Here is a 117,743-nt window from a genome sequence, read left to right on the forward strand (position 1 = left end):
AGGGCCCTTCTGTTGTGGCTTGTTGCTGGCTGATGTCCCTTCTCCCTTCTCTAGCTTTCTCTTCTTGGATTTAGGCCTCCCAGGCATCACTCTCACAGCTGGTGGAAGTGGTTGTCTCATGTTAATCTTCTCCCAGTGCTTTGGGCCTGGCATAGGCTGGATGGCATCTTGATATGCAAGCATGTAGGTTGACCTACTGTAGTAAGCATCCACATAGTCATCTGGGTCCACCCTTTTGTCAAGTATGCAAGCATAAGCATGCACACAAGGTATGCCGGTCAACTGCCAGTGATAACAGGAGCATGCCTTCATCTTTAAGTCCACAACCACCTTATCACCATTCAATTCAACTTCATAGCTGTCCCCTCTGGATAACTGCACATTGCAATACCTAGCAGCCCTTTCTATTCTCCCAAACACCTTGCTCACATATGGCATGTTTTTCCCTTCCAATTTTTGAACTGCCTCCCACTTTTCACAGTTTCTCTTCATCATATAACATCTCAACCACTCCATTTGAGTGAGGATGGGCTTGTCTCTTGCATCCTTGATGACAGCATTGAAAGTTTCACATAAATTGTTGAGCAGCATGTTAGACTTGCACCAATCAGAAAAGGCATGTCTTGACCAGTGTGATGGAGAGATGCTTGCTAAATACTCATATGCTTCTTCAGATAAGAACTTGATTGACTCCATTGCAACCTCAAAGTCAAACTAAATCCAAAAAAAAAAAGGAAATATGAGTAGACACCTATGCATACACTTGGATTTTGAAGAGAAAGGAATTTCAACACATTGATTTACCAAATACAACTATATCATAGTCAAACAATACAATACACCACATGCACTATTTTTTTGGACACTCACAGAACATACACATTAAAAAGAAGCAAAAACATATTGACTTACCAAAGTGGTTGCCCTTGCTGCATTCCAAAATAACTCCTTGAAAGTGGAGCCAGTGAATTGGAGCTTGAAATTAGCCCAAATATGCCTGACACAGAATCTTTTTTCAGCATTTGGGACTAATTGTTCAAAGGCTTCCAGAAGACCCTAAAAAAAAAAATTTGTTAGTAATACTAGTAAACTACTACACAGCTATGCAAAGTTAAATAAAAAAAAGTGCAGTTATAGGAGGGTATACCTTTTGTCTGTCACTCATAAAGGTGAACCCCAGTCCTTCATTGCAATCACCTATGTCAGTTTGCAGGCACTGAATGAACCAGCACCAGGTGTCCTTGTTCTCCACCTCAACTGTAGCCCATGCAAATGGGAAAATCTGGTTGTTCCCATCTTTCCCAACATCCACTAGTATTTGACCAGGGTAGGCACCTTTCAAGTGACACCCATCTAACCCAATGAGAGGCCTACATCCCTTGTTGAAACCTTTTTTCAATGCAGCCAAACAGACATACATCCTCATGAAAAGAGGAGGTTCTGGTCTGTCTACTCTCTCAACCACAACATATACAACACTCTCAGGATTATACTTGAGCACAGCTTTCCCATAATCCCAAACCCTTGCATATTGCTCTGCTGCAGAGCCATATATCATGAACTTTGCTCTGGCTCTTGCTAGCCAAGCCAGTGAATACCCAATATGTATTCCTAAATCACTAAGAACCCTAGCTCTGAATGTCTTGATTTTCCAACTTGGATTGCTCCTCCACTCCTCAACATACTTCTCTGCCAAGTATTCAGCAGAAATACATGCATTCATCCTTGATCTCATGCACCTATGGTTTAACCTCAGCTCCTTGATTTGCCAAGCACTACTCTTGTAAATTCTCCTTGCAGACACCTTAAAATCACACTTTTTCACTCCCTCACCACATGTACATTGAGGCAAGTTGCTCCTCTTAGAGTTCCACACACAGTTACATCTCTTTCTGCAGAAAATAGTGATTCTCTGACCACCATTGTGCAAGTAATAGAATTCATACCTATTCTCTATAGCATGAGTTCTCAGTGCTCTCCTTAACACCCCACTATTGCTAAACTTCTGCCTATCTAACAGCACAACTGGCTTCTTGAAGTCAGTGTCTTCTCTGAACCATGGACTTGTGTCCTCTTCTTCATTTGACCCATGAAGACTCCTAAGTTCATCTGAGTCACTTCCCTCAGCCTGTACCTGAAGATCAGAACACCCAATGTCCTTTCCCAGTTGATGTACCTGCTTTTCTGTGTACTCAGCAAGCTTGTTGTGAGTATGGCTGCCTGTGACAAGCTGTAGACTATTCTCCACCTCACCTAATAAACCCCTTTTTGTTTGAACATGCCACTGCTCCTCCTCTTCATCAGTCACTTCCAAATCTTCCTCACCAGCCTTCCAGTCAACATCCAAATCACTCAGATCTGTTGAAGATGATCCAGATTCTGATCCAGAATCATCATCTTTGAACAACCTCTTGGTACACTTTCTCACAGACTTCCTCTTCCCTTTCACTTCACCCTGTTCATTCACCTCACAAAGTACTCCCTTGCCCTTACCTTGCACACCACTAACTTTCTCTTCCAATACCCTGGTAGCACTCTCACCCTCCCCCTTTCCAGAATCTTTGTGAAACCTGGGGCTTCTCCTACAGACAGATTCAATGGCTTTCCTAGGTTGTAACTTTGTTCTAGGTTGTGAAGGAGGAAGTTGCTTTATGTAATCTGTACTTGGACTAATGGCAGCTGTGGGGGGCTCACTCTCAATAGGTTTTGCTTTCCTTGGGCTTCTCCTAGTAACAAGGGTTTTTTTTGTATTTGGGGCCTTAGTTACAGCAGGGTTAGATTCAACATTAGACAGCTGGTATGTTTGGGATGGTATGGACTGAGAAGGGTTTGAATTGGGTTGCTGTGATCCAGATCCATTACCATTTACACTTGGGTTAGTTGGATTAGAATGGGATGGGTGTGAATTGGGTCCAGATGGGTTGGATGTGGATGGGTTGTCAAGAATTACAGCAGGTGGGTGATACCTGTCCCACTCTTCCACCCCCACACATTGAAACAGCTCCACATGCCCCTCATTATGTTTGGACTCTAAGAAGCCCCTAACATCATCATCATTCTCAATCCTCCTCTTCCCATTTACCCAAGTCTTCCCTGCCTCCTTATACCACAAACTGTAGATCTGAGGAACCTCCCAACCTATGTCTCTAAAGCCCTCACTACACAGGTACCTCAAGTAGCTCACACTCCTTACAAAACTAACTGGCACACTATTCTTCCAGTAAACAAACCCACCTTCATATACCAAATATGGCCTCCCCCTTCTGTGCTTTTCAACAAACCCTCCAAATAACCTAAGCTTAATGTCAACTGTCTCCTCACCATCCATATTTATCTACAGACACAACAAGTAAACAATGCATATATATTCAATTAATAAATCAACCATGACAGAGCACAAACTGAGCAATTATAAACAATGACAGCATAAAACACAAATGCAAAGCAAAATATGTTTAATTAATTGCACAATTAGTGAATAATTTAAGTGAAGCGCAAGTATTTAGGGTTTAATAATCCAGCAATGTTGTCAAAATTGCCCACATTAACAGTAAGTAATTGCAAATTAACCACCATTGCAGCTGAGTTGGACCACTACATACAAGTATGAAAAGAAGCTCTTACCTGTCAATTGCTGTCAGAAGATTCTTCGACCTTCCACTTCAGCAAAGAAGATGGCGCTTTTCCAGGTTGGAACTCCTCCTTCAATCAGATTCTTCCACGCACACAAGCCCTAGATCTGAGGAGAACTTAGAGAGAGAATGAAATTGACCAAGTGAAAGAGAGAGAAAGAAAGAATCGAAAAAAAAAATCAACCAAAAAAATTTAATTTTGGTCAATTATGGAGGTTGGGAAAAAATTAATGGAGGAAGAGAGAGAGAGAAAGAACAGAGTGACGGGGAGAGGGAGGGAGTAAGAGGGAGGTAGTTAGAGGGGTGGGACCCACTAACGGTTCTTTCACAGAATCCATTAAGTGGTAGTTATTTTCGAAGTTAGTCAGTTTCAGTGGTAGTAACATAAAATAAAATTTTTAAGGGGTAGCAAATATGAAATACACTGCTTTGGCTGGTAGCAAATGTGAAATACCCCTTAAAAAAACTTGTACATATTAATGAGGGTATATATGTAAATGCACATTTTAAAGGGTATAATTGACATTACACTATTCATAAGAGTAAGTTTCTACTTTTTATAAGGTAGGGATATCACATAGCCTTATTTGTACTTTTACCCTTCTCTCTCCTCATATTTCCCACTACCAAAAAATGTGTGCCCAACATGTATGGTGCAATAATAAAAAATGGAGGAGTTAACATTTACTTGCAACTTTGAAATATTTTATGTCTCCCAAATAATACCCAAAGTAGCAAATAGATATTAATAGAGGTAGTATAAGAATCCTTTCTTATGTAAGAACATCTCATGTTTTAAGCTTTTTTCCATGTTCTAAATTATTTTCTACTTATGTTCTAAAGTTTTTCTATATTCTAAATTTTTTCTACTTATGCTCCAAATTATTTTTCTTATGTTCAAAATTATTTTTTTTTGGCTTATATTCTAGATCTGTTCCTATATTCTAAATATTTTTTCAGCTTATGTTCCAAATATTTTCCTATGTTCTAAACTATTTTTTCAGCTTATGTTATAAATTATTTTTTCAAATTATGTTCGAAATTATTTTTCTTATGTTCTAAGTTTTTGTTTCTTTATTTTCTAAATTTTTGCTGCTTTTGTTCTAAATTTTTTCTGCTTAAGTTTTAAATTTTTTCGGCTTACGTTTTAAATTTTTTCTGCTTATGTTCCAAAAAAATTTCTGCTAATTCTAATTTTTTTTTTTCTATGTTCCAAACATAAACTCCTCAAAATTACAGATTTGCCGTTACTAAAGGATCAACTTTAGATGGTTAGATCAAAATAATAAAGGACTTAGATTGGTTCTTATATAGTGGAGGGTTCTTATATGAGTCTTCCTCTCTCTCTCTCTCTCTCTCCCTTTGGTCGGAAAAGAGGGTTTGACCCAGTTATCCAGTGTTGACCCGACCACGTGCGAGGCACGTGACCTTTGAAAACCACTAGGTCACATGCCTCACACGTGGTTGGGTCAATGCTGGAAAATAAGGTCAAACCCTCTTTTCTGGTCAAATGTGTGTCATTGCAATATATATATATATATATATATATATATATATATATATATATATATATATATATATATATATATATATATATATATATATATGATTCTTTGTAAAAAAAATTTGATTAAGGTATGTCATTGTAAAAACACAATTTATAATGTGGTTTCTTGCAAAAAATTTCTTATAAAATGTGGTTTTTTGCAAAATTTCCATATATATATTACTCTCGTTTAATTTTTCTTGCACCAATATTGATATACAAAGTATATGATCATATTGCAGGAAACATTGGAAGAGTACGCTATGGAAGTTAGGAGCGTAATGAAAACCGTCTTAGAAGCGATTGCAACATCACTTGAGTTGGACGAAAATAGCTTTCTGAGGGAGTGTGGAGGAGTGGAAGCAATAAACATGTTCACTAGATTCAACTATTATCCGCCATGTTCAAAAGCAGAACAAGTTTTAGGCCTTAAACCACATTCTGATGGTTCAGCAGTTACCATTCTCCTGCAAGACAAACTAGTTGAAGGTTTACAAGTTCAAAAAGACGGTATATGGTTTAAAGTTCCGATTGTTCCTAATGCCCTTTTTATCATCATTGGTGACCAGTTGGAGGTACGTATTTTGAAAAGGAATTTATCACTATTACTGCAATAATAGACCTTTTATTCTGTTTTTGGCTGGATCACTAATTTCTAACTGATAACGAAATGTGATGTATGCAGATAATGAGCAATGGCATGTTAAAGAGTGTAAGGCACAAGGTGGTGATAGATAAGGAGAATGAAAGGATTTCTGTGGCTACGGCATGTTCACCACCCTTCGATAAAGAAATAGGACCATTAAGTGAGCTAATTGACGAGGAAAGACCGCAACTATACAAGAAGATCAAGAACTATGTCAGTTTTTTGTTCCAATATTATTCATTTGGAGAAAAAGCCATCAATGCAATGAAAATCTGAACCTCTGGCTATAATACTCGTTGTAGGTTGTTTTATAAGGGCGTTTCAGAAATAAACCTAACTAAAATAAAGTCGATAAGGCTATGTACATTCAAATGTCTATAAATCATATGTAAGTTTAGATAAACTTAGTTCAAGCAACAAGGAAAATTTGTCACAAAGGAATCAAGGAAGTATTACATTAGAAGATGTTAATGAAGATTTGATTGAACATTATCTTTCTATCAGCGGCTCTCGACCCCTTCCCGACCTATACATACGAACGAGCGGTCTACTCCGCATTGGGATGTTGTTGGGGTGGCAAGTTGCCGATGTTGAGCTATACTTTACCAACACTTGTGCACCTGACTTTGGCGAAGATGAGTTCCTTGACGCTTTGCGCTCCTATCAACAAAGGACTTATAGGTGTTGGGAAAGATGCACGCAATAAACAATCACAAGCGGAAGCACAATAATCTCATTTTCCCAAACGTGTTGTAGAATGGGAAATTACTACCAATCTTAAGCAAACACAATATTGACAACAACAAGAAAATCTAAATAGCCCAAATGCAATAAAAATAAAGCACACCAAGATATACGTGGAAACCCAAACCGGGAGAAAAACCACGAGTACCGAAAGCCGACAACAAGCCCTTCTACTAATCAATAAAATTAATGGGTACACGAAATTAACCTTCTCTAAACAATGCTAGAGGCTCTAAAACATCAGACAACAAGTTTGGAATAAACCATTCTCCATATACAATACTAATTAGTGGATAAACTCAATTATGGAGTGATTAGGGCTAAATAGAGATTACCAACATCCGGAGCACAAAACGATAATCCGACCGTTGGATATGTAGCTTGGGATGGCAGGAATTTTGTGTCAAAATTTGGAGACGATCGAGCAACGTTTGACCATCCGATCGAGTAGAAAACCGTGACAGCTTCTATGGAGAACTTCCCCTTTCTCCTCTTTGCTTTCCCTCTTGTTTTGTACGTGAGATATTAGCTTGTTGTGTACACTTTTGTTCCAGCTGCACACCCCTATTTCAACCCCTTACTTTGACTTTCTTACTCACCTTTTACTTCATATGGGCCCAAGGTGAAATACACATATGGTTATGCCATTTATATTAGCCCGCTAAAAAGGGCTTCAACCTCCAAGTAGGAGGGAACACCCCAATAATAGGTTGTTTGGCAGTTAAAATGAGAGCAATATGTTAGAGTTTCTCCTGGCCAAAGTTACTGAAACTCCTAGCTTAGATTGTGGTGCTGCTTCTTGATTGTTCTTAAAATTGCTAGACACCTTTTAGTATTTTTTGTTAATCATGAAATAATAGAGCCCAATGTCATAATAATAAGGAAATTTTGTGAAAAACTATCTATTATAGTTCAGAATTTGCAAGAAACTACCTATTTAAAAAAATATTGTAATTGACTACCTAACTTTTGAAAAATGTTGTAATTTACTACCTTATGCCGGATTATGAAGTTTGACCAAAATTTTCCGGCATTGACTTGGTCACGTGACACTTAGTGACCATCACGTGGGAAAATTGTGAGAAAATTTGCGAAAGAAAAGGGTCATTAAGTGTCACGTGATGGTCACGTGACCAAGTCAACGCCAGAGAATTTTGGTCAAACTCCTTCATAATCCGGCGTAAGGTATTAAATTACAACATTTTTTCAAAAATTAGGTAGTCAATTACAACATTTTTTTAATAGGTAGTTTCTCGTAGATTCTGGACTATAATAGATAGTTTTTCACAAAATAATAAATAGATTCTAAAAAGAAACTCGAAACTTTCACCATTTCTCAACAAACTTCTACTTTGAGCATAAAAAGATTAAAAACCAAACTCTATATTACAAAACCAACACTACATACTTTAATTTTTGATCCAAAATGAAGATGGAAAACAAAGGCCCAAATAAAAAGTGAATCCAGAATCTAGACCAATAACACAACATAAGGGCCCAAAGATTTTAAGAACTCCAATGGAGGATTTATCGAAGTTTATGCGAGGATATAACAGTCTTCCTTTGTCATATATTAGTTCGTTGCAACTTTGAAATTTTTATGTCTAATATTATTCACAAATAATACTCAAAATTGCAACTAATATATAACTAACAGAGAAAGTATAATGTTCAACAATTAAAAAGAATAGTTAAGCTCGTTCACGAGCTCTCCAGCCGAGCTTTGCTCATAAGTTCGTCTCAAGACAAACCCAAAGTCGAGCCAAAAGCTTTAGTGAGTCAGTGTTTTACCGAGTTTTGAACAAGTTGAGCTTTAACAATCGTGAACAATTTAGACTCATTGTTATCAGTTTATCACCCCGGCATATTCAAAATGGTGATCTCTACCGAGGCACACGTTTAACTCGTATGCTTGTATGATTATCACTAACCTTTCTATTGGGAAAACTAAAGTAGAAAATCTAATATATATACATATAATATATATATATATATATATATATATATATATATATATATATATTACTAAAGGCGAACCTAAAATGACACTTGGCAGTATTGTATTGAGTATTTTCCCTCTAAAAATATTTACTTCAATTTAAAAAAAAAAATCTTACCATAATGAAGGATCATTGTATCTAAATAATGAGATTTGCTTTACATAAAATCTAAAATAAACTTTCTAAAATATTAAATTATTAATTATAACTACTGTATGTGGTTATTTTTATTAATATACTCACTTTCTAATAAGGTGTCAAGTCCTTATTTTTATGTCGTTTTATAATTTTGTTGTATTATAATTACTCCGTATTAAATAATTGTGCATCTATTGTACGGGATTATATAATATAGTATAATCCGTGCATTGCACGGGAATTAAACTAGTATATATATATATATATACATATATATATATATATATATATATATATATATATATATATATATATAAAGGAGTGTTTTTCCCCGAGTTTTTAGAGAGCCACGTAGGATTTAATTTTCTTAGCGCGCCATGTAGGATTACAAATTTAAGTTGTAGCCAATTAAATAAGAGATTATTCATTTTTTACAATTAAATAATTCAAATGACATGTACGCAAAATTGCCAAATGTAATTTTATAGTTTAAATTAATTAAATATGAAAGATTATCTTTTGAGATTAGGAATTTTATCTAATATTTTAAAACTAATATAATAACAATTTAATCACATAAATATGAAAAAAAAAAATTAAATACTAACAAACCGTGCATCACACGGGCTTCATCTAGTAATAATAATAGGAAAATAGAAACATAAGCTTTTTCAAATAATTTTAAAACTGAACTACTAAAGCAAGAGTATATATGTTTTTTTTTTTTTTTTTTTTTTTGAGGGGAATGTATAAGGTACCTAACAACAGATCAGAACATGAAAAAGATCACTACTTAGTCGATTTGATCTAGCTTGATTTTGTGGACCTTCGAATTATGAGTTCATTTGATAGTATTCAAAAGAAAAACCAGCCATCTTAAGTCTTTCTAGCATTTGCTCAAATTGCTTCACCATTGTAGGAGTCAAGTAATTAGTCCAATTTCCAACCTCGCCTTTCCTAAAAAAAGCCTTGTTCTCAAATCTAGATATAACCTTACCACTCTTGTTGACCTCCATCTCTTTCAAACTTTTAAAGCTACATAGTTCTATAATCTCATCTACAACCTTTCCTTTCTCTTCCTCCTCTGAAAATGGACAACCCACAAACTCCGCCAACCTTTTCAAATGATCTCTTGGTTCCTTCTTCAACCCTTCGTATTCCAAGAATAACACCTTTTTTGGACTTTGTTTGCTTTCCTTCCAGTAGCCCAACACATGATTTTCATAAGGCCCCCATGGGGAAACACCCGAGCAAAACTTATCTACGTATTTCTCCATCATTTCCATATCGGGTTTGATCCCCTTACACGCCTCAAACTCTTGGAAAAAATGCCATATCGAAACAAAAGTGTCTAAGGGATTTCGACAAACACAAACAATCCGGCATTTTGAAGTCTTGATCGAATCTGGCAGTGAGTAATACGGCATGTGAGTAGCAAATAGTCTAGGTGAAGGTATTTTAGATAAGTCTGGTAGTTTTTCATTGACTTTTTGGTAAACTGTTGTTTCTAAATGTGAGATGAGCTCATGCGGATTTTTGGTGTGAAAAGGGTGTTGAGTAAGATCATTAGATAAATTCTTACGATTTACAATGGCAAAAATAAGGGATTTTAGCCATGTTGTACCGGTTTTGGGTTGGCTTGCTAAGATTATATCACTATCATGAGCTTGAAAGTGGGTTTTGGATGCAATTATTCCCTCAAAAATATAACTTAAGCACCATAAACCTTGATAGAGGTACATTGGCCAAACAAACCATGTTTCTTTTGGGAGGGTGAGTTGTAGCTCTTTGATTTCGTCTTCCGAATTTTCTAGAGCTTTGGTTCCGGTGGCCTCTAAGGGTGCCATCTAAATTAATAAAATGGGTGTCTTAACAATGGCAAAAATTTAAACTTGCATTATATAACCCATATCTAACTCCTACGGGCTAAGGCTAACTCATTAGTTACAGGCGCCGAGGCGGGCCTAAAAATGCTACGTAGCACTAATAACAATAACCTTGCTCAATATTCTAAAATTGATTACTTAATTCTTTGTACGTAGGTATAACAATAATCTTGCACAACATTCTAAAATTGAGCCCTAAATTATTTGTCTTAATATATACTTCTTCCGTTTTTATTTATTTACAACACAATATTTTAACACACACTTTAATGAAAATAATAGGTTAGGTAAATGGACAAATTAATTGACAAGAAAATATCACCAATAATAACAAAAAAGTAATAAGTTGCTATGATTCAAATTTTATAGCTGAACTTGTTTGTTCATCTTATCTAATCACAACCTTATTAGCATGTTAAAAAGACGTATTGCAAGATTTTTTTTTTCTTAACATTATATGAGTGATAACTAGTGGTTAACAAGTGGAATTTAATAAATTTGGAACTCCTTATTTTCAGGGACCTTGAAAGATCGATTACCCCACTCATACTCGGAATCCCTATTTTTTATTTCCTCCATTTTATAATAAATTTAAAATTTTCGCCAACATACATGTCATTGCATACCTTTGACTATTTGTATTTGTAATTATATACTCCGTATTATTAAAAAGTATAAAAGGTTAATATAATGAAAAAAATATATTGTACTACTTACTAAGGCCCCGTTCTCTTCACCTTAATTTTGCTGAACTGAAATTATTTTTACTAAACTGAAATTAATTTTGCTGAACTTAAATTATTTTTATTGAACTTATATTAATTTTACTGAACTGAAATTATTTTTGCTGAACTGAAATTATTTTTTACTGATTTTCTATTATAATTCTTGTTTAAGAAACTGAATTTTACTGAACTGAACTTATTTTTACTGAACTGAAACTGAACTGAAATTATTTTTACTAAATACTCCCTCCGTTTTTTAATACTTGCTCCATTTCTCCATACGCGGAGTTTTAGGAGAAATAGGAAAAAGTAACAAAATATGGAGGTAGTGGGGTAGTTGAGAAAATAAAAAATTGTAAAAAGCAAAAGTAGTGGAAGATAGGAGGAGAGATAGTATTATGTTGAGTCCACTAAGTGTGAGAAATGAATTAAATATAATAAAAACTTTCCAAAAAAGAAAATGGAGCAAGTAATTAAAAACTGTCGGAAAAGAAAAGTGGAGCAAGTAATTAAAAACAGAGAGAGTATTATTTTTTGTAAGGTGAAGAGAACAGGGTCTAATTCTTAAATTTTACATGACAACGTATGTTTTATTACATATTTACATATTGGTAAAAAATACATAATCAAAGTAAGCATATAAATGGTACTGAATTTTTTTACGATTTACGAAATGGATGGAGTAACTACTCTGTAGATATAAAAAAATGGATAGAATGAAGATATTTTAAAATGCACTCAACATCCTTACCCCCATTGCAGAAGAACATTAAAGGAAGCACCAAATAAATTTCACTTTACATGGTGAAGCTTTGAATCCACGTTTAAAAAAAAAAAAAAAAAAAAACAAAACAAAAAATTGCGGATCCTCATCAACATCTATGTCAACTATTCAACCTTGATCCTAGTTAAATACGTTGAAGCTTGAAGTATTTAATGTCTCAAATCTCAATATACTCAAATCTCAATATATTGAAGTCTTTCGAGTAAACCTATTGTCCCTTTAATTATGCTCCATTATATTGCTATTTTTGGATCAAATTTTGAAAAATCTGATGTTTGGTTACATAAATAAAAAGAGCGAAGTGAAAAATCATAGGAATTTGAAAATGCACGAGTTATTTGGTTAACAATAAAAAGTGTAAGGTCCCGTCTGTTCACCTTAAAAAAAATAATATTCAGCAAAAATAATTTCAGTTCAATAAAAATAAGTTCAGTTCAGTAAACATAATTTCAGTTCAGTAAAATTAATTTCAGTTCAGTGAAAATAATTTCAGTTCAGCAAAAATCAGTAACTGTAAAGAAGAAATACAACAGAGAATTAGTAAAAATAATTTTAGTTCAGCAAAATTAATTTCAGTTCAGTAAAACTAATTTCAGTTTAGTAAAAATAATTTAAGTTCAGCAAAAATAATTTCAGTTCAGTAAAAATAATTTTAGTTCAGCAAAAATAAGGTGAAGAGAACGGGCCTAAATGAGGGAATTGCAAATTCATGGGAATTGTGACTTCCCACAAAACATGGAAAGTTAATTACCTAACCCCCCCTAGGTAAGTCAAATTTCCCATGATTTGCAACTTCCCTCATGCCAACCAAACAACTTTATACAATTCCCATGATTTTGATGTAGGAATTTAATTCCCATGACATACAAATTCCTATGGGAAGTAAATTCCCATAACAACCAAACGATACCTTAATATATATACTTCCTTCGTCCCCTTTTGACAGTCCCTTGCAGACATTTTTCACGGGAATTAATAAACACTAATTAGAATAGTAAAAGGACATTGAAAAAGTAAATTGACATTTGGTATGCAAAAAAGTAGAGAGAGAAAGTAATAAAAGTACATGGGAAAACAAAATTTACATGGGAAATTTAAATTTGCACAAATAATATTGCAAATTGGATGAAATTTTGGTAAAAAATTAATATTAATGATTGTTGGAAAAAGCAAATGAGGTGAATATATTGGGATTAAAATTTGCCCATAAGGGACCATCAAAAGGGGACTGAGGAAATAGGACATTTTGTGAATAATTACAAGTTAATTTTGTGAAAAAACTACCTTATTAAAAAAAATGTTGTAAGATACTATTTTTTAAACAATAAATGTAGTAAGAAACCACCTTATAAAACAATTAATTTTGTAAAAAGCAACTTTTTACCGAATTATTACATTGAATAAGAGACGTTAGTGACCCATTTTAAATCTTTTTTTCTCCTTGTTCCACCCAATAATTTCTCCATAACCCCCTTAAACCTTTAATTTCCCTTCACTTTCATTGTTAAATTAAGCACATGGTAGCAAATTAAAACATTTAGTTTTTATATGGTAGTTTCTTAATACAATTTTTTTTATAAGGTAGTGTTTCACAAAATTTGATGTATATAAGGTAGTTTTTCACAAAATGGCCCTCAAATATATATAATTTGGCCATAACTTACTGTTAATATATAAAAATAATATAATCATGCTGGACCTAATAGTTACGTCTCATTGTATATTTTATTTATACCACGTTTTTATAATATTCAAAAGTATGCAAATGAAGATACAAATGTTTTAAGACGCGACCTAGAGATCGTAAAAAATAAAATGGGGCAAAAAAAAAGGGAAAGAGGGGGTAATTACTAAAGACTACCAGTCTACCAGTTTTATATTTGAATTGCTATTTGCCACAATGAAATTACTCAAGCTATATTATTAAAAGACTTTCATGCCCCTTATAATTTTGAAAATAACATAATAATCCAACCATTACTAACTACTAACTTTGTCCCACCTTGATCATACTCAAGCCTTAGCTCCACCTTGACCATCAGCTCCACCACCCATACCACCACTCATCTTGACTATCCACCACCACAACTCCACCTTAACAACAAACTTGACCGATTCCACAACGATTAACCACTAACATTGTACTTTCTGTCCAATAAAATTAGTCGACGACAGTCTGCGCTTAGATCGGAGGCACTTGGTTGGGACGACGAATCTTTGACGCCGTCGAGTCCGATATATATCAGAATTTTTCTTTCAATTTCCGTTGTATCCGGTCGCATGTTATACGCGACTACACCACGGTATAGTCGCATGCTAAATGCAACTATGCGCACATGCGACTATACCGTGGTGTAGTCGCATGCCATATGCGGCTGCACCGTGGCTCAGTCGCATGCTAAATGCAACTATCCGCTGAAAATAAAAAATAAAAAACAAAACTTATCGTTGAATTGGCCGGCGATTTCCCCGCGTTTTCCCAGAACCCCCTTCCCACGCCGCGATTCCATTGTTATCAGCCTCTTGTGGATGGAACGCAATAAAATGTACTCCATAAAGAGGCATGGTTGGTGAGAAAATTGAATGAGGTCAAACATAGAATTTATAAGGGTAGATAGGTCATTCAATACCGCAGCATGAGTCTATTGTTGCATTTAGTAACCCCCTTTTTAATATATATACGTTTTATTGTTATGAATTTTTAAATAATTAAAGGAGTCATATTCACGTTAAAATGGTCGGATGATGATCTGGCCAAAATTTACATGACCCAAAAACCTTCTACAAACCTGTATCAAACCTAAACCTAGTTGAATTTAACCTAATAAAATTTAATCGATCTAAATTTCAACCTAACCTAGACCCAACCAAATCCTAATAGTATACATGCATGACCAGACACGACCAAACCCAATTATGGCCCAACCTATTACTCCATCAACCTGACATGACCTGATCCGTGTTGACCAAACTTTTATTGACCTAACTAAGTTCAACTCAAATACCCGAATTGACAGCTCTAAGAGAGAGCAAGTCATACTAGGAATCTAGGATCATTAAACAATATGTAATAGTGGAATTGAGATTAGATATGAAATTGTTATTCCTTATGCAATACTCAAACCATTATTTTTTAAATGTAATATTTTGACTTTTGCACTATTTATTTATATAAGGAGCATCCAATTAGTCGGGCTAGTTTACAATTTTGTAATTTTATGAATCAACCACCATTTTTTTGTTTTCTAAACAATAAAAATAGATGAAATGACAAAGTTATCCCTCATTTAGGTAAAATGACAAAGTTATCCTTCATTTATTAGCTAAAATGACCATACAACTACCCTTCAACGTACAACTTTTTGTACATTAGTGTTATAAACTTGAATTGATTTATCTAGATTTGTAGTTACTATTAGTATATTACTAGGTTATCCCTGTGTGATGCACGATTAGAATTAATCTATTTTATATTCTATGTTCAGTTGCATTGCATTATACTCCCTCCGTCCCATAATTTCGCGTCTGTATTCCTTTTTGAGCGTTCCAAGATGTTGTGCCCGTTTCTAAAAATAGTCCATAATCATTACTTATTTTTTATCTTTCCCACACAAAATACACATATACCCAAAAAATAAATATTACTTACTTTTTCTCTTTTCAATACAATATTCTCTACTCCCTCCGTCCCTAAATTACATTTCTCTTTGGAAATTTACACGGGAATTAAGGAGGGAAGAATAAGACAAATAACAATAATTAGATAATTCAATGGGAAGTACAAAGATAGATTAGTTATTACTCATGACAAGTCATCAATCCTTTGCAAAAAAAAGGACCAATCACATGCTCTTAATTAACAATTTTTAACCAATCATATTCATTGTAATTTGACACAAGGATTATGAGTGAGATTAGGTAAGGATGAGTGAGAAAGCATTAAATATAAAACAGAAAAAGAGAGTTGATTTATTAAAAAAACTTACCAAAAAAAGAAAGGAAGAATGTAATTTTGAAATACCAAAAATAGAAAGGAGGAATGTAATTTAGGGACGGAGGGAGTACTTTTTTTAAAAAAATCTTTTTTAATAGAATATTCTCCTACTTCCACCATGCTCCTTATTTACAGGGTCCTAGAATTGTGTGCCCTTATCCTAGATTTTGGTGACCTAGAAATGTGGGCTGTGTCGCTTTGCGACTTTCTCGAGAATTGGGCCTTGAAGGCCACCATTTTCCTAATGGGATATCTGCCTGCCATGTGTCGTACCTTGGTTGACCCATTGGGTGACCTTCCAAGGGGGACACATGTCACGCTCTCAGGGGTCCACGTGGTAGGGTAAAAATACCCAAAACAATACCTTTCTCCTTTCATGGTTCCATCCAAATCCACTGCTAATTTTTTAAGTGCTCTCTCTATTTTTAAATACTTGATCTATTTCTTTATTTGGAAAACTTTTATAATATTTAATTAATTTTTTCTCATCGATCTAGTGGGACCCAATTTTATTACTTTTAAATTCCCTCTCCTCTAATTTACCATCCACTAACCCCACTACCTCTATATTTTATTATTTTCTCCAAATTCTCCTAAAACTCCGCGCATGGAGTTTCGGAGAAAGTATTTAAAAATGGAGGGAGTATTTCTTTTCTCTCACCTTCATTACTTTTTAATAAAGTATTAATACCACTAGATTTATTTATAATTTTTTTAATAACCGAAATATCATAATTACCTCTTATTTTATATAAGTCAATTATATTGGCCAATTATGTGTCGGTAAGTGTAACACTTATTAAAACACGGAGAAAATTGACACTTATGCATTGAACTCAAAAAAGTAGATTAAAAATAAAAATAAAAAATCATTTAATAATTGATGACATCACACATTAAATTGTATGGAAAATTTTTAATTTGAGAATGACACATAGGATTTATGTTTGAAGGTTGATGACTTGATGATATCAGTAATGTTTTGTTTTAAGTAATAGCTAATAGATGTTGTTAGATTAGCCATTGTATTCATGTTCTTAAGTCACACTTTTATAATTTTCATTATCATAAACGATTACAAATATTTATTATCAAAATAAGGATAATTTGACAATTACCACCTTCTGTTATGTCCATTTTAGCAATTACCACCTTCTATTTTTTTTTTTTTTTTGAAAATTACCACCTTGTATTTTCAAAAACATCAAAAGTTACCACCTTCTTGCCCCCCAACTACCACGTGACGTCATTTTGGGCCCATTTTTTCCCTTTCCTTCCTATTTCCCTCACATTTCTCATTCCTATTTGGATTCTCATCTTCCCTTTCACTTTTTTACCCCCAAACCACCAATAATTGTTCGTCAATTTTGATTTGGATGAGTGAATTGAAATGTTTTTGATTGTTTGGGGGGAAAAAAGTGAAAGGGGGGATGAGAATTGAGTTAGGAATGAGAAATGTGAGGGAAATAGGGAGGAATGGGAAAGAATGAGCCCAAAATGACGTCATGTAGTAGTTGGGAGGCAAGAAGGTGGTAACTTTTGATGTTTTTGAAAATAGAAGGTGGTAATTTTCAAAAAAAAAAAAAAAAGGTGGTTCATAGGAGGAAGTAAAACTCTTAATCTCCAATAAACAATTAACCTAACTTAAACCCGAATTCTATTACTCCCTCTGTTATTTTAAATGCATTAGTTTGACCTATACATTTGTTGAGACACAATTTTGACCATTAATATCCTTAATTGTCTAGTAGTTAAATTTGTAACAAAATTATATTATGAAACTAAACATTATGAATAATCTAATATTCTAATGATGTTTATATAATACACCCTCCGTTCCTTTATTAGATGTCTGGCCTATTTTTACCATTTATTACTCACATAATAAAAAGATGTAAACATCTGATTAAGGAACTAATGGAATAACTTTTAATTATTTTTAAAGAGGTGAAAAAATTAAGTCAACCATATATGTAAATAGAGCAAAAATTAAAGTAATGCATTAAAAAAAACGAAAATTGCACTTTGAAATTTGAATCAAAACCTCTTAAAAAGCTGCCCGGGATCCGGCTAAGGCCCCTAAAGACCTAAATGATCGACCTTCAAAATCGAAACTGCACTTCACAATTTTCAACAAACACCTTAACCGTCAATCAAAACTGTATGTTTGTATACAGAAATAACTACACTCCCTTTATCCTTACTCCAAAATATACAATAAAACCAAGGCCCAATAACCTGTAGAAAAATAATTAAAATTGGACTAAACTCGACCGATAACAAAATATTACAACTTGGAAGCCCCCTTAATTCCCCAACTTGAGAATCTGCTTGATTCATCTCCCGATAGATTTGCATGTGTCACAAATTACAAGTAATACCTCACTAGAATAATTAACATAGCATCAATTACTATGTTGTAGGAAATTAAGAGTGAGGGATAGCTCAAGTGGTTAGAGCTCTCCTTCCGGTTCAAGAGATATTGAGATCAATTCTCATCACCCGCCCTTGAGGCTCTCTAAAGACTAACAAAATAAAATAAAAAAAAATAAAAAAAAAAACACAACTATGTTGTAGGAAATTAAGAGCTAATCAAGTTAGCTCATAGTATGAAGATGAAAAACCAGCCTTCTTTAGTTTTTCTTGCATTTGATCAATACGCTTAGCCATTGTTGTAGTCAAGTAATTGTTCCAATCTCCAACCTCCCCTTTTCTAAAAAAAACCTTGTTTTCAAAATTAGTAGTAAACCTACCAATCTTATTTACCTCCATTTCCTTCAAACTTTTAAGACTACAAAGCTCATTTATTTTATTTATTACATTGCCTTTCTCTTCTTCCTCCGAAAACGGGTAACCCAAAAACTCAGCCAACCTTTTCAAATGAGCTTCTGGCTCTTTTTTTAGCCCTTCATATTCCAAGAATAACACCATTTGCGGCTTTTGCTTGCTCTTCTTCCAGTATCCTAACACGTGATCTTCATAAGGCCCCCATGGGAAGACACCCGAGCAAAACTTATCTACATATTTCTCCATCATATCTAGGTCGGGTTTAATGCCCTTACACGGCTCAAAATCTAGGTAAAAATGCCATGTTGAAACGAAGGTGTCAAAAGGGTTTCGACAAACATAAACAACTCGACATTTTGAATTCTTGATAGAATCCGGTAGGGATAAATACGACACATGGGTAGCAAAGAGTCGAGGTAAGGGTATTTCAGATAAGTCTGGTTTATATCCATTGACTTCTTTGTAAACATTTATCTCTAAGTGTTCGATGAGTTCATGAGGATTTTTGGTGCGGAAAGGGTGTTTAGTAAAATCATCAGAAAATTTCGTACGATTTACAATGGCAAAAATAAGAGATTTAAGCCATGTTGTACCGGTTTTTGGTAGACTAGCTAAAATGATATCGGTATCATGAGCTTGAAAGTGGGTTTTGAATGAGATAATACCCCCCAAAACATAACTTAGGCACCATGAACCTTGGTAGAGGTACATTGGCCAAACAAACCATGTATCTTTTGGGAGGGAGAGTTGCAATTCTTTGATTTCGTCTTGCAAATTTTCTTGAGCTATGTTTTTTGTCGGATCTAAGTTTGCCATCTAAGTAAATGTAATGGATATGTTAAAAATGGCGAGAGAGTTACATAATATAGTTGTAATTATTGCCATTAAATCCTAAGGCTAACTCATATTAATAATAAATTGTCTACTATGAATATACTACTGGAAAGGAAGATCGTGCAAACAAGTTTTTGCTCACAACTTAACACGATCAAGCTTTAATTTGTATCTAAGTCAACTATTCTTCTTTTGATCTTCAGTAAATGCGTTGAAGTTTTTAAAGTCTCATATAATCCCAATGTTATATGAAAGTCTTTCGAGGATAAATTTACCGACACAATGCTTATTTTCTTATAAGGATTTAACAAGTACGGTAAAAGGCTAGGGGTACACTAAGTGTACAAGATTCCTTTTGTACACCACCAATAAAAAAACGCCAACTCATCAATGTAATAATGGAAACTAAAAAAAGAAGAGGGAAAGGAAAAAAAAGAAGAGGGAGAGATGAGCGCAAAAATTTTCAGCCTAGGCGCCATTGTGAGGAAGGTGAGCGGCAAAATTTTCAGTGGGCGGCAACAATTAATGGATAATACACCATTAATTTCCCAATTAAGCATCAAAATTTCCCATCTTCTCCCCAAAAATTTCATCTTTTCCCCCAAAATTTCTTGGCGAAGAACACATCCAATTTGAATAAGGGAAGAATTGTGAAGAATTGTAAGATACTATTTTTTAAACAATAAATGTTGTAAGAAACCACCTTATAAAACAATTAATTGTGTAAAAAAGCAACTTTTTACCGAATTATTGCATTGAATAAGAGACGTTAGTGACCCATTTTAAATCTTTTTTTCTCCTTTTTCCACCCAATAATTTCTCCATAACCCCCTTAAACCCTTAATTTCCCTTCGCTTTCATTATTAAATTAAGCACATGGTAGCAAATTAAAACATTTAGTTTTTATAAGGTAGTTTTTTAATAAATCTTTTTTTATAAGGTACTTTTTCACAAAATTTGATGTATATAAGGTAGTTTTTCACAAAATGGCCCTCAAATATATATAATTTGGCCATAACTTATTGTTAATATATAAAAAATAATATAATCATGCTGGATCTAATAGTTACGTCTCATTGTATATTTTATTAATACCTCGTTTTTATAATATTCAACTGTATGCAAATGAAGATACAAATATTTTAAGACGCTACCTAGAGATCGTAAACAGTTTAATGGGGCAAAAAAAAGGGAAAGAGGGGGTAATTACTAAAGACTACCAGTTTACCAATTATATATATATATATATATATATATATATATATATATATATATATATATATATATATATATATATATGTATAAAGTTTTACTGTTATGAATTTTAAAATAATTAAAGGAGTCATATTCACGCTTAAATGGTCGAATGATGATCTGGCCAAAATTTACATGACCCAAAAACCTTCTACAAACCTGTATCAAACCTAAACCTAGTTGACTTTAACCTATTTAAATTTAATCGATCTAAATTTCAACCTAACTTGGACCCGACCAAATCCTGATACATGCATTACCAGACACGACCAAACCCAATTATGGCCCAACCTATTACTCCATCAACATGACATGACCTGATCCGTGTTGACCAAATTTTTATTGACCTAACTAACTCAACTCAAATACCTGAATTGACAGCCCTAAGAGGGAGCAAGTCATACTAGGAATCTAGGATCATTGAACAATATGTAATGGTGTAATTGAGATTAGATATGATATCGTTATTCCTTATGCAATACTCAATCCATTTATTTTTAAATGTAATATTTTGACTTTTGCACTATTGGTTTATATAAGGAGCTTCCAATTAGTCGGGCTAATTTACAATTTTGTAATTTTATAAATCAACCACCATTTTTTTGTTTTCTAAACAATAAAATAGATCAAATGATAAACTTATCCCTCATTTAGGTAAAATGACAAAGTTATCCTTCATTTATTAGCTAAAATGACCATACAACTACCCTTTAATGTACATCTATTTGTACATCAGAGTTATAAACTTGAATTGATTTATCTAGATTTGTAGTTACTAGTAGTATATTACTAGGTTATCCCTTTGCCATGCACGATTAGAATTAATCTATTTTATATTTTATGTTCTATTGCATTGCATTATACTCCCTCTGTCCCATAATTTCGTGTCTGTATTCCTTTTTTTAGCATTCCAAAATGTTGTACCCGATTCTAAAAATAGTCCATAATCATTACTTATTTTTTATCTTTTCCATACAAAATACACATATACCCAAAAAAAAAAATCAGTACTTACTTTTTCTCTTTTGAATACAATATTCTCTACTTTTATCATTCCCATACAATATTCTCTACTTTTTTTTTTAATCTTTTTTAATAGAATATTCTCCTACTTCCACCATGCTCCTTAAAAACCGTGTTTTTAGATAAATTGGCACGAAATAATCGGAGGGAAGGAGTATATGGTTATATGAAGATTGATCTAGATTTAAAAATAATTTACCTTTAAGGAAACTAAAAAAAAAATTGAAACCACGATCAATTGCAAACGTCAATAAAATTAAGTATGTGAAACTATACTTTAGGAGAGAAACTTAATTAATTGAATCATGTATATATATTTACTCCCACCGTATTTTAATAAGTGCTACAATTACCAATGCGACCATGTTTTAATAGTGTTACACTTCCTTTTTTTTAGCAAATTATATGTTACTCCCTCCGTCCCCTTTTGATAGTCTCTTATGGACAAATTTTAGTTCCAAAATGTTCACCCCATTTGCTTTTCGAACAACCATTAATATTAATTTTTTACCAAAATTTCCTCCAATTTGCAACAATACTTGTGCAATGTTAAATTTCCCATGTAAATTTTGTTTTCTCATGTACTTTTATTACTTATTCTCTCTACTTTTTTGCATACCCAATATCAATTTACTTTTTCAATATAATTTTACTATTCTTATTTATGTTTATTAATTCCCGTGAAAAATGATCATCCATAAGGGACTGTCAAAAGGGGACGGATGGAGTATAAGCTAAAGATGGATTGTCGTCTTTTCCGAGACACAACTTTGACTATCAATATCTTTAATTAAAGGTTTGTAAAAACTATGAAAAAATTAATTTAAATAAGTGGACATTATGATAAATCCAACAACATATTATATAATCATATTTATATCTTATATATATGTTGGTTAATAAATTAAGTTAATGATGACATATGAACAGGGAAAATCCCAACTCTAGCTTATAAAAAAAACAAAGAAAGTACATTTTACTATTATATCTGTTTTCAGGTTACAACACCAAGGCTGGATTTCGGGCCGTCTGTGCCTGCAAAACAACGGATTCTCCGCTTGGTTGGAGTTCCGCCTTCGACGATCAAGTTAGTCGAGGTTCGGAGTAAAAAGGTGCGGAAAAGTAAATATCTTCTCGGATTCCGAGATCAGGTGTCTTTCTGTTTTCGAGAGTAATAAATGATGTAATGATTGAACGTGTCCTAATAATGGGGGGAATCTCCCTATTTACAGGGTCCAAGAACTGCGTGCCCTTATCCTAAATTTTGGTGACCTAGAAATGTGGGTTGTGCCGCTTTGTGGCTTCTCGAGAATTGGGCCTTGAAGGCCACCATTTCCTTAAAGGGATATCTGCCTGCCATGTGTCATACCCTAGTTGGTCCATTTGGTGAGCTTCCCAGGGAGACACATGTCACGCTCTCAGGGGTCCACGTGGTAGTGTAAAAGTACCCAAAACAATATATTTCTCCTTTCATGGTCCCACCCAAATCCACTGCTAATTTTTGTAGTACTCCCTCCCTTTTTAAATACTTGCTCCACTTTTCTTTTGCGGCCGTTTTTAAATACTTGATCCATTTCTTTATTTGGAAAACTTTTATAATATTTAATTAATTTTTTCACCAGAGAGGTACTTCAAGAGCAAGAGTGAGTCTTACAGTCCTGATCTTCTCAACTAGTGGGGCCAAATTTTATTACTTTTAGATTCCCTCTCCTCTAATTTACCTTCCACTAACCCCACTACCTCTATATTTTATTACTTTCTCCAAATTTATTCTCTAAAACTCCGTGCATGGAGAACGGACCAAGTACTTAATAACGGAAGGAATATTTCTTTTCTCTCACCTTCATTACTTTTTAATAAAGTAACCCCAATATATAGTTTTTTTTAATAATCAAAATATCATAATTACCTCTTATGTTTTATAAGTCAATTAGATTATTGGCCAAAATTATGTGTCTGCATGTCAGTGTAACACTTATTAAAACACGAAGAAAATTAACACTTATGCATTGAACTCAAAAATGTAGATTAAAAATAAAAATAAAAATTATTTAATAATCAATGACATCACATATTAAATTGTAGGGAAAATTTTTAATTTGAGAATGACACATAGGATATATATTTGAAGGTTGATGATATCAGCAATGTTTTGTTTTAAGTAATAGCTAATGATGTTGTTAGATTAGTCATTGTATTCATGTTTTTAATTCAGACTTTTATAAATTTTTTTTAATCATAAACGATTACAAATATTAGTAATCAAAATAATTTAATTTATATGAATTTTTTTCATGTTTAAGTGGGGTAAAAAAAACCCCACTTAATTGTTTTGTATCCACCACTATTTGTAGTAAAATTTAAAAACTTTCTAACTAGTAGCATTTTGTAATAAGTTCGGGTATATTCAGTTATAAGTACTGATAAATTCAGTTTATGAAAAATAAGTTATGATAAGGATTAGACAAATTAAAACTAAAATAAGTTTTGATAAGGGCCAATTCACATTTAGTAAACTGAGCTGAACTAAACTGAACTAAACTGATTGGAGCTGAATTGAACTGAACTGAATAGAGCCGAAATGAATATTTTATGAGAGAAGGAAATTAGGAGCTGAACTGAACTGATTGGAGCTGAACTAAACTGATTGGAGCTGAACTGCACTGAACTGAACCGAAATTATGCTGAAGTGAGCAGAACCTAAGTTCAGTTAATACGTTTTATAAGGAAGAAGATATTGACGATAAGGTTACGTTTTCCCTCACTCATATAATTCCAACATTGAAAGGATTTGGTTTATTAAAGGAGGGAGGGAAAAATGAATCCTTCCATCTCTTTTTCCTTCCCTTCTATATGGTATCCAAACAAGAGATGATAGATCTCTTCTTTTCTTTTCTCTTTCTTTTCCCCCAATTCTCTCATTCCAAACAAAGTGATAGAGATTGAGGAGGTTTTTTTAAATTTATTTTATGAATTAAATATAGTACTACCTTCAGTCCAATTTACTCGCAATAAAGGGGTATTATTTGTGAGACATAAAATATTCCTTTGTTGCGAGTAAATTGAACCGGAGGTAGTATTTATGTTTTTTTTTATTGTAATAACCTTCAAATATTATTTATTGGAATTTAGGACTATATAATACTTAATTGAAACTGCCTAATTTGATTGTAATAACCTTCAAATATTCTTTATTGGGATTTAGGACTATATAATACTTAATTGGGACTGCCTAATTTGATTGTAATAGCCTTCAAATATTCTTTACTGGGATTTGGGACTATATAATACTTAATTGGGTCTGCCTAATTAATTTGATTGTAATAACCTTTAAATATTCTTTATTGTGATTTTTCTGACTATATAATACAATACTTAATTGGGTATGCCTAATTTGATTGTAATAACCTTCAACTATTCTTTATTGAAACTCTATAAAACTCAATTGGGACTACCTAATTTTATTGTAATTACCTTCATATTTCTTTATTGAAACACTATAATACTTAATTGAGACTGCCTAATTTTATTGTAATATATAACCTTCACCTTTTTTTTTATTGAGACTTAATAATACTTTTTTTTTTTTGAAAGATGACTATATAATACCTAATTGTGACTATCTAATTTAATTGTAATAACCTTCAACTTTTACTTATTGGGACTCTATAATACTTAATTGGGACTGCCTAATTAATTTGATTGTAATAAACTTCAACTTTAGTTTTTTATTTTTTTTATTGAGACTCTATAATACATAATTGGGACTGCCTAATTGACTATAACAACCTTCAAATTTTAATTATTATTATTTTTTTATTAAGACTCTATAATATGTAATTGGGACTACCTAATTGATTGTAACAACCTTCAACTTTTCTTATCGAGACTAGAATATGTAATTGGGAGTGCCTAATGGATTGTTATAAGACTAATAATAACTTTGTAAGTCATGAAAGTATATACCTATGATTTTGATTAAATGATTGCATATTTACTATTAACCATGGCTATATTTTTATTTTAAAACAATCATGTCATTAACATAAATGCATAATTTTAATTAAGGAAAAGATATACATTGAAGATCAATTTGACAGAAGATAAATTTAATCACTATTACTTATAATTAAATCTCATATCAATATTACAATATGATATTGACATGAGATTTTGGTTCCATGTGACTGAAGTGGAGAGTAAGGGCCTGTTCACATTTACTTAATTTCATTTCAGCTCTAATCAGTTCAGTTCAGTTCCAATCAGTTCAGTTCAGTTCATTTCCGCTCCTAATTTCCCTCTCTCATAAAATATTCATTTCATCTTTGTTCAGTTCAGTTCAGTTCAGTTCAGTTCAGCTCCAATCAGTTCAGTTCAGCTCCAATCATTTCAGTTCAGCTCAGTTCAGTAAATGTGAACAGGCCCTAAGGGCGTGTTCATTTCAACTTAATTTCAGTTCAGTTCAGCTCCAATCAGTTTAGTCTAGTTCAGTTCAGCTCTTAATTTCCTTCTCTCGTAATATATTCATTTTAACTCAGTTTAGTTTAGTTCAATTCAACACCAATCAGTTTAGTTTTGCACCAATTAGTTCTGTTCAGTTCAGCTCCAATCATCAGTTTAGTTAAGCTCCAATCAGTTTAGTTCAGTTCAGCTTCTAATTTCCTTCTCTTATAAAATATTCATTTCAGCTTAATTCAGTTAAGTTCAGTTTTGTGCAGCTCCAATCAGTTGAGTTAAGTTCAATTAGCTCCAATTAGTTCAGTTCAATTTAGTTCAGCTCAGTTCAGTAAATGTGAACAGGCCCTTAATTGGGATTGCCTAATTTGATTTTAAGAACCTTCAAATATTCTTATTAGGACTCTACAATATTACTTAGGGTTTATTCATATTTACTGAAATGAACTGATTGGAGTTAAACTGAACTAAACTGATTGGAGCTAAATTGAACTGAACTGATTAGAGCTGAACTAAACTGAACTGAACTGAATATAGCTAAAATGAATATTCTATAAGAGAATGAAATTAAGAGCCGAACTAAACTGAACTAAACTAATTATAGCTGAACTGAACTACACTGATTGAAATTAAGCTGAAGTGAACAGGTCATTAGTTGGGACTGCCTAATTTGATTATAATAACCTTCAATTATTTTTTTTATTTTTATAATACTTATTTGGGACTGCTTAATTTGATTTTAATAACCTTCTAATATTCTTATTAGGACTCTACAATACTTAGTTGGGACTACCTAATTTGATTTTAACTACCTTCAAACATACTTATTAGGACTCTACAATACTTAGTTGAAACTGCCTAATTTGATTTTAACAACCTTCAACTTTTTTATATTGGACTCTATAATACTTAATTGGGATTGCTACATTGATTAATAAACTCCCCTATTTTCCCTATTTTTAATAAGTACTCTATTTATAAGAGATCTTTTAAATTCGTTTCAATATGTACAATCAGAATATATAACTTTATAAGTTTTACTTATCATATAACTAATATATAAAGCTAAACTTTATAGCCATCCCACGAGACACCGAGACTTGGCATTCCAATATTTCGCCAAGTGTTGTCGCCACGTAGGCAACAATTAAACTTTAATATGACACGTAAGATTTATATATATATATGTGTATATATATATATATATATATATATATATATATATATATATATATATATATATATATATATATATGTGTGTGTGTGTGTGTATATATGTATATATATATATATATGTATATATATATATATGTATATGTATATATATGTATATGTATATATATGTATATGTATATATATATATATATATATATTTATATGTAAAATAGGATATAAAGTTGGATAGATTCGGTAGGATACAAAAGATATTTTATAGTTTTATTTTCAATAAAATATGAACAAATTTTTGGTTTAGAATTTTATTTTCAATAAATATTTCTTTATAAATGATGGATCCAGACACGTACAAAAGGAAAAAATAAAAAATCAAATAGACTTGTGATTATATATATACTCGTTCTCTTAACTCTTAACATGCAACCGGTCTTTCCCTAGAAATTCATAAAAAATGAAAAGAGACCACAATTTTAGATGACCGTTCTTTTTGGTTGTACATTATTAATACCCATAAACGGACAAGACGTTCAAGTGATTATTAATCCATTAGTAGAAAATTCAAATAACATATACAATATATTTTAGATAAAACGTTTTATTTTAAAAATCGATAAACGACCAGGACATCGCACGAGCACAAAACTAGTAGAAAATTAAAGTTATTGATCGATCGTTAAAGTTTTGTATTGATAAGTGTGATAAAAGAAATAGGTCAATTAAAAAAGAATAGAAGAAATACATCAAATACGAGCTTTGAAAACAAAATTTGCATGAAAATGGGGAGAATTAATATAAATAAAGAGAGTATTGTAGATTAGAAAGCTAACTCTACATAGTAATTCATATGAAAATGGGAAGCTTTCTTTTAAAAAGAAAAGAAAAAAAAAATAAAACTATAAATTGTCTTGAGGTCTCGACCCTAACCACACTACAAACCAGCAGTCCACCAATGCAACCCTTATTATACCACTTAATATTTAAACAAGGAATATATATACAAAATAAATGCTATAGTAGTTTTAATGGAGTCAATATATGCATCCGAGAGAGTAAATCAAGGTAAAATAATATTGATTTCTCTCTAAAGTAATAATATCCCTTTATTTTTTGATTTTATAGTTATTTATTAACATAATTGAAACAATTAAATATGTGAAAATATTTTATCATATATTCCTTGCCCAAATAAATGAATAATGACCTCTTTGTTTTCCTAAGAAAAAAAATTCACGTCCCTCTGTTTAAAAAAAATAATAATTAACGCTTCCTTCAAAAACAAAGAAAAAAACTCCCTAAATTAGCGCTCTCCCAATTAAAATTAAGGTAAATATTACCTAAAATCATGGAACGAGACACCCGTTTTTAGGGGTTTTTTTTTAATATATATTTTTCTTCATCTTCAACCTAAAATCATGCTCATAGCTTCAACATTCAACAATGGTGGATGATTCACGAATTCATATTGCTATTTCCGAAATTATTTGATAATATAAAATCAGAAAATTAATTTCTAAACATTTAATGATGGTTTATTAATCTTTAATGCATATATATGATGTACACGTTCTATACCATATTTTACCCTCATTTTATAGCTATTTTCGTATGGTTTTTGAGCTCTACGGAGCCACTTCTCGCTAATATCCTCTTCTCTAGAGTGGCTTGGTCTATTTAGTTGATTTTGTAGGCATATAAAGATTTTCGGATGATTTGGACTTGTTTTGGATAGCCATAATGAGAGCTTATGAAGATGGTAGAGAATTTTCCCCGTGTCCGCCCTGGAGGGCAACATCGCCCTGGCAGCCAGGGCGAAGAAGGAAAGAAGAGAAGTCACAAAAGAGGAAGTATGAAGAGTGTAGCTTTTGTCCACCCGGACCGGGCAACATTGCCCTGGCAGCCCGGGCAGACAAGAAACTTCACAAGAAAGGCTACGTGAAGAAGCGTTTGGGCGATGTTTCTTGCGCCCGACCGGGCGGCATTGCCCTGGCTGCCCGGGCAAAGCTTAGTGAGGCGCGTTTTCATCATTTTTCGGGATTTCTTAATTAAGGGATATAAATACCCTTTGTAAACCCCGACTAAAGATACTTAGTTATTATCTTAGCAGCTTTTAAACACTTTTAGAACCCTAATATTCTCTCTAGTTGTAGATTACATTCGATTTTCAAGTTTTAATCTTTATTCATCAACGATTGGTACTTTTCTTCATTTAAGCAATTGGTATTCATTTTTATTCCTTCTTTTATTTTTACTTGCTTATTAATCATGTTTTCTTCATTAAATATTGTTTTTGCTTTCGTTAATATGTGTGAGTAGTTTCTTTATTCCAAGATCTAGCGGAACCCGAATATGATTGATGCATGATTTAATTCTTTAAATTCTCTAATGATAATTGCAATTGAATTGCTTAATTGATTGTGCTTATGCCAATGCTAGATTAGGGATAATTAGTATTGTTAATAATCCATTGTTTTAATCGATCACAACGGGAGTTGGGTTTTGACGGGTTTGAATAAATCAATTAAGGGTTTGAAGTTCATCACGGAAGTAGGTGAACGGATGATTATGAAGTTAGAGTAATGTGCTCAAAGTCTTTAATTTGCATGATTCCACGGAAGTAGGCTTGATTGTGATTAGAGAAGCCATTGATAACTCGGGAGAGACCATTGGTATTATATAGGGATTACTTTTCCTCATTAATCAATTGAATTATATGTTAGGGGTAGATCGACTATTGCATTAATTGTATTTGTGGTGATGCTTGATCTTGGATGTTTTTAGCATTGATTTATTATATTATTTAGTTTAATCGCTTTAATTAGTTCTTTAGTTATTGATTCTCATTCGTTTGATTTGGTTACTTGCTTAGAAATTGCTTGAGTCTATTTAATTAGTTGAACCATAGTCTCTTGGGATCCGACCCTTGCTTGCCCGTCTACATAGTAGTGGTCTAGTTAGGTTTATTTTTGTTAGGTACGCGACACGCCTATCAATATAAGTTAACACAAAATTGTACGAGTAATATATATAAAGTGATCGATAATCTGTGATACAGATTTGAGGTTGAACATGAAGATTTTAGTATGAAGATGACATAAGTTAAAGATGAAGTTAAAATTTCTACAATTGATTTAAATAATGTTTATATACTGCAATTTTTTTGTTGAAGATTAAATGTTTAAGGATAATAATTTTTTGTTGAAGATGGAATGTTTAAGAATGAAGATGACATAGGTTGAAGATTAAGATCAAGTTCAATTTTAATGTGAAAAATGAATTAGGTTGAAGATAATATATTTAAATTTGCTATTTTTTTATAACAGTAAAAAATAATTTAATGTGTGTAAAAAGAATAATCTAGTAACCAAACAAGCTTTTGATGTCCGTGTATCATAGGTGTTAAATTGAATGGTTAGGATTAGATAAATAAATATCGAACGGTCCAGATTTAATCTTTTAGTGTAGTTGAAGATAGTCGTCCGTAGTCATCCGTAGTCGACGACTACGCTAGAATTTTTATCAATGTATAACCTTAATTGTGAATATAACTAATAATCAGTACAAAGCAACACTTTCAATTAATGCTTTATAAGCTTTATAAACTGAACTAGAACAATAAAATTAACAGCATAAAGCTTTACAGCAATTAACATTAGCAAATAACTCAATAAGGCATTGCCACTTGAATTCTTGAAATTTTGGAGGTTGATTTTTTTTTTTTTTTTTTTTTTTTTTTTTTTTTTTTGAAAGGGGGAAATATCATAAGAAGTACTCGTATAGTTTAAAGAAGTAGAGTAAAAAAAAAAAAAGTAAAGAAGTGGAGCACCCCAAAAAAATTAAAGAGATTTGGAAAACTATATATCAGACAAAAGTCTGACAAAGTTACAAAGATTCTTTTTTATTTTATGGTTTCACCTTTCACTACTGTAAAACTATTTACAAGTAGTACTTTTAGGAGTAGTAAATAGTAATAGTCTGACTACCTATTCAATTACTCCGTATTTAAATTTATTTTCCTTAAAACCGCTGTGTCACGGGACCCACCATGACTAAAGGTGGGTCCGTCCCTGCCTTCAACTACATCTTAACATCCAAGTTATCACAAAAAAAAAAAAAAAAAAAAAAAAAAAACCTAAATTGAGTTGGTCCTTTAATTTGATATCAAGATCTTATATGACAAAAAGGTCATGAATTCAGATATCATACTTCCTCCATCCTTTAATTAGATACCTACTTCTAAAATTAGTAAATTACACAAAAATTATGAAACTTAGAGATTCCTTAAAAAACCCATACTTGAAAAGTACAAAGTGTATGTAGAAGAAGCAACAAAACACAATACAAAACTTGATTTAATCTTAGCAGTTTACTACACTTCACAAAGCGACATAGTTCAAGCAACTATAAAAAATTGTCACAGAGTCAAGGAAGGAAGCATTACATTAGCAGATGTGAATGAAGATTTGATTGAACAACATCCATCTGCTTGTGGCTCTTGACCCCTTCCCGACTGGATAGTTAAGCTCGTTCACGAGCTCTGGAGTGGAGCTTGGATTTGTCCATAAGGGCGTCTCAAGCTGAGAAAATACAAGTTAATATCCGATATTAACAAAGTTTGTTAATATCAGGGTATAAATGTCATTTCGACAAACTATTTAGGGATAGTGTTGTAAATTCCCTAACATTAAATCTTCAACCTTCTACTACAATGGATGTAACTCTGAGTATCCACCCCCACAACCACCACCATACCCACAATCCTTTATCAAGATTTCCCGTCAAACCACCAAAAAGGATGCAATTGTACTTTCTTCAAACATATTCTGAGCAATCTCATCAACAATAAAACCCAGCACGAAGCTTCTTCACGCTTGATTTTCATCAAATCGAAAATTAACACAGCTCCATTGTTGTAGCTTAAGTACCGTCGGAAATTACCCACCATTTTGGGTTTACCAATTCCCCTAATTTATGTATTAATTGTTAGGGTTTTTTTTTAAATTTAGCGGCGAAGCCACCGTCTTGCCGATATTCATGGAAGACGGGGATTGGTGTGCTGATGGTGTTTACATTATTCATGTAAGTGTGGTGATGGTGGTGTACTGGTTTGCTTCTGTGTTGTTGTTGCGCTGAGAGGAAGAAGATGAAATAAAAAAAAATAAAAAGAAAAAATCTTTTTATTGTTGATATTTTATTGTTAATATCGAATATTAACCGGGTCTGCCTCGACCTTTGGGAAAACCGAATTGAAGTAGAAAGCAATAATAGGAAAAAAGCAATGCATAAGCTTTTTCAAATAACTTCAAACTGATGAACTATGAAGCAAGAATATATATGGTACCTAAACAACATAAATTGAAAAAAGAACTAAAGAAGACATCAGCCACCCTTGGAAAGATCTTGCTTGAGTAAAAGATCACTAATTCGATCTGGTACTCAATAGTTTGATTTTGTGGACTTTTGAATTATGAGTTCATTTGATAGTATTCAAAAGAAAAACCAGCCAACTTAAGTTTTTCTAACATTTGATCAAATTGTTTTACCATCGTAGGAGTCAAGTAATTGGTCCAATCTCCAACCTCGCCTTTCCTAAAGAAAGCCTTGTTCTCAAATCTAGATATAACCTTACCACTCTTGTTGACCTCCATTTCTTTCAAACTTTTAAAGCTACATAGTTCTATTATCTCATCTATAACCTTTCCTTCCTCTTCATCCGTCGAAAACGGACAACCTACAAACTCCGCCAACCTTTTCAAATGATCTCTTGGTTCCTTCTTCAAGCCTTCATATTCCAAGAATAACACCTTTTTTGGATTTTGTTTGCTCTCCTTCCAGTAGCCCAACACATGATTTTCATAAGGCCCCCATGGCGAAACACCCGAGCAAAACATTTTTACATATTTCTCCATCATTTCCATATCGGGTTTGATGCTCTTGCAGTCCTCAAACTCTTGAAAAAAATGCCATATCGAAACAAAAGTGTCTAAGGGATTTCGACAAACACAAACAATCCGGCATTTTGAAGTCTTGATCGAATCTGGCAGTGAGTAATACGGCATGTGAGTAGCAAATAGTCTAGGTGAAGGTATTTTAGATAAGTCTGGTAGTTTTTCATTGACTTTTTGGTAAATTATTGATTCTAAATGTGAGATGAGTTCATGTGGATTTTTGGTGTGAAAAGGGTGTTGAGTAAGATCATTAGATAAATTCTTACGATTTACAATGGCAAAAATAAGGGATTTTAGCCATGTTGTACCGGTTTTGGGCTGACTCGCTAAAATGATATCAGAATCATGAGCTTGAAAGTGGGTTTTGGATGCAATTATTCCCTCAAAAATATTACTTAAGCACCATAAACCTTGATAAAGGTACATTGGCCAAACAAACCAGGTTTCTTTAGGGAGGGATTGTTGTAGCTCTTTGATTTCGTCTTCCGGATTTTCTTGAGCAATGGTTTTGGTGGGCTCTGAGGATGCCATTTAAGCAAATATAATGGGTTTCTTAACAATGGCAAAATCTTTTGCATTATATAACCTAGGGGGAACATGGTTTGGTTTGGTGCGGTATGAGTCCAAACCAAACCAAACCGCAAAATACGGTTTGGTAAACCAAACCAAACCATATTAGTATTGAAACCAAACCAAACCAAACCGTAATAATACGGTTTGGTTTGCGATTTATGATGAGATGATATTTTTTTTCTAAAAAATTGTCAAATAATATTTTATTAATTTATAATAAAGTTTAAATAAGTAGCCCAAACGGATTAAATTGTACTACAAAGTTACAATAAAAACAACAATCAACTAATCAGGTGCTAATACATACTTCGTCTCAATAAGTACTATCATAATATACAACTTTTATAATTTTTACTTATGGAAAAATAAAGTTATTGATCGCTAAAGTTTTGCATTGACAAGCGTGATAAAAGAAATAGATCAAGTAAAAAAAAAGAACAGAGAAAGTAATAAAAATAATACATAACTGATACCATGTAAAATTATGTAAATCTCCTTGGAGATGGTATTCTCATTAACCAAACATATATAGGTGAAGTATTACAACCTACTGTGAGAATACAAAGGGATACATAATTATGATTACAGAATACCAAAGGCTAAGTGAATATTAACCATATTCATTAACAATAACATAAGATGACAGTCATGACACCGATAGACAGAAAAAGAAAGATTGACGAGTACAAAGTTAATTATTGCTTTTAAAAAGGGGACCAAACTTGCTTGATAAATAAGTGACACGTTTTTTCCATTGCCACTCTCAGCCTCTCAGTTGATGATCACCCTAGAATAATATAGCTTTCACTTCAACTAATTTTAAAACGGGTGGAATTATTGTTAAAGTGACTACTACTTTGGTACCTACCAAGAGTGTAGTTATTACAACGAGTGTTACAATAGGAGACCTAAATCTCACAGAAATACTTGCGTGGACCTGGTTCACAATAATATTATTGTGGACTCGAGGTTTATACACACGCAACTGACATTATATTGAACATAGTGACCTTTATTTTTAACGTAGTAACCTTATTTTTAACATAGTAACCTTTATTAAAAGTTGTATAACGTTTAACACTATTGTGAATTTGAAGTACGACGTTATGACCCAAATTTTAACATGGTGACCTTTTATATTAGTATTGACCTTATAAAATATTTCATTAAAAAAATTAACCTCTTATAGCCTATATATTATCAAAATGACTTTTATTTTCAACATAGTGACCTTCATTTTATTATAGTGACTTTTTTTTTTATTAATAAAACAACCATAGTTTCTCTAATGTTAGTGGTCTACAATAAATTAGTGTGAACCAGGTCCATTTAAGAATTTGTATAAATCTCAAGGCCAGCATCTTCAATCGTGAAGCATTGCAGACCATTTATTTTGGATTTTTTGTACTTATTATTGTAAGAAGCCAACAACCACAATTAATTAATTTCATTATGACATTTAATGTTTTGAGTCATGAACAAGTAAAATGGACTACGGAGTAATTAGCCTGATATGATTCGAAAACAACTCGTTTACTTCTGAACATATACTCCGTATGTCTAAAATATTTCTTGATTAATTTTTTTTTAATTTTTATTCTTTATTTTATTTTTATTTATTTATTTATTTTTATTTTTTTGTAAATGTCATATGACTTTTTGTCATTAAAAAAAAATCTATTATATATATATATATATATATATATATATATATATATATATATATATATAAACCTGAATGTATGTATATATATAATCCCTCCGTCTCTAAATACATTCCTCTTTCGCTCTATTATGTGAGGAATAAATGCTAGAAAGAGGAATGTAATTTAGGGACGGAGGGAGCACATTCTTGTACATATATATACATGTCATATATGTATAAGACCATGATCATATATAACACTATGCAATGGAGCCTGAGAAACCACAAAAAGCCCTCATAATGGAAGAGTTAGAAGATTATTTACAACAACTTGAAACTTCACTCCCAAAGGAATTATGGATGGGTGCTTTCCCCATAATTCTATACCAGAATTATTGGTGCCCCTTTAGAAGACTTAAACCATCAATCTTATTTCAAACCCAATTTGAGGCATCCGACACTGATATCATTATAGCTAGCCTCCCAAAAACCGGTACCACATGGCTGAAATCCCTCCTCTATACTATTGTAAATCGGAATATTTATTCCGATTTTACTAAACACCCACTTCATAGTGAAAATGCGCATAAATTTGTTTCACATTTCGAGTACACAGTTTATGTTAACACTAGTGATGAAACCCTACCCCATTTAGCCAAATTATCCCCGCCTCGACTCTTTGCCACACATATACCTTATTTGTCACTGCCAAAATCAATAAAATCCTCGAAATCTCGAATAATTTATGTATGTCGAAATCCTTTGGACACTTTTATTTCGTCATGGCATTTTTACCCTCAGGTAGACCTTCACAACAACAATGAGCAAGATCATAATAAGATAGAGGAGCATTTTGGTATGTTTTGTGAGGGTAAATTCCCATTTGGCCCTTATGATGACCATGTACTTGGTTATTGGAAGGAGAGTGTACAAAATCCAAATAAAGTGTTGTTCATGGAATACGAAGGGCTAAAGGAGGACCCGAAAACTCATGTGAAAAAGCTCGCGGAGTTTGTGGGTTACCCGTTTTCAGAGCAGGAGGAAAACAAAGGTATCATAGATGATATAATCAAACTTTGCAGCCTTGAAAGTTTGAAGGAAATGGATGTGAATAAGAATGGTAGTTATTATGGGTTTTTTTGAGAACAAAGCTTTGTTTAGAAAAGGGCAAGTTGGAGATTGGACTAATTATTTGAGCCCTACGATAGTTAAGAATTTTGATCAAAACTTCCTTGACAAATTCAAGGCCTCTGGTTTTTCTTCTAAGTACTATAAACCCTTTAATTCATATGAAGCTCCAAGGTAATTAAGAAGGTTGATGGTTTTGTTTTCGGTCAATGTGAATATCAATTTGTTGAATTAATTTATTTCGTGTTAAATACGGGTCTGGGCCGCACCCGTCACGGAAGAGTGTAAGTCCACCACTTTACAAGACCAAGGAGGTTCCACCTCAAAACCATTTCGCTTAATATAATTTTATTTTCTGTATTTGTTGTTGTTTTTTTGACAATAATAACTAGCTAGTGTGCGACCCTAGCCTGGAGAGATATATTGTTTTGTAACTTAATAATGTGTACACTTTACACAGTACATTGTTGATAGGAGAGTTCAACTTTAATTGTATTTTTAACGAGTAATTATTATTGTATGCAGTTTGGCTTTCCTGTATCAATTTCATATAATATTGTTCTTAATTATATTTGGATGATCATACCAAAAATTATGCATGCATATGTTTTTTCCTAGGTTCAAAAAATTTACACAACAAAACCTTTGACTATTAACTTATTGACATATTTGGAGTACTGTATGAGATTATGAGAATTGCGCAATTTTAGTTTTACGAAGTCAAAATTTTGAACTATGCCTAACCTAGGAAAGCAGATTTGAACTTCGTGCGTAAAGCCAATGAGCAAATGCTAGGAAACAAGAAGTTTTGTGATATCAAAACTGTAAATACCTGAATTCTATTTTTTTTTTTTTTTTTTTTTTTCTTTTCTTTTTTCTGAAATGAAGCCAACTTGATTATACAAAATTACCCTCTCGTCAACTCTTTGCCACTCATATTTATTAATGTGTGGTTGGTGCACCCGGAAAGAACATTAGTTATATTTAAATAAACATGGGGAAAAAATGAACATTATAGATATTCATAAAGAACGCGAGCATAATATGTTCTTTTGACGGAATCCGACAAATGGTAGTGGTAACAAAACAAAAACTCAATATAAGATAATTGTTCACAAACTTTAAAGAAAAAGGCAGTTGTTCGCAAAAATGGTAACATAAAAAATAGTTGTTTACAAATTTCCTATAAAAAAGGAAAACATTAGTAAATTGTTCTTTCTTGAAGAGGAATCCAAAAGCATTGGATGAAAGAAAGGGTAATAAAGAAGAGTTATTACAAGGTATGATTTTGAAACTATCACTTACTAAATGGTAAATATTAGTGATCCAGTCTGTTGCATGTAAACCTCACTAGAATTCGTTAAGGAAATAAAAATCATTGACATAGCATCAACCAATTGACTATTGTAGGAAATTAAATAGGAAATCTAGTTAGTTAAATAGTATGGGGATGAAAAACCAGCCTTCTTGAGTTTTTCTTGCATGTCATCATTACGTTTAGCCATTGTAGGAGTCAAGTAATTGGTCCAATCTCCAACCTCCCCTTTTCTAAATAAAATCTTGTTCTCAAATTTAGTACTTAGCCTTCCAAACTTGTTTACCTCCATTTCCTTCAAACTTTTAAGACTACATAACTCAACTATTTTGTTTATTACATTGTTTTTCTCTTCAACCTCCGAGAATGGGTAACCCACAAACTCGGCCAATCTTTTCAAATGAGCTTCTGGCTCTTTATTTAGCCCTTCATATTCCAAGAATAACACCTTTTGTTGGTTTTTCTTGCTTTCCTTCCAGTACCCTAATACGTGATCTTCATAAGGCCCCCATGGGAAGACACCCGAGCAAAACTTATCTACATATTTCTCCATCATATCTAGGTCGGGTTTAATGCCCTTACACGGCTCAAAATCTAGGTAAAAATGCCATGTTGAAACGAAGGTGTCAAAAGGGTTTCGACAAACATAAACAACTCGACATTTTGAATTCTTGATAGAATCCGGTAGGGATAAATACGACACATGGGTAGCAAAGAGTCGAGGTAAGGGTATTTCAGATAAGTCTGGTTTATATCCATTGACTTCTTTGTAAACATATATCTCTAAGTGTTCGATGAGTTGATGAGGATTTTTGGTTCGGAAAGGGTGTTGAGTAAAATCATCAGAAAATTTCGTACAATTTACAATGGCAAAGATAAGGGATTTAAGCCATGTTGTACCGGTTTTTGGTAGACTAGCTAAAATGATATCGGTATCATGAGCTTGAAAGTGGGTTTTGAATGAGATCATACCCCCCCAAAATATAATTTAGGCACCATGAACCTTGGTAGAGGTACATTGGCCAAACAAACCATGTATCTTTTGGGAGGGAAAGTTGCAATTCTTTGATTTCGTCTTGCAAATTTTCTTGAGCTATGTTGTTTGTGGGATCTAAGTTTGCCATCTAAGTAAATGTAATGGATATGTTAAAAATGGCGAGAGAGTTGCATAATATAGTTGTAATTATTGCTAATAAATCCTAAGGCTAACTCATAATAATAATGAATTGTCTACTATGAATATACTACTGGAAAGGAAGGTCGTGCAAATATGTTTTTGCTCACAACTTCACACGATCAAGCTTTAATTTGTATCTAAGTCAACTATTCTTCTCTTGATCTTCACTAAATGCGCTGAAGTTTTTAATGTCTCATATAATCCCAATATTATATGGAAGTGTTTCGAGGATAAATTTACCGACACAATGCTTATTTTCTTATAAGGATTTAACAAGTACGTATAGTAACTTTAGTAAATGAAGCATAATAGTCTCCCAACCCTTGGAGTCTTGGACCTGTCCCATGCTTATGGTCATAAAAGTATATCATACCTAGGGATCGATTGGGCGATGCGGATGCAAGTACCCCCTCCATCGTACCCGCACTTGCCAAATTTTTTAATACCCGCCACACGGGGTAGGTAAAATTTCAACACCCGGTCCACTACCTATGTTGATATTATTCATCATCCGCTTTTAACCCTTTTTACCACCTAAAAACACTTGTTTAATAAAGTTTCTATAGCATGTCACTATGCCATCTCTAAATTGTTGTAAATACATAATTTAATACAGTAGCATGTTTTACAATTAAGGTATGTAGCAGTCAATTTATAATTTATAATATTATTAAAACACAAAGGGACAACATGTTATGGCCATGTGTCATTATTCCCTCAATGTGATTTGATGCCACATCATCGTTACGTGTCACCCTATGTATCATCATTCAAAACTCTTCGCATGTGTAACTTTTATAATTAATTTTCATATAGAATGTAACTTCTAAATAATTGCACATTAAACTACAATTTAATTTGTAGAAATCAATCACATACTAATGGTTGTTTCCTTGGTAACTATGTTTCTATATCCAATACTAATTTAGCAATTATACATAGTAATATCTATCTGCAAGTATTTAAACTCAAGATAATTTCAATACCCGGGGCATCGCTTGAGCCACAATCTAGTTTGTAATAAAACAATAAAATAGTCCTACATCATTACAAATACAAAAAGTATGACATAAAAAAAGTACTTAGTGATAGTAATAAGTTGGCAAGTAACTGGGAGGGTAATTAGACGGATAGATAGGTATAACATCAAATCCACCACCTATCCACTACCCACGGTAGATATGACTTTTAATTGTACCCATGTCCGTCTACTTCCCCGCCTAATTAAACTCATACTACGCGCTCCAAGTAGGGCGGGTGAAGTGCGGGATTCATATTATACCCACCTATTGTTATCCCTAATTATATCATGGCAAATGATCAAAGGCTAAACACAAATTTTCAAAAAAGACAATTTCACTATACTTTTTAATAGGTTCAGGGGTGGATACATGGATTACATGGTGGGTTCATTTAACTCACTAATTTTCTGAAAAAAGATAAAAAGTGTTATTTGTGTGAATCGTGATGACAAGTAGTAGAAATGCAGCTCAATGGTATTTTTTTTACCAACTATTAGTCTAGGAGATCAAATGTTCGATCCCTAACATCATCCAATGTAAAAGATAACTTGATGGGTTGTAAGATAAAGATGCATGTGTTATATTTTCCTTAGTAAGTAGTTCTATAAAAAGGTATAAGAATGACCCTATCTGCCCATCTATTGCATAAAGAGATTAGAATTGAGATATGTTATAAATGTTGTGTAGGTTGATGAATTTTGTTGGAGCTCCTAAAGAGTTTTTTGTAACAGTGGAGTGCTTAAAGAATAAATTTGAAATGAAAGAATTAGGAAAAATTAAGTTAAGCTTAAGGTTATAAATTGAGCACTTCACGATTATTGAAGCTTTAGGAGTTTTGGTGATGATGAATACAAAGAGCAAACTTCATCCAATGAGAATTCTCTTAGTGTTGTACTAGAACAAGTGAAGTTGACTTTGGAAGAGTAATTTATCCATGTTAAAAGAGATAATTGTGAAAAAGGACCTTTTAAGTGGTCGACTTTTTGAAAACGGACCTTTTAAGTTGTATTTTGTTTGTATGGGGTACTTGGGTGAGCTTGCATGGTGGTCAACGTCAGAGCTTTGGAGTTGACTTTCACGTATTAGTCACGTGAATTATTTTAAAAATAAAAAGTAAAAAAATTCCCCAAATTTCCCTCTTTTCCCGACCTTCGTGAGAATATTATTTGAAAGGGTTAGGTCGAGAAATGAGGGAAATTTAATTTGGAGAATTTTTTTTTAAAAAAGTAAGATACGTGACTAATACGTGATAGTCAACTGCAAAGCTCCGGCATTGACCACCATGCAAGCTCACCCAAGTACCCCAGACAAACAAAATACAATTTAAAATGTCCTTTTTCAAAAAATCGACCACTTAAAAGGTCCTTTTTCACAATTTTCTCACATTAAAAAAAGTAGAAGAAGAGTTCCTTACTGGAACTAAATGAGTTCCATAACAGGAACATGAAGAGAAACTTTCTAATAGAAGCTTGATGGTTGAGAAGCTTGACTTGGTCAGCATTGAAGACAACAAGTTCCATAAGAACTTGGCCTGTGAAGTACCAGCAAGAAGCTGGAGATTGAAGGACAGCAGGATCTTAATCCTAGACTGCGTGAAGCCCAAATATCCTTAACCTACAGCTTTGACGAGACAATCTAGTTTGTGTTAAGTTTATCCTTTTTAAGGATTGTTGTAAATATGTTAATTTAGTTTATGTATGGAATTTTTTAGAAGCGTGGCAAAGCTAGGCAAGCTTATAAATGGAAAGTTTATAAAAAGATAAGTTTTAATTTATGAAAAGAATTTCCAAAGGTTTTATCTTATGAAATCCGGTTTACTTAAAAGATCACAAATTTTTGTATGTGGCTGGTCACAAGGTGTATATTATATCAACAGTTTCAATTTTTAAAAACCATACCTATATATATGAAAATAATTAACCCAAGTAACAACCCGAGCATTGAACGGGCCAAAAGGCTAGTTGTATTTGATTGAGCTTTAAACGCTTACATGATGTAAGTGAACTCTCTTTCTCTCTCTTTCTCCCTTCGGCCCATCATATTATTACTCCTTCCGTTTTGTAATACTTGCTCCACTTTTCTTTCTGGCCGTTTTTAAATACTTACTGTATTTCCTTATGTGGAAAGATTTTACAATATTTATTTAATTTCTCTCACCTAGTGGACCCACCATAAATCCTATTTTATTAATTTCATATTTTATCTCCTCTAAGAGTCTGTTCTCATTGACTGAACTGAGCTGAAATGAACTGAATTGAACTGAACTGAACGTATTAGAACTGAATTGAAATGAACTTAATACAGCCGAACTAAACTTAAATGAACAGAATTGAACTGAATATTTTATAAAAGAAGGAAATTAAGAGCTGAACTGAACTGAACTGAACTTATTAAAGCTGAAGTGAACTGAAAATAATCGTATGAGTTCCACTATTTTTGATTTTTATAATTCATTATTCTTCTAACTACCCCACTACCTAAATATTTTATTACTGTCTCCAATTTCTCCTAAAATTCCGCACATAAAGAAATGAAACAAGTATATAAAAACGGAAGGAGTAATTTAATTTGTATCTCGAAATCAAGAAAAACAATAACTTGGTAAAACATAGAGTAACGTAGATTAAAACTACTACTTGTACTTCGGAAACCAACAACGAACTTTAATATAACTTGTTATAAAACACATGCATACAAGTCTACAAGATACAACGTCCACTTTTATAGTTTTATTTATTAATACACGTAGCTTCATAGAGCCCTAAGCACAAGAAATAAAAGCTTTGTAATAAGCTTAATTATTAGATTTGTAGGGAGGATGGGGGAAATCATTCCAGTCATAACAATAATTGCCGAGACAGTCGATTTGATGTCCAGTAATTGCACAACAGCCGATAAATGCACAGTTTTCTCCCGGATTTGCGCAGGCTTTGAGGTTTTTCAATGGTTGTTGCTCCGCCGTTGCTACTTCTCTTGCAACCTCTTGTAAAACCTTTAACTCCTCTCTCTCTAACACGTTCATCGCCTCATCGAATATCTCCATGTTGGTTGTGTCAACGATGTTTCCTTTCCTGCTTGCCCATGTTGGCACTGCATGCACTATCATATGTGGTTCGATAAGTGTACACATAAATTATAGGTTTTGGCACAACAAGCTAAAAGCTAATTACGATAGAAAATATAGGAATTATGAAGTACAACATGACAATCATATTAGATTGAATTTTTCAGCTTTTGATCGATTATAAAATATGTCATAAACAATAAATAATTTAAGCAATATCAAGTCATGCATGGGTACCATTCTACTATACCTATCCTTATAGCATTCATATCCGTGTATGTAAACAACTAATAATTAAACAACCGTAATAATCTCAATTAAAATATATGAAGTATGAATTAAGAGATTATTGATGAATTATTAAACCTGCCAAAGACACGAGCAAAATGATGGCAAAGATGGTAATTTTCTCCATAGCTAAAATAAATTTGAGCTTAAAGAATTTGTGTCATCGATCTATCAATCTTTACACTTATTTATAATGCTAAGAAAAGTACCAAGCCAATAATTGATTGCAATGGCTAATAAAGTAATATTCCTAGGACTCGAGATGGGAGTAGTTAGTAGTATTTAATATTCCTATCATAGGGGGTCCCACCAACGGATTCCATCCAAGAATCCTTAAGTGGTGCTGAAATTAAATTTTGTTTTGTTTTGGTTTTTTTTTTTTTTTTTTTTGTGTTATAATTAAAGTTTTTAATTTTTTTGTGGTGTTATAATCAATTTTTCAGCTTTTTTGTGGTGTACTTTTGCAAAAATTTCCAAATAATAATCTACTAGTTTGTGGCATGGACGACAGATGTCCCGAGTTTTGTTTAAATACAAAATGAAAAAATCACCTTAACTTAAAAAAATATTATGAAAACATTATATTAATTTAAAAATTAATTCAAAAAAGGAAAAAAATATGTGAAAATTGAAAAGAGATGTAGTAGTATACATAAAAATATTACTATGTGCAATTGCTTAATTAATTGGTATTTAGTCTAGAATATTACTCGTACTATCCATGAAATTAACAACCATTAATTTGTGATTAATTTCTTTCAAATTAATTTATAGTATTTATTGTGCAATAATTACTTAGAAGTTACATTTTAATGAAAAATTAAATAAGATTATTACACATAAAATAAGATTATTACTCGTACTATCCATGAAATTAACAAACTTTGTTGCCCATCACTTAGCTAGATTATTTCCTTTTGGTGTTGAACAAGTTTGGATTAATCATTGTCCAAATGACGTTGCTCCCTATGTACTCTCAGACTCTTTATTGTTTGATTAATATGCTCAACGCGATTCCCTAAAAAAATAAAAAAGATTATTACACATAAAAAAAGTTTTAGAGTGGTGACACAGGTGACACATGATTTCCTTTTAATATCCAACTAGTGTGTTGCTCGGGCGATGCTCCGGGTTATATTTTTTTTTAACACTTGTAATTGAATAAATAGGTTCATTTTTTTTAAATATTTATTTATTCATTATTTGTTTATAATTTGTAATAGTTTCTCATTAAACCTTTGAATAAACTAATTATGGAACAACTATTGACTAATTATAATGAAAATAAAGACATAATTATTATCAAAATAATTAAATAACTAAAATTTATAACAATTGTTAAATTTTCTTGTTTGTATGTATTATCTCGATGATCATAATTAGTAAATAATATGATCGATTTTTTTTTAAGAATTGCATTTATTAAATGTTCAGATCTCCATCCAATCTACATACTTATATATTTATGAGTCGAGTATAAAAACATAATTAATATACGGATGAGATGGTAAGACATCTAATGCATATTTTTGTGGTTGTGAGTTCAAATCTCATAAGAGACATTTTTATTAAAATATGCTTATAGTTAAAAGATGACATGGCGAGGGTGCCACGTGACACATAAACGTTTTTGAAAACGCTTTTTAATGTATAATGAGTATAGATAATGTTATCTTTTGTGGGGGTGTTACGTGTGAAAAAGATATTTCCTCCATTATTAAATTTCTCTGATTTAATTTATGATTTAGTGATTTGTAGATTGGTTCGATGCTTGGCTTCTTAAGAAAATGAAAGACTTTTTGGCTGAATATCAGACTACACGTTTTTCACGTGAAGTTTTGATGACCTAGACTGATTAGGTAAATGAATTACTCTATTTTATGCAAAACAGCACTCAAAGGAAATTTTGAATTCCTATAAAATGAGAAGAAACTAAATACAAGTAGCTAGGAAGGTGCAAATGAGATTCGGTACTTTGATCTTCAAAATTCAATTGGATGCGTCAATAAATTATTGATATATTTAAAGAATTCGTGACACTTTTTGTCATGTTTGATTCCATCAATCTAATAAACTATGTTCAATTTGAAAATCAATTAAAACTGTAGAGGAAGATGTATAAACACAAACTCAAAACTGAAAACTATGAAAAAATAGGGAGTTATATACAATTGAAGGTACTAATGTTTGCCAAAAGTTGCAGGGAAGGTATTAACGTTTCAAAAGTTGCAGATAGAGTACTCAACTGAAAATTAACCTTCTACAACAGGTTAACTAAAGTAAAAAAAAAAAAGGGAAAATTAAATTTCTGACATAAAGTCATAAGGTACTAATGTTTGCTCTATTTTTCCACTCAAAAAAACCTTAAAATCTTCTCCCAAAACCTTCAACACTCAATCATGGATTCCCCACAATTCTAAAATACCCCATCAAATCAAAATCATCAATAAAATAAGCTCAAACCAATTCATCAGTGGTGAATTCATCAATAATGGACTTATTCTTTCAACGCTCATTAGATGATTTAATCAAGGAATTCGACTTCATTCCCCATAATCATCAACACCCCTTTCATCTTTCCTCTCAAAAGCCATTGAAGAAATTCGTCGCGAAATTAAATCAACAGACCCACAAATGAAATCCACTGCACTTCTCAAATTAACTTATCTTCATTTTTAATTTATGAGTTTGAAATTTCTTGGGATGCTTTTCCTATAGTAGAAGTAATCAGTTACCCTCAATTCAATCTCAAAAGAATCTCAGTAGAAGTAATTAGTTACCAATCAATTCAGGAATGTTAGAATTTTAACTAAAAATAAATAAATAAATTAATTAATTAATTTTTTTTTATGCGTACATGAGAATAACGGGGACACTAACATAGACATCGAATTTGCCTACCTCCAGAAGCCCCTCCCCTGCTCCGAGTGATGACATAATCTATTTGATGCGTACATGAGAACAATAATGGGGACACTGACAATTAATTAATTAATTGTTTCTTCTAATGTTTTTTTTTTTTCATTTGCTACTTCTAAATTGAAGGTTTTCTAAGGAGAGAGAAAATTGAGGAATTGAAGGATTTTTGTTGCAGTAATGGAGGAGAGAGAAAGTTGAGTTGGTGGATGGTGATGAAGGAAATGAAGCATTTTTTTTTAAAGGAATATAAAAGGGGGAAACTGGTTGGAGCAAGTTACCACTTGGAGTTTTACCTGTTGTAATAAGTTGAGTACTCTAAAATACAACTTCTCAAACTTAAGTACCTTCTTTGCAACTTTTCCCAAACTTTAGTACCTTCAATTGTATATAACTCAAAAATAGGCATACATCGATTGTTTGTTACCATCGATGACCTAGCCAAACCTTTGATATATGTATATGATAGAGATTATGGCCTTTGGTAACGGCCAAAATATTTTTGTTGCTAAATTATGTTGAGTAATAAAATTTTCTTTGTTGCTAAAAATTAATCTTCTTATATTATAGTGAACACATGATAATAGTACATACACGTAATAGTACATGACAATAGATATGGACAATTATAAAATGCATTGAATCAATGCAAAATTAAAAACAAAAGTAACTTTAGAAATTTATAAATCCAAAGCCTAGAAGGCCAGACGCTATATTATTTATAAATCTAAGAAAAACTATACAAATACAATCAAAATGAGAAACAATGAATAATGGAGAATTCTATTTAGACACCTCTTTATTTGACTCAAATAATTATACTACTACACAAAGTTTTATTTTACATTCCAAAACTTAATCATAATCATTTTCCATGTATTTCGACATTGATCTCAGGATTCCTTGGAACCAGAAGGAAAACTTTATCCAAAGTAACTGAGCTATCCTTTGTGTTGAACAATAAACCTCTCAAGTATCACCATATGTAAGAGTCCCATTGGTTGAAAAAGAGAGAGTTAATTTGTTTATAAGGCTAAGGGGCTACTCCTCCTATTGGCATATGGTTTTAGGATTAAACCTCCTTTGAATTTGTGAAGTGGACTCAGTCTCTTGGTTTGCAAGTGTGACCAGCACCCGTATTTAACATGGTATCAGAGCCTGCAGGTTCACAATAATATAGAACCCTAAATGGCTATAACTTCACTAGGCAACAAGTAGGTCCATGTGAGGGGGAGTAAAGAAGAACTCTAGCCCGAAAAATCACATGAGACAAAGTTAAAATGGACTTTACATGTGAAGAAAGTGTTGAAGAATAGACCTCTTAAGTATCACCACATGTAAGAGTCCCACATTAGTTAATCAGTTTAAATTATAAGGTTAAGGGAACCTCCTTTAGACTTGTGAAGTGGACCCTCTGTCTTAGTTTGCGGGTGAGGCACATACCCTTATTTAACACTTCATACTCAAATTATGATACTTCGTAGTATGTAAAAGAAAAATCAACCTCCTTAAGCCTCTCTTGCATTTAGATAATTCAGTTAGCCATCGAAGGAGTCAAGTAATTGGTCTAGTAGTCTCCAATCTTGCCTGTCCTAAATAAAGCATTGTTCTCAAACCAAGGATAACTTGTCGCTTGTATTAACCTCCATCTCTTTCAAACTTTCTATTAGTTGAGACGAACACTACAAGAGGGGTGAATTTTATGTGAGTTTCTAGTGACTACTTTTACGGAATAGAAAACAGATTATAAAAGGAACTTAGCTATGCACACAGGATATTACGAGGAAACCTTCTAGGGCTCAACTATAAGTAAAAGCTCGGCCCTCTACGGGATTTCAAACACCAAATTAATTCACTGTAATAGGGAAAACTCTCCTAGTTACAACCTATCATGAACAGACCTTTTCTCACAAGCTCCAGACTATACTTACTACTCGAGAGGACCCTATCCTACCCAACCTAAGTCCTGGACTTAGATTCTACTCTCAAACTGTATGCAATAATGTTAAACACTCACCCAAACCAAAAAGATACAAACACTTGACTTCTAATATGTGATAGGAAAGTTACACATGGAATTCGAAACTAATATGATAAAGTTTAGACTTGGCAAACTTACACTTGCAAGATCTCTTTAGATTCTTCATGTATAAACTCACAAAGTGTGTTAACTATGAATTCTACTTTATATACAAGTGATACCCGTATGTAAAGTAGAGTTTTCCAAAAGATAGAAATTGTAAAACTACCATTTTCATAAAATATGTTTTTATGTAAATCTTTTGTAACGAAAATCATTTTATGAAACTTATCAAAGATAAATTTATGAAAAGAATAATATATTTATAGAGCCGTATTTTTATAAAATAAAATCTTGAGAAAATCTTTTCGTAAATTAAACTTATGTTTTATATACTTTTCAGTTGTAAAGCTTGCCAAGCACTAATACAAAAAAGGTCTAAGAAACCTATTAAAATAGGCCTAAGAGACCTGTTTAGAGGAGGTCTCTAGCTCACAGGTGACCTGTTCTATAGAATAGGTCTCTTTGTATTTGATAAGAGACCTAATAAGTGAGACGACAGGTCTCTTTGAGCGTATTTAAATTATTTATTTTATAAGAGAAACAGACCTGTTATGTAACATAACAGGTCTCTTTGGTAGGTACCAAAGAGACCTGTTATGTTACATAACGGGTCTCTTCAATGTATAGCTTTTTTTTTAAAAAAATTAAAATTCCTATGATAATCATGGGTATTATTACTCTACTATAATTGGCAACAAAAAAAATTATAAATTACAAAAGGAATCCATTAAAGAAACTTATATAAACTTATTATTGAAATTTACAAGTATTAAATTATTACATTAATTTACAAGTATAGAAACTTGTTGAAATAATCTACAACTTTAAAAAAAATTTACAAGCATACTCCACATCTCAATAGTATAACTTGTAGACGTCAAACACCTGTCCAATAATATAATTTATGCAAATACCCTTTCTTTAGAGCTGCTATGCTATGCTCTGCTCTGCTGAAATCTGCTATGCTCTGCCACGCTCTGCTTAAAATTAATACTTAATATTGAATTATAATAAAAATAAAAATAATAAATAATATTTAATATTTAATAATAAAAAAAATAATTCATATTTAATAATAATAAATAATTAATATTTAATAATAAATAATTAATATTTAATAATAATAATTAATATTTAATAATAATAATAATAAATAATTAATATTTAATAATAATAATTAATATTTAATAATAATATTAATTAATATTTAATAAGAATAGTTAATAGTTAATATTTAATAATAATAATAAATAATTAATATTTAATAATAGTAATTAATATTTAATAATAATTATAATAACAATAATAATAATAGTAATAATAATAATAATAATAATAATGAAATCTGCTCGGCTCTGCTCTGCTTTGCTCGGCTCTGCTATGCTCTGCTTCAATCTGCTGACATCTGCTCTGCTTTGCTCTGCTCTGCTCTGCCCAGAAGCTCAAAAGAATAGGGCCCAAGCCTCTGAAGAAATTTAATTAGCTCATATAAGAAAATCAAAAAGAGTACCTACCTCTGCAACACTACCATATTTCAAAGTGAAACATACACCTGCAAATTCATGGGATGGAATCCAAGATACAACAGTCAACAGCCACTGAAATAGGGGAAAAAATGAATAATCAGTATTTGTAAACTATATTTGTCTCCTACCCAAATTAGAAGTGATAACAATTCAATAATTTTTTAAAATCCAATATATTATAAACCATAGACAAATCCTTTATTAAAAGATTATATTAAAAAAAAATTAAATTAAATAAAATAAAAGAAAAAGGTGGTAATAATCATAAAATCAGAGTATAATTATGATGCAAAAATCGACCCTGTGAACATGATTAACATGAGATAAAGTCAACACTATGAACATTAGATAAAATCGACACCATGAACATGAGATAAAAGTAGCAAAATTCAATTGTAGATGATTTGTTAAAAGTATTACCTCTGAATTGCTTTGTAGAAAATAGGGTCACTTGTTATTGATGAAATTGGGAGATATTTAAATTAGGGATTTGTAGAAAACGGAAATAAGCCAAAAGGAGCATCGTCATAGTGGCCAGCGAGATTTGTTGGAGATGAATTTGAATCTCCTATATGCTTCTTTTCCTGAAGCGGCCTCTTGAAGGGTAGTGGCGACTAGGAGGGATAAAACACCCTCTTGAATTGCGACTGAGTTCCAGATCTGATGAAAAGTGAAGATTATGGGTTGGAAGTCATGGGGCTTCTTGACTGTGACAATGACTAGATTGACCTTGGTGCTTCTTGCATAGCATTAATGGAGGAAGAAAGTGGAAGAGGAAGAGATAGAGAGAGGAGCTAACGAACAAATTAATGGAGGGATAGGAAATTGGGCGGCTTAATTAAGGTGAGAAGAGGAAAGAGAAACAGGAGGTGAAAGAATGAATGGTGGAAAGGCGAGGGTCGGTTTAAGACTTACGAGATAGTGGGCCCATACAAACATAAGAGACCTGTTATGATGAACAACAAGTCTCTTATTTCCTTCTTTCTATCTCTTGATAAACTTTTTGACATATAAGAGACCTGATATCTCTAATGTTAGGTGTCTTATATCAAAGTGACCTGTTGTATCAACCAACAGGTCTTTTATGACAGATTGCTTTGCCTATTTTTGTAGTAGTGAAGCTTTGTCACATCTCTAATAATTTCCATGCATAAATTAACCTAACATATTTACAATAATCCTTAGAATAATAAACTTAACAAACTTATCATCTAGCTGGATTATTACGTCAATTCTGTAGGTTAAGGATACTTGGGCTTCATATAGTCCATGATTTGAGATCCTGCTGTCCATCATACTCTAGCTCCTTTGCTGGCCAAGTTCTTATGGAACTTGCTGTTTTCAACGCAGACTAAGTTAAGCTTCTCAACTTGCTGTCAAGCTCGTTTAGAAAGCTTCTCTTCATGTTCCTGTTAGGGAACTCAATTAGTTCCATTGTGGAACTCTTCTTCTACTTTCTTTAACTTTCCTTGGATTCTCCTTGAGTCTTCATAGGTAGGTTACTCTTTCACTTCCAAGGTCAACTTCACCTATTCTAATCACAACACTTAGAGAAATCTCATTAGTTGAAATTTGCTTTTTATTCATCATCATCAAAACTCTATAATCAGACTGTTAGAGATGTGTGGGGAATATTTCAAGCACTATAACCCCAAGCTTGAACCCTACTGTGATCATACACTAAAGTATGGTGGCGTTCCAAAAGGAAGAAAGCTAAAGCAAAAGAGTCGTCAACAAGTTTTAAGAACTTGTAAACCCAAAACGATCCAGGAGATCGTCAACTCCATAAGGTCATGAACCAAATAGGGTTCGGGAATGAAGGTACGAATCCAATCTACAAAAGAAAGGACCCGTCCTATAAAATAGGCCTCTACTTTATTCTACTCGTATTCATGTGCGCTTTCTAACTAACATGCAAACATTAGGATTAGCCCTAAACCTGTTTAATCTATGTTGGTTGAATATTAATGCACAAATAAATCTATTATTGGCGATCACTTGAATTAAAATCACATTAGCCTAAACCAAATTATTAATTATCTTATTAAGCGTGATTTCAAGTACAAATTCCCTTTAAACATGCATAAAAGGCGTGATCAAGCAATAAAAACAAATATAAATAATATCAAGCAACATAATAATAACCATCATAACAATAATAATAATCATAATCATGATAAGGCATACTAAAGCTTAATAATAATAGCAAGATCCTAGGCATGATACTAACAAGATTAATAACAAATCTTAGCATGTCACTAAGCATAAAGATCAAAGCTTTAAACCTAACATGGTACTAACATGCTATTAGAAAGAATAAAACACCCTAAACATGATACTAAAAAGCAATAATAACATCCTAACATGATACTAGGAATTAAACAATATAAACATGCTTTCTACATTGAAAGAGAGTAATAAGATCATATACTTTGAAGCCTCGTACCTCTTTCTAATAACAAAATACACAAGTTAGTAAACTTCAATGAAAATAATAAATAAAAGAATTAAATTAAATAATTAAAAGAAAGTGTTATAAAGTTTAGACTGGATTAAGGACCAAACCCTCAGAAATTATAAACCTTTCACGTCTAGGGTGAAGGCAACTTCGAACTTGGCTAGGTGTATCAAGATCTTATGAGTGCGGTATTGTGTTTGCAAAAGGTTGGTTTAGAAAGAGAGAGAAAGAGAGAAATCAAGTAATTCTTGATGAGAGTTGATGAATAAAAACGGAGGTCGAGGACCCTATTTATAAGGAAAATAGTCCAGAAATTGACAGAATTTGATAAGGAATAAAACTACACGTTGTCGCCAGAAATACACTCTGTTGCCAGGCGACAGCCTACGAAATTCGATCTTTAACCAAATTTGATCTACGGAATCCGTACAGAAGATAAAACGTATAATTAAAAAATAATAATATAATAATAAAATAATAATATTTTATTCCAAATAAAAATTCATCTTAAAATAATTATTAATCCTAACTCCATTAGAATTTAAAAGAACCTTCTAGAAACTTCTAGAAAGTTATAATTAATCCTAATTATTTTTAGAAATAATAATTAACGTTGGGCCCTCCTCTAGATCATTGGGTCGTATGTAAATAATGAACCGGGCTCAGTTTAGTATTTTGGCCATAACTTCCTTGAAAATTTTACACTACACTCCGGTGTAGCTTCTGCTACCTACACCCCCGCTCCCCAATTGACGTTATTTTGCACATATAATATTTCAAAACTGAACATATTTTATTAATAGTTGTAAATGAACATACAAATATTTATAATTGAACATTTAATTAAGGAGCATTATTATAGATGAAAAATGTATAAAATTTATAATTTTGTACTTGTTATTGAAAATTTTTGAACGTAGCACACACTCCTTATTGTAATTGTAAGAATCATTTCCATGAAAACTACAACATAACACACACTCTTATTGAAATTCCTTATTAAATTTGTTAAAATAACTAATTCATGATATAATTGGGTGCTTTAATTAGTAGTATAAAAATGAACTTTTTCTTTTTTTTTTGACAAGAATAAAAATCAACTTTTAAGTATATGCACATATTCATTTTAAAATTAATGCATTTACTTGTTGATCATGAATAAGAACGAAAAATAAACATTTATCAATACGTAAATTAATATTTATATATAATGAAAATGAACATTTATCAACACGTAAATTAACATTTATCATCTATTAAAATGTGAATGACGTTATACTAACATATAAATGAACATTTAACAAAATGAAAATGAACATTCATAAAAATAAAAAAATTAAAGAAATTATAATAAAAAAAAATAACTACGAATTATAATATTTGTTTCTCTTCTCTGAAACGGTTTCCTTCGCTCTGCAAACAAAACTGAAGAATGTACAGATATAAATTTATTAGTTCTTCAATAAAAATTGCTAAGATTATAGTATAATGCTTACATTGATTTACATTACTATATATGTAAATGAACATTATGAATTTCATATATGATCAAAAGATTTCATAGTATGCATAAGTCAGTTTCTTAACTCACATGAATGAATATTTATGCATTTCATAAATGTGCATAACGTATCATAAAAATGAACATTTTTTATTTTGGCATATAAAGTCATATATAAACTCAAATAGATTCAGATATACAAATGAACATTTATAATTCAGTATATGTTCATATATTACCTCGGAATTGTAGAAATGTTAACATCTATACCATAAATTTTAATATCTTTTAAAAGTTCTTGATCTACAATAGGAGATTTTTACAATGACTATGTAGTAATATATAAATAAATATTTGTATAAATCATTTATTAACATGTGAATGATTGTATACTAATATATAAATGAACATTTATCAAAATGAAAATGAACATTTATAATTTTTTTTTTTTTAAAAAAAAAAAAACCACTACGAACTAATTTAATTAATGCTTACTTTTCTCCAGATTTTTTTTGATGTTCTTCTCTGAAGCTATTTCCTTCATACTGCAATAAAAAAAATAAAATACTTCTACTCAAAATTCAAAATGTACTTGTTCAAATTACTAGTTTTAAAACTAAAAATAGTAAATGTTCCTTTAACACAATTGCAACAATAAATTATAAAAATTAGGGTTTATACTCTTTTTCGAATTAAATATTAACAAAATCACTTATTCCTTTGAATTTCAACCTTGATTTGTTGAATTATGTAGTAGTTGAACAACTTTTTTGGATAATTTGTCGCAAAGTTTGTTGAAAATTTTGGATTAGAAAATGCTGAAAATGGGTGTAGAGAGAGAAAATTCAGAACATGGGTGAGGAGAGAGAAAGTGAAAAAAGATAAATGGTGGTTTTATTTTTACTGTACAATTGCAGAAAGTGGGTTTATGAGGGAGATTGTAAAACGCATCGTTTAGAGGGGGGTGTAGGGTGTGGTACCTACACTAGGGTCTAGTGTATACCAATTATAACTTCCTCAATACTCATCGGAATTGGGCTTATAATATATCGTTTGAAATGTCTTTTCGAGCCCCATCCAATTACTCTATTATTGGACCCTTATTATGGACCAAATTAAACTGGATTGGCTATTTTTAATAAAATAAGGTTGTTTTCAAAAACAGAGAAAAGAGAATTTTTAATAAAAACTAAACCGCAACACTTGACTTTCCACACTTTCACCTCATTCGATTATGGTTCGACGTGAAAGGCATTCATCACCGGGTTTGGTTTTGGGGAGACACATATGGGTGTCTACAAGATGTAATATGTATGTGGACAACAAAGCTTTTTACTTTCCAAATGGAAAAGTAATAAAACTATGATCAGACTATTAGAGATGTCATATGTCTCTTGATAATTTGAAAATTATTATATCATGTATTATTATTCAAGATATCAAGAGATAGAATAAGTATATTATATCTCTAATACAAACTTCAACATCATATATACAAATTAGAAGAAAAAATATCTTCAATACATACACTAAAATGAGTAAATTGACAATGATATATATATTTATTGACCAAGAAACTTATTAAAAAAAAAACAAACGCGCACGCGTTAAACAAACTAATTTATTATCTTGTAAATAAAGTAGGAAAAATTGTCAGGAACTACATGCTAAATAGGGGTATTTGGAAATAACTACCCACTAAAAAATTTTATTAAAAAAAGTACCCCCTAAATTTAAAAAGTTAGAGTAGCACTACCCATTTGCATTTTTCGACGAAAAAGTCCGGCGTGTGGGGCCCACTTTTTCAATTTTTCTTCTGAAAATTCCTAATTGAAGAAGTGAAAACAAGTAGGGTATGCAATTCATAGGTAATTCTTCTTTTTTAATCCATTAATTATGAATTTTGATATTAGGGTGTAACGATTAGGTTCTTAGAAATTAAGGTCTAATTTGTCATTGCATTGTGTCGTTTCAGAGAAAAATTGAAAAAGTGGGCCCATGAGCCGGACATTCTCGCCGGAAAATGCAAATGGGTAGTGCTACTCTAACTTTTTAAATTTAGGGGGTAGTTTTTTTGATAAACTTTTTTAGTGGGTAGGTATTTCCAAATACCCCTATTAAGCGTGTAGTTCCTGACAAATTTTCCAATAAAGTAAAAAGTCATTCACTTGTAAAGAATGTGGATTTTTGTAAGCAATTTATGCCCATGCATATAACAAACTGGTGTTGTTTGCACTTATGACAAATTGGTATTGTCCGTATTGAATATCGTTATAAAATATTTAAACGCAAATTCTTGTATTTTTATTAGGATTTTTTTAACTTCTACCACCAAAAAAATCAAAATTTGTTTTTTACCATAAAAACTTTTGTAATTTACCTCCAAAAAAAATAAAATAAAATAAAATAAATTTTTTTTTTACCACCTATCGTAAATGGTAAACCTAGCGGAATTTTAAATGCATCAATTTTTATGTCAAACACAGGGTCTTTAGGCCCGGTTTTGGGGGCATTTTGGTCCTAAGGATCCAATTTGAGGTCAGCATTGACAAAAAATTATTATAATTGGATCGTTTTTCTTACTAAAAATACCTATATTTTCTTGAAACACGCAAAATGAGGCATTTCAATGATTTTTTGTCAATTCTGATCTTAAATTGGACCCAAAGATCAAAATGCCCCCCTAAATTTGTGAAGAACATGTTTACGCTTCACACCATTAGATTTAACGGTTTTCTTGACGGTAGGTAGTAAAAAATAATTTTCAGAAGTTTTGTGGGGAAACAATTTTTTGATTTTTTTAAGTGATAAAAGTAAAAAAATCCTTTTTAATATTACTTCAGCATTTTTCACGAGTGGAAAACCCATACAATTATTACATGTCATTTTGCACACCCTCCAAAATTTGCCATTATTATTCCACTTGAGACCTGAGGAGTGAGGTTGATAGATCCTTCACAAGGGATGGGACTATCCATCAACCCTAAAATACCACTATGCAATGTACACTCTCAATTCTCAACTGATGTAGACTTAATTATTAAACCCTTAAATTTATTTACATTTATGATAAAGACTAGGCATTATAAAAATTTAGTGGTATTATTTTTTTCCCTCAAAAATAATTCAGTGCTATTATTAAGGACTTAGGCCCCATTATTTTCTATGACAAAGCCTAGGCATTATGCATGATATCGATGGTTGCACTTGAGAGTTCAGACCCGATCGAATTTGGGATATAATCCTTCACATGCAAGGATTTGACTTTACCTTATATTGCCATTATACAGATCAGAGTACCCCAAAATAACTAACACTATCATCGGTGGCCAAACCAAACCGTCAATAAACAAAACTCAATACTCAACACGTATGTATATGATATTATGATAGATATTATAGGCTTTGGTAATGACCAAAATATTTTTGTTGCTGATTTTATGAGAAATAAAAAAAGAAATTCTTTGTTGCAAAAAATTTGTTGCTAAAAATTAATCTTCATATTATAGTGAACACATAATAATAGTGCTAGTACATAACAATAGACATTGATATATACATTGAAAATAATGCAAGATTACAAACAAAAGCAACTTTAGAAAACAACTAACAAGAGTACAATAAACTTCAATGCCGTAAAAATAGAAAGCCTAGAAGGGCAGACGCTATTATATTTAGAACAACAATACAATTACACTAAAAACGAGAAACAATGAATGGAAATTCCTATTTAGACAACTCTTTATTAGGCTCAAATCCTTGTACTACACAAGTTTTATTTTACGTTCCAAAACTCATAATTATTTTCCATGTACTTGGACCTTGATATCATAATTCTTTGGCATCGGGAGGAAAACTTTAATCAACTGAGTTATCCTTGGCTTTCAAATTATTGTAGTATGTAAAAGAAAAACCAGCCTCCTTAAGCCTCTCTTGCATTTCTTCAATACGCTTAGCCATTGAAGGAGTCAAATAATTGGACCAATCTCCAACCTCTCCTTTCCTAAACAAGGCCTTATTCTCAAACCATTCATAATACTTGCCACTCTTATTTATCTCCATTTCTTTCAAACTTTTAATACTACATAACTCTATTATCTCGTCTATGACATTGCCTTTCTCCTCCTCCTTCGAAAACGGACAACCCACGAACTCAGCCAATCTTTTCAAATGATCTTTTGGTTCTTTCTTTAACCCTTCGTATTCCAAGAACAACACCTTGTTTGAGTTTTGCATGCTCTCCTTCCAATACCCTAACAAGTGATCTTCATAGGGCCCAAATGGTAATATCCCCTTGCAATACTTATCTAAATGTTCCTCCATTATATTCACATCTAATTTCATGCCTTTATTTAGATAAAATTTAGGCCAAAAATGACATAACGAAACAAAATTGTCTAAAGGGTTTCGACAAACATAAATAATTCGACATTTGGATGTTTTAATTGATTCAGGCAATGGTGAATATGGCATGTGGGTAGCAAAAAGTCGAGGTAAGGGAATTTTAGTTAAGTTTGGTAGATCATTACCATGGCAATTTTTGTAAACTTCAAACTCAAGATGATCGATAAGCTCATGGGGAGTTATTGAGTGCAAAGGGTGTTGAGAAACATCACAATATTTTTTTCGATTAACAACGCTAAAAAGGAGAGATTTTAACCATGTTGTGCCTGTTTTTGGTAGGCTAGCTAAAATAACATCAGTATCTTGAGCTTGAAAGTTGGTTTGAAAGGAGTTTACAATCTCTGAAATCATATTTAGGCACCAAAAACCTTGATAAAAGTGTAATGGAAAACCAAACCACAATTGATCTTTTTGAAGGGTGATTTCATCTTGTTTAAACTCATCATCTTCCAATTGCACTTGAGATTTTGTGTTTGTGGGTTCTGAGGCTGCCATTAAAATGAAATAGTCCTATGGAGTTATTATAAACTATGGAGAAAAAGTGAAGTATGTAAGAGAAATTTAGCTATAAAAAAAAAAAGTTCTAGAGTCCTATATTACGTTTTATAGAATTATAGATAACGTTTGGTTGGTTGGTACTCCGTAAGAAAAAGGCCAAGTGACCTAGTTGTAGACGCACTTCTAGAGTCCTAGGTTACGTCTTATAGAACTATAGATAACAAATTGATTCAAAACATTTAAATGTAGAGACATTTTAGACACATACGCTCAATGGCTAAATTCATATATACAATATACTATATAGAAGTAAAACGAGTTGTTTTCGAATCATATTACACGTTTTGATCAGTAGTCCTAATTACTTGGTAGTCCATTTTACTTGTTTTTGACTCAAGGCATTAAATTTCACATTGAAATAAATTAAAAATTGTGGTAGTTGTCTTCTTACAATAATAAGTGCGAAAAAATCTATCCAAAATAATGGTATGCAATGCTTCCACGATTGAAGATGCTGACCTTGAGATTTCTAGGCCTCCCATTGACCCATTGTACTGTTTCATTCGTTGTAATAATTAACTCTACCTACCAAAGTAATCATTTTGCTGATAATTACACCCGTTTAAAAATTGGTTGAAAACTTGAAGTGTAGCTAATGCTGATAATTACATCCAATAATGTCAATAAGACAAGCATTAATGGACAAGTGGGGATTTTCTACCATTTCTCCGTACATTCAAGCATTGACTAGTAAAGTTGGATTCAACTGCCTATAAGAAATGTTGGTTCATTAAATTGAATTAGACCCTGCTCTTTTGAGCTTCAGGGCATAGTAGATTTCAGCCATGCAAAGCACAATATAACAAATTTCAGCATAACAAAGCAGATTTCAGCGGAACAGAGCAGTGCAGATTTCACCAGATCACAGAAGGTCAAAAGAACAGGGCCTTAGAAAGAGAAATTTAATATGTCACATATATATTTCCCAATATCTCATATCTCTATATTTATATATATTCCCTCTATAAACGCCTAGCTCCTTGCAAGAGTTGTAATCTTACTCCATTTTACCTCTAAATCAAAGGCCTACGCTAAATTATATACCCATGTCAACTAGCACTAAACCAAACTCTTTAGAGGATATAGAAGAATACAAACTAAAACAACTACAACTCACCCTTCCTAAAAAATTATGGCTTGGTTCATATCCTACTTATCTATACCAAGGATTTTGGTGCCCTGTTCTTGAACCCACAATTTCATTCCAAACACACTTTCATGCCTTTGATTCGGATATTATCCTAGCCAGCCTTCCCAAAAGTGGCACTACTTGGCTAAAATCTCTTATTTTTTCCATCATTAATCGGAAAAAGTTTCCCGATTTTTCTAAACACCCACTTCATACTCAAAATCCTCATGAACTCGTTCTCCAATTCGAGTACAAACTTTACTCAAAAATCAAGGGATGTCAACCTGATCTAACCAAACTACCCTCGCCTAGACTCTTGGCTACCCACATACCATATCCGTCTCTACCGGATTCTATCAAGACCTCTAAATGTAAAATTGTTTATGTTTGTCGAAACCCTTTGGACACGTTCATTTCATTATGGCATTTTAATCTAAAATGCGAAAGAGATGAAATCATTACACCGGATATGATAGAGGAATATTTTGAAAATTTTTGTAAGGGGGATTTTCCATTTGGTTCATATGAGGATCACATATTAGGGTTTTGGGACGAGCATACACGAAACCCTAACAAGGTGTTGTTCTTGGAATATGAAGGGTTAAAGGCGGATCCAAGTGGTCAAGTAATGAGGCTAGCGGAGTTTATGGGTAGCCCGTTTTCGGAAGAGGAATTAAAAGCAAACATTGTAGAAGAGATAATCAAGCTTTGTAATATTGATAGCTTAAAGGAAAAGGAGGTGAATAAAAGTGGTAAATTTTATGATTTTGTTGAGAATAATGCTCTATTTAGGAAAGGTGAGGTTGGGGATTGGATTAATCATCTTAATCCTACAATGGTTAGGGAACTTCTTCATGACTTACAAGAGAAACTAAAGAGGTCAGGATTTTCTTTCAAATACTATCAACAACATTTTTGATAGTTTTGTATGTTTCTCATTAAATTGTACTTCTAGTAAGAAATAAATAAAAGGATAATTTGATTCTAATAATCCAACCTTTTTTGACACATAATAATCCAACCTTTACTCGATCTTTTTTTATTAATTGAACCTTTTGATTATTCACCAATAATCCAAGCTTTACACCCCATTGTATTCTATTAGGCCAAGTTGACTTGCTACCTATTGTTCAGGTAATTTTTTATTTTTTTTTCACATTCAATTTTTTTAATAAGGATTTTAAAAAAATAAAAAATAAAAACAAAAGTCCTTCCCCAGCCACCCAATTTCCCCTTCTCTGACCATCCCCACCTCCCTACCTCCCTGCCACCCCTTCCCATCCGTTTTCTGATTCCAACCACCCCCTCAGCCACCTCCCTACCTCCCATAATTCCACCTCACTCTATCTCTCACTCTTACTCCCTGCAAATCCACCTCCTCCTTCTGCCATTAAAATCAATTGACAAATACTCCAACAAAAACCCAAAAATTTAAACAAATGCGAATGCGGGTTTATCAATTTGAAGGAGGTGGGAGGTTTTTGGGTTAGGGATTGAATTGGGGTTTATCTGGGTCATGGATTGGGATTTCGAGTTAATTGGGGTTTTCGGGTTGGGGATTCAAGAAGAGGGAGGGTAGTCGGAATATCAATCTACATCTCATAGTTGTTGGGAGTTGCAGTGGTGGCTGCTAGCGTTGTGGGTCATGTGGCTATGTGAGAGTTGCGGTACGTGTGTTGGTGAGAGGTGGTGGAGGGTAAGAGGGCTGCCAGGAAAGGGAGTGAAGGGGGATGCTGTTGGAAAAAAGGGAGGGGAAGGTGAGGCTACCGGATAAAAAGGAGGGAATGTGGAGGATGGAGGTGGTGGGAAAGAGGACAGCCATTAATGAAGGTGAAAGGGAAGGATGGAGGTTGAAGGAAGGGGAAAAAAATTAAATATAATTTGAAATTTTCTGATTTTTTTTTAAATATTTGGACGAATTATAGTGTGACAATGGCAAGATGACTTGCTATTAGAGGTAGGTAACCAGTTTGGCCTAATAGAATAGAATAGGGTGTAAAGCTTGGATTATTAGTGAATAATCAAAAGGTTGGATTAATAAAAAAAAGATAGAGCAAAGGTTGAATTATTGGAATCAAATTTTCCTAAATAAAATGACTTTTTATTTTATGCAACTTCTTTTTGTTGGATTATAATAACTACTTCAATTCCTCCATTCTTTTAATATTGCACCACTTTAATATTGCACCACTTTAATATTGCACCATTTCTATTTTAGGACAAAAAATATTTATGTTCACACTGCAAATACCCTACATGCCCTTACTTTTTCACACTTATTCTATATGTTATGTTTCAACACATGATCACTTTTGTATTTTATCTTTATCTGTCTTCCTTTTTCCAACTACCAAAATTATTGTGCCAAACTTGTAAGGTTCAATAATAAAAACCGGAGGAAGTATATTTGTTTATAGGAGTAGCATTTTTTTTTACAGGTATAGCATGTATTTTATACGAAGTATATCAACGGAATTGCTTTCGATCAAAAATAAAAGCAGTTGAAGTCAATTGCTATTATTTTTGATCGATTACACCTCAAAGTAGGAATTATTTAATAATAATTCAAGGTTGGGATTATTTAAAGCGAATATGTGAAAGTTCGGATTATTTTTAACAATTTTTCTTAAAAATTATACAATGTATGATAAGTAGTATATATAATGTAAAAAATTAAAAATTATTTGGATTTATTGAAATAATGATTACTCTGTAAGTCTGTATTGAACATACATATTATAGAAATGTAAAAACTACATAGTGCTTTTTATTTTGTGTTTGGGTTTTTATGTTAAAAAAAATAAAAGCAAGTAATAAAGTATAAAACATATTCTCATATATACCTCAACAAAAATTTAAAATAATACGGAGTAATTAAAACCTAAAGATTGATTTATATACTCTATCTTATTCCATGAAACAAAACCTTTGGACATTGTACGCTCTCATTCGAACAGCCAGGCACATGATCTTCAGATCAATCTTTATTGGGACCGCATGGAAAGATTTTGTCCACAAAACTTTCATAATTACAACTCTACCGCTGCACGCTTGCACGCCACTCAATTAAACAACATATATAACTCCAATAACATGAAAGCAAAGCAGATTCTAATTTTTGTTCACATTACCCAAAAAAACTAAAGGCCAAAAAATGCAGATATTGGTAGATTTTGGTACATTTTTTAAGCACAAACCAAGCCTTAATTACGTGTATTTCACCAAAAATAACTCAAAATATTGCTCAAAAATACTTGTAGTTAGGAACCACAATAAATTCTACAAAAATGATGAAAAACACTTAGAGGTTGAACTAAAAAAAGAGCTTATTCCAAAACATGTTGCAATAATGTTAGATGGTACTAGGAGGTGGCATAAGGCTCAAGGAATACCTCTAAGTTATGATCCTTTCTTTGAAGCTAACACTCTCTTTGCTGATCTTTGTCTTAAATGGGGAATTGCTACTGCTACCAGTGTTATTTACTCTTTCAAAAACCTACAAAGAGGCCAAGTAAGTATTCCTTTATCATCTCCTTTGACAATTGATTTTATCTATTTTTGCTCATTTTAATTAATCTATCTAGCTTCTGTCACTCGATCTCTTCGTTCTTTGAATATCTTGAGATATGGTGTCATTTAGCAATTAGCGTTTCGAGCTAATTTTTGCATATTTAAAGTTTTTTTTAAATTATAATTTGGAATAAGATCGAAATAATTCATCTTTGTTTCCGTTTGTTTATTTTACTACCATAATAAATTTAACTATTAGATTGATTTAGCATTGTTGTTTTAAAATAGTAATAGTAATAGTAATAATAATAATAATAATTTATTATTATTATTGTTATTATTATTATAATAATAACAATAACAATAATAATAATTATAATTATAATAACAATAACAATAATAATAATAATAGCAGTTTATGCATGTAACGCATGCTGATTTTTAAATTACTAGTACATGCAAACCAATATTATTAAAATACTATTTAATGTTATAGTAGAATTCTGAGTCGACCTTTTATATTGTAAGTACCCTAAGGTCCCTAATTAATGACTTTTTTTTTTCCTTGAATCTTTGTTAGGTTTAGGAGAATATCTTTAATACTTATCATATATTATTTTTCCTTAATTATAGGCTTAATTGACTCAAGATAATTATGTAGAATATCTTGTGATATGATCTTAGGAAGCAATGTACTCTATATATATGATTTGAGATCAATGAGAAGGAGTCAAGCTTTGAGCCCTAATTACTTTGACATGGTATCAGTCGCTAAGGCATTTTAATCGATAAAAAAAAATTAAAAAACAAAGAGAACCATGGCTGGTGATGATACACACCGCCAGGGGCGAAGCCAGGAATTGAAATATGGGGGGGCCGAGATTTATTAACAAAATATTGTATTTTCCGATGGTATTTAATTTGCGATATTATAAATTAGATTTGACTATATTTTATTAAGCAACAAAAAGTATTTCATCAAAATAATCAACATTACAACCTATATATGAAGTCTTGCCTTATTAGTTCAGGCGAAGGATTTGTGTCAATATAAGAATATAGGCTTGATTTCCTCCTATGTCCTCCCGTTTATATTTTGTATTGCTCTTGTAGTTCATTTGCACAAAAATCAATAAAATAAATAATTTTTTTTTTGGTGAGAAATCAATAAAATATATATGAGAATAAAGAATAATATTTGTAAAAAAAAAATTATGCAATTTACTAATTTAGTAAATTAGAATATAGAAAAAATAATAAAAGAAAGTTTGAAATCAAAACAATTGATAAACAAATAAAACGTAAGATTGAAGGGATAAAAGAAATTTAGAGTAAAAATAATAGTACTAGTCATTTCAAGTGGGGAAAAAAAATTTCCTTAAAAAAAGTGAGAAAAAAGGAATTGCCGTTAAAAAGAAAAAAAAAGAATAATTTTTTTAAAAAGAAATATAAAAGTGACACCCACAAGGATTGAACACTAGATCAACATGTGATAAAGCTTACATATTCCACTCTAACCACTAAGCTATACACTAGAAAGTTATATATAAGTCCACCTTTATTGTATATATCTATGGGGGCCAGCCTTCAAAATATAAAGGCCACCAATTGGGCCACTGGGTGCCAGGCCTCCACCAGCCCCCCCCCCCCCATGGCTCCGCCCTTGCACACCGCCTCCACCACCGCAAATTGATATTACTTCCCCGTATTATCTAGGTCCGCATGACAGACCTAGTGACTTCATACTATATATATGATTTGAGATCAATGAGAAGGACTCAAGCTTTGAGCCCTAATTACTTTGATAATCTTCTATCACAATTCACAAATGACTAATTGTTATAAAAGAAAATTAATGACTGATTTCAAAAAAATACTGTATTAAAAATATCTATAACAATAATCCGATGGTATTGGATTTCAAATACGAAGTCTAGATGCAATTTGAAATTACATAATAGCATTTCATAATGTATGGCCGAAGAAATTAAATTTTACACAATGTATAACTTTTTTTTTTTTTTTTTGACAACAGCAAAAGCAAAACAAAAAACTAAGGGTTCGTTTGGCATCGCTGTGGTTTTCTGTTTTGTGGTTTTTTGTTTTTCAAAATCATATAATATATGTCTTATAATGATTCAAAAATTAGTCAAACTTATCAAAATCATGATAATTTTGAAAACTGACAACAGAAAAGTGAAAACACCTTTTTCTTGTTTCCTGTTTTTGGTTTTTGGTTTTCAAAAAAACAGAAAACTGAAAACAAAAAACAATGCCAAACAAGCCCTAGTAATGAAAGAAGAACCCGAGGCCCTGCAGTCATTAGCCACCAAATGAGCATGTTGAACCTGTTCTCTACTTACCTTCCAGACTACGCATAAGTCGAATTTGTTAGCCTCTTCCTGTATATCACGGATTGTCCAAAGGGATTCAATGTCTGGTTTCTGCCTCTTCCCCTGAAAATTGATTAGAATCATGTAGTCTGTAAAAATCACTATTCTTTGCCAGTTTTTAGCTGAGGCCCATCTAATTGCCAGCAGGCAAGCCATGGCTTCTGCCTGGAAAGCATTGGCCACTCTACAGTGGTAGCCTCCCCCTTCCTGGAAATTTCCAGAGTCATTCAACACTACCCAGCCCATTCCGGCATTACCTGTACTCTTCTGCCATGAACCATCTATCAAAACTATAATCCCCTGCGAGCAAGCCCCATTTGCCTGTAGTTGAAATAATTCTTTACCTAAAGAAGCATAGTCGAACCCTGGGGGTCTGGTACCCCCTTCATTTGCTGGTGAATTACTCGGCCTGTTCCTGAAAGCCTGTAGCTCTTCCTTTGCTTTCTCAATATGCCGTGAAAGAGCATGCATATTACCCTCCTCTCCTTTGAAGACCTTCCCGTTCCTATTTACTCATAGACACCACAGAATCATAGTAAATTCAATGATTCTATCACTATGAATACCATCCTCGCTATAAAAAAGCACGATATATCTCTGAATCCATTGCTGCAAAGACATAGATTCAGTTATTTCCAATGAGGGACCTAAAGAGCTATTCTCCCATGCACTTTGGGCTAGAGCACAATCCCGGAATAAGTGCTCAACGTCTTCCCTTTCCCCTTCACACAATACACATCCCATCTGGACCTCAATACCCCTATATGATGAAATTAGAGTTGACTGCTACCCCATTCCTTACCAGTTTCCAAATGAAAAGGCTCCATTTTGGGGGAAACTTGAGACACCATAAAATTTTATAGAAGCCTTAGGTCAAGCTATAATCCGGATCTTCTGTTTTCAGCCCTTGAAGGAAAGCATACCCAATCTTGGTTTTATAATTACCTGTCCTATGGTGTTCCCAGTAAAGAGTGTCATCCTCCTGCGATTCTGACAATTCCAAGTTCAAAATTTCTCTTGCACTCTCCCACTCAAAACAATCCCTTACCTTTTGGATGTCCCACCTTTTGGGATTATTAAGAATGAGGTTACTGACTAGGCCCGATCCAACTCCTCTTAGAGTGTTATCTGATGCAAAAACCGGGATATTCCCTCCAACCCACTTCATATTAGCAATCTTGATTCGATCTTTATTCCCAACTTTCCATGCATAACCTTTTATCAATTTATTTGCAACTCGTTGAAGACCTCTGCAGCCCCATGAGGTGTTAGCCCTTGTTAAATAGAAGGTTTTGCCAGTGCTCATGGGATTAGACTCCATTTTGTAGAAAATCTTAGAAGCGAGTAGTTGAGGATTGCAGTGCATTCGCTGAACCTGTCTGAAGAGCATTGCCTCATTTAGAGTTCCCATAAATCTGATCCCTAGCCCTCCCATTCCCTTTGGAAGTTGGATTATATCTCTCTTGACCCAGTGTATACCCTTATCTCCATTCGAGGCCCAGAAAAATCTAGCAATAATGGAGTCGATGGCCTTGGCTATTGAAACCGGCAGGTGATATGAAAGCACTTCATCACATGGGTTGAAATGCCAATGAGGACAGTATTTATCAAGATTAGCTTTGTTGCCTGAGAAAGCCTTAGAGAGCTCCAACTCATAAATTTTGTTGCCACTTTGTCAACCAAATATCTGAACGTGTCAGCTTTTTTCCTTGAAAAATCAATTGGAGCTCCTAGATGGATGTATGTGAAGCTAATAGATATCATGTATGTGAAAAATATTGACAATCTCTCATCCATTAAATAATACAAAAATATAAATTAGAGAAATTAGATTTTTCATACATTTGTTGCTTCAATATATGTTGTTATTTTAACATTAAGGTAAAAAAATGCTAACATCTATTGTAGTAGATACAAGAAACATAATTATTTAAAAGAAATTTTTTGTAGAACTATCCTAAAGATAGAGTCAGTTGTGAACAACTACCCATTTTTTTTATTTAATTTGTTTATAACTACCCATGCCACAAGATTGAAAACGTTTAGGTAGCACTACCCATGAACATTTTCCGTCCAATTAAGACGTAATCGGAGCCCACTTTTTTCACTTTTGCCACCTAATTAACTCTCCGAATTTGTTTAAAGGTTTTAATTCACCTTAATTAACCTAATTAGGGTTTTAATTAGAATTCAATTTAGGGTTCACGAGTTTAAAATTATTTGGGGATTTTGATTTTTATGGTTTGGGGGGTTTAATTGAATTGGGGTTTTTGCTTATTTTAGCATTAATTGGCCATTGTAATTGATAAAAGTGAAAAATTGGGCCAATATAACATTTTAATTGGACGGAAAACGTTAGTGGTAGTGCTACCCAAACGTTTCCAAACTTGCGGGTAGTTCTAAACAAATAAAAAAATGGGTATTTGTTCACAACTGACCCGATCTTTAGGGTAGTTTTACACAAAATTTCCTTATTTAAACCTTTTGATTTGATCCAGCTGCGTGCATTCCAATATAATCTTTCTCCGATTGAATTGCAGGAAGCTAATGATCTAATGTTCGGGCAACTTGAAAACTATTTAGAGAATAATCTGCAGAATTTTGTAAGGTATTGATTTACTATTATGACAGCACCCTTATCTAAATAACTAATAATTCTGCATTCTACTAGATTGTTCTATTACCATGTAAGCAAAATTAACTTCTTGTTGTGAAATAGAGAGAAAATATGATATTGGGAGAGAATAGAGATGTGTATATTATTCCATAAAACAAGATATATACACATATACAATAGCTAGAGTTCTAAAAATAGTATAGTGCACCCAAGAAGAACATTAGTCATATTTTAAAGAATATGGGTAAAAAAAGAACATACTAGTGTTTGAAAAAGAACATACTAGTGTTTGTAAGAGAACATACTTATGTTTGGCAAAAGCACATGTTTGCGTTTGACAAAGAATATGGCATCACAAAAAACATAATGTCCTTATAAAAAAGAACATGTTATTTTGGCTACTCAAGTGGTTGAATGTGTTTGAAAAAGAACCTTATGTTTGACAAAAGAACATGTTTGTGTTGCACAAAGATAGAGGTGTTTATTAGGCAGATCGGGTTCGGGCGGGCCGAGGTAAAAAAATCAACCCACTTCTTGGGTCGTGTGAAGCTTCGGACCGAATTTTTTGTGCCCAAACCCGCCCAAAATGGTCGGGCCGTGTGGGATTTTCGGGCCAAAAAAATCAACTAAAAATGCATAAAAAAAACACTTTACCAAACCCGTTCAAAAAAACAAATTTTCGGGTTAAGTCGGGCTTGACCGATTGCGAGCCAAAAAATTCTACCCAAAATCCATCCAAAATTGAGTTGTGTCAGGCCGGGCTAACTTTGGTCACCATTAGACAAAGAACATAGTCTTTACAAACAGAACATGATAATACATTAAAGAATTGAATATGTTTCTTTCATGGTTACTCTCAGGTGGTTGAATTTTACATTTTTTTTTATGTACATACATTAAAGAACATATTGTTTTATGTATAGAGCATATTGTACAATGTAAAAACATATAGTTCAAACTCAAAAGAACATAATAATCAAAATCAAAGAACATATTATACTTGCGTTCTTTATAAATGTCTATAATGTTTTTTTTGTTTCTCATGTTCTTTTAAATATACCTAATGTTTTTTCCGGGTGCACAATGCGCATAGTACACTCGGGTGCACCAATGCAAGCGCATAGTGCACCATATAGTTCTCTTAAAGAACACTAAACCCTAAACCTCGAATATTCCAGAAAGCACAGGAATATAATGGGCATCAATAAATATTTTATAACAATTCTCCTTGAATGTCCATTATAGAAAATTGTGCCTTGTTAAAACCAAACTAGGAAAAACATGTGGGATAAAAACCAAATGAAGGAAAAAGAGTACAAAAATCTTTGTAATACGCTCAAAATGCTATTTCATTAAAAACCTTACCAGGGAAGCCCAATTTGGGACAAAATCATGTAAGGGAAAAAGAGTGTAGCGTGTATTTTCTACCTTAATTGATGGATACATAACTTGATATTATCTAATACTGTTGCAATGATATATCTAATATGATTAGGTGTCTTCTCATATGTAGTAGAAAATCATTCCTTGATCTTCGACCCTCCGAAATTGAATTTGTATCTTCAAGTCTTCATGTGAACATGCATGTGAAGTGTCTTCATTTCATCACATATGGATTTATCTCTATATCATTCCAAACCTCTGTTTAGTTAAGTTACTTTAAAAGTTAAACTTATGCGATTACGCCTTTTTTGAACTGGAGGCCGTGAATAATAGAAATTGATGATCATTATTTAAAAAAAACATTCCTTAATAATTATATGGCAACACATGATATTATAAATATATTTTGCTCTTCAATCTCGTATGAATTAATTATGCGTATAATTATATATACATTGATCATGGTTCTTTTGGACCATAATAAAACAGTCTCACGCATAAGTATCTTGTTAGTATTCCTTAAAATTTTCATCATTGACATGATATTCTCTTGCAAATACAAATAGTAATTCTCTCTAACTCTCATATGCTCTAACTTAAGGTTGAGATGTCAATGATGTAGTCACATATACTATAAGTTTTGATAATAATTGCAATATTCAAAAAATTAATTTCTTGGGTTGGATATATAAATACGTCGTACATAAATTCTTCGGGACTTTTCTTACATAATTCATAAGTAATATAATATCAATGTCATGTAATTTCATCACAATAATAAGCCCATTGGAATATAAATATCTTTTTTCAAATTTTTCATCAAAGCTGTAAATATGTCTTACTATAGATTGAATGAACATCCACATGTACCACAAATATTATATAGAAACTAATGCATGCAATTAGAGATATAGAAAACATTATAACATATTAACAAAAAAAATAACAATGACAATGCCTCTAACAACTTCTGACATATGCAATGAATATTCCATTAATCTGTGACTCACACATGCATATAAACATACATAGAACTCAAAATAATGCAAGACACTTTACAGTGTGGCTTTAAAAATCCATACTTTATTGGACTTATGGTTTATAATAAACTTTGATTATCATCTATGTCGGCTTCGAGTTGGATATATATATTTCAGATCTCTTTATAGGGGCCTTATTAAAAAAAATTTTATGGGCTATGGGATTGGGCTGCAAAGGTTGGGCCCCTAGCCCCCCTAGCTCCTCCGCCCAATTGGTATTACATGCATCATGGTGCACCAGACCCAATCTGCTGCCCAACCCAAACAGATCTGCGCCCAACATAAGCCCGCGCCCAATAGAAAAAAGCCATCCCATTTTTTTTTTCACCATTGAATTTTGATATTCTCTTTATTATTTGAAAATCTAAATTAAAACTTTAAACAACCATTTTCGGTTTAATCTCTCCTTTTTTTTTGGATATTATTTTTTGTTTCCCTCATTAACAATTTTGATTCTCCTATTTTTTTACCTCTAAATTACTAGAAACTCTAAAATTTTCAACAAAAAATGGGGAAAACCCTACTTTCTCTATCCACTTTAATATGAAGTATCCTGTATTTTGTTAAAAAAATGGAAATTTGCTTTTATTTTTTTTTTTTGGGTTTTTTGACCAATTTTGGTGGATTGTGCAATAAATTTAGCAAATATGATGTCATTCGTTCCATATCTCTCATATTTTTGTTCATATATTTTCTGTTTGATGTTCATATAAGTTGTCTTTTATGTCCATATATATGTGTTGTATGAAGCAATAATTTCTGTATAAATTTTATCAAGTATTTTGGTGTGAATAATAATCTATTTGGATGATGTGAATTTCCTCTTTTGTTGTTTAATATTTGTTTATAGACGAGCTATAGAACACCTTAAAGAAACTTTTGAATATCCCCCAAAAGCCCCCAAAATTTTTAATAAGCCACTAGAAAACACTGAACCAACCTTAAAAACCTCTTAACTCCCTAGAAAAATTTTTGAACCCCAATTACAAACCATTGAACACCCTTCAAACACATTTTAACCACCTTCAAAAACCTCTGAACTCCAACCACAAACCACTAAACACCTTACCAAAACCTATGAACTGCCTACAAAAACTTCTAAACCCAACCATAAACAACTTAACAACCTACAAAAACTTCTGAACCTCAACCACAAACCACTTAACACCCTACAAAAACCTCTTAACCTCCTATAAATATTTTTGAGCCTTAACCACAAACCCCTGAATACCCTACAAAAACCTTGAACCTTGACCACAAACCACTGAACACCCTACAAACAATTCTGAACCCCAACCACAAACCACTGAACATCCTATAAAAACTTCTGAACCCCAACCATAAACCACCAAACACCCTACAAAACCTCTAAACCCCCTTTAAAAACTTTTGAATCCAAATCACAAACCACTAAATACCTTACAAAAACCTCTGAACCACATATAAAAACTTATGAACCCCAATCATAAACCACTGGATACCCTATAAAAATCTCTGCACCCCCTACAAAAACTTCTGAACCCCAACCACAAACCATTGAACATCCTTCAAAAAACTTTTGCACGTGAAAACACTACTCAAAATTCTGCTCGGCCTTTAGACTTTCCTTATAAACAACTTCATATGTTATAACTACAATAAACAAACACAATTCATAATAACCATTACTAGAGTTCAAAAATAAAACAACAAAGTTCAAATACAGGGAAAAATTTATTGTTCATAATTACGTTTACAATTATTTTTTAAAAAGCATATATACATACTTAGAGATTTATGTAAATCGGAAAGGTTCATTAATGTAACCTAAATGTTCATAAAAATAGAAACGATATTCATAATATGATACTGCTAATAACAATTTTGATAATATATACAATGGAAAGTGCGTTACTTGAATTATATGAACAAAATGTTCAAAAACATGATATAAACAAATTATATTCATAAAATACAAATCAATTCATCAATTCAACAATTAAAAAATAAATGAAACTAAAAATCATTAAAAAAAAAAAGCAATTAAAATCAACAATCAAATTCAACACACACTTTCAGTAGCTTAATTAACATTAGATCTCAAATTAATCAATAATTAATAAATATCAACTAAAATATATGATTATCTTTCAAATTAATCACCTAAATTCTAGAGTAAGTAATCATATGAACCGAATTAATTATAAAATATGAAAAACTAATAATACATTTATAATATCAATATTAATTGATGAAAAAGCAATAAAAACAGAAAAATTAAACTTATAATTATAAAGTATGAACAAAAAAAGAGGAGAGAAAAAATAAAACATATAATTCAATATTAACAATTAATCAACACAATAAAATCAAATTTAAATATAAGAAAAACGAAATATAAATTAATTTCAAAGCTAAAATAATTAAATAGATCAATAATCTAACCTGAAATATCAAGTTCATTATGTACTTCAATAATCTCCATTGATGATGACCCAAACAGAGTGAAAAAATCAAAAACAGAAAAAAGAGGAGAGAGAAATTATGGAAATAATTTTATCAAAGAAGAAGGAAAAAAGTAGAGAGGAACTGTGGAAAGATCTCCTGCAAGAAATAGCATAGTGACGTTAAAAAAGAAATTAAAAACAGATGAAACACCGTCGTTTTGGGACTGGTGCATGTATCTTCTATGCACAATGGTGCATCTTATAAATTGCGCTACTAAACCACCTATAGTATTTCAGAAAGTAGAAAATTATGATGAACATCCACAAATATTATAATATGAAGTTTTTTTTTCAAGGAGGTTTTTACTAGGAAAACACTGAAGATTTGAAATAATTAAATAAATAAAAAAAATTGTTTTATAATATTAGAGATCTTATCCATATATTTTAATAGAAATTCATTTTACATTTAAATGAGAAAGCCCAAATTAATCACCAGGATAAACAAAAATTGTAAATCTCAGAGCAATTTGGTAAATAAATCAACAACTTTATTCAGCCATCATTACTGTGAGACTTGCTTTTATATGTGAAAAAAATTTATTGATTTATTTACAAAATTGTCATGTAATAAATGATTGATGTGTATCTCACAGATGTACTTGCATTCACCATTTTTGAAATAATTAACTACAATTATAATACCCAAATGGTGTTTGTAGGTTAAAATATATAGTGATTATTAAAAAAAAATAAAAAATTATTGTGATCTTGAAATGACAATAACGGTGTATAACACAGGCTTGCATGTAGTACTCCCTTAATAAGATACGATCAATTTATCAGTGAGATTTTTAAAAAATCAAGCATTTGTAAACATCAGGTTAATAAGTAGTAGTAGTAGTAGTAGTAGTAGTAGAGGTGGTGATGGTAGTGCGTGGCAGTAGTAGTGGTGGCGGTGGTTGTGGTAGCCGTAGAGGTAGCGGTAATGGTAATAGTGGTAGACTGGTAGTAGTAGTAATCATCGCACAGTAAGGCTATTTTCGACGGAAAAAAATCCCTCGAAAACACCCTGATTTTCGTCGGAAATCATGTTTTCGACGGAATTCCGTCGTAAAAGCATTGGTAGGAAAAATGGCCTTTTCGTCGGAAACACTTTTCCGATGGAAGTCCGACCGAATTTTTCTGTCGAAAGCGATTTCCAGCACCTGTAAAAGTCCTTCGTAAACTTCTGACGGATACAAATCTTCCGGAAATTCTGTAGGAAACCGCTGCCAAAAAAAAATGTTGCCCCACCGCCACTACCGCCACCAGACGTCACCACCACCACTAGTTACACCCCAAAGCCCCCATCAACGCTACGAGCACCTACCACCGCTACGAGCCCCCACATTAACCCACGATTGACCCCATTCTCCAGATCTACCTACAATCCTAACCCTAAACCCACAACCACCTTAACCCACCCACCCAACCAACCTAACCCAGATCTGCAACATAAACCAAACAATCCGACCTAACAACCACCCGAACCCACCCATAATTACTACCCAAAAACCTCAACCACAACAACCCAAAAATCACAACACAACAAATAACTTAACAAAAAATCCAGAAAAAAGAAAAAAAAAGTTAAAAACAAGAATTTTCAACTCGAAATTTGTTTAAAACGGCCAAATGTGACCATGAAAACTATATATTTAGAGTTTTCATGGTTGATTTGACCATGAAGCCTCGTTTTTGGCAAATTTCGCGAATATTGTGACAAAAACCACTGGTTTAGCCACGAAAACCACCAATTCGGCCATGAAATCCACCAATTCGACAATGAAAAGCACTAATTCGACGATGAAAATCACTAATTCGAATTTGCATGGTGTTAATTTTGAATGAGGAGAGGAGGGAAAATAGCGAGAAAGAAAGAAGAACAGGAAAGAAAAGAAGAGATAGAAAGACGAAGGAAAAGGACGAAGGACGAAGGACGAAGGAGAAGTAGGAAATAATAGAGGAGAAGGAGCAAGGATAAAGGAGAAGGAGGACTGAGAAAGAGGAGAGAGAGAAGGAGGAGGAAAGAGAAAGAATGAAGGAAAGAAAAGCTACGCCTCTTCTTACATTTAAGGTTCGTGTTTTTTGTTTTCACTAAAAATACTATTTTAATGGTTCCGACGGAAAAATCTGTCGAAAAGCACTAATTTTCCAATGGATTTTAATTCCGTCAAAAATCTAGTTAATTTCAGACGGATTTATCCGTCGAAAGTTTACGACGGAATTTAAATCTGTCGTAAAATACCTCTTTTCGACGGATTTATGTCCCGTCAAAAATTTCTGACGGATTTAATGAATTTGTCGGAAATATCCGACAGAATGTAAATCCGTCGGAAAATTAAGTGTTTCCAACGGAATTCCATGTCCTTTGGAACGTATCCGTCGTAATTCTTGTAGTGATAGGATTCCAAATCAATCACCTTCCCAATTATTTTAAAAACCCTAAAAATAAAATTCTCATTCATGGATGAGAATCAGAATCCCAGAAAATTGGAAAAAACCAGAAATTAGGATAGACTCTCACAGACGGAGATAACAAAACAAAACAAACAAATCAAAACGTAAAAATTAAATTGAATTAAACATAAGGGGTCGAAAATAGTCTAATCAAATTAGACTATTTCCAGCCTAAACGACCAAGGAAACTAAAACCCTAGAAGAGAGAGAAGAGAGGAAAATAAAAAAAGGGTAGCTTGAGTACATGCCTATCTATAATTATGAATGTAATTACTTCCTCAATTAACTATTAGGACTTTATTTGAAGAACTACCTAATACAAGTCAATTTTTGGGAATAACTACCTTATAAAAAAATGTTGTACGAAACTAACTTTTAAACAATAGATGTTGTAAGAAACTACCTTATAAAACAATTAATATTGTAAAAATTAAAGCTACCTCTTGTCGAATTATTGCATTGAATAAGCAACGTTTAATGACTCATTTTTAATCATTTTTTCTCCTTTTTCCACCCAATTTCTCCATAAGTCCCCTTATAACCCCTAATTCAACTTCATTTTCGCTGTTAGATTTAGTACATGGTAGCAACTTAAAACATTTAGTTTTTATAAGATAGTTTTTCACAATATTTTTTTTGTAACGTAGTTTTTTTTTTTACAAAATTTGATGTATATAAGGTTGTTTTTCACAAAAAAATGCTAACTATTATGGGCCTGTTCTCATTGACTGAACTCAGCTTAACTGAACTAAAATGAACTGAACTGAACTGAACTCAGCTGAACTGAACTGAACTGAACTGAAATGAATATTTTATAAGAGAAGGAAATTAGGAGCTGAACTGAACTGAACTGAGCTGAGCTGAACTGAACTGAACTGAACTCAGCTACACTGAACTGAATTTCAACATAAGAGAACAGGCCCTATGTGCAACAAATAAAGGGATATTATTTACGAGATAATATTCCTTTACTACAAGTAATATATAGTTAAAGGAGGAAGTATTTTAAAAGTAAAAACATTGTACGAATTTTATGTGCAACGATTTTTTTGTGCAGCAGGGGTTACCAGAGTTTTTTTGTTAGGGATTACTTGAGTTTTTCAATTAGGGGTTACTTGAGTTTTTTTAGTCAGGGGTTGCTTGAGTTACTTGGTCAGAGGTTATTTGAGTTACTCGGTCAGGGGTTACTTGAGGGGTTCGGATAAGGGTTACTCGAGGGGTTCACTCGGTTAAGGGTTACTCAGAGGTTACTCAAGTTACTCGGGTTACTTGGTTGGAGGTTATTACTCGGTCATGAGTTACTCGGTCTGGAGTTACTCGAGTTTCTAAATTAGGCCGCATACAAAAAATTGTGACTCGAGTTTACCCCTGACCGAGAAACTCGAGTAATCCCAGCAACTCGAGTGACTGAGAAACTCGAGTAATCACTATCGAGAGAGTCAAGTAACCCCGAAAACTCGAGTAACTCCTTACAGAGAAACTCAAGTAACCCCTGACCGAGAAACTCAAGTAACCCCTGCCGCAGGGTACATCAAGCCGCATATAAAAAATTGTGTTTTATGTACATGCATGTTGGGATTACTATTTACAATTTTTCCTTCTTTATTTTTTATTCCTTTTTTTTAACCTTATTTATTTCTTTCTATTTTTTTGATGTTAAGCTCATTTGTTTTCTCTCGTTCTAATTCTAAAATTTTCATGTTAAAATTAGTAACAATATTTTTAATAAGGACATTTTGTGAAAAATTACCTTATATAACACTTTTTTTGAGAGAAATCACCTAATAAAAAAAATGTTGTAAGAAACTACTTTATAAAAGAGTAAATGTTGTAAGACATTACCCATGGGCGAAAAATCATTGTTGACTTTTTCCGACGTTGACCATATCATGTGCCGGTTAAGAAAACAGGAGGGAAAAGGGTAAATTAAAAGTCACGTGATTGGCACGTGATGTAGTCAACACCGGAAAATGAAAGTCAACGGTGACTATGCGACCAATGGTAGTCTCTTACAACATTTACCCTTTTATAAGGTATTTTCTTACAATATTTTTTTTATTAGGTAGTTTCTCGCAAAAAAAAAGTGTTTTATTAGAGTGTTTTCTTAGATAGTTTTTCACAAAATATCCTTTTAATAATCATATTTTCACTGTTAGATTTTTCATGTATATAATGGCTATATGATAGAATATTTGTAACAGCATATTATTACAAAGTCTTTTTATTTACAAAATACATACCCCTTCACTTTTCTATACTTATATGTCTTGTATTTACATACTCCTAAAATAAACATTCTATCTCATTCAACGTTTCCCAATCTTTTCCTTAATACCATACCCACATAAAAATACTAAAGATAACCTTGATAAAGTGAAGGATGGAGGGAGAATAATTTTATGTCTTTTATAATTAAGTGAATATTTAAAGAGAAAATGGCAGTGAAAACTTGTCCAATGCATGTTAAATATTGATAACATGCTTCAACAATATTGGTGTAGTCTACTATCTAACGGGTCCCAGTTTATTATCTTGCCTAGGCCTATATGTCGGGACCGGGCTGATTCAAATTAAACTAGGGTAACCTAAATTATTCATTCATATTACGTTACCGTTTTTATATTCCTGAGCCTAACCATCAACTTAAACTTTTGATTGAGTTGGTTCACTAGCATTGTATCGAAGCCAGCATGACACAAAGGTCACGGGTTCAAATCTCATCCGCCCCTTCTTCAAAGTGGAATTATTTCGCACCAAATATGGGTGGGCCTGTGTTGCATCCACATTTCAAGCCTAAAGGGCCTTTCATTTAAGAGGGAGTGATAGAGTATAAAACATATTCCCGTGCCTCAACCATCAGTTTAAGCTTTTAGTTGAGTTGGTCCACTAACATGGTATCGGAACCAGCGTGACACAAAGGTCACGGATTTAAATCTCATCCGCCCCTCTTTCAAAGTGGAATTAATCCATACCAAGTATGAGTGGGCCTGTGTTGCATCACATTTCAAGCCCAAAGGGCATGTGACGTAACTTTCATTTATATTATGTCAGGTATACTTGTTTAAGTTATTTAGTATTCACACTTGATTATATTACTACCTCCGTTACATATAAGTTGCAACTTTGGGGATTATTTGTGAGCTAATATGTAACGGAGGTAGTATTTACATGCATGTTTGCTATGAAATTATTGCAGGAAAGAAATAAAAGTCTCCATGATTGGAGAAAGACGGCTAATCCCCAAATCTTTACAAGACATTATAAAACATGTGGAAGATGTAACAAATACAAAGCACACAATGAAGTTGGACTTAATGTTAGCAGTATGTTACTCAGGGACTAGAGATATAGTGCAAGCCACTAGGAACATTTGTGAAAAGGTCAAGGCTGGGGTGATTGAACCCAAAGATGTCGATGAGGCCTTGTTTGATCAAGAGCTATGGACTCGTGGCGCGCCTCACCCTGATTTTCTCATCCGAACTGGTGGTCGCATACGTGTTAGTGATTTTTTGATGTGGCATCTAGCCCAAACCGAGCTATACTTCTCCCAAGTTTTAGCACCGGAATTTGGTGAAACTGAGTTCCTCCAAGCCTTGCGCTTCTTTCAGCAAAGGGAAAGGACGTTTGGAAAGTAATCATATGTTCTAATTTAGGAATAAGTGGTCTTGTTTGCTTTTAAGAAATAAGGATGACTATGTTTCCATACTCAATTTACTTTTAATACTCTCTCTCTCTTCTTCATCTCTCTCCCTTCCCTTTTCCCCGGATCTAACCTGAACCTCTTGATGCCATATTGAAATAATAAATAAAGATGAGAGAAGGGAAAGAATAATAACAAAAATTATATTAAATCCTCATATTTAATCAAACTACAATGAAAGCCTTATATAGGCATAACAAACATACTAGGAATGCATAACCCCATATTCTCACGTAACTACTTATTGTGCTAAGAATTAGAAACTAAAACTAACCACTAACTTCTTATTCCTAAATCTAAGCAAAGTCAACAATTAACTTTGAATCACTAATCCCACGATATATCCAACAATTTCATCAAGCTGCTGTAATTGTTCTTCTAATTCTTTTACTTTGAGGGTTTTTTTTTTTTTGTGGTTTTTTAGGGCTCCATTGGCTAGTGATATATATGATCATGGCATGGTCTTATATATACGTCGTATATATATTCTGTAACAATAAAGTCATCTTTAAGTAATTAATACATCCTCCATCCACATTATTACTTGCAACATATATGCTGTATTTGCATGCTTTTAAAAGAAAAGATTTAAGAGTTCAACAAAACAAATTAATTAAAATAATTATATATTTCGTAACATATTAATGTTAACCACCGTATAAACTTTAAAGGGAACAAGAACAATATTATTTCAAATTGATGATGATACAACCCTAACCAAACTACATACACAAGGTATGTACTGAGTCCGAGCCCCACACTAGTTAACATGATACTACAAAAACAGTAAACGTAGTACCCGTAACCCCAATAATCGTACCTTAGGTTGGAGGTTAAAAAGAGGGTTGATAGTATTTTGAAGAAAAACCGGTGTCCTTAAATTTTTCATGGAAGTTTTGATCAAACCTTTTTGTCATTGAAGGAGTCAGATAATTAGTCCAATCTCCTACTTCTCCTTTCCTAAACAAAGCTTTGTTCTCAAAACTTCCATAAACATTACCACTATTATTCACTTTCATTTTCTTCAAATTTTCAAAGCTACAGAGTTTGATTATTTCATCTATGATACCTTTGTTTTCCTCCTCTTCCGAAAACGGGTAACCCACAAACTCCGCCAGCTTTTTCACGTGAACTTTCGGATCTTCCTTAAGCCCTTCGTATTCCATGAACAACACCTTATTCGGGTTTTGTATGCTTTCCTTCCAATACCCAAGTACATGATCTTCATAAGGACCATATGGAAATTTCCCCTCACAAAACTTACCAAAATATTCCTCGGACTTATTTTGATCTAGCTCCGTGCTCATGTTACGGCTGAGCCGATGGTAAAAATGCCATGATGAAATGAAGGTGTCCAAAGGATTTCAAGTCACATAAATAATTCGAGTTTTTGAAGCTTTTACTGATTTCGGTAGTGATAAATAAGGTATATGGGTGGCTAAGAGTCGAGGAGAGGATAATTTGGTCAGATCGGGTTGGGTACCATTAGTGTTATTTTCGGGTGGGAACTCCATGTGAACAACAAGTTCATGAGAATTTTGAGTATGAAGTGGGTGTTTAGTAAAATCAGAAAAGATATTCCGATTAACAATAGCAAAAAGGAGGGATCGCAACCAGGTGGAGCCGGTTTTAGGAAGGCTAGCTAGAATGATATCTGTGTCAAGTGCCTCAAATTGAGTTTGAAATAAGATCGTTGATTTAAAAATGTTAGGGGAGCACCAAAAACCCTCGTATAAACTTATGGGAAATGCACCCATACATAATTCCTTTGGGAGTGAAATTTCAAGATGTTTTACATAATCTTCTAATTCCTCCATTTTAGGGTTTATTGTGGTTGTTTCTAAGGGCTCCATTGGCTAGTGATCATGTTAGATGGCAACAAGGTCTTACTATATATTGCTTATATGATGTATAGAAGAAATTAGTTGTTAATTATTTTATTCGATTGAATGATTAAAACAAATTGAAATCAATTATTGGTGAGTAGGTCCCATATATAATGTTTAAAGCATTGATGCTAAGTAACATACAATTCATGCTGATATGAATAAAATAAACAAAAAAAATCAAGTATTGGTAAGCGAATCCCCAAAATCACGTAACGAATATTGTTTCCGGTTCTAAACATCCATGTCGCTGGTTATTTGATTAATAAATTGAAATAAGAGATAGTAAAGTTCAACGATTACATCAAAGAAAAGTATTGACCATGTTTGGTGGAAAACTGTTGAAGTGTATCACCACATATAAGTGTCCCACATTAATTGAAAAAGAGAGACTTAAATACTTTTTAAGGTTATGGGACTACTCCTTCTATTGTCATATGGTTTTGAGATAGAACCTCCTTAGACTTGTGAAGTGAACTCTCTCTCTCTTGGTTTGCGGGTGCGACCCAGGCCCGCGTAACAAAAACTAAAAGTTAAAACTGATCGAGTTAGCTGATTTTCTCCCCTTGATTAAGTGATTATATATACTGATTTGACTAGCTAGCTTATATTATTTTATTATCATTGAATATTCATTAATATATATATTTATATGCATAATGTTTCACGGAACACGACTACTCCCATCAACTTTTTTTTAATAAACCATAACTAAGTTAATTAGAAGTTTGTTTCATGTGAGGCAAGTGTGATGAATGAAGTAGGGGTTGATTTCGGATACTTATTTATAACGATAAAGCTGATCAGATCAAAATGCTCATATAGTCATATGCTTTATTTGTATATCTTCGAATAGAGTTCACATACAAGTATAAGATTTCCTCAAAAAAATAAATAAAAAAATTAAAAAGTTAACATATAAGATGAATAAATATTAATAATCCAACAACACCCATCACAAAACCCTAGCCTCCTTTTCTCTCTTCTCTCTCCTAAACCTAGTTTCCATTGTCAATTTTCAAGGGGTTTCCATCGGATTTCACCGGTGGAAAGCCCCAATCTTTATTTTGTTTTAAGCCTTTTGTTTTAGGTTACAATAATGTCTCCCTAGAAATGGTTTTTCTCCTTCAAAAGACAAGGTTTTTTCGATCTCCTTCGAAAGACAAGGTTTTTCGTACTCCTTCGAAAGACAAGGTTTTATTTGTGTTTAATTTGGTCTCCGGTTGTGCGGGGCTACTATTGATTATGGCTCGGATTCGGGTTACGGAATCAGCACAAGAATTTACTTTCTTACAAAATTGTGAAGCGACGACGGATCCACACACTCAAAAAGTTGTATGAGACAACGAATCGAGAATATGCCGAATTGTTATATTTATGTATTTGGATTCTTAGTCCTTCCCCGATTAATTCTTGTTTGATTTTGTTAAATTCGTTTTCATTATCGTTCATTGTCAATTGTAGATGCCGTATGGCTTATATTAATGAAATTTAGTGTCCTTCAGGACTTCTTTCAAAAAAAAAAAAATATTAATAATCCAACATTTGGAGGCAAATTGAAAGAGAACAAAGCCAGCTAGTACAAGAAACTAGTAATGATACATGAATAAAAGAGTCTCAATTATGACAACAAATAATAGGGAGGTAGAACTACAACTCCAGCAAATGATCTTGATTAACGACATCTGAATAATAAGAATTATATGAAGTTGGTGTTTGTTTAGGTTTAACCTTAATATCCCCCTGAAGGTGCATCATCATCAACATATGCATAACCATAAGCTTCAACAAGTTTTCTATGCAGGTGCAAAAAAAAAAAAAAAAAAAAAATCAACATTTCTATGAATGCCGGGTGTTGCTGATTTGTCGACCATTAAAAGACGGGTGGCTGAGACCGTGACAATGGCCATGAAAAGCATTGCCATGGCTACGAACACCACCTTATTAGTAAGACACTTTGTGACCTGACTCATTTTGTTAATTTGTTGTGTATGTTTACTTGTATATGCTTAGTTATGTAAAGTTGAGTTGGAACGACCATATTGATATATAGATAGATAGATAGATAGGGGTTTTGGATGGATAACAAATCTATATATGGAACAACCTTATTTATCAAACGTGGTTTCCATACTTCCACTTTCAACTCTATTTTAAGGAATACAAAATGACCAATAATGAGGACTTTGTTAAATTTTACCGTGGTAGGGTTGTGGAATTAATGAGGTATAATTGTCGTTTCATCTCAAAATACTTGAAAATGCTAATGAATAACCTCTTAGCTTATTTGATGGAATAAGTTTTTCAAATTTACCACCAAACACCTCAATTAGCAAATTATAGCAATCATATAGCTATATATAGTGTGTCATTTGATACTTAATAACATATTTTTGAAGCAATAATATGTATGGCACAAGTCAATCCTTAATTTCGAGCTTAGATGAAAAAGAAATATATAGTCATTAAATATTCATTTCATAATATGCATAATGTTTCATGGATTCACGACTACTCCATCTAGTTCATGTTGTGATTATCTAGTGGGAATGGCTCCCTAGATTCCTATCTATTTCGTCTTTGTTGCTTTTCTTAGTCTCATTAGTGTTTGAACTTGTTCATCCTTCTCCTATTGTTAATTTTCTCTAAGAAACTGTGTATGCCCGAGCAACTCATCATTCCCTAATAGTTCATCAACCTTGACTAACCCTATTACTAGTTAGCTAGTAGGTTAAGGAGTTACAGATTATCAACTAGTTTAGTTAGTTAAAGTCTTAGCTTAAAGAGTGTTAAGACCTGAAATTTGTTATGAGCAATAATTTTGTAAGCTAAGACCAATTCCACCTACCAAATATTTCCAAGTAAGGACGAGAATATTGACCTCTCAACTAAAAGATTAAGCTAATGGTTGAGGCCCAAGAATATGTTTTATACATACTCTATTACGCCCCCTCACACGAGAGCCTGTTGGACTTGAAGTGTGGATGTCGCATAGGCCATCCTCATACCTTGCGCTTAATATTTCACTTAAAGGTGGTTGAGGAGTAGATGAGATTCAAACCCGTGACCTTTGTGTCACGGTGGCTCTGATACTATGTTAGAGGACTATCTCAACTAAAAAGTTAAAGCTGATGGTTGTGGTTCATGAATATATTTTACACTCTACCACAATTAAACCCTAGCTAAGGGCTTATAATAGCTACACACCTACAACAACTACCTTCAAATAAAGTAACACTCATTATACGTACACAGCTTACTCCATCCTTGGGCATACACTTGCAATTAATCATATCATTTAATTTTTATTTTGTGGTTTTTATACTTTTGTTGGGTTTTTCAGATCACTAATTAAAAGAGAATAAAGCCAACATGTACAAGAAAAAAGTAATGGTACATAAAATAAAAAGAATCAATTAAGGCAACAATTAATTTATATTATCAAGGTCGTACAGCTAAAACAAATTATTCTTGATCAATAACGGCATCTGAATAATAAGAATTATATGAGATTGGTGTTTTTTGTTAGGACAAACGAGCACCCATATGTTAATAATCAATATCCACCAAAGTTCGGAGACTTCGGGGAAAATGGTTCATACAAATTTGCTGCATATTGAGATTAGTATCCCATATTCTTATCTAGCGATAAGGTGGGCAACAATATTACGGACACGCTCGTTTAACATGATTACAAGAAAAAGAAAGGAAGCTATCACTAAATCTCATAATATCATAATACACAGGGAAGATAGTAGAGGCTCCAACAGATCTGTTGTGAATGGCTTAAGTCAATCACCTAATCCCTCTGCAGGGTCCCAATCATTACCATCAACATATGCATAACCAGAAGTTTCAACAAGTTTTCTATGAATGCCGGACGTTGGTGATTCGCCAGCCACTAAAGGACGGGTGGCTGAGACGGTGGCAGAAGCTATGAGAAGCATTGCCATGGCTACGAACACCACCGTATAGTAGTAAGACACTTTGTCACTTGACTCATTTTGTTTATTTGTTGTGTATATACTTGTATATCTTAGACTCTTAGTTATGTAAAGTTGAGTTGAAACAACTATATTTATATATAGATACATAGGGATTTTGGGTGGATCTACATTTACGGAACAACCATGTTCATCAAATGTGGTTTCCACTAAAAAAAAATGATGGGAGTTGTTTCCACACTTCCACTTTCATAATTGTTTAAACCCAAAATCTTATACTTCGTAATTGTTTTATACTCTATCACGCCCCGTCACAAGAGTTTGGGCTTTAAATGTCAATGTACGTAACATGAGTCTTCCGCATACCCTACGCGAAATATTCCACTTCAATAGGAGGGGTGGATGAGATTGAGACCCGTAACCTTTGTGTCACGCTGACTCTAATATCATGTTAAGGAAGCAACTCGATCAAAAGGTTAAGCTAATAGTTAAGACCCATGAATATGTTTTATATACCTTATTAATTACAACCAATCACGAGTACAACATTTAGCTTAAACAAGATTAAGTATAGTTTATATCATGCCCTTTGGAAATCTCTCTACACTAAACAACATTGTTTCGTGTCAGGCATGGTGGCAAAGTACGGATTCATTTACAGATACTTATTTATAACGATAAAGCCGATCAAACTACTCATATACTTTGTATATATATAAATATAACATATAAGATGAATAAACAATAATTATCAATTACATTTAGAGTCAAATTAAAAGAGAGTAAAGCCAGCAGTTACAAGAAACAATCAAGTAATGGTAAATAATAAATTAAAGAGAATCAATTAAGGCAACAATAAATACTATCAAGGTCATATGTCTGGAACTACAGCTACAGAAAATGATCCTTGATTAACGACATCTGAATAATAAGTATAATTATATGATGAATTTGGTGTTGGTTTAGGTATAACCTTAATATCCCCCTGTTGGAAGATCAAAATAATCATTACGGAGTAGAATATACATAACCAGAAGCTTCAGTAATTAAGTTTTCTACGTAAGAGCACGTAAAATAAAATAAGTTTTCTATGAGTACCGGGTGCTGGTATTTCGTCGGCCACTAAAGGACGGGTGGCTGAGACCGCGACAAAGGCCATGAGAAGCATTGCCATGGCTACGAACACCACCTTATTAGTAAGACACTTTGTGACGTTACTCATTTTGTTTATTTGTTGTGTATATGCTTTATTTTGTAATGTAAAGTTGAGTTGTAACAACCATATTTATAGATAGATAGGTATGTAGGGGTTTTGGATGGATAACAAATTTATGGAACAACCTTATTTTATTTATCAAACGTGGTTTCCACTTCGTCAAAACTCGAAAAACGAACGTGGTTTCCACACTTCCACTTTCATAATTTGGTACTCAACTTTATTTATTTTTTTATTTTTTTAAAGGGGTACTCAACTTTATTTTAAGGAATACTAAATGACTAAATACTAATAACGACTTTGTTATATTTTAATGTGGTAGCATGTTTTGGTCACGTAATTAATTACGAAGTACGACGTAGGAATTTTTTCTAATTAGTACTCCCCGTAATTAAATACGAAATATTTATTAGTGGACCCCACATATATATTTGCTAAATACTGCCATCTAATATTTTCAAACCGCCATCATTTTTAGTAAAGGGACTTTCTTGCCCATAATAAAAATTTACCCAATTTTTTATTACTTCCTCCGTTACGAATTACTCGCAACAAAGGGGTATTATTTGTGAGACATAAAATATTCCTTTGTTGCGAGTAATATGTAACGGAGGGAGTATTATTTTTATAACTGTAATCCATCCCATACAACCACTACCGCTAAAGAAAAAGTCAACAAAAATGGATGATAATGAAGGTGGCTCGACGGAAAACCATCATCAATCTCCACCGTCGGCCTTTGAACAAGTACGATTTCGATATACAACATTGAATTATGACTTTAAATTTCTGACCATTGTACGACAGTAACCGCTGCACGGAACCGGTCTACCATCACGATAACCAGTTTTGGACACCGGTTGACCATGATGGTAACCGATTTCTAGCACCGATTGACCTTGACAGTTACCGGTTTCGAACGCCAGTTACCATGGTTTACCGGAGCTGGAAACCGGTTACCAACCATGGTTAACCGGTGGTTAAATCTGATCACCGTGGCCGGTAATCGGTTTTCAGCTCCGGCTGATTGTGGTCAAGGTCGGTTTTTTTCTTTAAATAATTATTATTATATTATTCTATTTATTATTATAATTATTAATGTCATAGTGTTTGTTTTATTAATATAAAGAATTATTTATGTGTATCAGGCGTCATTATCAGATTACGGGGGTGATAGTGTTGATTATAGCCCGAATTTTCAGACTAGAGAAGTATTCCCGACCTATGAAGCAACAGTTGATTGGGCTAGAGAGATTGCCACTCCATTAGGGTTCTTTTTATAACAAATTCATCGTATAAGAAACAAAAAAATAGGATTCCAATTAATTTCATGAAATGTGATCGGGGGGAGAGAAACAGAGGCGAAAATCGAGACCGTGAGAATGCCATACACAAGAACACGAAGAGCGAGGGTTGTAAATATACGTTTCAAATCTTGGCTCGATGCTTGTGGGACATGGAAGGATGGATAATTAAAAATCTAATTAAAAAGGGGTTGAAAGACATGCATAACCATCCGCTCATGGTATACCAAGAGGGTCACCGACAGGTTAGTGGTCTTAGTCCGGCTGCAAAGGCGCTTGTTATTGACATGAAATCTGCTGTAGCTAAGCCGCGTCACATTATGGCAGCCGTGAAAGAGAAGTTTCTGAATGAGAAGTCGTGCTCGGCTAGATGCTTGTGAAGGTCGAGATGTTGCGCACCAGTTTGTTCACTTGGAAAATGAGTACAAGTATTGTCACTTGGATATATGTTGACCCAGATACCCGTGCCATCACCCATGCTTTATTGGCCCACCCAGAGATGGCTAATATTTTACGTACATATCCACATGTCATTGGGATGGATACTACGTACAAGACCAACAGATATAACATGCCATTCTTCGAGCTCGTTGGTGTCACGCCTACAAATCAAAACTTTTTGATCAGATATGCTATATTGAAGAGTGAAACTTATGAAAGCTTGATAGGTTGTCGTACACCTGTCAAAAATAAATTCCTAACGAATCCCACTAACAATGTAGAAGGGTAAGTATGGTCGAATCTACAGAGAGATAGCTATTTAATCTAACCTCTAAGAATTTGGTGAAACCAAACTATGTCACGAAATTCGGATAGAAAAGTAGTCTAAATTAAAATAGGAATAAAAGAACTAATAAAAAAAACCTAGGGTTATGGTTCACCATGCTTATAATTCTAAATCTATCAAATATCAATAATAAATTCAATCAATAAATTATCTATAGCAATTGCTAAGCCTACGGTCGGGTCTTAACGCTCTCAATTCAACATATGTAGTTCGGTCGCTAACATAATCAGAATTGGTAATTGTAGGTAAGCCTCTAAAAGTAAGACCTTTCAATTCATACTCTTATTAACAATAATTAATCAAACAATTGATCAGGTTGTAAGATTAACAACAAAACACCATCAATTAGAGAGATCAATAATCAAAATATTTAAATTATCAATCAAGATTCATCATATAAACATGGATTCTCAAACCCTAGAAATAAACTACTTTAGCATGAAATAAATAATTAAAAATAAATCTAAAAAAAAAAAGCATAATCAAAGTAAAGAAATTAAATTACCTCTATAAATTAAAGTAACAAATTCAAGGACAAATCCATGGAGGCCGAAATCCATGGAGTTATCCATGAAAAACTAGGGCTAGAAAGAAACTACAACGAACGTAAAATAAAAGGTATAAAAGTCATCAGGGAAAAATAATATCCCTTGAGTATATATATTATCCTAAAACTAATCTAAAGAAATAAAATAAAATAAAATCAGAAAAAATAGCAACTCATATTATGATTGGTCAACGAAGGCGACAAGTGGAATCGTAGTCAAGAAAGCTTGCGTAGGTGGGAAAACGAGGCCCATCACGAGCTGCCAGCCACGCCCAAACCAGCGCCCGCTAGGTATCCATCGAGCCAGGCAGAAGCTCGCTCGTGGCTGGGCGTATCGAGCTTCGGGCGCTGGTCGTCCGCTGGTTAGCAGGGCAGATTTGCAGATGCTGTAACTTTTGTTCTAGAGATTGTATAAAGCCATGTGACCTATCGTTGAAACGCTCTTCAAGTCTAGTTTCCAAAAAAATTTGAATTGCTTCAATCCGATATGTAGAACTCAAGTTATGATCATGACCAAAGGTCAATTTTGACACTTTGCAAACCTTCGTTTTTCTTCGTTTCTAACTCAAATTCATTTCCGAAAAGTGCATAGCGACCCTTATAGATGCTAATATCATTCCTCATGCATATAAATCTCAAAATCAACATTCACAAACATGGTATCTTCGATTAATAAACTTGATTCATCGGCTTCCATCTAAATATCATCCGAATAAACTCCAAACACTTCAAAAGCGTCCAAATAACTATAAAATCACCTGAAACATTAAGAAAAACATAAATGGAGCGTATTAGAGCACAAAACAAACAACTTATGCATTTGCAACCTAAAAAGCGACTAAAAGACCTAAAAGTAACTATAAAAGCTAGTATAAACGTGCCTATAAAATCTATATAGATATGATTCATCAAAGCTACAAGTGGGTTTTGGAGAAATTGCAGTTGTACATTGCATTTAAGGTGGCTCCAAAAGTTTTTGTTAATAATTGTGAGTTGACGTTGATGAAGGCTTTGAAAGAGGTCTTTCCAAATTGCGCGCATTTACTATGTGGGTGCACATTAACAAGGATGTGTTGGCTAGGGCGTACTTAATGTGTGGGAAGGATATGTTGATGGCCGATAGATTCCAAAATGGTAGATGGAGAAGAGTAATATGTTCGACCACTGTTGCCGAGTATGAGTTAGAATTGCAAACTATGAAACAAACGTGGGGAGTATCGAACCCATCACTGGTGAAATACGTCGAGGAGCAGTGGTTGGTCCACAAGGAGAAATTTGTACGAGTTTGGACAAATTTGGTGATGCTCTTAGGCAATGTCAACACGTGCATAGTAGAGAGCCAAAATTCTGTGCTTAAACAATTGTTGACAGTTCTACAGGAGCATAAGACACTGTATTTCGTCATGTGCTCAGCCACATTGAGGGTATGCTGATAAAGATTCGTCACCATTTAAAGGACTCAAGACGGCGAATGGGGTCGCAGCACAACATCATGCCTTTGCTTCATCTTAACGGCTTTATGTCATTTAAAGGTCTTGATATTTTACAGGAGAAGTTGAAGAGGATGAGAAAGTTATCTGATGATGTGTTGGATATAGGTGTGGGTGTGCATTGCTAACGACGCACGGTCTCACATGTGCATGCACCATGTGGACAGCATTTCTTGCAGGGACGGGGTTGTATTTGGATCAGGTCCATCCATTTTGGAAGACATTAGTGATCTGTGAGGGCGTTGACATTCCCGTTTTTGCTGAGGAGTCAAAGCAGGATGCATCCTTATTTAGGTCTTTGGTGGATGAGGTCTTGGATCGTGATCCAAGCTTTGTGTGGGGTATCAATCGGATCCTATTTTAGGAGCTACATTGAGATCAGACTGTTTTTTATCTAGAGGTCAACGAGACAACAAGGGGTCGACCACCGACAGGACAATGGTCTACGTCTACTAGGCATAATCGTAGCAGATTTGAGCATATTTTGGGTTCTCGTGGTCGTCGCGGTGGTTGTAGGGGTGGTCGTACGACACTGACTTATACAGCTTTATGTTCTTTAGTATTATTATTTTTTTAAAACATATTCACTATTAAAATTCAGTCGAATTGCGATCGTTTCTCTACGACCTTCATGAAAACGGTTTGCGACCGCTTTAAAAACGGTCGCAAATTTGCGACCGTTTTTGGGTTATAAAATGGTCGCAAAGGTACTTAAATATATTTTTAAAATAAAATGCATGTGAAAATTTATTCAAAATTAAATTAATTATGTTACAACTCTTAGTAGCGGACGCAAAATGCGTTAATTACGATCGTTTGAGAAATGGTCGCAAAATTATGACCGCTAATACCGATCGCAAAAGGAGATCCACCCAAACCCTAGTATTGGAAGCAGCCGTCTACTCTATTTCCTCTCTCTCTCCTCACGCATCTATCCTCTCTTCTCTCTCTCTTTCTTTCCTCTTCTCTTCTTTTTCTCGATCTTTCCTCTTCTCTCCGACCTTTTTCCTCTTCTCCTTCTCCTTTTAAAGATTCTGGTGATGGTGGCGAGTCCGGTGTTGGCGAGTTCAATGATGGTGTAAACAATTTAATGGTTTTCAAGGTTGAATTCGACCATGAAAATTCTAGATCTAAACTTTTCATGGTCGAATTTTGCCTTATTAAACCAAATTTGAGGTAAAATTCGAAGTTTGAGGTATGTTTTCGTGTTTTTGATTTATTTTTGTTTTGTTTTTGGTTGATTTTCGTTTCTTTTTGGATTTGAAGTTTACATGAGCATAAGTTTCAACAAGCTTTCTATACAGGTGCAAAAAAATAATTCAAGTTTTCTATGAATGCTGGGCGTTGGTGATTCGCCGGCCACTAAAGGACGGGTGGCTGAGATGGTGACAGAAGCTATGAGAAGCATTGCCATGGCTACGAACACCACCGTAGTAAGACACTTTGTCACTTGACTCATTTTGTATATTTGTTGTGTATATACTTGTATATGCTTAGTTTTTTTTTTTTTTTTTTTTTTTTTTTTTTTTAAAGAAACTTGTATATGCTTAGTTATGTAAAGTTAAGTTAAAACAACTATATTTATATATAGATACGTAGGGATTTTGGGTAGATCTTAATTTACGGAACAACCATGTTCATCAAACGGAGTTGTTTCCACACTTCCACTTTCAAAATTGTTTAAACACAATATCTTATAATTGTTTTATACTCTATCACGCCCCCTCACAAGAGTTTGGATTTAATATGTGGATGTAACATGAGTCTTCCGCGTACCCTGTGCGAAATATTCCACTTTAATAGGAGGGGGATCGGAGGGGTGGATGAGATTGAGACCCGTAACCTTTGTGTCACGCTCGCTCTGATATCATGTTAAGAAACCAATTCAACAAAAAGCTTAAGCTGATGGTAAGGCCCATAAATATGTTTTATACCTTATCAATTACAACCAATCAAGAGTCCAACATTTAGTATAAACAAAATTATGTATTGTTCATATATATCATGCCCTTGTGGCTCTCTCCACACTAAACAACACTCTAGTTATTAGGAGGTTGCTTCATGTCGGGTATGCATGGCGAAGTACAGGTCAATTTTAGAGCATCTCTAACGGCAAACTACAAAGTACTAGAGCTTAACTTGCCACATCGGATTTTTAAACGACAATGGTTGGCTACTACACTTTTTTTTTATTATTTCTTTTTATATTTGATGGTTGATAAAAAATTTTGGATAATATAATAATTTTGCTTAATTAATATATCATAGAGGATTGTGATTGCTTTTTTTAAAAAAAAAAAATGAAAATAAGCATCACTAAGATTTCACTAAGATTTTGATTTAAGTGATAACCCAAAGCAATATATATCTTCTACTCCAATTTTCTAGCATTAACATGCCAAACCGTCACCCAAACATAGACACATAGTAATATCCAATTGATTTTAACTAATTTGTATTACTTTTTTTTAAAAAAAAAAAATTAAATAATTTGCTTCAATTTTTTTTCAAACAATGTTACTCACTTGAGCAGTGTTGCTCAACAAAGCAGGTTTGCAATTATTGCTCCAATGGTTAAGCTACTGCTTTAATACTTTCTAAGTTTGCAAGTAGGTCCTTCTAGTAAACCATTAGAGATGCTCGATACTTGTTTATAACGATAAAGCCGATCAAATTAAAATACTCATATGCTTTGTATATCATCAAATTAACATAAAAGATTTCCTCAATAAAAAATTAAATATATAAATATAACATATAATTAAGATGAACAAACATTAATAATCTATTACATTTGGAGGCAAATTAAAAGAGAATAAAGCCAGCAAGTAATGGTAAATAAATTAAAGAAAATCATCAATTGAAGCAACAATAAATAATCTCAAGCTAGGTCATATGTCTGGAACAACAGCTACAGCAAATGATCCTTGATTAACGACATCAGAGTAATAAGAATTATATGAATTTGGTGTTGGTTTAGGTATAACTTTAATATCCCCCTGGAGCATCATAATCATTACTAGCATATACATAACCAGAAGCTTCAACAAGTTTTCTATGGAAGCGCACGAAAAGTAAAGCAAGTTTTCTATGAATACCGGGTGCTGGTATTTCGTCGGCCATTAAAGGACGGGTGGCTGAGACCGCGACAAAGGCCATGAGAAGCATTGCCATGGCTACGAACACCACCTTATTAGTAAGACACTTTGTGACGTTACTCATTTTGTTTATTTGTTGTGTATATGCTTTAATTTGTTATGTAAACTTGAGTTGTAACAACCATATTTATAGATAGATATGTAGGGGTTTTGGATAGATAACAAATTTAGGAACAGCCATATTTAATAATTTATCAATCGTGGTTTCCACTTCGTCAAAAAAACTACGATAGATCGTGGTTTCCATACTTCCACTTTCATAATTTGGTACTTAACTCTATTTTAGGCAATATATAGAGTGAGAATTTTGTAATTAAGATTAATCTTATCTTGTCTTAAGACTTTTTTCATACATCACACCAGCTTTTTAATTATCTACTACGAGTAATTATTTATATTTTACAATTGTGTTAAAACTCCTTAATATTATTCAAACAAATTTAGCTCTTTATTCTATAGACGCATTTTAAAACTCTTAAAATTCAACAAAAATTTATTAGCTTTTCATTTTGCATACTCATTTAGATTTCTTGACATATATACCATTGTCGTCCTTTTTACATATTACTATTTTAATCTTATTTTAAGAAAAAAAAATTTAAATCAAATTATTGTTGTGATGATAAGGATAACATACTATATATTAGGAAAATTGGAAAAAATTATATTTACCACCCCTCAAAACACCCTACTTTGATTTAACCTTCCGTTAAAAGATGCTTCCATACTTTTGCCAAGAATACAAGAAATTTTATATATCTTTTCCAAAACATTAATAAACTTATTTTTTATAAATAATAGGACCATTTATTACCAAGATAATTACAGTCCTATATATTACCTAAAGATAAAACGAGTAATAACAAGCAAGAGAGCAATCATGCACGTTCTACATTCTTGATGTCTTGTAGTTTTGTCGCGGTGTGACAATCAAAAAACTTATAGAAAGATCCTTGCTAATTAGGTTATTATCCAGTTTCTAATGAAATTCGATCTATTTTGCGGCCGATTTCATGTGTTTTCAAAGTCAAGATTATTCCAAAAGGGCTTGGATTGGCTTTTGGGTTAGAATTAAATGGATTGGGCTTAGAATAAAAATAAGAAAAAGGTTGACAAAAGGTTTGGGCCTGAAACGAAATGGATTAAGATGAAATTGGAATGGACTATTAATAAAAAATCTCAAGCAACTTTTGAATATGATACGCAACCTGACCATTATCGGGTTTGGGTCAAGGAGACACTACTCGTCTATATGGCGTGACACTCGGTGAACAATTAAAATGTCAAATATTGTTGTTTATTAATTTCATGGTCTGACTAATCGTATTACTTTATGTATTAGCTACGAAGTACTTTCTCCGTTTTCTTTTAGATACAACACACCCTTTAGCGCGGTAATTAAGAAAGTTGGAGTTTATATGATATAATAAACTTTAAAATAGGATGAGTGGTTGTTAGAAGTGTAATTTAGTGGGTCATGTGCTTTAAATAAGGGATATAGTATAGTTTTTCCCTAAAGTAACTTTCCTTTTATAGTGTGTTGCAAGTATTGTGACATTTCCTTTTTAGGGAAGTGTTGCAAGTAAAAAAAACGGAGGAAGTATGATTTAGTATAATAGATTAACAGATCATTGTCTCATTGTAGTGGCAAAGTCAATTGAGAAATCAAAATTTATATACTTGTAAGATAAATAAATAAACTCATTAACCTTCGTCCACTACTCCTTCCTATCTTTTTCATTCATTCTTCCCACTTTTACTTTTTTCGTCTCATAAAAATTAAAATGGAAATAACAAAAAAAATGTTTCGAATGAGCATTATATTATAAATAAACCATTAAGAAAATAAAAATCAAAGAAAAGAAATTCCTTATGTACATGTGATTTATTATTAAAGTATGAGAGCTAAACAAATTAATTCAAATAATTAATAACCAATTGTTAGCACTATAAAGTATAAACAATCTAAAAAATGGAAACTTTACAATTTAATGAATAAATCCTTCATCCTGCTTACTAAGGGGATGATAGTGTGTAAAGGAAAAGCCGGAGTCCTTGAATTTTTCTTGGATGTTTGATCAAAACTCTTAACTAATGAAGGGCTCAAATAATTAGTCCAATCTCCAACATCCCCTTTTCTAAACAAAGCTTTGTTCACAAAAAAACCCATAAAAATTACCTCTCTTATTCACTTCCATTTCCTTCAAACTTTCAAGGCTACAAAGTTGGATTATTTCATCTATGACACCTTTGTTTTCTTCCTCTTTCGAAAACGGGTAACCCACAAACTCCGCCAATTTTTTCACATGGGCTTTCGGATCCTCCTTTAGCCCTTCATATTCCATGAACAACACCTTGTTTGGATTTTGTATGCTTTCCTTCCAATACCCAAGTACATGATCTTCAAAAGGGCCATATGGGAATTTCCCCTCACAAAACATACTAAAATCCTCCTCTATCATATTTACCTTAAACTAGCTATAAAAATAGAAAAAACCTAAAATCACTTTTAGCTAACAGAAAGATGTTTAAAACCCATACTTACCTTTAATTGACTGTAAAATGCTTTAAACCCATATTTACCTTAAGTTGGCGGTAAAAATGTCATGAAACGAAAGTATCCAAAGAATTTCGACATACATAAATAATTTTGGAGTCGGATATTTTCACTGCTTTTGGTAGTGATGAATACAGTAAATGATGGGAAAGAGTCGAGGCGAGGGTAATTTGGTAAGATCGGGTTGACTCCCTTGAATATTTTTATAAACTTTGGCCTCTAACTGAAGAACAAGTTCTGGGCATTTTGATTCAGAAGTGGGTGTTGATAAATGTCTGAAAATCTCTTTCTATTTACAATAACATAAAGGAGAGATTTTAACCAAGCGGTGCTCGTTTTTGGTAAGCTGGCTAAAATGATATCGGTATCATGGGCCTGGAAATGGGTTTGCAATGAGATTGTGGGCTCAAGAAGTGAAAATTATACCCTACACCCTAGTGTAGGATGGTCTACCTACACCCCCTGATGCTACGTCGTTTTGTAGCTTGCGGGGAGTACTCACGAGCTACTTCATGCTTCAATTCTTTCCTTTTTTTTTTTTATAAATTTTATTTTTTAATTCCTTGTTTCTTATTATTCAAGCTATGTATATAAATGATTTTAAACCCTATATTTTCTCTCTCCACAATTGATCAATTTCCATTTTTGTACCTACATTCTCTCTGGTTAATTCATCTTCTTCATTTGAATTTATACTAATTTTGCAGTTTATTTTTCCCACAATTTTGATAATTGTTGTTGATCATCAATGGTTGATTCTTCCTCTGCTAATTTCGATCGTGATTACGAAAGTGTGTTTCCATCTAGAGTTCGATTGATTGATTCGTTTGTTCATCAACAATGTGAGTAATTACAATCATAATTTTGTAATTTTTATCATCAATACTTTGTTGTGATATAATGCTCTGTTTATTTCAACTTAATTTATGTATTATTATTCTTTCGTTATCAATTTTCAAATTTTGATTATGATTATGATGAAAGTTTTTGGATTGTTCATACTTTGCTATGAATATTTCGTTGCTTCAATTTATTTCATTGCTCTATGTTTGAGAATTGCGTGATTTTGTTTGTATGCTTTTAATTTTTTTATTTTTTTGGATCATTTTTATATTTTAATTTAATCAATTATGTTTTATCATTTGTACTTACTAATATTTTTTATGTCATATATGATTATTTGTTTTTACCATTTCTTCTTGATAATATTCTGTGTCAAAAATTTCCATATTAATCATGTGCAGTTTTGTTATTGAACATTTTATTTGTTAATTATTGTTCATTTTTGAAACTTGTTATGTTCATTTATAATTGTATATTAAAACTTTGTGCAGTGGGAAAAAAGTTGATATTTCATATCTTGCTAAGGTTTTTATCTTATCTGTTTATTTAAGTGTTTGTAATTGAACATTTATATATTTTAATATGATCATTTAACTTTTTTTTGTAGGCGAAGGATTTAGTGTTTAAAGGATTTAATATGATCATTTTTAAAACTTGTTATGTTCATTTATAATCTATACTATACATTAAAAGGCGTTCCTAAGAACGTCGATGTGCCACGCAGTCCCTTTTTTGTTGCGCTACGTCATCTTCCCAATGTCTCACATTATTGAATATAAAAATATAAAGATAAGGGGGATCGAACCCTCAATCTCTTACAACAAAAATAACCATTTCACATTTTAACCATCTAAGCCACTTATCAAGTATATTATCAATATGTAAAAAAAATTATATAAGTGCAAACCACAAGATTCAATTAAAATAAAATATACTTAAAAAAAAACTAAATTTTATTTGACAATAATAATTATTATACAAGTTTTAAAAGTCTTTTAAAAAATTTATCGATTGCACGTCTACAACAGTAGCAACTCGGGGCAACGTCCGGGCTACTCACTAGTTGTATATTAAAACTTTGTGCAGTGGGAAAAAAGCTGATATTTCATATCTTGCTAAAGTTTTGTTTTTCTTATTTGTTTATTTAAGTGTTTGTAATTGAACATCTATATATTTTAATATGATCATTTATTTTTATTTTTTTTTTGCAGTCGAAGGATTTAAATGTTCCTACAAATAAAAGTGCTGCTGGTGTTTCTGCTGTTCAAGCTCAATGTAATGTTCCTATAAATAAAGGTGGTGCTGGTGTTAAAAATAATGCTCAAGTTAATCCAAAAGTTCAACCTACAGTTTCCGACATTGTTCAAACTTCAACTCAGGATTGTTCAAACTTCAATGAAGAAATGTTCAGGCCTCATTCCATGAATGATCAATCAATAAATGTTCAAGTTACTCCTCACACACTTCAAAGAAATGATCAAGGTGCTCATGTTAGAAATGTTCAATTTGATTCTGGAAATATTTTTTCTAAGTATGTAACAAGTTGTTAGCCTTTTTTGATACAAATGTAGCTAAAAGTTTGGTTAACTACTATAAATGTTGGTATAACTACTATTTTTTTATGTTGAATTTTTTTTTTTCAGGTATGTAAAGGACAAAAATTTGTTCCTATATAGTACATTTTTTAGTAAATTGTTTTTATAAATGTCTGTATAACTTTATATATGTTTATTTAGTAATTTGAAAATGAACAAAATTAAATAATCAACAACCAATTTATAAAATTTATAAAAAAATAAATTCATTCAAAGATTAAAATGAAATATCAATTACAATAATTCTTTAACAAATAAAATCCATAAGTCTGTTTCCTCAAAAGAAAAAAAAACATCTATAAGTCTATTTATCCTTGATTCAGTGTTTTCTTCAAATAACATCAGTTCTGTTATGTATTGGATCCTTAACTTCCTGATTTGGTCCACCTGTTGAACAAAATAAATTAACAAATGTTAATTATTATGCACAATTTTATAAATGAACATTATATCTAATATTATTGAACATTTATCACACTTACATTGTTTGGTTTTAAATCACAAATCCAACTCTCATTAGGATCAGCAATGAAGGTTTCCATATGCTTGATGATGTATACTCGGCAATTTGTATAATCATCGTTGCTATGCCATTTCATCTTCTCCAAAATAACTGTGTAGTCTTCAATAGTTATTATCATATTTATATATGTGCATTATGTTTTATTGAAATGTACATTTGTTATTTAAGCTTCAATGAATACTCAAATGAACAAATATAAACATATGATAATAACTATATCTATAAAGGAACATTATGAGCATCAAATATGATCATATATTTCAAGGTAAAATTTAGGCATATAAACATATCTGCTTACTCAAATGAATGAATATTATAAATGTGCATAACATATCATACAAATGAACATGTTTTATTTTGGCATATAAAGTCAAATTTATATTCAAATGAACTAATGAACATTTATAAATCAGTATATGTTCATATATTACCTCGGTATAGGGAAAATATTAACATTTGTACCATAAAATTGTTTAATATCTTTTAAAAGTTTTGGATCTATAACTTGAGACTTTTGTTCACGGCTTTTTTTTAGTTTTTGTACATCTTGCTCTCTGTTTTTCCACAATTTGTTAATGTTTTTGCAAATAAATACAGTAATAAAAATGAAATTTTACATTAATTTGAAATAAAACTTACACTTCTTCTTCAACATGATTTTCTCCAAAGTATTTTTTTCCTGTAGTACTCTTCTCTGAAACATCTTTTTTTGTTCTACAAAAATAATTAGAAATGCACAATTATGCATAATAGTAATTATAATGAAGTTAGATATATTGTTTTCGAACATGCAATTTCATCAACAAATTATAAAATCTAGGGTTTAAACAAACAATTTTACTAAAATGAACAAACTACTTACTCTTTTCGTAAAGGTTGTTGCAATTGTTTAATTTCTTCTCGAATGTCAGACATTTCTACTATTTTGAAGCAATTTCGGAGTTTTTGAAGCAATTTTGCTGTAGTTTGAAGCAGTTTTCGTTCCAATTTGTTGGGTTTGATGAGAGAGAAAGTCTAGAGAAATGAAGAAGAAGGTTTTAGAGAGAGAAAGTGATTTGAAATAGATTTTTTTATTTATGTAGATATATATGTGGGTAGGGTTATTTTACTGCAGTTAGTGGGTAGAAATAGTGGGTTAGTTGGGTGGGTAATACTCTAAACACATCGTTTAGAGGGGGTGTAGGTTGGGGTACCTACACTAGGGTCTAGTGTATACCAATTACTCAAGAAGTGGGCACCAAAAGCCTTGGTAAAGGTTAATGGGAAAAATACCCATTGTAATAAATTCATTCAGAATAATTACTCCAAAAGCTCTCTTTGTATTTTTCTCTGGTTTTCAATATAGAAGTTCCTTCATCATTCCTTCAAGTTGTGTTCTTAGCTCCATTTTAATGGCGTTCAGCAGATTTTAATAGTCTCTTTAGTGTTTAAACTTGGTTATTCTTCAATCTATTTAATATTAATATGTTTTATACTGATAAGTCTATTTTATATATATTTTATTCCCCGTCCCATGGTCATATTTGTGCTTATTTGAGCTCTACGGAGCTATTTTTATTACTAATATACGTTTTCTAGTGTTTTTGTAGAGTTGGTATTATTTTGTAGGAATTTACAAATTTATGACGATTCCCGAGCTTATTGAACCACTACAAAGATATTGGAGTTTGATCGTATTTTATGACCAATTATTTTAAGCCCAAGACCGAGCTAAAGAAATTTGGTTCGGTGATTAAGGGCTCGATATATGAAGAGGTCCAAGATATTACAAGTTATTATTGAAGACCAACCAAGGAAGGGATTTGGGTCCAAGCTTCCAATCCCCCAAAAGAGCAGTCCAAGCCACGAGTCCTGAACCGCGAGAATGCGTGATGTTATTATTTTGGGTCCAAGTTATTATTTTAAGCGTGATGTTTGCCGGGCCCAATTAAGTGAGCATCAAATTGGGCCGCGAGAATGCGTGTGTAGCTGCTGCTTTGGTGGGATGATGATGTGGCTTTGGCCTTTGAAGATTACTAGATATTAGTTGGCAGCTTTATATTTATCCTAGTTTTAATTAAGTTAGGATTATTTTTCCTAGTTGTTTTTAATTAAACTTCCTTTTCTTCTTATTTTTCTTATAAAAGGGGTAGTAGTACGTAGGTTGGGGGGAGGTTGGTAGCTTTAGTTTAGTTTTGTTTTTTTAATTAGTTTAGTTTAGTTTTCTTTTCTCTCTCTCTCCCTTAATTAAACTCTTAGTATTATTTTCTTTCTTGTTTCTCTCTCTACAACTCTTGATTTAATCTCAGTTATTTATTTTATTTCTTCTATCATGTCTTATTTTATTACTTTGCTTGTTTTAGATTTAATTATGTCTGAGTAGTTTAATTCTAGGGTTTATGGGGATCCATAATTAATATGAAGGGATAATTTGTTATTATTGATTATTGATATTGCATGATGACTTCTTATTGAATTGTTTTAATTCTTTGCAATTAGATTATGAATCGAGCAGATGTAATTTGATTGTGAATGTTTAGCAATATTGAATTGATGAATCGAGCAGATGTTAATTTAATATTAAAGGCTATTTTCAATAGGAACTTAGATCTAGTAAATTGCGAGAGCCTGTTAGATCTATATTGGTTAATAAATTGCGAGAGCCTGTTAATCATGTTATCTGTGCAATGTTGATTAATTGATTGTTATGTTTTATCCTGGAATATTAATTATAGGTGAACCTGTGACCCTAGGCCTTCTTATTATTGATTTTCTCTCTAAACTCAATCTCCGTAGTATAATTTCATATTAAAAACAACAATTTGGTTACTTTAATAATTTAGATTATATTAATTAATTAGGAGTAGAAAGACCAGTTTCCCTGTGGATTCGACCCTACTTCCCTATCTACTTTAGTTAGAGGATTTAGGTAATACTTTTGATTAGGTGATACGACTTTAGCCTGTCATATACTCTATCACGCACCCTCACATGAGAGACCTTTGGGCTTGAAATGTGAATGTAGCATGGGTTTTTAGCATACCATATGGGTCTTTTGCATACCATGTGCGAAATTTTTTACTTTAAAGGAAGGGGTGAATGGGACTTGAACCCATGACTTTTGTGTTACACTAGCTCTGATACCATATTAAGAGACTAATTTAACTAAAAATTTAAGCTAATGTTTGAGGTTTAGAAATATATTTTATACTTTATCAATTACAACCAATCACGAGTGTAACATTTAGCATAAACAAGATTAAGTATTGTTTATGTCATGCCCTTGTGGCTCTCTACACTAAACAACACTCGAGCTAGGCAGGGGCGAAGCCAGGATTTTAAAGCTGTAGGGGCCGACTAACACTTTAATAAAATAAAAGTAATGTGAAAATAGTTTGATACTTTAACTGTAAGAAGAAAAAAAAATCGTTGAATCTTTTTTAATGCATGCATTCGACTAAAATATATATTTGTTAGATGAGATATCCTAGCTATCACAATTATCAAAATAATAACATATATATCAATTTTGATGATATACAAACACTTCCTCTATTCTTCTGTAATATATTTAATAGTTTTATTAAGACAATTAAGCTTCATAATATATTTCATTACCATTAGTATGTCTAACTAAGTCTTTGTAAACATTACAAAAAAATTATATACGAATTATTTAAATTGAGATGAATCTAATTAGATCATCTTTAATTATACATTATCTTATTTATAAATAGCAAACAACAAACAAAGTAGCTTAGGTGACTAAGGTGAAAAAATTCAATGGATGATCTAAAAAAGTTTAGTAATGAGTAGGCTACTGCTAGTATTTAATCCTTAAACCTTAGCAATTAACATTATAAAGAAGAATTTTACAAATTATTATAAAAAATTGAGAAAAAAAATAATAAAATTACTGATTAAGTAGTGAAACAAATTAACAACGTTGAAGCCCATCAGTAATTGGGGTTTTAAAAAAAAAGTACTAGTCTTTGTCTCTAATGGTACTTGATCTTAGGATCTAAAACCCCAAATAATGGGAGTCATACCACTGCGGCAAGTGTTGAGTACAACTAAATGTATAACAAGAATAGCATTATTCTAATTATTTGTAGGGGCCAGCAGTTAAAATAATAGGCCACAAAATTGGGTCATGGGGGCCGGGCCTCCACCCGCCCCTCATGTAGCTTCGCCCTTGGAGCTAAGAGGTTGTTCGTATCAGAAATGTGCATGTGATGAAGTACGGGTCGATTTATAAATATTTATTTATAACGATAAATAAATCAATCAAAATAATACTATGCTTTAATTGTACATCATCAAATAAAGTTAACATAATAGATTTCCTCAATAAAAAAAAATCTATAAATATAACATATAAGATGAATAAACATTAAAAATCAATTATTAGAGGCAAATGAAAAGAGAATGAATACTATCAAGGTCACATGTCTAGAACTACAGCTCCAGCAAATTATCCTTGATTGACGACATCTGAATAATAAGAATTATATGATGAATTTGTTGTAGGTTTAGGTATAACCTTAATTTTTCCCTGGAGCTTCAAAACTATCATTGAAGTGCAGGAAAAGTAAAGCAAGTTTTCTATGAGTGTCGGGTGCTAGTGTTTCGTCGGCCACTAAAGGACGGGTGGCTGAGACCGCGACAAAGGCCATGAGAAGCATTGCCATGGCTACGAACACCACCTTATTAATAAGACACTTTGTCACTTGACTCATTTTGTTAATTTGTTGTGTATATACTTGTTTTATATGCTTAGTTATGTAAACTTGAGTGAGTTGGAAGGTAGGGAATTTGGAAGGATAACAAATATATAGAACAACCATATTTATCAAACGTGGTTTCCACTCCGTCAAAATAAAATAAAATAAAATAAATAATAAACGATCGTGGTTTCCATACTTCCACTTTCATAATTTGGTACTCAACAGCGAGCAACTCTATTTTAAGGCAATAACTAGATTAGGTCCCATCTAACTACTTTTATTCAATAAAAGAAAAATAATTATAATGAAAATAATATAGGTAAACAACAACTATAATATATTTATTATATTCTTATTTTGGATGTATAATGATATGAAACATAAAATATAACGAAACAGTCAATTAGACAAATAAGTATATTAGAACTACATGTTAGACCATATGTATGTTTTATAAATTCAGTGATAAATAGGGTTGTACACAGTTTGGTCTGGACCATAACCAACCAGACCAAACCGCATTTTAGCGGTTTGGTTTGGTTTACGGTTTATAAAATTACGGTTTGGTCTCGATTTTTTTGTAAATATGGTTTATGGTTTGGTTTGGTTTTGCAAAAATTATAAACCAAACCAAATCGTAAACCAATAAACCGTATTTTAATATTTATATAATTTTTAAATAAATTTTTTTTATTATATATATAAAAAAATTAAAGAATAAATAAAAAACCATGGAAAATAGATAAAAACTATAAGGTCAATACTCTATAATTAATGACTATAATGTAGTACTCATATTGAATATTTTTTATTGTTATGTATTATTTTTATTATGTGTTAGCACTTGATATTTTTATTGTAACTTTGTAGCACAATTTAATCCGTTTGGGCTACTTATTTAAACTTTTTATTATAAATTAATGAAGAATATTTGACAATTTTTGGAAATCATTTCATCATAAACCGCAAACCAAACCGCACCAAACCGTATTATTACGGTTTGGTTTGGTTTGGTTTCAATACTAATATGGTTTGGTTTGGTTTGAAAAATCTACCAAACCGTATTTTGCGGTTTGGTTTGGTTTGGACTCAAACCGCACCAAACCAAACCATGTTCACCCCTAGTGATAAATTTGTATCAATTCTCTTTTTATTTACTAAATAAGTATTTCAAACTATCCTGTTCACTACTTCAGCTCTTATCAGTTCATTCAGTTCAGTTCAGTTTAGTTCATAATTTCCTTCTCTCGATAATAAAATATTCATTTCAGCTCTATTCAATTCAGTTCAATTCCCATCAGTTCAGTTTAGTTCGGCTCAATTCAGTAAATGTAAACTGGCTAATGGACAAGAATAATAACCTCGATTTGAAATTTGGTCAAATTTTTACCTAAAATATGATAAGTTATGAAAATACTGGAGATACACATAAAAAGAATGAAGTTTTAATTAATCAATCAAATTTTTTTATATGATCACATGCATAGATAAAGTACTTGTAATGTTATGTTATGTTATGTTGTTAAACTCCTTTTATTTTGTTAGGCTATTTGTATTAAAATTAGGCAAGAAATCAATTAAAAAATTATTAAAAAAATCAAAATTCCCATTTAATTTTAATAATAACAATAACAAAATTTATGTAATACGAATCTATTATTTTTAATAGATTCAACATTTTAATATTGTTATAAAATTACCTTATTAGAAATATATTAATCATTTGAAGGAATGAAATATGATGTATTAAAGATTTGTCATACAGAGTAGAAATAGAATAATAATTTTAAGGAATGTATTTACTATCAAAACATACATATAAAAGATTTGGAATAATATATTATGATATTTATATTATACTAAGATTCTCAAAGAAGATTTTATAAAAAAAGGAAGGAGCGTTTTTGGAGGGAAAAAACTACACCAGGAATTGATACGTGTCATTCCTGATGTCTGTTTTAGTATTATGTTATTGATGATTATTGATGATATGGCTCAACCTTTCGAACAATAAAATAAAAATGACAGCGATGAAATTATAAATAGAAATGGGATAAGAAAATTGTATAAAAATATAAAGAACAAACTCAGGATTTTGTAAACTTAAATACCCCTCCTTTTTCATTGTATAAAGAATAATGTGTGGTTTACAAGTCTTTATTATAATTATAGATGTCGTATAGTTATTCATTAATGAAATTATGTCTTCCTATCCAAAAAAAAAAAAATTCTATAAACAAGATTAGTCTCATCTTATCTAAAGACTTTTTTTTTCGTACATCACACCAGCTTTTTAATAATCTAATAAGAGTAATTATTTATATTTTACAATTGTAATAAAACTCCTTAAGATTCAAACAAATTTAACTCTTTATTTTATAAACGCATTTTAATAATCTTAAAATTCAACCAAATTTATTAGCCTTTCATTTTGCATATAGTCATTAGATTTCTTGACATATGTGACATTGTCCTCCTTTTTACATATTACTCTCTCCATCCCCAAATGTTTTTTCCCATTTCTAATATTTGGGTTGAACTTTGAAAACTTTGACCCTGAATCCCTTTGACCCGTGTTTTTTTAAGTGTTACAGTTTGACAGGTACATAATTTTAGGCAATTTAATTGACTTAAATAAAATAAGAGGTAAGTGGGGTAGTTAGAGTATTAAAAAATTGTAAAAGAAGTAGGGTTAACAATTTATCAAAAAGTAATGAATGTGAGAGGAAATTTATAATAAAAAAAATTAGTAGTGGGTTTTGGTGGGGACCATGAGTGAACAGAGAAATAATATTTTAATGTAACTTTTTGCCAAAAAAGGAAGTGTAACACTTATTAAAACACGGTTGGATTTAGTAAGTGTAATACTTATTAAAACATGGAGGGAGTAACATAATTTGTTACCCAATTTGAGTAACAATAGGGCATGTTGGTAATTTGCACTAGCATTAGTAAGGGTACTTTTGACTTTTCAGTAATCCATTCAATTTTCTCTCTTCTCACTCCTTTTCTACCTCAATCATCCAACCACCACCATCATCACAGCCACCATAGCCACTACCATTATCACTTCTCGCTGCTAAATATAATTGTACACCACCACCTATGGTGGTTGAAAGTGCTGCCACGAAGTATAAGCTTTACCTAAGAGGTTGATATGGCCCTAAATTTACACCTTTAATTTACAACTAGGGTATCTTTTTGTTCGCCACAAAGAGGCATTAGGGTCGTTGTGGTTAGATCGGCCAGAATGGACGCCGGAAATGATGGGGTCGGGGCTAGTGAGCGGCGTTGAGGTCGTTGTTGAGGAAGGAGGATAGGAAGAAGAAGACTGAGATGATGGTGATGGTGGTGGCAGCGAGATGATGGTGATTGTTAGATAGATCTGCCGGAAATTATGGTAGTTGGGGCTTTTGTTTATGAGTGACAGAATGAGAAATGAGGGAGGAGGAATAAGGGCAAGAAGAAGCAATATTTACATAAAATGTCATTTAAGTAACACAAATTGTTACTCAAATTGAGTAACCTGGGCAAGCTCTTAATCTATAAGAGATTATATATTCATGTGAGATTTTATTGGATTCGTCACGTTGTATATTTTATTAATATCAAGTTTTTATAACTCTTACTCGTATGGAAATGGAGATATAGACGTTTTAAAACACGTCTTGGGGACCGTGAAAAGTCAAATGGAAAAACATTTGCGGGGCATTTGGAATGTGGGAATGGGAGTTTGGGGATTAAAATGTGGGAATAGGATTGGGAATTGATTGTTGGGAATATATAAAAATATGACAATACTTTGTTTGAATAGTGGATGGGAATAGATGGAGAATAATAACAAAAATACAAAACTACCCTTACTAATCTTTCTTCTCCATTCTTTTCATTAATGGCAAAATTGTCATTTTCTACTATTCTCATTCCCACCCATTTATTACCTATCCTCCCTAGGTAATAAATTGGTGAGAATTCACCCCATATATTCTCAATCTCATTCCCTTCTTTATTCCCAATCCCATTTAACAAATAAGAGATTTTTTAAAATTTGGGATTAAAAATCTCATTCCCACCCTCAATTCCCATTTATCAAACACCCCCTTGGGGATGGAGGGAGTATATTTTATTCCTATTTTAAGGAATAAACTCAAATTATTGTTGTGATAAGGATACTTAAAGTTTTAAGAAAATTAAAAATTAAGAATGTTGAGATTAAAATTTGTATTAAGATCTAGATATATTTAGTGTTGTTTTCGAAAAAAATAAGAAGATATATTTAGTGTTTTAATTATAACACATGCATACTGGGAAGATATATTAGGAAAACTGGGAAAATTATATTTTACCACCCCAGAGTCAAAACACCTTATTTCGATTTAACCTTCCCTTAATAGATGCTTCCATACTTTTGACAAGAATATAAGAGTTTCTATACTCCGATAGCTTTTCCAAAACATTACAGTATTAAACATTTTTTTTACAAATAATAAGTGACTTAAGTGTTGTATGTCGTAGTCTTCAATTTGTGTATTTTATGTGGAAATATTGTCCCACATTGAAAGAATATGAAAAGTTGGTCTTGTTTATCAATTAGGGTGTGCTATGTGTATTATGAGTTGTGGGCCTTTTTGTGTGGGCTTTATCATGGGCTTGCTCGTAGATGATTAGTAGTATATTTATATAAATACTAGAATGTGCACGTGCTAATGCACGGGTTATAATTAATAATAAGATTTTTAAAAAATAAAATGTACATAAATACAGTCACATATTTAGTCATTATGCATTTGTGTATTGATAATGTATTTGTAGTGTCGCCAATTTTTTGGATAAAATAACTGCCATACTAATTTTTTATATAAGTATTAAGTAGGGAAGAGAAAATACAGAGAGATGAGGGAGAATTGTTACGTTGTTATTCATATTCCATCTAGTACAGGATATATATATATACATGTACATTACCTAGGGTTCCATTAACGGATAAGACGAAATACCCAACTCTAGAGTATTCTAGATAGTACATGAGATAATAGTCATCCACATTTAGATATTTCATAACACTCCCCCTTGGATGACTATATATTGAATAAAACAACAACTAGCATTTACTATAAAACCCGTGCAAAATAATACACTATAATGCGTGTAGACACCTAAAAATGTCTCCCCAAAACCAAACCCGATGATGAGCAACCTTTCAGCGCCACTATTGGTCGGGTTCAGTATTTAATCCCGAGAGTGCTTAAAAATCATATTTAATTAAATTCATATTTTTGAACAGTCCATGGATTAGTCTTGATGTTTGATAAAAGCATAGTTTTAATTTCAGCCCAAAACCTCTATCTTATTTTATTGTTTTACTTATTTTTGGCCCAAACCTTTTAATTATTTCTTTTTACTTATTTTCTTATTTTAGCCCAAATAATAATAAATCAGAAAATGGCCCGAAATTATCAATCGGCACTTAAAATGCTGAACGAAATTAGGGTTAAAAAATGAATTTAGACGGAAAAACGGACAAAAAAACCTCCCACGTCACGGTAACAGTTAACTGTGACACGGGAAAATTTCCCGTCTGACGGTGGGATTTCCCGTGTCACGGGACACCTGCTGTGACACGGGGGCATTACGTGTCCTTTCTGCGTAAACCCTAACGCGTTTTCTTCCCCTATTTGCTAAAAACATCCCGCGTCACACAAAAATTGCACCGTGTCACGGGAATCATTCCCGTCTGACGGTGGAACTTCCCGTGCCACGGTACAGTTTACCGTGTCACGGTATACTTTTTTAGGGTTTTTATCTTTTTAGGGTTCCGTGTGTTCCCTCAGCCCATTTTTTCTATAAATACCCCCTCATTTCTGATGTACGGGGCATCAATCAACTCTCTCATTCCTCTTCTATGCTCTAGCTTAAACACTAGCCTACCCTTCTCTCTCAAAATACCTTCCTTAAGCACTCCAAGGAGTCCGTACTTTACCCGAGGTTCTATCCTTAAACCACGGCGTGAAAGGTAGAACTGTTTGAGGGTTTGGCCCCAAATCAATTTCATTTTAATTTAATTTAATTATATTTTAATTATTGTTTAATTAATTTTCCTTGAAGTTACTAACAGTTTATTCATGATGTAGCAATTCAAGGAAACGCGGAAAGTGAGTAATTAATCACTTAATTACTCTTATTTTTATTTCTTATTGCTAGTATCATGATTAGGGTTATTATTATTTGATTTGACTAACGTTATTATTGTTATATTGCTTCCAATATTAATGTTTGTTCTATTATTATTTATTGATCACCATATTGCATGTTAAATGGAATATGTAATTGAAAATAACGCCTAATAAGATAATTTGGACGACCGGTTTAGGTTCCTTTAATCTTATTAAATCAAAGTGATCACGATATTTTAGAATTATGTGTTGCATTAATATTCAACCAATTTAGCATAATAATAGTTTGGAGCAAATTGAATCTTTGTTTGCATGCCTTTGAGATAACATGAATACTTTTCACAATAAGAATCGAGTAGAGGCCAATACGGGTGAATGTGACTCCATGACTCACTTCGTACCATCATCCCCGATCCTCCTTTCGTGGTTCCGGACCATATGGAGTTAGTAATATCATGGATTATGAATGGGGTGTAACCTTCACGGGTCAATCGTTGTTGCCTTTCGTTGTCCCTTTTCGTGGTTGTCTTTTATGATCCGTGAACGGTTTACAAGTTCCTTAAAAACTTGTTGGCGGCTCCCTACTTTCCTTGTCTCTAATCGTGTCCCTAATCGTATATGTCAATTCCCACTTCCTATGAGTGCCAAGCATATTCACAACATGCTTTTACGTAGACGCACTTCGAACGACGCCTACAATGCGCATAAGATGCTGCCTCGTTAAAAACCTTACCAGGAAACCCAGTGGGAAATAACCATGATTAAGGAAAAAAAGAGTGCAGCGCGTATTAACTCCCCCTCATGACTACATCACTTGAGATCTTTAAGACGACGCAATTCAATACCGTAAGCTAACTTTTTGAATGTGGCTGTTGGGAGCGCCTTAGTAAACAAATCTGCCAAGTTTCAATTGAGTGGATCTTAAGGACTTTTATATTGCCATTTTTCTGGAGATCATGAGTGTAGAAGAATTTTGGTAAAATGTGCTTCAATCTATCACCTTTGATATACCCTTCCATAAGCTGGGCGATGCATGCTGCATTATCCTCATATAAAATTGTTGGAACTTCTTTCTCGGAGTTTATGCCACAATCTATCTGAGTATGTTGAATTATAGACCTTAACCATACACATTCACGACTAGCCTCATGGATTGCCAAAATTTCTGCATGGTTAGAAGAAGTAGCTGCAATTGTTTATTTCATAGAACGCCAAGAAATAGAAGTACCTCCACACATAAACACATATCCAGTTTGTGATCTAGCATTATGAGGATCTAACATATACCCTGCATCTGCAAAACCAATCAAACCTTCTTTGGATAGATTAGAGAAAAACAAACCAATATCTTTCGTACCTTGAAGGTGACGAAGTACATGCTTAACCCCATTCCAATGCCTTTGGGTGAGGCAAGAGCTAAATATTGCCAACAAATTGACTGAAAATGATATGGCAGGTCGTGTATGACTAGCAAGATACATTAATGCCCCTATTGCACTTAAATATGGTACTTCAGGACCAAGAATTTCTTTGTCATTCTCCCGATGACGAAAGGAATCTTTTTCTACATCAAGTGCTCTAACAACCACAGGGCTACTCAATGAATATGATGTATTCATAGAAAATCTTGTAAGAACATTATATTATGTTCATGTGATTTATTATTGAAGTATGAGAGCTAAACAAATTAATTCAATTAAAATGGAAATAACAAACAATGTTTCGAATGAGCATTATATTATATTATATATATAAACCATTAAGAAAATAAAAATCAAAGAAAAAAAATCCTTATGTACATGTGATTTATTATTGAAGTATGAGAGCTAAACAAATTAATTCATAGTAATTAATAACCAATTGCTAGCACTATAAAGTATAAACAATCTAAAAAATGGAAACTTTACAATTTAATGAATAAATCCTTCATCCTGCTTACTAAGGGGATGATAGTGTGTAAAGGAAAAGCCAGAGTCCTTAAATTTTTCTTGGATGTTTTGATCAAAACTCTTAACTATTGAAGGGCTTAAATAATTAGTCCAATCTCCAACCTCCCCTTTTCTAAACAAAGCTTTGTTCTCAAAAAACCCATAAAAATTACCTCTCTTATTCACTTCCATTTCCTTCAAACTTTCAAGGCTACAAAGTTGGATTATTTCATCTATGATACCTTTGTTTTCTTCCTCTTTCGAAAACGGGTAACCCACAAACTCCGCCAACTTTTTCACATGGGCTTTCGGATCCTCCTTTAGCCCTTCATATTCCATGAACAACACCTTGTTTGGATTTTGTATGCTTTCCTTCCAATACCCAAGTACATGATCTTCATAAGGGCCATATGGGAATTTCCCCTCGGAAAACTTACTAAAATCCTTCTCTATCATATTTACCTTAAACTGGCGGTAAAAATAGAAAAAGCCTAAAATCACCTTTAGCTGACGGAAAAGATGCTTAAAACCCATATTTACCTTCAACTGACTGTAAAAATGCTTTAAACCCATATTTACCTTAAGCTGGCGATAAAAATGCCATGACGAAATAAAAGTATCTAAAGGATTCCGACAAACATAAATAATTTTGGAGTCCGATGTTTTCATTGATTTTGGTAGTGACAAATACGGTATATAGGTGGCAAAGAGTCGAGGTGAGGGTAACTTGGTAAGTTCGGGTTGGCTCCCTTGAATATTTTTGTACACTTTAGCCTCCAATTGAAGAACAAGTTCGTGGGCATTTTGAATTCGAAGAGGGTGTTCATCAATATTAGAAAATTTGTTCCGATTTACTATAGCATAAAGGAGAGATTTTAACCAAGTAGTACCCGTTTTGGGTAAGCTGGCTAAAATGATATCGGTATCATGGGCCTCGAAATGGGTTTGCAATGAGATTGTGGGCTCAAGAAGTGGGCACCAAAAGCCTTGGTAAAGGTTAATGGGAAAAATACCCATCCAATAATCATTTGGTAGGGAAAGTTGAAGTTGTTGAAACTCACTTACAATTTCTTGAATTGTTGGCATTTTGGTTGTAGTTGTAGACTCCATTGTGGTTAATAGATATGATGTTGAGAAAATCTTGTTGCTATTTATACATAATACGGAAGAAAAAATGACTTGTACGCCAATAATACATACATTAAACAAGACAATTTTGATTTGTATTAAAGAAAAATGACTTGTACGCCAATACATACATTGAAGTGATTAAACAAGACATCTTAATCTAAATGAGCTATCTACTTATTATTTCTGTACGACACATGGAATTGAATTAGTAAAAGTTGTTAACTTTCTTATTTTGATTATACATATTTACGTATGATTATATATTATCTAAATAATTAATGTAAAATTATAGTCAAAGTTTATAAAATTAGAACATAAAGGAATGTTACAGCATCATTGAAATCTAACTTTTTGACTTTTTTAAAAGGTGGTTAGATAAAAATTAATTTTTTTTAAAAAAAAAAAGATGATTAAAAAAAAATCACTAATTCTTATACGTTGTATATGGTTGGCCATTGATGACTCAGTCATTACATAAAATTATCAAAGCAACAACTTTACCTTTAATTAACAACTAACACAAGTTTAGGATATAGTTTTACTCACAAAACGTGGTATCACGAACAAGATAGGAAAAAGGCCGGCATAGATCATACGAATACGACACTAGATAGTGTTTTTTTTTTTCATTCATTTAATAATAATTGATACAGTCAAATTAAACGCATTTGTCAATGCATGATTTTGACCTATTAGCATTATTTGTAAGAGGTACTTACGGATGAATTTATGTGTTAACACACGTTATATTAAAGGTTAGAAATGCGTCTGTAAATGTAAAACAGAAGAAGTATAGTTTGTTCAAATCGCTCACCATCTTATTGGAAAGTCATTTTCAAAGTATGGTGTCCATTTCAATAGTTACTAGCTTAAGGCCCGTGCCATACACGATAATAAGTCTAATTTTTATAAGAATATCTAAAAAATAAAATTTGATAAAACATTTCCATCAAATATAATGTCATAATCTAGATTAATAGGCAAACAAAAATGAAAATTTCGACTACCTAAACCCGAATTTTTTTCAGGCGAGGGCTGGTTTTATCAGGTCTAGTGGCCAACTGGCCATATTAGTAAATACTTATTTATTAATGAATTTTTAATAAACATCAAAAGTTAATCAAACAATAGTCTAAATTTAATAATTGATATTTTACCTTTTCCAAGAATTAGACGTATGATATAATTGTAAAACACAACATTTATTTAATAGTTATATTATACTCTATAAGTCCTTAATTTGTAATAATATATACGTAGTAGTAAAATTTCAGAAAAAAATGATAGTTAATTTGAATATATAGTCATATTAAAATTAATATTGAAATAAAATATTAACTAGAGGAATTGGAAGAAGAAAAAAAATTAAGTGTTTATTTAAAGTAATTTATTTAACATTTATTACATGAATCAATTTATTATTACATTTATTTAGCAAAATTTTAAAATACTCCATTTGAAAATAAAGACAATATAAACGATTTGGAAATATATTATTATAGAATCAAAATCAAATATTAATAAAAAAAAATTATCATAAAGATAACATAAAATATTTGAAATGATATTGTTATATAATTAAATGTTTACCAAAAAAAAAAAGTGAAAAAAGGAATCGGAGTTTTGGAGGGAAAACAACACCGGGATGCGACACGTGTCAATCCTGATTTCTATTTTAGTATTAAGTTATTGATTGATTATGTGCCAGTGGCTGGTGCACCTAGTAGAAATAAGTGCACCACGACTATACTTTTGAACATTTAGTAAAAAAAATTGAAACTTTATAAAAAAAATAAAAAAAATAAAAAAATAATAAAAAAAAAAGAGAGAGAGAAAGAGAGAAGGTATTGGGTGCGGACTCTCGCATGCAATTTTCCGTACGGTAGGCTTGGCAGATATATTCCACTTGTTGGCTTATATGTTTCATTTGTTAGCTGATATGATTTTTTGTGTTGGCTAATATATTCTTTATGTTGGCTTATATATTTTTTATAATTTTTGATAGGTTTCTTTTGTTGGCTGATATCAGACATCATTTGGCTTATATGTTTTTTTAGTTGGCTGATATATTTATTTTGTTGGCTAATATGTACTTCCTCCGTTTTCTTTTACTTGCAACATTTCTCTAAAAAGGAAATGTCACAATATTTGCAACACACTATAAAAGCAAAGTTACTTTAAGGAAAAAAAAAAACTATACTATATCCCTTATTTAAAGCACATGGGCCCACTAAATTGCACTCCTAACAACCACTCATTCTATTTTAAAGTTTATAATATTATGTAAACCTCACATTATTTATTACCGCGCTAAAGAGTGTGTTGCATCTAAAAGAAAACGGAGGAAGTATATTTTTATTGTTGGGTTATATGTTTCATTTTGTTGGCTGACATATATGTTTATTTTGTTTGCCTACATGTTGCTTTTGTTTGCTGATTTCATCCTTTTGTTAGTTGATATGCATTTTTTGTTGGCTGATATGTTCCTTCTATTGACTGATAAGTACCGTTTGTTGGCTAATATACTCCTCTTTTTGGCTGATATACTCATCTTGTTGGCTGATACGTTTATATTAATGTAGGATATGTCTCTAATGTTGACTCATATCAAACATTAATTGGATGACATGTTCCGTTTATTGGATTATATGCATTATTTATTGGCTAATATAATTAACAACACCCAAAGGGTAAACCGGGTAAACACCAAAAAAAAAACATACGAAGTGTTTTTATCTCTTTCTCTCTCCTCTTTCCTCTCTTCCTCTCTTTCTTTATCTCTCTTTCAAATGAGTATGAAGTTTAACATCAATTACCCCCTTTTGCACAATAACTCACTCAATTAAAACCCCAAATATGTCTCTAGCTCCAAGTAAATTGCAACCCCACACTCCACTACCAATATTAGAAAAACACATACTTCGGTATTTGGGAATAAAGCTGCATTACATATCAGCCATCAACCCACCTTCATGTCACGGCTCACCCTCAAGGCCTCAACCTAGGGTTGGGTCGTGTCGGGTTCGTGTTCGTGTCAATGTTAAACGGGTTGAAAAATCCTTGACCCAAATCTAACCCATTTCTTAAACGGGTTGAAAACCCTTGACCCAAACCTTACCCGCTTATTAAACGGGCTACCCGTGTAACCTTTTACCCATATAGTATGTAATAAACTATAATATTCCATTTAAAAATAAAAAGACCTACTTCCTCTGTTTTTTTATACTTGCAACACTTTTCTTTTCACGCTTGTCGATGCATTATTTCAATCATTTATATCTTTAATTATCAATATGTAAAAATTATAAATGTTAGATATTAAAATAATATAAACTGAGACGAATCTAACAAGATCCTACATGATTATATTTTTTTCTTAGCCATAAATCATCAAACTAGTTAAAGTGAAGTACATAAATAGTGCAAAAGTCAAATTGTTGCAAGCATAAAAAAAACGGAGGAAGTACATCATTAATTCATTAATGATACTACAAGAGTTTAAAGTTATTATTTTAGCAAAAGTACTACATGAATTTAAGGTTGGTTGCTTTAGCAGCACAACCATACATAAGAATTGTCCTAAATTTACAACCGAATTTTAATTTACAAAAGTTGAAATTTATTTTATCCGCCAAATTAACTGTCAAAAATTACCTAAATGTATACATGGTGCCAAGGCAATTTAAAAAATCACAAGTATAGAATAAAATTTTCGGTTTTTTTTTTACTATTTGATTAATAGGTTAAGCGTGTCGGGTTCGAGTTAGCGGGTTGTCATTCAACCCATTTATATAAATGGGTTATGCGTGTCGGTTTCGGGTTGAAAATTTCAACCGAAACCTAACCCGTTTAATTTTGTGTCGAGTTCGTGTCGACCCAATGATGTAAACGGATCGAGAATACTTGACCTAAACCCGCTTATTTTGTGTCGGGTTTGTGTCGGGTTATCATGTCGTGTCAGCTTTTGACAGCCCTGCCTCAACCCCAGTCGCAACAACCTTCATGACCCGCTCCGAACAACCTTCTCA

At 32.4% G+C, this 117,743-nt stretch overlaps 3 protein-coding genes and 9 pseudogenes across 3 annotated transcripts in view; 4 read left to right on the forward strand and 8 right to left on the reverse strand.

Annotated features, from left to right (window-relative positions):
- The window catches only part of LOC145596156 (protein LATERAL BRANCHING OXIDOREDUCTASE 1-like), a 9,107-nt gene extending 3,007 nt beyond the window's left edge, over positions 1-6,100 (forward strand). The window contains exons 4-5 of the mRNA XM_081652578.1: positions 5,421-5,753; positions 5,864-6,100. Of these exons, the coding sequence (XP_081508704.1) occupies positions 5,421-5,753; positions 5,864-6,100 (570 nt within the window). The remainder of the gene's footprint in view (positions 1-5,420; positions 5,754-5,863) is intronic.
- Positions 6,101-9,452: 3,352 nt separating this feature from the next.
- On the reverse strand, positions 9,453-10,553 carry LOC145595875 (cytosolic sulfotransferase 13 pseudogene; annotated as a pseudogene).
- A 7,939-nt stretch (positions 10,554-18,492) lies between these two features.
- On the reverse strand, positions 18,493-19,698 carry LOC145595931 (cytosolic sulfotransferase 5 pseudogene; annotated as a pseudogene).
- A 13,388-nt stretch (positions 19,699-33,086) lies between these two features.
- On the reverse strand, positions 33,087-34,105 carry LOC145594378 (cytosolic sulfotransferase 13 pseudogene; annotated as a pseudogene).
- Positions 34,106-36,054: 1,949 nt separating this feature from the next.
- LOC145594380 (cytosolic sulfotransferase 13 pseudogene) lies at positions 36,055-37,093 on the forward strand (annotated as a pseudogene).
- A 1,249-nt stretch (positions 37,094-38,342) lies between these two features.
- On the reverse strand, positions 38,343-39,354 carry LOC145594381 (cytosolic sulfotransferase 15 pseudogene; annotated as a pseudogene).
- Positions 39,355-57,894: 18,540 nt separating this feature from the next.
- LOC145595596 (cytosolic sulfotransferase 5 pseudogene) lies at positions 57,895-59,247 on the reverse strand (annotated as a pseudogene).
- A 987-nt stretch (positions 59,248-60,234) lies between these two features.
- LOC145595597 (cytosolic sulfotransferase 15 pseudogene) lies at positions 60,235-61,527 on the forward strand (annotated as a pseudogene).
- Positions 61,528-63,488: 1,961 nt separating this feature from the next.
- LOC145595902 (uncharacterized) lies at positions 63,489-79,966 on the forward strand. Its single transcript, XM_081652332.1, has 3 exons — positions 63,489-63,867; positions 68,800-68,867; positions 79,424-79,966. The coding sequence occupies exons 1-3, from the start codon at positions 63,511-63,513 to the stop codon at positions 79,860-79,862; spliced, it is 864 nt and encodes a 287-aa protein (XP_081508458.1). The 5' UTR covers positions 63,489-63,510; the 3' UTR covers positions 79,863-79,966.
- Positions 79,967-80,760: 794 nt separating this feature from the next.
- On the reverse strand, positions 80,761-81,790 carry LOC145594382 (cytosolic sulfotransferase 5 pseudogene; annotated as a pseudogene).
- A 29,676-nt stretch (positions 81,791-111,466) lies between these two features.
- On the reverse strand, positions 111,467-112,275 carry LOC145594383 (secreted RxLR effector protein 161-like). The gene is made up of 3 exons (XM_081650697.1): positions 111,885-112,275; positions 111,657-111,842; positions 111,467-111,552 (listed from the first exon to the last, which is right to left on the reverse strand). Exons 1-3 carry the CDS (start codon positions 112,273-112,275, stop codon positions 111,467-111,469), a joined length of 663 nt encoding a protein of 220 aa, XP_081506823.1.
- A 188-nt stretch (positions 112,276-112,463) lies between these two features.
- LOC145595598 (cytosolic sulfotransferase 5 pseudogene) lies at positions 112,464-113,686 on the reverse strand (annotated as a pseudogene).
- Between the last annotated feature and the right edge of the window lie 4,057 nt (positions 113,687-117,743).

The sequence above is a fragment of the Chenopodium album genome, chromosome 19 (genome assembly GCF_948465745.1).
Source record: "Chenopodium album chromosome 19, dcCheAlbu1.1, whole genome shotgun sequence".
NCBI lineage: Eukaryota > Viridiplantae > Streptophyta > Magnoliopsida > Caryophyllales > Amaranthaceae > Chenopodium > Chenopodium album.

What these genes read in the sequence shown, in the direction of transcription:
- LOC145595902 (XM_081652332.1), top strand. Translation starts at nt 63,511, where the DNA reads ATGCAGATATTGGTAGATTTTGGTACATTTTTTAAGCACAAACCAAGC. An exon ending in AAAACCTACAAAGAGGCCAA is followed by an intron (nt 63,868 to 68,799) that starts GTAAGTATTCCT and finishes ATTGAATTGCAG; the next exon opens with GAAGCTAATGATCTAATGTT. An exon ending in AATCTGCAGAATTTTGTAAG is followed by an intron (nt 68,868 to 79,423) that starts GTATTGATTTAC and finishes AAATTATTGCAG; the next exon opens with GAAAGAAATAAAAGTCTCCA.
- LOC145594383 (XM_081650697.1), bottom strand. Translation starts at nt 112,275, where the DNA reads ATGAATACATCATATTCATTGAGTAGCCCTGTGGTTGTTAGAGCACTT. An exon ending in ATATGTGTTTATGTGTGGAG is followed by an intron (nt 111,843 to 111,884) that starts GTACTTCTATTT and finishes AAACAATTGCAG; the next exon opens with CTACTTCTTCTAACCATGCA. An exon ending in TATGGAAGGGTATATCAAAG is followed by an intron (nt 111,553 to 111,656) that starts GTGATAGATTGA and finishes GAAACTTGGCAG; the next exon opens with ATTTGTTTACTAAGGCGCTC.